The 144,179-nt window shown below is 37.0% G+C and overlaps 1 protein-coding gene across 1 annotated transcript; it reads right to left on the reverse strand.

Annotated features, from left to right (window-relative positions):
* Positions 1–78,700: 78,700 nt before the first annotated feature.
* On the reverse strand, positions 78,701–80,311 carry LOC129476271 (kita-kyushu lung cancer antigen 1-like). Its single transcript, XM_055269058.2, has 2 exons — positions 80,089–80,311; positions 78,701–79,024 (listed from the first exon to the last, which is right to left on the reverse strand). Exons 1-2 carry the CDS (start codon positions 80,158–80,160, stop codon positions 78,743–78,745), a joined length of 354 nt encoding a protein of 117 aa, XP_055125033.1. The 5' UTR covers positions 80,161–80,311; the 3' UTR covers positions 78,701–78,742.
* Between the last annotated feature and the right edge of the window lie 63,868 nt (positions 80,312–144,179).

A 144,179-nucleotide genomic window follows, 5' to 3' on the forward strand; every position in this document is an offset into this window, starting at 1 on the left:
CATGGATGAAGCTGGAAACCATCATTCTCAGCAAACTATCACTAGGACAAAAAAACAAACACTGCATGTTCTCGCTCATAGGTGAGAATTGAACAATGAGAACACTTGGACACAGGAAGGGGAACATCACACACCGGGGCCTGTTGTGGGGTGAGGGGAGGGGGGAGGGAAAGCATTAGGAGATATATCCAATGTAAATGACGAGTTAATGGGTGCAGCACACCAACATGGCACATGTATACATATGTAACAAACCTGCACATTGTACACATATACCTTAGACCTTAAAGTATAATAATAAAAAAAAAATTTAGGATCTCATGATTCAGAATAAATCCTGGCTTCTGTGTACCACTTGGGTTATAGAAGTTTCTTTAGAAATGATAAATAAGACTATGATTCTTCTCAAAAGAAAGCCATAATCCAGTTTTCTCTCAAAGAGAAGTAATGGCTTTGAGTTCCAGTCCACTGGACCAGAGCCTATATCTTATCCAGCTTTGGTGGGCTTCTTTTCTGGGGTATAAAGCACCTGGGTCCTTTGTAACAAGTGGCCAGGTGAGAAGGGAGTCACAAAGCTAGAACAGAGCAACATTTGGGACAAAAGCATAGTGAAAGAGGTAGATGGGAATTAAACCAGCCACTAATGTTTGTGCTGAAGAGGTTGGCCAGGCAGTTTTAATCCAACTCTGATTCTTGGGTCTTTCTGTAGGGAAATGTCTAATTCTATGGGCGACCTATAGTAACATGGACTTCAGACAGTGTGGTTCACACTCATGAGTTAGGATCTCTTTGATGTTCCTTACAATAAGGCAACAAGTTTCTAGTTTCAAGAAAGCACTGTTTCAGTTCAGTAACTCCTCCATTTCTCAACAGAGTCTGGGACTCTTAAGATATGAAGAGCATTTTTCAGCTTTAAACAAAAGAGCTTCTGCACAGCAAAAGAAACTACCATCAGAGTGAACAGGCAACCTACAGAATGGGAGAAAATTTTTGCAATTTACTCATCTGACTAAGGGCTAATATCCAGAATCTACAAAGAACTCAAACAAATTTACAAGAAAAAGACAAACAACCCCATCAAAAAGTGGGCAAAGGATATGAACAGACACTTCTCAAAAAAAAGACATTTATGCAGCCAACAGACACATGAAAAAATGCTCATGATCACTGGCCATCAGAGACATGCAAATCAAAACCACAATGAGATACCATCTCACACCAGTTAGAATGGTGATCATTAAAAAGTCAGGAAACAACAGGTGCTGGAGAGGATGTGGAGAAATAGGAACACTTTTACACTGTTGGTGGGACTGTAAACTAGTTCAACCATTGTGGAAGACAGTGTGGTGATTCCTCAAGGATCTAGAACTAGAAATACCATTTGGCCCAGCCATCCCATTACTGGGTATATACCCAAAGGATTATAAATCATGCTGCTATAAAGACACATGCACACGTATGTTTATTGCAGCACTATCCACAATAGCAAAGACTTGGAACCAACCCACATGTCCATCAATGATAGACTGGATTAAGAAACTGTGGCACATATACACCATGGAATACTATGCAACCATAAAAAATGATGAGTTCACGTCCTTTGTAGGAACATGGAGGAAGCTGGAAACCATCATTCTCAACAAACTATCACAAGGACAAAAAACCAAACACCGCATGTTCTCACTCACAGGTGGGAATTGAACAATGAGAACACTTAACACAGGAAGGGGAACATCACACACTGGGGCCTGTCGTGGGGTGGGGGAGAGGGAGGGATAGCATTAGGAGATATACCTAATGTAAATGACGAGTTAATGGGTGCAGCACACCAACATGGCACGTGTATACATATGTAACAAACCTGCACATTGTGCACATGTACTCTAGAACTTAAAGTGTAATAATAATAAAAAAAGATATGAAGAGCAAAGGTAAAATTTATAGGATGGGACTTGAATATCTATTATTAGTGATAATCTATGTGTAAGAAATTTGTACATGTGATAGGCAGGAATAAGCATTACTAGGAGTAAATGGAACTATTGGTTAAGTGTAAATCAACATCTTAGTCACTCATTTGTTACTGATTCAACAATATTTTTTCAGCACTTACTGTATGTGGGCTGTTCAAGCACTGGGGATTCAACATTACAAGAAACAGGCTAAAAAGTCCCTTGGTAGTGGAGATTTTAAATGAACTTCTTTTCTCTGGAATTTTACTCTGTGATAGAGAATAATAAATGAACTTAATAAAAGGTAAAGTTTTAAGGATAATCATAAAAGCAAGGTTACAGAGCCAGAAAAATCTGAGCTTGAAATTTGCCTCTATCACATACTACCTGAATAACTATGGGCAGGTTAATTAATTAACCAGTTTCTCTTAGCATCAACTTCTATATATGATAATCAGAAGTAATGAAAACTACTTTGGAAGATTTTTGTGAGCATGTAATGAGACAACATATGTAAGTATACTAGTACAAGAACTTGATACACATCTTACCCTTTCCTTATGAGAATAGAAGAGGCATTCATACTTTTGTCCTACTGGCACAAGATACTCTTTTCCATTATCTTTGTCTACTCTGGATTGGAAACCTCTTTCTCTTTTATTTGATAAACTCATTATAATATTGTTCTTTTAATACTCCAAATTTAGTTTAGTTTAACTGGTATTTATTATTTACTTTGTGCCAGAAAAATGCTAAATTCTGGAAATACAAAAATGAATAACAGAATTCTTCCCTTCTTTTTTCTCACAGCCTAGTGGGAGAAATAGGCAAAAATAAATAAATTTTATGCAACATGGTAACTGTTATTACAGATCTCATCCCAGAGTGCTATGAAAGGACATAGGAGGGACATCTAAGCCAGACTGGAGAGAAGGAGGTTCAGTGATGGCTTCGTGAAGCACATTTTATATATAACAACCAATAATTCCCTAAAAATATGGAGATTCATGAATCCACAATTCTCTTAATTTTAAACTGAAGGCTAAGCAGGTTAAGTGTCTGGGACAACACTTCAACATTCCTTTATAAGCATGCCATTTGTGGAGTACATCCTTTAATACACTCCATCAAGTGAAGCTCTTATTAGATTCATTAAGGAGAATGGACATCTCCATTCATGTAGCTTCAAAGGCGGTGATTTATGTCCAAAATGTTAGAGAGGCAGCATAATAGAGTTTGGTAGTTCTCATTCTTGGTAGATAGCTGAAGCAGGTGAAGAGGGAGTGGCTTAAGAAATACAGATGACTTGACCCCATTATCAGTGAATTGAATCAAAATCCTTGGAGAGGAGGCCCAGACATCTGTATTTTTAAGAGCTCCCCAATCAGTTCAGATGCACAGTGAGTGTTAAAAATAAGTAATATAGTGGTTTAAACAGCTTATACAGAATAGGTGTTCTCTTCATGGTTCAGTAATGAACTTGTCCTGTTAGTTGAGTGAGTCATTTCATCTTTCTTGTCCTTAATTTCCTTGTCCACAAGATGAGACAATCTCCAAGGTCTGACATTCTTATACCATGGCTCTCTTTCTTTATTTCTGGACAATATTTATCCTGCTCATTTACTGCAAAACACACTTTGATATTTTGATTTGCATACTATTTACTTTATTCAAGCACATGGTGATTCTCAAACTGATTTATACTGTGGAAGAAAATTAACATTCTCAAGGAAAACATTTAGCCAAAGCACATTTTTTGAAGTCTTATGTAATTAAATCAAATATAACAGTTGAGTACATATTTTCATGTAATGAAATAATCCAGATTGTGATACATTGGAAGGAGTTACTCTCCAAGGGACAGTAAAATGATAGATGGAGAAGAGTTAGAACAGCCAGACTTACTGACTTTTTAGAACTTAGTCTAAAGAAAAAATCAGTGTTTCTGGTGTTAAATATACTTCTTGTTTATGTTTCTGGAAAGGTAATCTAATTGATATTGAGAGAACTTGTTGATTTGGATAAATTTAAGGTTTCCTTCTCATAAAATATATTTAAAATACAAGAATATATAAAATATTGCATGCAGGTCAATATGTCTACAATTCTGTGAAATAAATTAGAATGATTTAAAAACTAGAACCTCTGTGGCCAATAAATTGATGCTAGGGTTAAGAATATTACTATCTGTGTTACAAGTTTTGAAGTAAATCAAATCTCCTGAAATGGCCAGATTATTTCTATTGTATTCTAAAAGAAAGTATATAGTCTATGAGTCTGAATGTTTGTCAATTGCTCCAGCCCGTAAGGTCAATAGGCAATACTGTTCAGAGTACTTTATCTAGTGATAGAAGGAAGGAATTGTTGATAGGGAAAAAGCATGTTTGGAAATAAAGTATAAATGTTTAACCCAATAATATGTGCTAGTTGCCTCATTCAAGGTTATTCAAACTGGAAATAGTAGAATGGATGTTATAATAAAGGAACTGAAATCCAAGGTAAGTGAAAATGTGGAGTACCTGGCTTCTTGAAGGGAGTTCAGGTTTTCAGGCCCGGATAAATTGGTTCCAATCCTGAGAGAATGGCTTATGGACTATGGAAGACAGGTTTAGATACTGGAAGCCTGAGAGATAGAGACTATGTTTTCTCATTCTTTCCTGTTAATGAAAAAAAATCAAAGCTGTATACACATGGGACAAGGTTGTTTAGTGGAATAAGCAAAGACTTTGGAATGACATTAATGTGGCTTCAAATCTCAGCTATGTAATTCTAGCCTGGAGGATATCAGTTTACATCCTGAGCCTCAGTTTTCTCAATTATTAAATAAAAATAACATGTCAATCTGATACTATTGTTGTAAAGATAGAAGATAATAGAGATGTTCTTTGACACATGATGTGATCATGTACTAATGCACCCTTTATAATATGAAAATGTTGTCAGTTCAAAATGCATTTAATACACCAATCTTTCAGACCATCATAACTTAGCCTGGTCTACCTTAAAAGTGCTTAAACACTTATACTAGCCTACAGTTGACCAAACCATCTGGCAACATGGCACACTATAGAGTATCAGTTGTTTACTCTTACGAAAGCATGGTGGACTGGGTGCTGTGCCTGGCTGCTGCTGCCCATCATTGTGAAAGAGAATCATACTGCATATAGCTAGCCTGAGAAAAGATCAAAAATCAAATTTTGAAGTATGGTTTCTATTGAATGTGTATCACTTTCACACCATTCTGAAGTCAAATGATCGTCAATTAACCCATCCTAAGTCAATGATTTTCTTTATATGAAAATGGCCAAAAGAAGTTTGTTACACTACAGGAATTCAACTAATGATAGATCATCTATTATTAAAAATAGTTTGTGCCTTAGGCCTGCTTATTTTTATACCCATTCTTGAGTTTCTGGAAGCCCTGAATAACTTTTTGTGAAGATATATCATAAATAACACTGATACCAATGTTCTTACATCCTCTGCATAAGGTTAATGAACTTCTGAAGTTCCATAAAAATGTAGAATGAAACTAGTTTCTACCCTACTAGGAAAGAGGTTTTAAAGGAGATATTTAAAAATAATTTCAACTTTTCTTTTGGACTAAGGGGAAACGTGCAGGCTTTTTTACATGGACATACTGTGTGATGTTGAGGTTTGAAGTATAAATGAGCCTGTCACCATGGCAGCAAGGATAGTACATAATAGAAAGTTTTTCAGCCCTTGCCTCCCTCATTTTCTTCCCACCAGTAGTCTCCAATATCTATTGCTCCCATTTTTATGTCTATGCATACCCAATGTTTAGCTTCTACTTATAAGTAAGAACATGCAGTATTTGGTTTTCTGTTCCTGCATTAATTTGCTTAGGATAATGGCCTCCAGCTGCATCCATGATGCTACAAGGAATATAATATTATTCTTTTTATGGCTGCATAGTATTCCATGGTGTATATGTGCCACATTTTCTTCATCAAGTCCACCACTGATGGGCACCTATGTTGACTCTATGTCTTTGCTATTGTAAATAGTGCTGTGATCAACATATGTGTGCATGTGACTTTTTGGTAGAATGATATAATTTCCTTGGCATATATACTCAGTAATGGGATTTCTGGGTCAGGTGGTAGTTCTTTTTTAAGTTCTTTGAGAAATCTCCAAACTGCTTTCCACAGTGGCTGAACTAATTTACACTTTCCACCAACAGTGTATAAGCATTCCCTTTTTTCCACAGCCTCACCAGCATCTACTTTTTTCTAACTTTTTAAAAATAACCATTGTGACTGGTGTGAGATGGTATCTCATTGTGGTTTTTATTTGTGTTTCTATGATGATTAGTGATATTCAGAATTTTTTCAGATTAGTTGCTTATTTGTCTTCTTTTCAGTTGTGTCCGTTCATGTCCTCTGCCCATTTTTTAATAGGGCTATTTCCTCTTGCTTGTTGAATTGTTCCTACTTATAGATTCTGGATATTAGACCTTTGCTGGATGCATAGTTTGTGAATATTTTCTCCCAGTTCTATTGGTTGTCTGTTTACTCTATTAATAGTTTATTTTGCTGTGCAGAAGCTATTTAGTTTAATTAGTTCCCTCTTGTCAATTAATGAATTAATTTTTTCATGTGCTGCTGGATTCAGTTTGCTAGTATCTTGTAGAGTACTTTTGCATCTGTGTTCATCGGGGATATTGGCCCATCATTTTCTTTTTTATTGTATTTTTATCAGGTTTTGGTATTAGGGTGATGCTGGCTTCATAGAATGAATTAGGAAGAAAAACCTTCTCTATTTTTTAAAAATAGTTTCAGTAGAATTGGTACCACCTCTTCTCTGTATGTCTGTAGAATTTGGCTTTGAATTTATGTAATTCAAGGCTTTTTGGTTGGCAGGCTTACTACCAATTCAATTTTAGAACTCGATATTAGTCTGTTCAGGGTTTCAGTTTCTTTCTGATTCAATCTTGGGAAGTTGTGTGTTTCCAGGAATTTATCCATTTTCTCTAGATTTTCTAATTTGTGTCCATAGAGGTGTTCACAATAGTCTCTGAGAATCTTTCTTATTTCTGTGGGATTAGTTGTAGTGTTTCTTTTGTCATTTCTGATTGCACTTATTTAGATCCTCTCTTTTTTTTCTTTGTTAGTCTTGCTAGTGGCCTATCAATCTTCTTTATCCTTTCAGATAGACAATTTTTGGTTTTGTTGATTCTTTATATGCATTTTGGGATCTCAATTTTCTTTCAGTTCTGCTTAAGTGAGGTATTTTTAAAAATCATGCTAAATGATTTAATATTTTGAATTCTCTCTGTAGGTAAAAACGTCTCCTAGGATGGTTTGTTTAAAAGAAGACAAGAGTTAGTGTTTGTTTTGTTACATATTGTTTTGTTTTCCAGATGACCTATCATTCTGTTTTCCATCTAATCTTTTTGTGTGTTGGGCAAAAGTATTACCTCTGTGTATTTACTATCCCATGAGTCAGTTACCAACAGTGATGATACATGTGTGTAGTTTGGAAAGTGACTTGATAGAAAATATAAATGTAAAATATTGCTTGCAATAAGCTTATTTGAAACTATAAAGCACAGAGATCTTAATGACATTGTACAAGAAGAAGAGTTTTCATAGCATAAAAATGAATGTGATTGGAAACATACTGTTTTTCTCTCTAAACTATAGCTTAAAGACCCAGTGGTGGAAAGTTTCTTGGTTCTGTATTGTATGTACCTTTTTTCTTTGCACAAAGCAGGTGCTCAAAATAAATGTGCATTTAGTACTTAATGAATGAGTGAAGAATATATTTCACAACCAGTGCATAAATGTACAGTGTGTAAAATTACGTGCAAACAGGTAGATCATCACTGCCTCAATGTGAAGCACTGGTGACCAAAGTTTGTAAATTCTCAACATAACTTAAAATAAGGGTATTGGCAATGTACATAAGTTGCCCCTGAATTGAGATAAGCAAATCAAACTATTCAGTACATTCATTTGAATACATTTGAATTCAAGCATTCATGTCTTGGAAAAGACAAACTAATCTTGGAGTTGCAGCCTTACCAACAACTGTAACAATTTATAACAATTCACTTAATACCTATAAATCTATGAGTCCCTATGTCAATCCACTTGGGCTACTATAAAAAAATACTATAAACTTGGTGGCTTATAAACAACAGAAATTTACTTTTTCCAATTTTGAAGACCGAAAGTGCAAGTTCAGGATGTCAGCATGGGCAGGTTCTGCTGAGGGTCCTCTTCCAGGTTGCAGACTGCCTTCTGGCTTTGTCCTCACAAGGCAGAAGGAGTGAGAGAGCTCTCTGAGGGTCTCTTTTATATGGAATCTAATCCCATATATGAGACCTCCACCCTACTTAGCTCACAAAGGCCTCACCACCAAATATCATCACATTGGGAGGTAGAATTTCATCATATGAGTTTTTGGGGAGACATAAACATTCAGTCCATAACACTCTATAAAATTAGGGATTTCCACTAAATAATCCCTAAATTCCCTTCTGTTACTCTTTACAATTATATATATACATATATATATATATTTATATACATACACACACACATATATATGTGTGCATATGATGTCTATGTATCTAGCTATATATCTCTCTATATGTAATGTTATAATTCTATAATACCACTAGGTAAGTGTTGTGTTTGTTTGTGTTATCGCTGATGAATTTTGTCTTCCTGAAGAACTTTAGTGAGCCCAGCTAGTGCACATTCATGACATATTGTTGCTTTGGCTGCAGGAATCTAAAACTGAATAAGGCCAAGAAGCCTGTTCTTTCTTCTTCTCTCCAAAAAGGTCAAACTAAATCTTCCATCATATAACTCTAATGCGAGGAAGCAAGAAACAGAACTATATCCTGCCATTTGCCCCTTGCCCCTGTCTAAGGAGACAGACCAGAATTAAGGGATTTTGGGGCCCTGAACTGCTACTCTATATACATTTGAACAGGACACAAGTGAGTACTCTTCTCATAGATGAGCCCACAAGTAAATTTCAAGTTTTCCTAGCAAATAAAATATGAGAGAGAGCACTTTTTAAAATTAGTCCATAGCAACGTGCAAAATCTGATGAAAGAGGCTACAAATGATGCTGTTTCTGTAAAAGCATTTTCTTTGCTAAATTAATATGGTTATAAATTGAAAAATAGTTTTATATTCCTTTTATTGAGTGTGGTCTTTCACAGCAGTACTGGGATCACAATAATAATGGTATGCTAATAAAATACTGGACATATTCCTCTGCTATAGAATGTTTTTTAAAAAATCAAGTCAAAGAATTATATTATTTATTGTGATAAAAAATTTTAACATGAGATCTACCCTCTTAACAAATTTTTAAGTGCACAATACAATATTGTTAACCCTAGGCACAATGTTGTCCAGCAGATATCTAGAACGTATTTGTCTTATATAACCTAAATTTTATCCCTATTAAACAGCAACCTCCCATTCCATTCCCCACAACCCATGGCACCTGCCACTGTACCTCTGCTTCAATGAGTCTGCCTATTTTACGTTCCGTATATAAGTGGGGTCCTAAAGTATTTGTCTTTATGCAACTGGCTTATTTAACTTAGCACAACGTTCTCAAAGTTTATTCATCTTGTTGCCAAGGGCAGGATTTCCTTCTTTTATAAGGCTGAATAATATTATATTGTATGTATGCCATATTTTCTTTATCCATTCATACATTTATGGGCATTTGGGTTGTCTCCTTATCTTGGCCATTGTAAATAATGCTGCAATGAGCATGGGAGTGTTCCATGATCCAGATATCAGATATCTCTTCCAGATCCAGATATCAGCAGCTTATAATTGCCATATGATCCTTAGAATATATGGCAGTTCTATTTTTAATTTGGGGGAAACCTCAGTATTCTTTTCCATAGATGCTGCACCATTTGTCATTTCCATGAATGGTGTACAAGGGTTTGCCAACACTTGTTATCTGTTATTTTTTGATAACATCTATCCTAAGAAGTGTGAGGTGATATCTTGCTAAGGTTTTTATTTGTATTTCTTTCTTTAATTTTTTTTTTATTATACTTTGAGTTCTGGGATACGTGTGAAGAACATGCAGGTTTGTTACATAGGTATACACATGCCATAGTGGTTTGCTGCACCCATCAACCCATCACCTACATTAGGTATTTCTCCTAATGCTATCCCTCCCCTAGCCCCCCACCCCCAGACAGTCCCCAGTGTGTGATGTTCCCTTCCATGTGTCCATGTGTTCTCATTGTTCAACTCTCACTTATGAGTGAAAACGTGAGGTGTTTGGTTTTCTGTTCCTGAACTTAGGAGCTCAAGGTTGGGGCAAAGTTACAGATTAACAGCATCTCAGGGCAAAGCAATTGTTCAGGGTACAGGTCAAAATGGAGTTTCTTATGTCTTCTGATCTCTCTTTCTTTTCCCTACATGCCTGTTTTCATGATATTGATTCTTCCTATCCATGAGGATGGAATGTTTTTCCATGTTTAATATCCTCTTTTAATTCCTTGAGCAGTGGTTTGTAGTTCTACTTTAAGAGGTCCTTCACATCCCTTGTTAGCTGCATTCTGAGGTGTTTCACTCTCTTTGTAGCAATTGTGAATGAGAGTTCATTCACTATTTGGCTCTCTGCTTGCCTATTGTTGATGTAAAGGAATGCTTGTAATTTCTGCACATTGATTTTTTATCCTGAGACTTTGCCCAAGGTTCTTATCAGTTCAAGAAGTTTTGCAGCTGACATAACTGGGTTTTCTAAATATAAAATCGTGTCATATGCAAACAGAGACAACTTGAATTCCTCTCTTCCTATTTGAATACCCTTTATTTCTTTCGCCTGCCTGATTGCCCTGGCCAGAACTTCCAATATTATGTTGAATATGAGTGGGGAGAGAGAGCATCTTTGTCTTGTGCTGGTTTTCAAATGGAATGCTTCCAGCTTTTGCTCATTCAATATGATATTTTCTGTGGGTTTGTCATAAATAGCTCTTATTATTTTCAAATATCTTCCATCAATACATAGTTTATTGAGAGTTCTTAACATGAAGGTATGTTGAATTTTATCAACGGCCTTTTCTGCGTCTATTGAGATAATCATGTGGTTTTTGTCATTGGTTCTGTTTATGTGATGGATTACATTTATTGATTTGCATATGTTGAACCAGACTTGCATCTCTGGGATAAACCTGACTTGATCGTGGTGGTTAAGTTTTTTGATGTACTGCTGGTTTCAGTTTGCCAGTATTTTATTAAGGATTTTTGCATCAATGCACATCAGGAATATTGGCCTGAAGTTCTCTGGTTTTGTTGTTTCTCTTCCCGGTTTTGGTATCCTGATGATGCTGGCTTCACAAAATGAGTTAGGGAGGACACCCTCCTTTTCAATTGTTTCAAGTTTCAGAAGGAATGGTATTAGCTCCTCTTTGTATTTCTGGTAGAATTCAGCTGTGAATCTGTCTGGTCCTGGGTTTTTTTTTTTTTTTTTTTGATTCTTAGTCTATTAATTAATGCCTCAATTTCAGAACTTGTTATTGATCTCTTCATGGATTTAATTTCTTCCTGGTTTAGTCTTGGTAGGATGTATGCATCCAGGAATTTATCCATTTCTTCTAGATTTTCTATTTTATTTGTGTAAAGGTGTTTATAGTATTCTCTGATGGTAGTTTGTATTTCTGTGTGGTTAGTGGTGATATGCTCTTTATCATTTATTATTGTGGCTATTTGATTCTTCAAAATTTGCTATTTTTTTTTCAGAAAAGCAGCTCTCAGATTCATGATTTTTTGGAGAGTTTTTCATGTCTCTATCTCCTTCAATTCTTCTCTAATTTTAGTTATTTCTTGTCTTCTGCTAGCTTTTGGATTAGTTTGCTCTTGTCTCTCTAGCACTTTCAATTGTGATGTTAGGGTGTCAATTTGAGATCTTTCTAGCTTTCTGATGTGAGCATTTAGTGCTATAAAATTCCCTCTTAACACTGCTTTAGCTGTGTCCCAGAGATTCTGGTATGTTGTCTCTTTGTTTTCATTGGTTTCAAAGAACTTGATTTCTGCCTTAATTGTTATCATTTATCCATGAGTCATTCAGGAGCAGCTTGTTCAATTTCCATGAAATTGTGTGGTTTTGAATGAGTTTCTTAATCCTGAGTTCTAATTTGATTACACCATGGCCAGAGAGACTGTTATGATTTCATTACATTTGCATTTGCTGAGGAGTGTTTTAGTTCCAATTATGAGTACAACTTTAGAATAAGTGCCATGTGGTACTGAGAAGAATGTATATTCTATGGATTTTGCATAGAAAGTTCTGTAGACGTCCACTAGGTTCACTTGATCTAGAGCTGAGTTCAAGTCTTGAATGTCCTTGTTAATTTTCTGTCTCGTTGATCTGTCTAATACTGACAGTGGGGTGTTTTAGTCTCCCACTATTATTGTCTGAGAGTCTAAGTCTCTTTGTAGGTCTCTAATAACTGGTTTTATGAATCTGGGTACTCCTGTAGTGGATGCATTTGTATTCAGAATAGTTAGCTCTTCTTGCTGAATTGTTCCCTTTACCATTTGTAGTGACCTTCTTTGTCTTTTTTTATCTTTGTTGGTTTAAAGTCTGTTTCATCAGAGACTAGGATTGCAACCCCTGCTTTTCTTTGCTTTCATTTTGCTTGATAAATTTTCCTCCATCCCTTTATTTTGAACCTGGGTATGTCTTTGCATGTAAGATGGGTCTCCTGAATACACCACACTGATGGGTCTTGACTCCTTATCCAATTTGCCAGTCTGTGCCTTTTAATTGGAGCATTTAGCCCATTTACATTTAAGGTTAGTATTGTTGTGTGTGAATCTGATAATTATGTGTCTGGGGTTGATCTTCTCATGGAGTATCTTAATGGTGTTCTCTGTATTTCCTGAAATTGCATGTTAGCCTGTCTTGGTAGGTTGGGGAAATTATCCTGGATAATATCCTGAAGTGTGCTTTCCAGCTTGTTTACATTCTCCCTGTTTCCTTCCGGTACTCCAATCAATTGTAGGTTCAGTCTTTATGTGAAGTCCCATATTTATTGGAGGCTTTGTTCATTCCTTTTCATTCTTTTTTTTTCTGTTCTTGTCTGTAGGTCTTATTTCAGTAAGGTGGTCTTCAAACTCTGATATCTTTTCTTCTGTCCGGTCGATCTGGCTGCTGATACTTGTGTATGCTCCATGAAGTTCTCATGCTATGTTTTTCAGCTCCATCAGGTCATTTCTGTTTCTCTCTAAACTGGTTGTTCTAGTTAGCAATTCCTCTAACCTTTTATCAAAGTTCTTAGCTTCTTTGCATTGGGTTAGAACATGCTCATTTAGCTCATCATAGTTTTTTATTACCCATCTTCTGAAGCCTACTTCTGCCAATTCATCCATCTCATCCTCCATCCAGTTCTGTGCCCTTGATGGAGAGATGTTGCACTCATTTGGAGGAGAAAAGGCACTCTGGCTTTTTGGGTTTTCAGCATTTTTTTTTTATTGATTCTTTCTCATCTTCATGAGTGTGTCTAGTTTTAGTCTTTGAGGCTGCAGACCCTTGGATGGGGTTTTTGTGGGGGCCTTTTTGTTGTTGTTGTTGCGGTTAATGCTGTTGCATTAACTTTCTGTTTGTTTTTCTTTCAATACTCAGGTCCCTCTTCTGGAGGGCTGCTGCAGTTTGCTGGGGTTTGCTTGAGGCCTTACTCATCTGATTTCTTCCCATGCCTGGAGATGTTACTCAAGGGTGCTGGAGAGCAGCAAAGATGGGTGCCTTCTCCTTCTTCTGGGACCTCTAATCTTGAGGGGCACCAACCTGATGCCAGTAGGATTGCTCCTGTATAGGGTGTCTGACAACCCCTGTTGGAGGGTCTCACTCAGTTGGGTGGCAGGTGGGGAGCAGGACCCTTTTAAAAAAGCACTTTGTCCCTTGGTGGAGAGGGTGTGCTTTGCTAGGGTGGGAACCCACTCATCTGGGATGCCCGGATTCCTCAGAACTACCAGGAGGAGAGGATAAGTCTACTGGTCTGCAGAGACTGTGGCCACCCCTCCACTTAGGGGCTCAGGCCCAGGGAGATCTGACTTCTGTCCCTGAGCCTCTTGCCAGAGTTATTGGAGACCCTGCAGGGAAGACCTGTCCAATGAGGAAGGATTGGTTGGAGTAAGCCTGAAAGGGCACTCTGGCCACAGACTGCCACAGCTGGTGTGTTAGGCTGTGGGAACAAGTCTTGCGAACAAGCTATCCAACCTCCCTGGCTCCAGCAGGGGAAAGGCACATTCTGGAGCTATAGAAATGGGTGTCACCCTTCCCTTGCCCAGGGAGCTTAGTGTGATGCAACTGCTTAGGCAGTTGCAAGTCCCAGTACTGGCTGCTGCCCCTCCCCCAAGGAGCTCAAAGGGATGAGACAGGGACAGCTGATGGTGGTTGTCCCTTTCCCCAGGAGTTCAGTAGGCTTAAGCATATTCCTGCTGAGAGACTGTAATAATCTGCGCATTCTGGATTTGGGACACTATGCCTTGGTGGTGTGGGGTGATAAGTGGGAACTTCTGATTCGTGGGTTGCACAGTTCCATGGAAAAAAAACAGTTTCCCTGGCTAGATAGTATGCTCACTCACCGCCTCCCTTGGCTGGGGGAAGAGAGTTCCCCTTCTCTGTGTGGCTCTCAGGTAGGCTGCGGCACCACACTGCTCTTCCTTCTCTCCATGGATCTAGCCAGCCTCCTAGTCAATTTTGATGAGACTACCTGGATATCTTGGTTGCTGGTGAAGGATTCACATGCTTACTATGGTTTTATCCTTGAGAGCCTGGGAACCCAACTGCTTCTAGTCAGCCATCTTGGCCCTGCCCCCTCAATAATTTTCTTTTAAAAACTTTAGTCTGGATAGAAAAATAAATATTTGGCAAATAATTATTTTTTAATTTTAAAAATAAAGCATAAATTTGATGATTTTTATTACTATTCTAAATTAATAATCATAGTATGATACTGGCATAAGAACTGATATATACATCAATGTAACAAAGTTGAGAATCCAGAACTAAATCCATGTACTTATGACAATTTTCATTTGAAAATTCTTATTTATTTTTACTTTTTATGGATACATAATAGTTGTACCTATTTATGGGTGCATGTGATACTTTGATATAAGCATACAATGTGTAGTGGCCAAACCTGGAAAATTGGTATGTATCTTAACTCAAAAACATTGAGGTTTTTGAAAAAAAAAAGACAGCATTCCAAATCTTCTCTTCTAGCTATATTGAAATATACAATAAATTATTAGGTATAATTGCACTATTGTGCTGTTGAACACTAGACCTTATTCCTTCTACCTAACTATACGTTTGTACCCATAAACCAACTCCTCCTTATAACCCACTCACTACTCTTCTCAGCCTCTGGTAACCACCATTCTATTCACTACATCCATGAGAGCAATTGTTTTAGCTCTCACATATGGGTGAAAACATGCAGTATATGTCTTCGTGTTCCTGGCTTATTTCATTTAACATAATCTCCTCCAGTTCCCTCCATGTTGCCACAAATGAAAAGATTTTATTTAATACTTGCTGAATAATATTCCATTGTGTATATATATGTATTTTCTTTATCCACTTATCTATTGATGGACACTTACGTTGATTCCATATCTTGGCTATTATAATTTTTGATAAGGGAACCAAGACCGTTCAATAGGGGAAAAAAACAGTTTCTAACAAATGGTTCTGGATAATTGCATATCCACAAGCAAAATAAATGTAATTAGACTCTTACCACTCAAGACATGAAAAGTAACTCAAAATGGATTAAAAACCTTAATGTAAGGACTGAAACTAAAAAATCTGTTTGAAGCAAATATGGATGTAAATCTTCATGAACGTTCATTAAGCAATGGTTTCTTAAGTATATTACTCAAATAAATGACAACCAAAGAAAAGGTGAATGGAGCTTCACAAAAATTAGAAACAATTGTACATTACACAGGGACAATTATACATTATACAATTACACAGGGAGAAGGAAGAGCAAGATGGCGGAATAGAAGGCTCCACCCATCATCCACCCAACCCTGCAAGGACACCAATTTAACAGCTACCTACAAACAAACAAAAATAAACCCTTCATAATAACAAAAAATCAGATGAGCCCTCATATTACCTGGTCTTAACTTTCTATCACTGAAACAGGAACTGAAGAGGTAGAGAGAACAGTCTCAAATCACTGGTGCTATGCCTTCTCCATCACATTGCAGTGGTGGTGTGGTGCAGACAACTTTCCTGGGTCTGGGGGAGGAAGAGAACAATTGTGGGACATTAAACTCAGTGCTGTCCTGTTAAAGCAGAAATAAAAAAAATGGACCAAACTCAGCTGATGCCCACCCACAGAGGGAACATTTAAACCAGCCTTCGGCAAAGGAAAATCCCTAATCTCAGCAGTCAAAACTCAATCCCTGCAAGCCTCACCACCACAGGCTAAAGTGCTCTAGGCCTCTAAGTAAATTCGAAAGGCAGACTAGGCCATAAGAATTGCAATTCTTAGACAAGTTTAGTGCTGAACCAGGCTCAGAGGCAGTGGACTTGGGGGAGAGGGTCATGCAACATACTGAGACACTAGCTGGGGTGGCTAATGCAATGCTGGCATTACCCCTTCCCTAACCCCAGGCTGCACAGCTTGTGGCTCCAAAAGAGACCTTTTTCATTCTTCTGAGGAGAAGGGGGGAAAGAGTGAGAAGGAATTTGCCTTGCATCTTGGATACCAGTTCAGACACAGCAGAACAGGGCACCAGTTAGATGCATGAGGCCCTCATTCAAGGCCCTAGCTCCCAGAAGATATTTCTAGACACATCTTGGGCCAGAAAAAACCCTGCTATCTTGAAGGAAAGGACCCAGTCCTGGCAGCATTCATCACCTAATTGAAGAGGTCTTTGGTCCTTAATAACCAGCAGCAATACCCAGGTATTACATTGAAGGCCTTGGGTGAGCCTCTGAGACATTCTGGCTTTAGGTGAGACTCAGCACATTATCAACTGCAGTGGATATAGAAAGAAACCCCTTCAGCTTGAGAAAAGCAGAAAAAGTAAAGGGAATTTGTCTTGGACTTTAGGTACCAGCTTGGCTACAGTGGGGTAAAGTGCCAAGTGGGTTCTTGAGGACCTCAAATTCGAGAATTGAATATTGAATGCCATTTTCTGGACCTGACTTGGGTCAGAGGGGAGCCCACTGCCCTAAAGGGTGAGTCCCAGGCTATGCAGCATTAATCACAAGCTGATGTAAGAGCCCTTGGGTCTTAAGGGAACATTTGTGATAGGCTGGTAGTATTCCCCATGGGCCTGTGGGGGTGAAGGCTATAAGATGAAGCTCCTCTGCCTTTGGAAAAGGGAGGAAAGAGTGAGAAAGACTGTGTCTTGTGGTTTAAGTACCAGCTTAGCCACAGCACAATAGAACACTACATAGATTTCTTACATTTTTGACTCTAGCCTCAGACACCTGGATGGCAGCTCTGGACATATCTCAGGACTAGGGGATGGCCCCTAGTTATATACAATGGCCTAGTTATATACAATAGTTATATACTATATACATTGTTATATACGATGGCCTAGTTATATACAATGTTATGTACTATTGTATATGGCCCCTAGCCATATACAGTAGACCCTCAGCAAATATCATACTGAATTTGAAAAACTGAAAGCCTTTCCTTAGAGATCTGGAACACCACAATGATGCCCACTTTCTCCACTGTTATTGAGCGTAGTACTGAAGTCCTAGCTAGAGCAATAAGACAAGAGATAGAAATAAAAGGCATGCAAATTGCAAAGAAACAAGTCAAATAATCCGTTTGCAGGTGATATAATCTTATATTTGGAAAAACCTAAAGAGTCCACAATAAAACCATTAGAACTGTTTTGGTACCAGTGCCATGCTGTTTTGGTTACTGTAGCCTTGTAGTATACTTTGAAGTTAGGTAGCATTATGCCTCCAGCTTTGTTGTTTTTGCTTAGGATTGTCTTGGCTATAGGGGTTCTATTTTGGTTCCTTGTGAAATTTAAAGTAGTTTTTTCTAATTCTGTGAAGAAAGTCAATGGTAGCTTGATGAAAATAGCATTGAATCTATAAATTACTTTGGGTAGAATGGCCATTTTCATGATACTGATTCTTCCTATCCATGAGCACGAAATGTTTTTCCATTTGTTTGTGTCCTCTCTCATTTTCTTGAGCATTGGTTTGTAGTTCTCCTTGAAGAAGTCCTTCACGTCCCTTGTAAGTTGTATTTCTAGGTATTTTATACTCTTTGTTACAATGATGAATGGAAGTTAACCCATGATTTGCCTCTCTGCTTGTATGTTGCTAGTGTATAGGAATGCTTGTGATTTTTGCACATTGATTTGTATCTTGAGACTTTGCTGAAGTTGCTTTTCAGCTTAAGGAGTTTTTGGGCTGAGATGATGTGGTTTTCTTAACATGCAATTATGTCATCTGCAAGCAGAGACAATTTGACTTCCTCTCTTCTTATCTGAATTCCTTTTGTTTCGTTTTCTTTCCTGATTACCCTGGCCAGAACTTTCAATACCATGTTGAATAGGAGTGGTGAGAGACAGCCACCACACATCTACAACCATCTGTTCTTTAACAAACCTGACAAAAACAAGCAATGGAGAAAGGATTCTCTATTTAATAAATGATGCTGGAAAAACTGGCTAGTCATATGCAGAAAACTGAAACTGGACCCTTTCCTTACAAATTATACATAAATTAATTCAAGATGGGTTGAAGACTAAACTGTAAAACCCAAAACCATAAAAACCGTAGAAGAAAACCTAGACAATACCAATCAGGACATAAGCATGGGCAAATACTTCATGACTACAATACAAATAGCAATTGCAACAAAAGACAAAATTGAAAAATGGGATCTAATTAAACTAAAGAGCTTCTGCACAGCAAAACAAACTATCATCAGAGTGAACAGGAAACCTACAGAATGAGAGAAAAATTTTGCAATCTATCCATCTGACAAATGTCTAATATCCAGAATCTGCAAGGAACTTAACCAAATTTACAAAAAATAGACCAACCCCATCAAAAAGTGGGCAAAGGATATGAACAGACACTTCTCAAAAGAAGACATTTATGCCGACAACAAACATATGAAAAAAAGTCATTATCTCTGGTCATTAGAGAAATGCAAATCAAAACCACAATGAGATACCATCTCATGCCAGTCAGAATGGCGATTACTAAAAAGTCAGGAAACAACAGATGATGGAGAGGCTGTGGAATAATAGGAACACTTTTACACTGTTGGTGAGAGTGTAAATTAGTTCAACCATTGGGGAAGACAGTGTGGTGATTCCTCAAGGACCTAGAACCAGAAATACCATTTGACCCAGCAATCCCATTACTAGGCATATACCCAAAGGATTATAAATCATTCTACTATAAGGACACATGCACATGTGTGTTTATTGCAGCACTATTTACAATAGCAAATACACGGAACCACCCCAGATGCCCATCAGTGATAGACTGGATAAATAGATGTGGCACAGGTACACCCTGGAATACGATGCAGCCGTAAAAAAGAATGACTTTATATCCTTTGCCAGGGCATGGATGAAGCTGGAAGCCATCATTCTCAGCAAACACACACAGGAACAGAAAAACAAACCCAGCATTTTTTCACTCGTAAGTGGGAGTTGAAGAATGAGAACACATGAATATGGGGCGGGGGGGAACATCACACACCCGGGCCTGTCAGGGGGTGGGGGGCAAGGGGAGGGAGAGCATTAGGACAAATGCCTAATGCATGTGGGGCTTAAAACCTAGATGGCGGGTTTTAGGTGCAGTAAACTACCATGGCAAATGTATACCTATGTAGAAAACCTCATGTCCTGCACATGTACCCTGGAACTTAAAGTAAAATTAAATAAATACATACATAAATACATAAATAAAATTTAAAAGAAAAACTATTGGAACTGATAAACAAATTCAGTAAAGCTGCAGGATACAAAATCAATATACAGAAGTCAGTAGCATTTCCAGATGCCAAAGGAGAACAATTTGAAAAACAAATTAAAAAGATAATTTTATTTGTCATATTCACAAATCAAATTAATCACAGATTGGAGGAATCAGTATTCTTAAAATGTCCATACTGCCTAAAGCAATCTACAGATTCAATACAATCCCTATCAAAATACCAAGGATATTCTTCACAGAAATAAAAATAATGCTAAAATTTATGTGGAACCACAGAAGACCTAGAATAGTCAAGGCTATCCTGAGGAAAAATAACAAAACTGGAGGAATAACATTACCTGGTTTCAAATTATATTACAGAGCTATATTAAACAAAAAACTTGGTACTGGCATAAAAACAGAAACATAGACCTATAGAACAGAATAGAGGACCCACAGACAAATCCACATACCTATAGTAAACTCATTTTTTTACAAAAGTGCCTAGAACATACACTGGGGAAAAGATAGTCTCTTCAATAAATGGTGCTGGGAAAACTGGATATCCATATGCAGAAGAGTGAAGCTAGACCCCTATCTCTCACCATATACAAAAATCAAAACAAAGTGAATTGAAAACTTAAATTTAATACCTCAAATTATGAACTAGTGTAAGAAAATTTGGGAGAAAATCTTCAAGACATTGGTCTGAGAAAAATTTCTTGAGCAATATACCACAAGCACAGGCAACCAAAGCAAAAATGGACAAATGGATTCACATCAAGTTAAAACACTTTTGCACAGCAAAGGAAACAATCAGCAACATGAAGAGACAACCTACAAAATGGGAGAAAATATTTGCAAACTACCTATCTGACAAAGGATTAATAACCAGAATACATAAGGGGCTCAAACATCTCTATAGGAAAAAAAAAATCCAATAATGCAATTAAAAGTGGCCAATATATTTGAATAGACATATTTCTTGTTTGTCTAGTCCAACAAATGTCAAACAAACACACCTAGAGTGAACTCACATATGGTGAAACACACCTATAGTGAACAAAGAACTATTTCTTTTCCATTTGTTTTAATAGAAAAACAAATGCCAGACATGAAAAGGTATTCAACATCATTGATTATCAGAGAAAAGCACATCAAAACTACAATGAGATGTGATCTCACCCTAGTTAAAATGGCTTATATCCAAAACATAGGCAATAACAAATAGTGGCAAGGATGTGGAGAAAAATGAAACACTAGTACACCATTGGTGGGAATGTAAATTAGTACAAGCACTATGGAGAACAGTTCAGAGGTTCCTCAAAGAACTAAAAATAGAGCTTCCATATGATCAAGTGATTCCACTCTTGTGTATATATTCTCAAGAAAGAAAATCAGTGTATCTATCAAAGAGATATCTACACTCCTATGTTTGTTGCAGCACTCTTTACAATAACTAAGATTTGGAAGCAAGCTAAGTGTTCATCGACAGATAAATATATGAAGAAAATGTGGTAAATAAACAGAATGGAGTACTATTCAGCCATAAAAAGAATGAGATTCTGTCATTTGTAACAAAATGGATGGAACTGGAGGTCACTATGTTATGTGAAATAAGCCAGGCAAAGAAAGAAAAACATTGCGTGTTCTCACTCATTTGTGGAGCCTAAAAATCAAAACAATTGAATTCATGGAGATAAAGAGAAGAAGGATGGGTACCAGAGGCTGGAAAGGGTAGTGAAGTGTGTGGAAGGAATGTGGAGATAGTTAATGGATACAAAAAAATAGGATGAATGAGTAAGACCTGCTATTTTATAACACAGCAGGGTGAGTATACCCAATAATAACTTAATTCTACATTTTAAAATAACTAACATAATGTAATTGGATCGTTTGTAATACAAGTGATAAATGCTTGAGGAAATGGATGCCCCATTTTCCATGATGTGATTATCACACATTCATGCCTGTATCAAAACATTTTAGGTACCCCATAAATATATACCCCCACTGTATAGCCACAAAAATAAAAAAATCCGTACATAGGTACATAACACACACACACACACACACACACACACACACAATTGTACTTTAAAGAACACTATATATAAAATGAAAATATAATGCACAGAATAGGAGAAAACATTTGCAAATCATATATCTGATAAGAGGCTAGCATCTAGAATATATTTAAAAAATCTTACAATTCAACAATTAAAGGACAAATCTTCAATTAAAACATGAACAAAAAATTGAATAAAATATTCTCCAATGATGATATGAAATGGGTAATAAACACATGAAAAATGTTAAACCTCATTAGTGATTAGGTAAATACAAATCAAAACCACAGTGAAATCCTTCACCCCCACTAGCATGGATAGAATTATAAAAATGGACAACAACATAAGTGAAAGAAAACAGTCACAAATACCCATTTATTATATAATTCCACTTATATTAAATGTTTAGAATAGATAAATCCATAGAAATAGGAAGCAGATTAGTGTTTGACAGGAGCTGGATGGAAAGGGAGAATACAGAGGGACTGCTGTTGCATATGAGGTTTATTTTCGGGGTGTTTAAGATATCTGAAAACAAACATCATGATTTTTTGCACAACTCTGTGAATATACTAAAAATCATTAAATTATATACTTTAAAAGTTTGAATCTCATGTTGTGTAAATTATATCTCAATAAAGCTGTTATTTAAAAAATGATGGCTTTCTGAGAAACTTGCCGGAAAATATAATGCATTCAGGATGTTTTTTTCAAAATTTTCATAAACATTTCTACTTCCTAACCATTTGTAAGCTTCCAATTTTACTCATTTGTTCCAAACAAAATATGTGTATATACACATACACATACACACACACATGCATGCACACAAGCACACATCTCCTAACACATTACACATTGCCAAGGAAAACAAACTCAGCACTTGTGGAAACTTAAATGAAAATTAGAAGCTTTGTCTATGCAGAAATTTGGAATATTTTGTCATGAGCAGACGTGGGAAAACCGAGCTTACTTTTTAACTTCTTGTGTTACAAGGTTCTGTGTTAAAGTGGTTGAGTCTGGTAACATAACTTGCAGCAAAAATCATTGGATATTTCAGTATTCATTTAGCTCAAAATGGAAATTTCAATACAACATCAATCAGCTGGCTTTATGACATTTCAGAGATGAAAGCAGAATACAAGAGAGAAAGACAAAATAATAATCTTAGAAATGAAGTCTTTTCAGTGCTCTGGAGGCTGCTTAGGGACGTGTGTGTGTGTGTGTGTGTGTGTGTATGTGTGTGTGTTTACAAAGGCAAAGGAGTTTATGCTAAAGGTACAAGAGTCAGAGGATAATTTAGAAAGATAACTTGCAAGACTTGCAAATAACTAATGTCCAAGAAGCTTAAATATTCATTTCTACTTTTCTGGAGGAACCTGTAATGTTTCCAAAGATCTTGATTGTTGAGCATCATAGAACAAACACACAGAATGTCAAAAAGTGTCATAAATAGCAATGGCCTATCATTTTCTTTTTAACAGAGGTGAATAGGATGTAGGATATGTTATTTTCTTAATAGCTTTACTGAGGTATAATTGATATGTAATAAACTACATTGTTTGTGTTTCAAGTGTATAATTGGGTGGTTTTGACACATGTTCACAACTGTGAGGCCATCACCATAATCACAAAAGTATCAAATCTAATATCACCAGAAATTTTCTAGTGCTCCTTAATAATTTGTTCTTTCCATCTCTTCCCACACACCGCAATATATCTCCACCTACGTCTATGACTACCCTCCCCTCCCCTGCGTATAGCAGTTGCTAATCTGCTTTCTGTCGCTATAGGTTACTTTTCATTTTCTAGAGCTTTGTATTAATAAATTTTTACAGAATGTACTTTTTTCTTGCTTCTTTTACTGATCCCATTACAGATGTTCCTCGACTTGCAATGTGCTATGTTCCAACAAGCCCAGTGTAAGTTTAATATATTGCAAGTCAAAATGCATTTGATGTACCTAACCTATGGAACATCATAGCGTAGCTTAGCTTACCTTAAAAGTGCTCAGAACACTTACAGTAGCCCACAGTTAGATGAAATCATCTAACACAAAGCCTACTTTATAATAAAGTATTAAATTTCTCATGTGATTTATTAAATACAGTATACTGCAGATTACAGTATCATTTCTTGACCCTCATGGTGCTGTGGCTGGCTGCCACTGTACAACATTGCAAGAGATTATCTTTCTTACTATATAGGAGTAGCCTTGGAAAAGATTAAAATTCAAAATTCAAAGTATGATTTTTACTATGTGCATATCACTTTTGCACTCTAAAGTTAAAAAATTGTTAAGTAGAACCAATGCAAGTTGGGGACTGTCTGTATTTTGAGGTTCTTATGTGTTATGTATGTCAAGAATTAATTCTTTTTATTGCATATACCACAATTTGTTTATTCTTCCATTTGTTGATCAACAATTTGAGGTTTTTTAGTTTTAGACTATTAAAGGCAAAGCTTCTACAAACGTGTGTATAAGTCTCTGTGTGAACATAAGCTTTCATTTGTTGGTTAATTTTTAAAAACATACAAACTATTAAATGGCATCAGGAGTCAAGATTTATATTGACTTAGTAATAGCATATCAATATTTTTTTACTTCAGAATGCATTTTTTTCTAGTGAAGTTATATAAAATCATTGCCACAAAATGGCAAAACTACTGCTTACTGAGTTAGTTTGTGTAATAATCGGTGAAATCATCAGTTGATACAATTATATAGTTGCCTTGTCATTCAATGTAAATTACTGTTTTTATTTTAAAATACATTTTATGTTAATGGTAGGTGTTTCTGAGTTGTAGGTGATCTTTTCCATTTACACTTTCCATTTCCTTTTTTATCCCTGAGTGTGTATTATATGTAAAATAAATAAATATTATTTCAAATTGTTTAATTATTTTTATTTTGCCCTCAAACTAACCACAATAATATTTATATTATTACATGGTATATTAGTCCATTCTTGCATTGCTGTAAAGAACTACCTGAGTCCAGGTAATTTATTTTCTAAAAGAGGTTTACGTGGCTCATGGTTCTGCAGGATGTACAGGAAGCATGATTGGTGAGGCCTCAGAAAACCTATAATCATGGCAGAAGGTGAAGAGGATGGAGGCACTTCTTACAGGGCTGGAGCAGGAGGAAGATAGTGAAGGGGAGGTGTTATGCACTTTTAAACAATCAGATCTCATGAGAACTCACTCATTATCATGAGAACAGCAAAAGGAAATCTGACCCCATGATCCAATCACCTCCCATCAGGCCCCTGCTCCAACATTGAGGATTACAAGATTTGGGTGGGAAACAAATCCAAAGCATATAATTTTGCCCCTGGCCCCCCAAAAATCTCATGTCCTTCTCACATTGCAAAATACAATCATCCCTTTTCCACAGTGTAACGAGTCTTAACTTATTTCAGCATTAACTCATAAGTTCACAGTCCAAAGTTTCATCTGAGACAAAGCAAGTGTCTTCTGCCTATCAGTTTGTAAAATCAAAAACAAGTCAGGTACTTCCATGATACAATGGGAGCACAGGCATTGGGTAAATATACCCATTTCAAAAGAGAGAAATAGGCCAAAAAAAGGAGGCTACAGACCCCATGCAAGTCTAAAGCCTAGCAGGGCAAGCATTAAATCTTAAACCTCCAAAATAAATTCCGTGGAGTCCATGTCTCACATCCAGGCCACACTGATTCAAGGGGTGGATTCCCAAGACCTTGGGCATCTCCGGCCCTGTGGCTTTGCAGGGTACAATCCCATCAGCTGCTTTCATGAGCTGGCATTGAGGGCCTCCAGCTTCACCAGGCACATGGTAAAGGCTGTCAGTGGATCTACCATTCCTGGGTCTGGAGGATGGTAACCCTCTTCTCACAGATCCACTAGGCAGTGCCCCAGTGGGGACTCCGCATAGGGTCTCCAACCCTGCATTTCCTCTCTGCACTTTCTTAGAAGAGGTTCTCCATGAGGGCTCCACCTCTGCCACAGACTTCTGCCTGGACATCCAGGCGTTTTCATGCATCCTCTGCAATGTAGGTGGGAGCTCCCAAGCCTGAACTCCTGCCCTCTGTACACCTGCAGGCTTAACACCATGTAAAAGTCACCAAGCCTTATGGCTTGCACCCTATGGAGCAGCATCCTTAGATGTATCTGGGACCCTTTTAGCCACAGCTGGAGCTCATGAGAACTCACTCACTATTAGGAAAACAGCAAGGGGGAAAATTGCCTCTATGACCCAATCACCTCCCACCAGGCCCCTCCTTCAACATCGGGGATTAGAATTCGACATGAGATTTGGGTGGGGACACAAATCCAAACCATATCATATAGTATAATTATTTTAATCTTTTTTTCACATGTGATGTATCTGAAGATGCAAATTAAAAATTGTAATTTTAATAATATTCAAGTTGAAAATTTTGCCCTTTAAATTATACTTTTCTTTTTGTAATGGCATAAGGCATTGAGCAAGAATTCTCCAGGTAAGTGCTTCAGCATTTCACTTGGCTGTATATGTAATGGCATACATAAATATGGATTTGGATATCCTGCCTTCCATGAGAAACACTTTGTCATATAATATGAATGAACCTGGCAGCTGACAACTTTATCACATTATAATAGACCAAAATTGGAGTTTAAGTGATCTTTCAAAAGAACAGAAAGTATTTTGAAAAACACTGATTTTTCCTGCCACAATCCTGTTGAGGTTCTGTCCCATATCTTCTCTTTCTTTCACTACAATAATAATTTGCAAGATATTTTTTCAGTTTAGCCCACATTGATATATTGCGAGAGATATATTATGCCTTTTATAAAGGTTTGGGTTATTTGAGACCAAAAGTAGCTTCACAATGTTTACTGAAGAAAGGAAGAGAGGAATGATAAGAATTGTGTTGCTCGCATCCTGCATATATTAGTACTGGTACATTTTTGAAGCAAATTTTAGATGGACCACTAATATTTTCTACTTACTGTCTTGTGAGAAACATCACATATGTAATCCCATACTATGCTATAATCTTCAAGAAAATCTCACAGGATAGATAATAATATTATCTTCTTTGTAAAGATTGCTAAGGTTAGAGAAGTTAAATAGTATGCCCTCAATCACACGAATAAAAAGGCAGAATGAAAGTGGAACTTGGATTTGATGAACTCCCTTGAAGAAGGGAGATGTTTATTTGACATTTATTGGAGGTTAGAAACTCTGCTAGGTGCATTAAAAAGTTGTTTCAGAATTTAATCACCATAGATAGTCCTATTGAGTAAAAACCATTCTGACTTCCACTTTATTTTTTAACAAGGAACCCAAATCACAAAGAGTTTTAATAATATGCCCAGTATCACATACACTGGATGCAAACAGAAGCCTAGGAAGGTAATCTGGGTTTTCTTACTCCTGGCCTAATGTTCTTTCTTCTCTGCTACACCTAACGCTATGTTAGGGGAATTATCTTGGGAAAACATGGACAATAATAATCTTTTCTGTGCATTTTAGGAATTACCTGGGCCTTGGGTTTATGCTTTCTGCCAGAGTAGTGTAAGAATTCTGGAGTTTGAGATAATTTGGGGAATGGAAACAAGTTAACATGGTTGTGATGCTGTGCAAAACATAATGAAAAAATTGAATTATCTTTTATTAGATTCCAATTGATACCATTTTCTCATTTCTGTTTAAAATCATTATAAGCAGATAATACAATCAATGGCTTTGGAACAAAAATCATCTTGAATATTCATAAGCCAAACATCTGCTTCCTTTTGCTCAGAATCTCAAAGAAAACCCGTGGAGATTCACAAGATAGAAGGCTGCAGATTTTAATCAAAGCTTATTTTTTATTTTAATAAATTAGGCAAGAGAGCAATGTCACCCTTTATACAAAAGTATAACAGTGCTCAGAGAAGTGGAGGTAAATATCAAACTGAAAAAAAACTCTGTTAAAAAATAGATTACAGTTTATCAACAATGATGTATGTGCATGGAATACCAATGTTATAACATTTTAGATATTTTAATGTCTAATAATAGTTACTAATCAGAAGCATTATTTTTAAAAAGTTTGCAAAATTAATGGCAATACTAATTTTATTTAGTATACAAGACTGTTCAATAATTCTCAGGAATTCAAAGTTTAATTATATTTAAATTTGATGTGGAATAAGTTCCCAGCCATCATATTTTTAAAAACAAAAGTTAGATCTAGAATAACAATTGTTGAAGGAATTGTACAATTTAATTGTACTGACATAATGTACTAAAATGCCCATTTATAGCCATTTAACTTCAGAAAGATTTACATTATATTCAAGTCAATGACTTAACGGCAGGCCAAAGATCTTATAATTGCCTTGAATTATCAACTTCCAGCTCTATTTTCTAAAAGTAAAATATATTGATCTAATATATTTGACATCACTCAGGTAATCATGTTTAAATACCCCAATTTCATCAAACATGAAATAATTATATTTTATCGTTCAATGGCTGAAATTTGCATTTAAAATCATGTTAATTGCATTTTTAGAATTATATAAAGAACATGTAACTATTGTAAAATTGTAAAATTTAAAAATGTGAAAAGGAGTATTATCTCACTACTGAGAGATAATCCATTGTTATTTTAATGTATATTCTTTTCAGTTTTTCTATATCTTTATATAATATAATAATATAGGAATCTCACCCCACATGTGACTTTGCAACCTGACTTTTCCCTTAATGTGATATTACTGAAATGGTTTCTTCTGTCTTATGCTTCAGCCCACTCTGACACAACTTTTGTCCCCTCCATTCCAAGAAAACTGAGGTACCAAATGGACAATTTTCTGTGTTCATCTTTCAAAACTCAAGCTGCACTTGAGTTACTTGTAACAGTAACTAGCCACATTTGGCTATTAAGTTTGAGATAAAACAAAAAATTTAGTTCCTCATTTGCAGTAGCCATCCTTCAAGTGCTTAGTAGCCACTTGCAGATAGTGGCTACTGTGTTGCACAGCACAGATATAAAATATTTCTTTCACCACATAAACTTCATTTGGACAGTTCAGCAACTTTTGACAGAGTTGTTCACTTCCTGTCTCTCAGGAAAGTTTCCCCTCTGCTTCTATGAAAACACCCTCTCCTGGTTTTCATCTTACGTTACTGATGCCTCTTCTAGTTCTCCTTTGCTGAATCCTCTTCCTTCCATCTAAAAATGTTAAAATGTTATTGACTATAGTCTCCTTGTTGTGCTATCAAATGCTAGATCTTATTCATCATATGTAACTATTTTTTGTACCCATTAACCATCCCCATCTCCCTGCCACCAGCTTTCCACTACCCTTCCCACCCTCTGGTAACCATCCTTCTACTATCTACCTTCATGAGTTCAATGGTTTTGATTTTTAGATCCCACAAATAAGTGATAACATGTGATGTTTGTTTTTGTAACACAAAGTATAAATGCTTGAGAGAATTTATACCCCATTTTCTATTATGTGATTATTACACATTGTATGCCTGCACCAAAACATCTCATGTACCTTATAAATATATACACCTACTAGGTACCAAAAAAATAAAAATAAAAAAGTAAAAATAAAAATGTTAAAGTGCCCTAGAGTTTAGTGTCCTAGAAGTCCACAGACAGCTATTGCTTTCACTCTTGTACCCTCACTCAAGGTGATCATATCAAGTCTCATAGATTTAAATATCATCTATCAGCTGGCTATTCCCAAAATTAAATCTCCTAAACACTAACTGTGAAATCCAGACTTGTTTATTAATTGTCTACTAATTATCTTTGTATCCAACTGAATACATCTGAAACAGACTTATTTCCAACTCCTCAAACCTATTATTCCGCAGATATCCCTTAACTCAGTAAATGGTACCATAATCCACCTACTCAGTCTAAAAAAACAAAGGAGTAATTTTTTATAAATAACTTTCCCTCTACTGACATAGCAAATACATCTATTTCTCTTAGTTCATAAAGAACAATGCTTAAAGCGTAATGAAATAAAAAGTTTAAAAAGAAAGGGATGAGAAAAGTACCAACACATTAAGGGCTAATATAAAGAAAATGGGCATCGTGATGTTAATATTTGAAAAAAGTCACGGGGTTGTAAGCTTGGATAAAAGTAATATTTCATGTTAATGAAACATATTCTAGATTGAAAATAAGCTTTATATCACAAAAAAGGAAACACTGATGAACGTGCAAAGAGAAACAGCAGACAAACCCACATTGGCATGAATTTTTTGGTCACAGAATTTAACAAATCAAAGTAACCAAAAATGCATAAGAATTTTATGAATTTAAATATTTCATTTAATTATCTTGTTCTAAAATATACTGTATTGTACCAGAGAATACACATTCTGTTCAAATATTAAATATCAACAGAAAAATAGCTATTATATTTAAAAGTATTCTATGCCAGCAACAAAAATGATAAAATCTCTTAGAATAACTTTGGAAAATGTGTTGGATCTCCATCAAGTAAACTGTAAAACTCTACTGTGGCAAATAAAAGACAAAATCTTCTATAAAAACAAGACATGCCATGTTATTTGTTAGGAGAAAAATTTGTCAAACTGATCTAAATATCATCTCTAAGTGCTAATGAGGTGATACAGCCAAGATAATTTTGAAAATAAGAATAATGAAGAGACTAGCACTATTAGATTAAAAATATTGATGGAGTATAAAGCTAAAATAAATCAACATAGGACTGGTGCAAGAATAGCAAAAAATGTTTATGTAATCTACATCTTTATATATGTTGACAAACTATAAATCATAAAGGTGTTATTTCAAATTAGAAAATAGTGACAGACAATTGAAAGACTTCATAGGATGACTAAAAGAATCGACTACAATTTTATTTTTAAATTTCTGTATCTAAACAACCTCAAGAACAATTATAATCAAAATTGAAAGGTGAGTGAAATCTAGGTAACATTTGCAACATAGAGTAGAGTTCAAACCCTTGCTATGTAGAGTTCTAACAAATAAATGAGACCACTGCCAACATCCCAGTAGAAAAATGTTTGAAGGGCAAAAACAGGAAATTCATAAATAAAGAATACAAAAGGTAAACCTATGAAAATAAATTGTATATTATTAAAAGTTGAATAAATTTGCTTAGTATATTGTTAGCAATCAAAGAGATTTAAACATAAATACTTTGATAAATTGCTTCTGTATCAAATTGGCCCAAATTTCTTTACAAAAAACTGTTGAATATAGGCATATACATGTATATATGTATACATATATATGTAGATATACATAACTAATATATATACACATATATTTATATATGTATCATATTTTACTAACAATGTAAGTGTATATCTATATACCAAATACATATGTATTTTTAAATATATATACTTTGTATATATTTATATTTAAATATGTACATATATTTAACAATATTTATATATCATTTATATCTATACATAAATATATATTTAGTACATAGGTTTGCTACATATAAATATATATTTATATTTATGAAAGTATATTAATATATCTCAAGTATGTATTAATATGATGATATATATATTTACTGATCCTTGAACAAAGCAAGAACTATTCAAACTTGGTGATTGCCATCAAGTGAGATATTTAGATTATTCTTGTCCCACTCTTTGTCCAAAATAATAATGACACAAACTTCTCTTCAGATATAGCAAGGCCTTTCTTTTTCTGTCTCCACCCACAAACTTTAATTATGAAACTGTATTTCTCAGGATATAATATCTTAGGCTTCTTGACATGTTGTATTCTCAGAGTTGAAATCTCTATATAAATTTGGAATGAGTGGAGACAGGTGACATAGTATAACAGCATTAGCCTTATTTCCAAAAGCAAGCAGCTTCCTTGAAGCAGAGAGAAGCCTAACCATTTCTGTCATTGGTCTGATACTTGAGTATCAGATTCGGGGTACAAACAGCCACAAAGAGGTAAAGCATTTCCTATCTTTTTACTGGTTGGCATGCTTAATCTAATTGTTGCTGGTAAGTCAAAGTTTTTGGCAATAGATTGCCAGTCCAGGATTTTGCTTTAGCTCTTATCTTTTTAATGTCCTCATAAGTATTTTGGTGGGAGATAGAGAGAGGCTGAATCAGAATTTGCTAGGCATTTTAATTTTAAAATTGTGAACTATTGATCTTTTTCCTGATTGCGAAAGCATTCTTTTAGTCTTACAGAAGATGTAATTATTGTGTAATTGTTATGCATAATAAATCTTTTTGGAGAAAATAGAGTATAATTTTTAAAACTACTCTAGTGGGATATATACCTATATACCTATATTCACATGTCATGCAATTCATAAACTCTACACTTAATTTTGAAAATATATTCTGAGGAAGGTAGGTCAGGAGATTGAGACAATCCTGGCTAACACAGTGAAACCTCGTCTCTACTAAAAATACAAAAAAATTAGCCAGGTGTAGTGGTGGGCGCCTGTAGTCCCAGCTACTCGGGAGGCTGAGGCAGGAGAATCGCTTGAACCTGGGAGGCAGAGGTTGCAGTGAGCCAAGATTGCGCCACTGCACTCCAGCCTGGGCGACAGAGCCAGACTCTGTCTCAATATATATATGTACTCATCATTTTTTATGGCTGCATAATATTCCATGGTGTATATGAGAACACTTGGACACAGGAAGGAGACCATCACACACCGGGGCCTGTTGTGGGGTGGGGGGAGGGGGGAGGGATAGCATTAGGAGATATACCTAATGGAAATGATGAGTTAATGGGTGCAGCACACCAACATGGCACGTGTATACATATGTAACAAACCTGCACGTTGTGCACATGTACCCTAGAACTTAAAGTATAATAAAAATATATAAAAATATATATATAGTATATATATTACATATATACATATGTATGAATATATAACATATATTCATATATGTAATATATACATATATTCATATATATGTAATATATACATATATTCATATATATGTAATATATTACATATATTCATATATGTAATATATACATATATTCATATATGTAATATATCCATATATTCATATATATGTAATATATACAATATATCCATATATTCATATATATGTAATATATACAATATATCCATATATTCATATATATGTAATATATACAATATATCCATATATTCATATATACGTAATATATACAATATATCCATATATTCATATATACGTAATATATACAATATATCCATATATTCATATATACGTAATATATACATATATTCATATATTCATATATACGTAATATATACATATATTCATATATTCATATATACGTAATATATACATATATTCATATATTCATATATACGTAATATATACATATATTCATTTATATGTAATATATACATATATTCATTTATATGTAATATATACATATATTCATTTATATGTAATATATACATATATTCATTTATATGTAATATATACATATATTCATTTATATGTAATATATACATATATTCATTTATATGTAATATATACATATATTCATTTATATGTAATATATACATATATTCATTTATATGTAATATATACATATATTCATTTATATGTAATATATACATATATTCATTTATATGTAATATATACATATATTCATTTATATGTAATATATACATATATTCATTTATATGTAATATATACATATATTCATTTATATGTAATATATACATATATTCATTTATATGTAATATATACATATATTCATTTATATGTAATATATACATATATTCATTTATATGTAATATATACATATATTCATTTATATGTAATATATACATACATATATTCACACAGTTGTGTAACCATCACAACTATCTGATTCCAGAAAATTTTCATTGCCACAGAAAAGAAACTCTGTACCTGTTAAAAATAACCCCCCAACTTCGTGTCCTCCCAACCCTTGGTCCTTGTCCCGGGAAACCACTAATATACTTTCTGTCTTTATGGATTTGCTGATTTTAGACTTCGTATAAATGGAAATATACAACAATTGATCTTTTCTTTATGACATTTCATTTAGCATAATGTTTTCAAAGTTCATCTCTGTTATGGCATGAATCTACACTTCACTTCTTTTTGCTGCCAAATAAAGCTTTATTATATTATTGCTCATCAGATATAAATTATTAATCAGTTGATGGACATTTGGGTCATATCCACTTTTTGGCTCTTATGAATAATGATACTGTGAACATTCATATTTTTTGGACATATGTTTTCATTTCTCTTTGATATGTACCTTGAAATAGAATTGCTGGATCATATGGTAACTCTTTATTTAAATGTTTAAGAAACTGCTAAATTTTCTCAAAGTGGTTGCACAAATTTACATTCTCATCAGCAATGTAGGAAGCTTCCAGTTTCTCCAAACACTTATCAACACCTTTTCTTTTCCTTTCCTTTTTTAAGAAATATGGCATAGCTGTTATGAGCACAGGTAGCTCAGTGGCTTCTGTCACTATGCAACTGATGAGATGAAAATTATGGAAATCATCATTATGAGACTTTAACATGACAATGGATGTGCAGTTCTTAGGTACAGTGACTGGTGCATATTGACTTCTCAGTAAATGTTAAGTTTATTTATTTATTTATTTATTTAGATAGGGTCTCACTCTGATGCCCAGACTGGAGTTCAGTGGCGCAATCTTGGCTCACTGAAACCTCTGTCTCCTGGGTTCAAGTGATTCTGGGGCCTCACTCTCCCGAGTAGCTGCGATTATAGGCATGCACCATCATGCCCTGTTAATTTTTGTACTTTTTGAGGAGTTGGAGTTTCACCACATTGGCCAGGCTGGTCTCAAACTCCTGACCTCAAGTTATCCACCCCACTCGGCCTCCCAAAATTCTGGGATTACAGACATGAGGCACTGTGCCTGCCCAGTAATTGTTAACTTTAAATACTATCCTACCATACATTGTAAAAATGTAATTTTCTAACATATTTGAAATATATCAGATGAGATTGAGCAATATTGCAGAACTCCTGCTCTTGAACAGTAACGTTAAAAATTTCTCAAGTCCTATAGGTGAAGTGTCTCTGATCTGAAATGCTTGGGACCAGATTTGTTTTAAGATTTCAAATATTTTCAGATTTTGGAATATTTGCATAGACATAATGAGATGTGTTGGGAATAAGACCCAAGTATAAACATGAAATTCATTTTGTTTAATATACACCTTATATACATAGCATAAATATAATTTTATACAATATTTTTAATATTACTTTATTTATTTATCATTTATTTATTTTTGTACATGAATAAGTTCTTTAGTGATGATTTCTGAGATTTTGGTGCAATCAACACCTGGGCAGTGTACACTATACCCAATGTGAAGTCTTTTATCCCTCACCTGCCTTCCACCCTTTCCCCCAAGTCCCCAAAGTCCATTATATAATTCTTATGCATTTGCATCCTCATAGCTTAGCTCTCACATGAGATCGAGAACATACGATGTTTGGTTTTCCATTCCTGGGTTATTTCACTTAGCATAATGAGCTCCAGTTCCATCCAGGTTGCTGCGAATGCCATTATTTTGTTCTTTTTATAGCTGAGTAGTATTCTATGGTATATATGTGTATATATATATATATACACACACACACACACACACACCCCATATATATATGCATGAATATATATGTATGAAAATTATATGATTTTCTTTATATATGTGTATATGTTTATATATATGTGTATATGTTTATATATATGTTTATATATATACCATATATATGTGTGTATATATATACATATACATAAAGAAAATCATATAATTTTCATTATCCACTCATTGATTGATGGGCATTTGGGCTGGTTTCATATTTTTACAATTGCTAATTGTGCTGATATAAACATGTGTGTGCAAGTATTATTATTATTTTTGGTATGTTAACTTCTTTGCCTCTCGGTAGGTACCCAGTAGTGGTATGGCTATATCAAACGGTAGATCTACTTTTAGTTATTTAAGGAATCGCCAAACTATTTTCCATAGTGGTTGTAATAGTTTACATTCCCACCAACAGTGTAAAGGTGTTCCCTTTTCAGCAATCCATAACAAGATCTATTATTATTATTTTAATTATGGCCATTCTTGCAGGAATAAGGTGTTATCGCATTGCGATTTTTATTTGCATTTCCCTGATTATTAGTGATGTTGAGCATTCTTCATGTTTGTTGACATTTGTATATCTTCTTTTAAGAATCATCTATTCATGTCCTTAGCCAAATTTTTGATGCGATTGCTTGATTTTTTCTTGCTGGTTTGTTTGAGTTCCTTGTAGATTCTAGATGTTAGTGTTTTGTTGTACCTATAGATTGTGAAGACTTTCTCCCACTCTGTGAGTTGTCTGTTAAATCTGCTATATTTCTTTTGCTGTGAAGAAGCTTTTTAGTTTAATTAAGTCCCATCTATTTATCATTGTTTATGGCACATTTGCTTTTTGTTTCTTGGTCATGAAGTCTTTGCCTAAGCCAATGTCTACAAGGGTTTTTCTCATGTTACCTTCTAGAATTTGTATGGTTTCAGGTCTTAGATTTAAGTCTTTGATCCAACTGGAGTTGATTTTTGTATAAGGTGAGAGATTAGGATCCAGTTTCATTCTTCTACATGTGGCTTGCCAATTATACCAGGACTATTTGTTGAATAGGGTGTCATTCCCCACTTTATGTTTTTATTTGCTTTGTTAAAGATCAGTTGGATGTAAGTATTTGGCTTTATTTCTGGATTCTCTATTCTGTTCTATTGGTCTATATGCCTATCTTTATACCAGTATCATGCTATGTTTGTTACTATGGCCTTATAGTATAGTTTGAAGTTGGGTAATATGATGTCTATAGATTTGCTCTTTTACTTAGTCTTGCTTTGGCTGTGTGGGCTCTTTTTTGGTTCTATATGAATTTTAGGATTGTGTTTTCTAGTTCTGTGAAGAATGATGGTATTTTGATGGGAACTGCATTGAATTTGTTTATGGCAGTATGGTCTTTTTCACAATACTGATTCTACCCATTCATGAGCATGAGATGTGTTTCCATTTGTTTGTGTCATCTATGATTTCTTTCAGCAGTGTTTTGTAGTTTCCCATGTAGAGTTCTTTCACCTCTTTGGTTAGGTACATCCCTAAGTGTTTTTTTTTTCAGCTGTTGTAAATGGGGTTGAGTTCTTGATTTCATTCTCAGCTTGGTCGCTGTTGGTGTATAGCAGAGACACTGACTTGTGTACATTAATTTTGTATCATGAAAGTTTGCTGAATTCATTTACCAGTTAAAGGAGTATTTTGGATGAGTCTTTAGGGTTTTCTAGGTATACGATCATGTCATCTGTGAATAGGAACAGTTTGACTTCCTCTTTACTGATTTGGATGCCCTTTATTTCTTTGTCTTGTCTGATTGCTCTGGCTAGAACTTCCAGTACTATGTTGAATAGAAGTGGTGAAAGTGGATGTCCTTGTCTTGTTCCAGTTCTCAGGGGGAATGCTTTCAACTTTTCCCTGTTCAGTGTAATGTTGGCTGTGGGTTTGTCCTAGATGGCTGTTTTTACCTTAAGATATGTCCCTTCTATGCCAATTTTGCTGAGGGTTTTAATTATAAAGGGATGCTGAATTTTGTCAAATGCTTTTTCTGCATCTATTTAGATGATCATGTAATTTTTGTTTTTAATTCTGTTTATGTGGTGTATCACATTTATTGACTTATGTTAAACTATTCCCACATCCCTGGTATAAAACCTACCTCATCATGGTGGATTATCTTTTTGATATGCTGTTGGATTATATTAGTAAGTTTTTGAGGATTTTTGCATCTACGTTCATCAGGGATGTTGGTCTGTCGTTTTCTTTTTCTGTTATGTCCTTTCCTGGTTTTGGTATTAGGGTGCTACTGGTTTCATAGAATGATTTAGGAAGGATTCCCTCTCTATCTTTTTGAATAGTGCCAATAAGATTGATACCAGATCTTCTTTGAAAGTCTGTATAATTCAGCTGTGAATCCGTCTGGTCCTAAACTTTCTTTTTATTGCCAATTTTCTTATTACTATTTCAATCTTGTTGCTTGTTATTCATCTGTTCAAAGTTTCTATTTCTTCCTGTTTAATCTAGGAGGGTTGTATATTTCCAGGAATTTATCCATCTCCTCCAAGTTTTCTAGTTTATATGCATAAAGGTGTTCACAGTAGCCTTAAATAATCTTTTGTATTTCTGTGGTATTGGTTGTACTATCTCCTGTTTTGTTTCCCATTGAGCTTGTTTGCATCTTCTCTCTTCTTTTGTTGGTTAATCTCACTAATGGTCTATCAATTATATGTATGTATGTATTAAAGAATCAGCTTTTTGTTTCATTTATCTTTTGTATTTTTTTGTTTCAATTTCATTTAGTTCTGCTCTGATCTTTGTTATTTCTTTTATTCTTCTAGATTTGTGTTTGTTTTCTCTCTTTCTTCTCTCATTCATTGAGGTGTGACCTTATATTTTCTATTTGTGCTCTTTCACACTTTTTGATGTAGACATTTAATGCTATGAACTTTCCTCTTAGCACCACTTTTGCTGTATCCCAGATGTTTTGATAGGTTGTGTCACTATTATTGTTCAGTTCAAATAAATTTTTAATTTCCATCCTGATTTCTTTGTTGACCCAAAGATCATTCAGGAACAGGTTATTTACTTTCTATGTATTTGCATGGTTTTCAGGGTTCCTTTTTATTTCCAATTTTATTCAGCTGTGGTCTGACAGAGTACTTGATATAATTTACATTTGTTTTAAATTTGTCGAGACTTGTTTTGTGGCCTATAATATGGCCTATCTTGAGGAATGTTCCATGTGCTGATGAATAGAATGTATATTCTGCAGTTGTTGGGTAGAATGTTCTGTAAATATCTGTTAAGTTCGTTTGTTCTAGGGTGTAATTTAAGTCCATTGCTTCTTTGTTGACTTTCTGTCTTGATGACCTGTCTAGTGTTGTCAGTGGAGTATTGAAATCCCCCATTATTATTGTGTTGCCGTCTCTCTCATTTCTTAGGTTTGGTAGTAATTGTTTTATAAATTTTAGACCTCCATTGTTAGGTGCACGTATATATAGGATTGTGGTACCTTCCTGTTGGCCTAGTCCTTTTATTATTATACAATGTCCTTCTTTGTATTTTTTAACTGCTGTTGCTTTAAAGTTTGTTTTGTCTGATATAAGAATAGCTACTCAGCTGTGTGCAGTGGCTCACATCTGTAATCCCAGCACTTTGGGAAGCCGAGATGGGTGGATCAACTGAGGTCAGGTGTTCAAGACCAGCTTGGCCAACATGGTGAAACCCTGTCTCTACTAAAAATACAAAAATTAGCCAGGCATGGTGGTGGGTGCTTGCAATCCCAGCTACTCAGAAGGCTGAGGCAGGAGAATCGCTTGAACCCAGGAGGTGGAGGTTGCACTGAGCCAAGATTGCACCAGTACACCCCAGCCTGGGCAACAGAGCAAGGCTCTGTACCAAAAAAAAAAAAAAAAAAAAAAGCATAGCAAAGCTACTCTGGCTTGCTTTTGATGTCCATTTTCACAGAATATCCTTTTCCACTCTTTTACCTTAAGTTTATGTGAGTTCTTATGTGTTAGGTGTGTCTCTTGAAGACAGAAGATACTTGGTTGGAGAATTCTTATCCATTTTGTATCTTTTAAGTGCAGCATTTAGGCCACTTACATTCATTGTTAGTATTGAGATGTGAGGTACTATACTATCCATCATGCTATTTATCACCTGAATACCTTTAAAAAAATTGTTCTTGTTTTATAGGTCCTGTGAAATGTATGTTTAAGGAGATCTATTTTGGTGCATTTCAAGGATTTGTTTCAAGATTTAGAGCTCTTTTTTTCAGTTCTTGTAGTGCTGGGTTAGTAGTGGCAAATTATCTCAGCATTTGTTTCTCTGAAAAAGACTAACTTTCCTTCATTTATGAAGCTTAGTTTTGTGGGATACAAAATTCTTGGCTGCTAATTGTTTTGTTTAAGGAGGCTAACAATAGGACTCCAGTCCCTTCTATCTTGTAGGGTTTCTGCTGAAAAATCTGCTGTGAATCTGATAGGTTTTCCTTTAGAGGTTACCTGATGCTTTTGCCTCACAGCTCTTAAGATTCTTTCCTTCATCCTGACCTTAGATAACCTGACTACTATGTGTTTAGGTGATGATCTTTTTGCGATGAATTTCCCAGGTGTTCTTTGAGCTTCTTGTATTTGTATGTCTAGATCTCTAGCAAGGCCACAGAAGTTTTCCTTGATTATTCCCTCAATTACATTTTCCAAACTTTTTGATTTCTCTTCTTCCTCAGGAACACCAATTATTCTTAGGTTTGGTCATTTAACATAATCCAAACTTCTTGGAGGCTTTGTTCATTTGAGAAATTTTTTTCTTTGTCTTTGTTGGATTTAGTTAATTCAAAAGCCTTTTCTTTGAGCTCTGAAGTTCTTTCTTCTGCTTGTTCCATTCTATTTCTGAGACTTTCCAGTGCATTTTGCATTTCTCTAAGTGTGTCTTTGATTTCCAGATGTTGTGATTTTTTTTGTTTATGTTATTTCAGTGGAGATTTTTTCCATTCATATCCTGTATTTTTTTTTATTTCTTTAAGTTGGACTTTGCCATTCTCTCATGCCTCCTTGATTAGCTTAATAATCACTGTTCTGCATTCTCTTTCTGGCAATTCAGAGATTTCTTCTTGGTTTGGACACATTGCTGGTTAGCTAGTGTGATCTTTTGAGGTTGTTAAAGGACCTTGTTTTGTCATATTACCATATTACCTTCTCATTTGCATAGACTATGTCAGAGGGAAGATCTGTGACTCAAGGGCTGCTGTTCTGATTCTTTTGTCCTACAGGTTGCTCCTTTCATTTAGTGCTCCCTTCTTCCCCTAGAGATAGGGCTTTCTGAGAGCCTAATTGCACTTATTTTTATTTCTTTTGTTGATCTAGCCCCCCAGCAGAACTACTAGGCTCCGGGCTGGTACTGGAGAGTGTTCGCAAAGAGTCCTGTGATGTGATCCATCTTAATGCTCTCAACTGTGGATAATAGCACCTACTCCAGTGGAGATAGCAGGAGAGTGAAGTGGGCTCTGTGAGAGACCTTGGTTGTATTTTTGTTTAGTGTTCTGCTTTTGTGTTTGTTGGCCTGCAGCCAGGAGGGTGCACTTTCAAGAGAGAATCACCTGCAGTAGTATAGGAAAGATACAAGCTTGCCCTAGGGTCAGGCAGTGGGCAGAGCCATAGAGCTCCCAAGATATGTCTTTTGTCTTTGGCTACTAGGGCAGGTAGAGAAAGACCATCAGGTGGGGCCACCATTAGGCATGTCTGAACTCACACTCTCCTTGGGTAGGGCTTGCTGCAATGGCTGTGGCTAATAGGGTGTGGTTTCCAGTCCAATGGATTTTATGTTCCCAGGGGGATTATGGCTGCCTCTGCTGCATCACACAGATAGCCATGAAAGTGTTCCCAGGGGGATTATGGTTGCCTCTGCTGCATCACACAAATAGCCATGGAAGTGGGAGAAAGCTGGCAGCCACAGGTCCCACCCAGCTCCCACGCAGCCTGTAGCCTGAAAGGCCTGTCTCACTCCTACCGTGCCCCCACCCCCCAACAGCACCGAGTTTTTTCCCAGGCAGTTGGTGAGCAGGGCTGAAAACTTGCCCCAGGTTACAAATCTCACAGCTGATAAAGCAAGCGAACTCCTCCGTTCCTTGCCCATCCTATAGAGCCTGCAGCGGCAATCCACCTCCTTCAAAGGGTCTGTGGATTCCCTATGCTTTCCTGGTATGTTCCTGCCATAGTTCTTGGAGCAAAATTTACCATGTGAGTCTCTGGATGCTGCTCTGTCCATCCGAGTGGAGCAGCAAGTTGGTTCTGCCTCTTATTCACCATTTCCCATGTTTTAAACTTTTTATTTTCTTTCTTTCTGATTTTAGCCATCCTGGTAGGTGTGAAGTGGTATCACATTATAGTTTTGATTTGTATTTACCTGATGACCAATAATATTGAATATCTTTTTATGTGCTTCTTGGCTATTTGTATCTCTTTCTGAATAAATGTCTATTCAAATCAATAGATTATAATTTCTAAAATTTATGGCATTTATTGTCAGTAGCCAGATATGAAAGAATATTTGGAAAACATTTTAAAAACAAAATGCTTAGTGCGTCACATCTTGCTCTTTTTATTGCATTCTGCACTTCCTTGTGTATTGATCAAACCTTATCAGAGATACTATGTGAAACCATTAGAATATGTCTTATTTTCATGTTACATTTCTAATTATATTAGTCTGTTGATGTTAAGACCTCTTTATTTATGTTATCTTACTTATACAAAAAGCATTGTTTCCTTATTTTTAGAATTTTGAACTAGAAAGTGCATTAAATATTATTGTAAATTTAAATTACAAAACAAAAAGCCTGGCTTCTTAAATCAAATTCATTTTTAGCCCAGGAGGATACTGTAGCAGAATATGATTTTCTTTGTCTTTAGTGATCCACCATCTTAAAAAATATAGAGGATTTATTTGGGACAGACAACATAATTCAGTCATAAATTTACTTGGTGCCTATGTGTACTGGGAAAATACTTCAATAGTACTATTTTTATATTGTAGAGTAGTTGTTCTTTCCCCCTGTCTTTGGTGCTAGTAGGTCTAGTTGTGAGCCTGATTGGACCATGTGCTCTTACTACCCCCTGTGGCTTCTAATCAACCTACAGTTGAACCTACTAATAACAGAAAACTTGCCACCTTTAGAAACAGCTCTCTTCATATTTGGACAACTTTGACATAAAGGAGAATTATTTTCCTACTTCTTCAATCCTTCTGATTTATAAAGAAAAAGTGAGGACAGATTGTTAAAAAGGAAATTTCATTTTGGTTACAACTGTTTACGTAAGGGCTATAGTGGAAATGAAATTATAGTGGAAATAAAATGAAGAGAAACTACTCTTCTTTCATACACATACTTTTTTCAGCGTGCTCTGAGGGCTGTCCATTTGGCTCCATGGCCTGCACTATGTCTTTAATTTCTAGTCCCTTTTTGCACTATTCACTTGCCTTCTTTGTCTATCCATTGTATCATACCAAAAAGCAATCACCCAGTTGCAGGAATGCTTACTTACAGAGAAGTATTTCTCCACAAATATTTTTCTAAAAACTTCCTAATATTTTCTCTGCCACATTTTTTATGCAATATGACCTTTGGTTCATTAATCAAATTTTATATGCCTTCTTAGAAATCTATCTGCTATTTGTCTCCAATAAAAAATTAAAAATAAGATTATTTTGAGGGTAGATATTAAGGGAGGTGGGGGAAACTATCAGATCATTTTATGGATTCTTCTTCTCAATGAGGAGAGAGTGAAAAATTCAATGGTTAATTATTCATACTTATGTGTGTGTGCCAGTGGGTGTAACTGTCTATACTTTTCTCAATTTACATTAAGTGTAGATCACATTCACAAATACTTATTAACTGAATGATAAATCTTTCCTCAATAATAAAAACGTTCTGATCACAGTTCAGAAAAGAGGGAGGGAATCTGGGGTCACAATTCAATTGTTTGAAAGAAAAATTTAATTCATACAGAAGCTTGTTGCAGAAATAAATTGCCCTTAATGTGTTATTACATAAAGGCTTCCTTCCTGCTCCCTCCTATTACCTGAAGGTGGCATCCTTTTTATAAACCAATTTTTCATTACCCTGACAGAAAGGCATGTCCGTCTTGCCAACATACATAATACTACAAAGGTCAAACCACCACGGAAAACCACTTCACCTCACAGAATATATTAAGCAAGAAAATTAAAGATTATTTATGCCCATTTCAAAGATGACAACAAAAAGAAAAATGAGAATTAAGTCTCATCATACAGCTGCATAACCAGACCTTAAACAAGAATCAGAAGAACATATAAACAGAAGAGATCATGTCTTAAATGTTAACTTTTGTATTTTATCAAAGAATGAATTAAAATGCTTCAAAACTTCTGCATGCTAATAGCACCTGTGAACCAAAACAAACTGCCAGAATATAAAACATGTTCCTTCAAAATAACTGCATCTAAAAGGAAGTTTTTAAGGAGAAATTATTCTATAATTACTATTACCATCCCCAGTTTAAAGTGACCCTTTTCAGAGGTTCCATATCTCCCATGACAGTCCTGGGCAAAGAATAACTTCCAGCATTTCAAAAAAGTCTCAGAAATGCCAAGTAGCTGATTTGTTCTTGGCTTTGCTCAAGTTATGTGTTTTATAATCCATTAAAAAATAAAAGCAAATTTAAACTTCATCTACCCTTGGAACAAACCCTAGATATTACATGTGTTTTGTCTACTCTGGCCCACACAGGAATGAAATGTCAGAGATGAGTTTTTAGTGTAGAGAGTAGACATTATAAGGTTGTGCTTCATTGAGGCACACTTGAAAAGCAACCAAAATTGTGACTCAGAATATCAAAAGTTTGAAACTAAATCATTTGATAATAACATAAAATGATTTAAGAATATTCTATGACAAGTCTTGTACACCTTAATCACAATAATTCCCTATTTTCTGCAAGACAGTGCAGTTTTATATTCACCATTCCTGTGCAGAATTTAAAGGTCTTAGGAAACTGACTTTCACAGGCTCATGCTGGTTTTGCCTGCCTTTATAATGAAAAAGAAATCCCCTATTTTGCTTCCATTTCATTTCCTGTATTCGTGACTATGCATTTAGACTAGTGTTGGAAAATTACATCCCTAGCAAAAACCTGGCCCACCACCTGTTTATGTAAATAAAGTTGCATTGGAACATATCCACGCTCATTAATTTATGCATTCTCTATGAGTACTTTTGTACCACAACCACAGGGCTTGATATATGTGGCAGAGATCATCTGGTCTATAAAGCTGGAAATATTTTCCTTTACACCAAAAGTTTGTTGACCCCACAATAGAATGTAATATCCATGCCACTCCAAGAAGGTAAGTTTCATGGCAACATGCACTATATTTATCTTATTTGTTGCTGTATTCCTTTTCCCTAGAACAATGTCTGGTATATAATTGAGGCTCAATAAATGCCAGTTGCTTAATGAGTGAATAATTGTTACCTTGATCACATTCAAGCAGCCAGTCTTTCCATACTCAGGTACAAGAAAGACTAGCCTACTCCACTGACCCTATGTCTTTCAGTCACTTGAGTCATGGAGCCTGGACAAGGAGAATGGAAGCTAATCAGGGACGGAGAAGCAGCCAATGGCTTAACATCTGAATCACACTGTTTTCATTGACCATGCAGAGGGAAAGCTCCTTAAAATTTTGTTTTGTTTGTCTACGCAGTGCCTAGCATGGAATAAGCAGAATTCAGTAATTAACACACATATTGTTGTTGTTATGATAATCAGAATAGTGATAGCAATTATCTAATTTGGTCACTGCTCTGTAAAAATCCTTTCTGATCACAAACACCAACTTTACCCCCTTCTATTCTTAAGGCACAAAACAAATAGGAGGTATCTCCTAACTTAGTTCTTCAAAGGATAAATGCTGATGAAATAGAGGATTTTTAAAAGTTAGAAATTAATTATAACAAATGATTCAGAGGTAGTGATAAAGAATATAAAGATATAAACATTGGATTTTCTAACCTTTGCTAGAATAGTTTCAATTGAAGTGTGAACTTGTATATCTAACTGCAGGAGATTAAAATAAAATGAGTATACCTAAACGAGACAAACATTAGAAGAAAAACCACACAACTATAGACCAATATATTTTCTAAATATAGACATAAAATTCTAAACAAATGCTAGGAAAAAAAGTCCAGCAACAGGCAAAAAGAAATACTTAGAACAACCACATGGGATCTAACCCAATATGCAAGGGTGATTCAACATACATAAGTAAATCAATGCAATATACCCTATTAATGGCATTAAGAACAAAAATCCCATTATCTTCTCAATAGATGCAGAAAAAGTATCTGACAAATTTCAACATCATTTCACCATGAAACAATCAACAAATTAGTAATAGAAGAAAATGTCTTTAACCTAATAAAGAAAAAGTATGAGAACCTAGAACGAATATCATACTTAATGGTAAAAAAATGAAAGCTTTCTCACTAAGATCAGGAACAAGACAAAGCTACTTGCTCTCCCCATTTCTATTCAATATTGTAGTAAGGTTCTAGCCAGAATATGTAACAAAAAAACAAAGTCATCCAAATTATAAAGAAGTAAAACATCTCTTCTTACAGATGACATGACCTTATGTACACAGAAACTCATGAGGATTCCACAAAAACTATTATAAATAATAAACAAATTGAGCATGTTTTCAGGATACAGTGTTAATACCAAAACTTAAGCTTCTGTAATCAAAATTGCGTGACACTTACATATGGAGAGCCACATATGTCAAAGAAATATAACTGAAAGTGTAGAAATAAACCCACACATTTATGATCAATTGCTTTCTGATAAGAATGCCAAAATAATTCAACGAAAAAAGAATAGTCTTTTTGACTGTAGGTAAGAAAGTCAGTAGAGGAGAAAAGGGTACAGGACTACCATGTTTCATTTTGTTGATATGCAAATTAAAGCCTATGTAAGTGAAAATCAGGCTCAAGGGTGTTTCACTCACGCAAAATCAGTTCTATCAGAGGATGAAAACAGTTTTAAGGATACATATGCTTCTTGGGAGCCAAGATGGCTGACTACACGCAGCCAGGAAGAACTTCTGCCACCAAGAGACAAGACCATCAAGAGGAACAGCCAACTCTGAGAAGATCTTTAGAAGGCACTGAGAGTGGGTGGAAGAAGAATGCAGACCCTGAGCTGAAGAAGCTGGGAAGCATGGGGTTGCTGAACACAAGAACCCTTTCCTGGTCCTGAGTGGCTCTGGGGAAGGGATGAGTTAAATAGGCATGGAGTGTCCCACTATCGCCATGGACTGAGAGAGTCCTAGCTGCAGGAGACCACACAACTCCACAAAACATTCAAGCTCTCAGGGATTGCCGCTTGGAGAGTTGGAAGGGATGGTACTAGTGACTGCATGAGCCCACAGGGTTTGACACAGGAACAGCTGCAGTGGAACACAGCTAGGAATACCAACCCCCACAAGGCTTGCCACACTCCTCTAGGTGGCTTTGGCCTTTGTTGACTATCAGACCCGGACAGATAGACAAAGAGCCAGTCTGATCTCAGTACCTCCCTCTCTGCCAGCCTCTCCTGGGGTCCCTGCCTGGCCACACCTGCTTGCCGTGAAACCTCAGAAGCCCAACTGGGTAGCTTGCCAGCAATCACTGTCATAGCTCTTTCACTGGCAGACCCTGCCTACAGAGCAGAGAGTTTTTGCAGATGGGCCCCCACCAGCATGCACCTGCCTACAGCCTTTGCCCACCACTTTGCCAACATGAACTGACCCACAGAAAACCCCAATGCTTTGCCAGCACATGTGTGCACACCATCTCCACTTCCACCTCGACAGCTGCGGGCACACAAAGCTCAGGGCACATTCCCTCACCCTCTCCTTTTCCAGCCCGGGTGCCTGGGCACATCCACAGCATGCAAAGGCTGTGCCCAACAGCCATGAGGGGAAATACATACATACATACATACATACATACAAACACAGCTATCACTGGGGCCCCACAAGGCTGACAGGTGGGTGGGTGCTTCTCATGCACCATGCCAATGGAACATTTTTCCCCTGGCCACAGAATTCCACCAGGTCTGAACCAGGGGAAGAATACAAGGATTAAAGGGACCCACTAGCACTGAGCAAGGGGTTCTTTCCCCAGGACCTGCCCATATTGCCCCTTAAATTCTTTTCCTTTTCTTCTTTTTTTTTTTTTTTTCCTTTTCTAAGTGAGAGGGCTCCTCCTCCGCAGCGCTCTGTTTTTGATAGGGCAGTTAATGGAGTAACGATCTTGGCTGGCTGATAACTGCAAAGTCGGCAGGGCCCATTTGAGACAAACAGCGCCTGAAATATCTTTTAAGTCTGAAACTTGACTCCAAGTTGCTGGCTGAGGCCCTAGAAAGGAAAATAAGGTCTGAGGGATCCAAATCCAGGCAACAGGCACAATGTAAATAGGCAGGACAAATTCCTGCCCACTGACCCTCCCCCACCCCCACCCCATGGAAGGAGGCCATGCTCCATGGCATAAACAGGCCCAGGAAACTCAAAGGTTGTCGACAGCAAAGGAAAACAGAGGCATAGGTGTGAGAGGTTAATTCCTATTCTCTAGGTTTTCCCTGCTACATGGGTGCATACCGCATTAATATCTATGGCCAGCACCTGCGAAGTTCGCCGGGACTCAGGGATACAAAGATGAAAGAGAAAGGGACCATCACTTTCTCTCTCCATCACACCCTGAGTTTTCACTAAAAGAAGCAAGGGAAATGGGAGACACCTCTATTTTCTGTCTTTCAGAATGAGCAACCAGCTCTCTTCACCACCCCCAGCTTATACACCTCTAGGTTGTATCCTGCTTTGACACTCAGAATCTGGAGGACAAATGCCTCCTAGCCCTCTGCACAAAGGTTTTGCAAAATTATGAAAGACTGGGTTTGCCTCAGGAAGTAACTATTTATTTCAATACTGTCCGTCAGTTGGAACTTTTCTGTAGATGTGAGGACAGATGGTCTGAGGCACCATATTGTTGCATAACTTTTCCTTAGTTCAGCTAAAGATGGGGTCCTTGCCACAGGGCCATGAAAATTTAGGCTCATAGACAATTTGAAGGGTAAGGCAGGGTTTTATTGTGTGAAAAGGGGGAAAAAAGAAAACAGGGACCCTCGGCAAAGCCAGAGTCCCTGCTGGTGCACTTCCTGCATCACAGTTTGAACTCCAGGTTCCACACAGAAAGAGGAGGGGCCAGACTCCTCCATGCTGAAAACTGCACAGACTTCTGCAGCTCCACCTCAGTATGCACTCCTCTCAGTGTGCAGGCCAGCTGGAGTTTCGCCAGGTAGCCCTTCCCACCTGTCTGTCTCATTTCCCCCTCTAAAGAAGTACATCCAACTGACATTAGAATAAAAAATATGGATAAGGATGAAGACCAATCTTAACTGCTTCCTGGTGATGGTGGCACTGTTTTGGGAGAAGCAGCAGTCAGAGCTCCCTCAGAGGTATATCTAAGGGGTCCCAGCAGAAGGGGCCATCATCCAAGGCTCTGGTTGTATGACCCTTTGGAATTTGATGGCCTCAAGTCAAGAAGAGACAAACCAGGTTATTAGAAAACATGTAATAAAATGAAACAAGGAGAAGGATAAGGATAGCATGGAAATCCTAAGGCCTTTTTCCAGTTTGCATAGGAAGAGGGAGGCCAAAAGCCCTACTGGTAAAAAAACAAAACAAAACAAAACGAACAAACAAACAAAAAAAACTTCAGCCAACATGTTGGGCTTCTGTGTTCCCTTCCCCTGAGGCCAATCCTAAACCAACCAGTTTAAGGATTGGGAAATTAATTCTTTCCAGTTTGGAGGATGCATGAGTGTCCCATAGTAAAAAGACACAATTACCTATCTGTGAAGATAGAATCGAGGAGAAGAAAAAAAATAATAATGCTTTTTTCAAAGGAGTCCCAGAGGTTCAGAATGCATTCAAAAAGGGTACAGACTGGGCCAGGAGCGGTGGTTCATGCCTGTAATCCCAGCACTTTGGGAGGCCGAGGCGGGTGGATTACCTGAGGTCAGCAATTTGAGACCAGCCTGACCAACATGGCGAAACACAGTCTCTATTAAAAATACAAAAAAAAATTAGCCGGGTGTAGTGGATGCCTGTAATCCCAACTACTCAGGAGGCTGAGGCAGGAGAATCACCTGAACCTGGGAGGCAGAGGTTGCAGTGAGCCAAGATTGCACCATTGCACTCTGACAGAGCAAGACTCCATCTCAAAAAAAGGGGGCTACAGACTGAAGATGAATGGTTACCCCTCTAGAAAGAGGGGAGCAGGCATCTTCTGAGCAGATACACAGGGTATGTGAGGGAGAGAAGAAAGACCATCCTCTTTCCCTCTTCCATCCTTGCATCCCTGAGTCCTGGCAACCTTGGCAGGTGCCACCATGAGTGCCAAAATGGCTTGCACACATGAATCAGGGCTGCCTAGGGAGTGGGGATCATCCACTCTTACCCATGTATGCCCTATCTCCCCTGGCATCAATAGCCTTGAATTCCCTAAAACTCATTTATGCCATGGATACTAGCATGGCCTTTATCCATGACATGGGAAGCCTGAGCTTAGCTTGATCGGCAAGAGTTAGCCATGCTTACCTGTACTGTGCCCTTTTAACCTATGTTGTCATCTGCCTCTGGATCCCTTAGATACAGTTTTCTTTCCTAGGGCTTTGATCCAAAGCTTGGAATTGAAAATGTGTCTGGGGGGCGGGGTTTGCATGGGCTTCTTATCATAAGTCAAATGCTAAGGTGAAGCTGTGGAACTGAGCCCTTCTCCAGCAAGAAAGAGAAAAGGATGTCTTGTGACACACCCAGATAACAGGTAGCTATAGTTATGCTTTCTAGGATTTGGGTGCATGGTGCCTGGCCTTGGTTAGCTCCCTTGGTCTTACTTTCCCAAAACAAAACCTCACAGTGATGGGCATCCTATCACCTGGCAGGTCTTGCAAAATTAAATTGCTCAGAACTAGAATATTATCCCAGGTTTCTACATTACCCATCCCTTTTGTTATTTCTGAGTTGTAGCTAGATATTGCTGATTGTTTCACAGGAACAAGCAAGGTTAGTCTAAAAATGTAGGCAAAAACTTAAAAACAACTAATAAGCTTAGAATTTAATGACAAATGCATGATAAGTTTTAAAACATAATTTCTCTCTCTCCAGTTCTCATTTTTGTTAAAAAAAATCATCATAGGACTGAGTGGTTTGCAAAGTAGACTTTAGTTTATACTTGGCCTAATTATTTGCATGAAGTGTAGCAAGAATAACTCTTTCTACACAGGCCTTTTGGATTGGCTTTGATGGAAGTCTGTTCCACAAGGAACCTCAGATGAGGCCTTTAAGCTAAGCCCAGCCATGGGTTTGTATCCTCAAATACCTGTGAGTTAGGTGATCCTCTTCTCTTAATGTCCCAAGATATACTTGGAGATCCTGGACCTGTTAGAAAGTGATATTCTTAACTGACCACAGGTCAGGAACCCTGTACAGGGACTGTGTAGATGAAGGTATAAGACCAGTCTCCCATGGGGCTTTTACTGGCTCTGCACATTGAGATTTACTCCTTAAAGAGAAGCATACACTTCCAGTCAAAGCCTTGGTAAAATACCCAGTTTTTCCAATTGCATCCTATTACAAAAGAAAAATGGATTCTTATTGCACAGATACAAACAACTATATTGCCATAAGTTAAGAATACTTACAGATAGTTTCCAAATTCTAGAGGAACCAGGCAGAGAGAAACAAAGATGCTCTAAATTTTGATCACAGGAGTATACTCAATTATTAAAGGCCATAAATAGTTCAAAATACGTTTCCTTGACTCTGAAAAACAAAACGTGGACCAGCAATTTTTCAAGCAAAAGTCAAAAAGGCTGTTTCAGCTTTCTCAGTTCAGTCCATTTAGTTCAAACTCTTGTTTTGCATGATATTCATGAACATATCAGCTCTTCATGAGTCTTGTAAATTTTCCTTTATTCCAATGTCACAATCTCAAAAGTTTTCAGAAGCTTGTATTTGAGAACACCTGTTAAAGTTCTATAGCTTATTATAAACCATCTTTTGAAAAGGATAAAACAATACAACAATTGTCCATGAATAGCAAAATGTCCAGGATAGTTACAGTTACTAACACAATTGACAAAGAAGTTTGGTAATTTCTGTGGTTTATGATGACTTAATATAACGACCTTAATTATGATTGATACCTGGACTAGAATTTGAGAAATCCCATACAATTTTGGAACATATGTTAGCATTACTCACAAAAATATAACCTAAAGAAAATTGAACATCATTTTGGCAACACCATGTACCTAAATATGTCAAATAATCCTGTTTATCTTGCTTTTCTGGACACTGTAAGGGCCCTCTGAAGTATCCGAAAAGCCAGGCATCAGGAAAGACAATTTTGAAACTGAAATTTGATTTTGGGAAGCCGATTAAATATGTTTAAAGCACTTGATATTATGAAATAGAATTTCAGATTACCATACATTATTTATTTTTCCAAAACTGTGACTCAGAAATTTTAAGAAGCAAAAACCTTTTATAACCCTTTACAAATTTTGCCAAAGAGCATATTAGCACCTTAAGAATACCTTGTTGTTGTTCTCTTTCAATGCTCAATTTACAGAAAGGTCATATAATACCCTTTTGAATTTAGTCAATATGTTTACATAGGGAACCCCTTTGTGAGATTAATTTCCATAATCCTTCCACCACTTGTTTGAGCCTTCAGATTTTCCTAACTCAAAACAATCCTTTAACCCTAGGCAAAAATTTACATATCCATGACTTCTTACAACCTTTTACTAAAACACACATTTTATTGTTCTTACACACCTTGCATGTAAATTTATGTTCAGTAGTTTCAATTACATGTTATAATGGTAACTCCTAGTAATTTTTAACTTTAAGGTAAAATCTGGTAAGTTGCTTTAATTGTGTGCTAAGTATAGCCAAGGTTTGCTTTCCAGCATAATTAGGGGTGTGGTTAGTTCCATATGTCCTCAAGCCTTACCAATTCTGAAGCAGGCAAGTCAAATATTTCTTAAAACCCGTAAATCAGTTTGTAACCTCAAAACACTGAGCAAACCTTGCATCTGACTTGCATAATTTAGTTCAGCTATTTACATTTTAATGACACCTGCATTTTACCAATAATCTTCAAGGCTGTTTTTATTTCTCAAGGATTAAAGTTACGTGAAATGAAAGGTACCACAGCTTTTATCTTCCCTTAAAGGAATATTTGATCCAAGTGCTTGTCTTTCTGTAGGCCAAATTAATTAGAGCTCTTTTTACAGACATTATAAACAACACACACACACACACACACACACACACAGGCAGAAGAAAACCAAGTCCCCGCAAGATCCTTTTTCACAACCAAAACTTTACAGAGAATATAAACAGTGATAGTTGCGGGTCCTGGCCTAGCAAAATGCCTTCTTAAAAAAAAAAAAAAAAAAAAAAAACTGGCTTAAAACATAACTGCTGATGGGGTAGATAAGGGGAAGAAAAAAAAAGTTTAAAAATGCCTGGGGAAGAACTTCTTACTCTTATGCAACTGGTTCCTCCACCTGGAGAAAAAATTAATTACTGTCTGATGGAGTTAAACCCCTTAGCTACGGAAGGGGAAGGCGCCCGGCAAGAATGACAGTGCAGGGCCCTTGGGCCATGTGTCCCAGCTCCAGCAGGGGTGGGGAGTGGCGAGGGGAGAAAGGAGCTGCAGCTCACTGGTCCATGCAGAAAAAGAAAGGAAAATGCCATGAAGACCGAGGCTGACCTTCTCAAACCCCAGGAGCAATGGGGGTAGGGGCAAGGTCTCCCCTATGCTCAGAACTCCCAGGATGAAAAGGCTTAGAAATGACAGTGAGAGGTTTTGAATCCCCATTTCACTCACCGCTTCTTGAGCCCCCATGTTGCATGCCAAAAATGTTGCAAGACTATTTCTTAGATCAGCTAAAGAAGTGGTCCTTGTCACACAGCTGCAAATGGTGCAAACTTCTGTGGCTTCACCCCAGTGTGCACTTTTCCCAGTGCAAAAGCCAGATGGAGTTTTGCCAGGAAGCCCTTCCCACCTGTCTCTCTCAATATGTGCAGGCTTTCTATATCTTGCAAAGCAATCCAGACCTTTGCTGACAGTGTAGGTTTGATCCAGGCCTCCTGTTTGCCATCTCACAGAAGGCTACAAGGGCAAGCTCAGGGAATTAAAGATATGAGTCTCAGATTCATCCCCAGCAGAGGCACCAGCTCCGTCCAGCCCTGCTCCTCTGAGTCCACCCTGACATCCCTATCCAGCTTCAGCCTCTCACTTGCCCCCTCCAAAAAATCCTCACCCTAATTCAGCCCCAGTCTCAGTCTTGCCCTTGCAACATATGCCCAGTGAATTTGGACCAAGTAAGGTCCAGGTGCCCTTCTCCCTACAAGACTTAAAGTAAATTAAGGGGGATCTTAGAAAGTTTTCAGATGACTCTGATAGATATATAGAGGCTTTCCAGAATTTCACCCAAATATTTGAACTCTCCTGGAGAAACGTTATGTTACTTTTGAATCAGACCCTGACAGACACTGAGAAGCAGGCCACTCTGCAAGCAGCTGAGGGATTTGGGGGTGAGCTTTGTATCATATATAGCATCAGGAAAGGGAGCAGACATTATCCAACTGGAAGAGAGGCAGTACCAGTAAATGACCCTAAATGGAATCCCAGTGATGGGATGGGAGACTGGAAGAGGAGACGCTTTTAGGTGTGCATAATGGAAGGCTTATGTCGAACTAGGACCAAGCCTCTCAATTATACTAAGTTGTCCATGATTGACCAAGGATTTGATAAAAATCTCACTGCCTTTCTGGAAAGGCTAAGAGAAGCCTTGGTAAAGCACACCTGTCTATCTTCTGATTCAGTCAAGGGACAGCTAATCCTAAAGGATAAATTTATTACTCAGGCAGCTCCTGACATCAAGAGGAAGCTACAAACAGGTCCTGGGACCAGATAGTATTTTAGAGAACTTCCTGAAAGTAGCCACCTCAGTCTTTTATAATAGAGATAAGGAGGCCCAGAAGAGAGTGAGGAAATACAGGAAAAAGACAGAGGCCTTAATGGCCACCAGGAAAGCCCACAAACCTTTTCATTTTCTAGGAAAACCTTTGAAGCATGAAGACAATGAAAACCAAAACAGATCTATGAAGCTTTGACACTGCCCCACCCCACCATCATTATTTCTAGTTCACAATCATTCTCCATCCAGTGTAGTGTTTATTTTGGTGCTCAGCCATCTACTGTCCTAAAATATTATTTGAAGATTTTAAGTCTATATGTTATGTCTCTCAAGTAAAACAACTTTTGCATTACCTCAGCTCCTAAATAGTATTAATTGTTGAATTTATTAACATAAACCATTGCCCCTTTTGGCACAGGTTAAGTTTCTTTGTTTTCTGATGCCAAATACCTTCCTCATTAAGAGATAAAATGTGAATTAAAATATGACTGGTGTTTCTCAGCAGTCAGTATATTTAAACTGAATTCCTTGAAGGCAGGATGTGGGACTTACGTATCTCTGTGTTTTCTGTGCCTGGCAGAATGGTTAGGAACATTATTGTTGGCTCAAAATATTTTTTAGGGAATAAGAAAATTCATGATTTATTTTCCTTTATTCTGCTGATAAATTTTAAATTATTGATAACTTTTAAGTCTATATGAACCTGTTTATTTTCTCAAATGGTAAATGTTTAAACCGATGGTCTCAAAACAATACTGCAAAGGCATTTTAATTGAAGCAACTTGGAGGCACCAGCTATAAATACTGCAAAACTTGAAAATCATTCACTTATAAAATTAGTTTGCCTTTTGTCTTCAATGTGAATTACTAAGTTTATCTTAGAATGTATATATTATTGATACCAATGTCATGGTATATTATTACTTACAATCAAAAGGATAGGAGTAATGACAAACCAGCAAGCTCTCCACCATAGCCAGAATATCCACCTCTTTGCTCCAATCATCATTTCTATATCCTCAATGAATCTGTTCCCTCCTAAACAAGACAAAGAGTACATTGAATGTTTGCTAATATTTTCTTCCAATAACCATTGTGGCATTAATGATCTTTCTGTGTCTAAACATTTTTCTGTAGCACAACAACGAAGCATACACCTGTAACTACATTTTCTTCATAATATATTTTGTCCAGTATATTGTACTTTACTATTATAATAGTATAAAAATTAATAGTATAATTAGGTAAAAATAATGAAAATGAATCAAACTAAACTATTTTAATAAAACTTGAAAATAATTTTATAGTTACTATTTACCATAAATCCAGATGATTCCAACTAGCTCCAGCATAGCTGCAATTAAAATGCCCCATCCAGCACAGAAGTGGTCAATCAGATGAATCCAGTAAATTCCAGCCTACCAAAAAATATTGATTACTTCTAAGTAAATTTTAATCATTTTTGATTGCTGAGGTATTCAAATTGAATCTATTAACTTAATCTTCACATATGCTCCTTAGTTTCACCTCTGCTAAAATGTGTAAAGGAATGTTTCAGGTGTAAACCCAAATGTGACTTTAAATATCTCAAAAATCTTTCAATCTATACTGAGTCACTGGAAAAAAACCAAGCACTTAGAATAGTTGATTATCAGAATGGTATGCAATGTCTGTATGTTCTGTAGTGGTTAACAAGAAATGTAGTATCTGTATCTGTAGTGTTTAAAGTCTGTAATCTTATTGTAACTGAGGTAACTGTCCATTATTAGGCCTCCTCATCTGCAAAATAGACTTACGAAAGTAATAATGGAGAAAAATGGGCTAAAACCCAGAAAACCTTGATCCAAGTCAGACCTGGACTTGTCACTAAGCGACCTCTTAAGCCTTCATTTCTTTCGTTAGGTTATAAAGTATGTTCCAACTAATAATTTGTGTATGAAAAAAATGCTGTATTATACCTGAGTCACACAGACGAGACCTAGGAGAAACAAAACCAAGCAGCAGCCCAAAGCTATGGAAACCATCATTTTCTTCATCACTTTGGGAAGTAAATCTTGAATCGTTGTTTTGATCATTTCTTCAGAGGGGGAAAAATGACATGTTATATATCAACTTATTTGCCAATACTGTTAATCACAGAATTCCACGTCTGTTAATCAAATTTACAAACATATGTTGAGTAGAGACTCTGAGCCCTGCTCCTTGCTTTTAAAAACCCATAAGGTCATTTCTTTGGCAGTCATCACTTGGTTCTGATGAAAACTGAATGCAGTTCTATTTGTTGTTTTTAGTCTGCTTTATATGATTTTTCATTGATAGCAACCGTAAGGTAACAGTCCTTTGTGAGCTGAATTCGTCTAAAAGGAAGAATTCCAATAGGACTTTTTTTTTTTTTTTTTTTTTGAGACGGAGTCTTGCTCTTTCGCCCAGGCTGGAGTGCAGTGGCGCAATCTCGGCTCACTGCAAGCTCCGCGTCCCGGGTTCACGCCATTCTCCTGCCTCAGCCTCTCCGAGTAGCTGGGACTACAGGCGCCCGCCACCACGCCCGGCTAATTTTTTGTATTTTTTAGTAGAGACGGGGTTTCACCGTGGTCTCGATCTCCTGACCTCGTGATCTGCCCGCCTCGGCCTCCCAAAGTGCTGGGATTACAGGCATGAGCCACCGTGCCCGGCCCCCAATAGGACTTTTAAATAAGGTAAATATTTGAATCAGTGATACGGAGACATAAAGGATTCTAGGTTTAGAAATAAATGTGTCCATGAAATAGGGAACTGGCCAAGAGTAGAAAGATGTGTGAATGAAAATATCAGAAAAGATGTTTGAGATTTTCGAGGATTTTAAATGTCAACAAGAAAACTCCGGATTTTATCCTATAAAAAGAGTAAACTATGAAACTGTTTTATATGAGAGAGTGGTAGGATGAAATTTTTTTTTCAGAATTTCCCTAGTCATATAATCTAGGTAAATCCCTATATGTGCATAGAACTATGTGCAAGTATGATCATTGCAGCAGTGTGTGTAATTTTTTTAATTATTCAAATGCCCATTATTATGGTAAAAAGAGATTGTGATTTAATTAGATCTATATACCTATGTATCAACTTGATTCATAATTAATGCCAAAACAACTTTCAGAGGAATATGTATGCTATGAGACTTCACATTTATGGGAAAATTTAAAAATGTATATGTTATTTTTGAATACATATAAAATGTATATAAACATGGACAGAATAACATACATAATCCATGGTAACAGTTGCCTCTAGAGAAAAATAAGAATTGTATCAGGGAGAGAAAGACAGGGGACTTCAAATTCACCTGTACCAGTTTATTTTCTTAAATAGCTGAAAGAAGTATGATAAAATATTATTGGGTATTCCTTTTGAGTGTCAAGTATTTTTCTGTATTTAAATTTAAGTAAAACATCTTTCAGCAAGGTCATTCTGAGATTAACTGCTAGGGGGCGATATGGGTAATAAAAGCATGTTGTCAGAGGAAATACAAATGAAATAAAAGAGTAATATGTTAACACTGGAAATATTACTTACCAATGGAAGCAAACTGAGAATCAAGACCCAAATTTAAAAGCTTGAAAAAAATAATATGATCTAAAATGGACCACCTGGTAGTTCCGTTGCACTAGAGCTTCTGGATAGGCAATGAATGCCAAATCAAAACATACAAAAATGTATGTTATTTTAAATTAGTTACCAATATGTAAACATTTAAAAAATAAGATATTACAAAAATCTCATCTTATTTGGCAACACAATCTATGACATAAATTCTTTACCAACTGTTTCACTTTCCTTTTTAAAAACATTGGATTTGGTTGTTTTGTTCGTTAAAGTTAGGGAATTCACTAAGTTTTCTTTAAAGCTGGACACTCGAAGTCACTTGACTCTCTTACCTTTATAATATTCATGTGTTTTAAATATTCAGTCCCAATACTGTAATTTTACATAAGGAATTTGTATATTGTCTTTCTCTCCCTGATACAATTCACATTTTTCTCTAGAGGCAATTGTTACCATGGATTGTCTATGTTATTCTGTCCATGTTTATATACATTTTATATGTATTCATAAATGTATGGGAAGTGCTTAGCATGATGCCTGAACCTTGCAGTTGTGCAGTAAGTAGTTCATGTTAAGGACTAAACAAAATCTGGGAAAACATTCTATTTTCTTAAGCAATGTTTTCCTAATATACTCCTGTTTACATGGATAATCTAAGAATTATTATATATTAAAGCAACCAAATTATGTAAGACTGTGATGGGTGATACTGCGTGTCAACTTGACTGGATTGAAGGATGCAAAGTATTGATCTTGGGTGTGTCTGTGACGGTGTTGACAAAGGAGATTAACATTTGAGTCAGTGGGCTGGGGAAGACAGACCTATCCTTAATCTGGTAGGCACAATCTAAACAGCTGCCAGAGAATGTAAAGCAGACAGAAAAACGTGAAAAGGTGAGACTGGCCTAGCCTCCCAGCCTAAATCTTTCCCCCGTGCTGGATGCTTTCTGCCCTCGAACGCTGGACTCCAAGTTTTTCAGTTTTGAGACTCGGACTGGCTCTCCTTGCTCCTCAAGCCTGCAGACAGCTTATTGTGGGACCTTGTGATCATGTAAGTTAGTATTTAATAAACTCCCCTTTATATATACATATATATATAAAATATATATATATACACACACATATCCTATTACTTCTGTCCCTCTAGAGAACCCTAGTACAAAGACAAAATGAGAAAGAAAATGCAATACTCTAAATTGACTGTTTTAAGTAAATTTATATAAAGTATATTAGAGTTTCATAAGTGAGATACATTGAATTAATCAGAGTTGATAATATATGGTATTATATACCTGATTTTCCAACTTGAGAAAATTCCTTTCCAGATATATGAACCATTTGGCCCAATATAGAAAAAATAGCAAATCCAGCAAACACACTAGTGAGACGGTTTGTCAAAAAAACTACAATGGCATCAGAGAAGCAGTTGTTTTTGAACATATTGTAAGATGATAGAGCAACTAGGCCACCCCACGCCACTGAAAGGGGGTAAATTATCTGAGTGTCAGCATCTACCCAAACCTGTAAGAGAAAATAATTTAATATTTTAAAACATATACTCAATTTTTTATTTGTATAAGTATCTCACATATGCAAATTAATATATTATACGTAACAGTGAAATGAACACCCAAATGCCACTACTCAGCTTAAGAAATAAAATATTACTGTCCCTTCTTGATTACATCACCCTATCACCCTCCAGTGGTAATTGCTATCCTGACTTTTGTGTTCATCATTTCTTTGTTCTTTTTTATACTAGGTTTGAATGTTTTGGAATTTATAGAAAAGTTATTTTAATGCATGTAAACACATACAATGTGCACTTTTCTACTTGGTATTGCGAGATTTATCCATCAGCAAATTGAACTATATAAAATGTCCACTTTATGATTTTAAAATGAAAGAATATAAGCAAATTTATTTGTTTAAATTAAATATACATAGTTCTTTTAATCATTCCTTATTGCCACAATGCATATGTCACAATTTATCCTTTCTCCTGTTGATGGACATTTAGGTCATTCACTGTGTTGCTCTTATAGAGCTGTAAACATTCTTATATATTCCCCATATGTAGGTGTGGAACTGTGATGTTGAAAAGTATACGCATTCCCCCTTTTACTAAATCTTGCCAAATTGTTCTTTAAAGTGGTTATACCATTTTGCACTCCCACTAGCTGGGTGTGAGGGTTCCCATTCCACCATATATTTGCCAACACTTCATTTTCCATAGGGTTTTTTTTCTGTGAAATTCTTGTTTATGTCTTTTGCCAGTTTTTGGTTTGGCCTGTGTTACTTAGTTTCTAATAATTATTGATGTCTTTTGGATTCTAATTCTTTGTCTATTATGTATGTTGATTTTTTTCCTCCCAATTTGTGGCTCATTTTTTTTTACCTTTTAACATTGTGTCCTTTGATTAACCACAATTGTTGTGAGTTTACTAAAAATGAAGGTATCCATCTTTGAATATAGTATTGCCCTTGATCTCTGTTACTTTTAAAAACTGCTTAGCCCAAGGTTATAAAGGTACTATTCTATATTTTCTTCTAAAAGAATTAAAGTTTTGCCTATATTGTTAAATTTTCAGTTCACCTAATATTGACATTGTGCATATCAATATATGTGATATGTGAATGATATGTGAAATTTCCAACTGATGTTGTTTCCTAAATAGGATATCAATTGTTCAAGGATAATTGATATTATCAATTAAATCAATTAGATATCAATTCTATCAATTGGATGATTATCCCTTTCCCTATTGATCTGCATTGCCACCTCTGCCACATGCCAAGTTCCATTTGTTTTTTAATCTATTTCTGAGATTACTATCCTGTTCCACTGGCCTATATAGCTATACCTATGCTAACAACTCACTATGTTAATTAGTACAGTATTATAAATATTGTTTCCTATCTTTATTTAAATAAAGGACAAGTCCTTTTCACATCAGATACACCTGGGGGTTTTGACCTTTTTCTTTTTCGAAGAAAATTTACAATCAGTTTTCAAGTTCCATAGAAAACTGTTTTGGGATAGATTAAGGTTATTTTATTTATATTTAAGAAAATCATATTAGAAATAAAATTCCCTCTTTTTTCTTAGGCTCTTGTCCACATTAAGAGATAAGCAGCATACTCAGGTTGGTCTCTGAGCTTCTTTTAACTTGATACATTACATGTGCCTGTGTGACAGGGGAGCTGGAAGTGGGTGTGGCAGTTCTGTGTTGTGTAAGAATGCTACTGCATACCATGATGTGTACCTAGGTTGCAAACAAAAGTGAAGATAAATTCCGAACATAGTTTAAATCTCCATATCTATGAATCTCATATCCATATACAATATTATTACATTAGAGATTAGGAAATCCTAATTCAAATTGCATTAATTGGCTGTACACTACTGGCACAATTTGAATCTATCTTGGTTTTAGTTTCATCACTGTAATGAGGTAGTTAGAAAAATAATTTCTGCATTCCTGAAGACCTCTCTATCTATAAATTTGTATGGTTCTCTACTCTCCTGGAGATCTCAATGGAGTTCAGATATTCAAAGAAAAGGAAGGACACCTGATTATAATTCTCTGTTTAGAATATAGATTGTGAGGAATACAAAAAAAAATCCAAGAAAAACAGTTCTCATTGCCAACAAACCCAAAGAAGGAGTTGGGTTGTGTTGTGTTGGAGAGCAGAGGGTGAGAAGATTAAATTGTATGTTTCACAAGGAGTTTTAGGTTTCACTCTGATTTTTTTTAAAGATATTAGAGACACTGAAACACAGGCCAATAAAAAAGCATCATATAAATTTTTCAGAGTGGTTTCAAGGAAGTACAAAACCCAGATATCTTGGGCTTTTAAAATCCACTAAAAGAATATCAAAGGTGCTTTTCAACTATGCTCAAAGTCATGAGTTTTAAAGAAAATGGTGAACTACTTCCTAAGGAAAATGTTGCAACTATAACAAGATAGTATAATGTAACAGAAATAATGGAAATAATTGTGTGTTAGCTCATATTTATTAAAAAGTTTACTATTTCCAAGTGCATTAACATATTTTATCTTGTTCAGTAACCTAACATAGAGAAGGTGATGAATCCCAACTTTTGTTTTATTTCTTATTCACCATCCAAAATGGTCTTCAAATGGGGAAGAGATTAACCCACAGGGATAAAAAGAGTAAGGCCCAAGATAAATGAAGAAACAAATTAAGATGGCCGGTGGACACATCAAAGTATATTAAGCTCCAAGACTATAATAATACAATTCCATAGATCTAAAATAAGTTGGTTATGTGATTAATCGTTGAGTAGAAATTATTGAGCACAAAAATATAACCAAAGACCAATGATTGACATTTCAATTTTCAGAAAGGTAATTGTAAATAAATGACAGATTTCTACAACTAAAATCTCATACACTTGGCACTGCTTACCAAAAAATTTACAAGAAATAATTACATATCCTCTTGTAAGTATTTAGAAAAGAAAACAGTAATGGCTGGAAATTAGCATGAGTTCCATGAAGAATACTATAGCAAACTAAAACTAATATCCATTTTGAATAGTACTACTAGTATGGCAGATAATATTAACATAGTGTCTCTTGATTTCAACATAAGATTACAGGTTTTTACTTGAACAGAACTTAATGTGTGCTAAGAATGTGATGTGACTGTAAAAAAGTGAAAGCATTATAGGCCATACTGATAGAAGCATACTATCTGTAGTACACTTACTGTTAATCCTCTCTGCAGTAAAACTGTAAATGATTTTACGTACCAGTGATACACTCAGCCATTATCTAAAGGTAAAGTTAAAAGAGTGTTACCTAATTACTTTTCATGGCATATGTTTAGATTTTTTTTTTTTTTTTTTTTTTTTTGAGACGGAGTCTCGCTCTATCGCCCAGGCTAGAGTGCAGTGGCGCGATCTCGGCTCACTGCAAGCTCCGCCTCCCGGGTTCACGCCATTCTCCTGCCTCAGCCTCTCCGAGTAGCTGGGGCTACAGGCGCCCGCCACCGCGCCCGGCTAATTTTTTGTATTTTTAGTAGAGACGGGGTTTCACCGTGGTCTCGATCTCCTGACCTCGTGATCCGCCCGCCTCGGCCTCCCAAAGTGCTGGGATTACAAGCGTGAGCCCCCGCTCCCGGCCATGTTTAGATTTTTGGTATAAGTAACAATTTTGGTTATGGAATGCTTAATCCATGTCATATTTATGTTTTGACTTCACAATTCACTAGGCAAAACTTGACAATATTTTGGGGATATTAAATTTTGAAGAAAATTAAAATGTATATTAGACCATTAAACTTACAACAGTAATGTCTAAAGCTACTATGAGTTTATCCAATAAAACACATAGCCCTAGTCATCAACTTGCAGGTATTTATGAATGCAATATTATTTTTCAGATTAATAAGCCCAAAATTTTGTTGGTCAAATAGAATCCATTTAAATGAATAAAAAATGACTTTTAAAATCCTATTTCTAAAAATTATCTCACCATCAATAAAAGAGCATTAATGGCATATTAAATATTAGCTAAATCAGACATCCTAGTGGATAGAAACTAATAAATTTAGCTGTATATTTTGTTGAGAGCTACTACATTACGATATTCATATGGAACCAAAGATTTTTGGCATTTGCTTTTAGGATTTACCTCCTCAGATAATTCGAAATCCAAAATAAGACTCACCTCAGCTTCCCTAAGTTTTGTAAAGTTTGTGCTCCAATATAGTATGAAATGCCTATTGAAGCACTCTCCCGAGTTGCACCTCGTACTAACAAGATGAGTAGGACCACATAGGGGAAAAGAGCTGTAAAACATAACACCTATCAAAAAAAGTAACCAAAAATTAATGTTATTTTTTAAATCATGATATATATTTACGTCATGATATATATATTTACACTCATATATAATTGTACACAAGTAAAATTATTAGCAAGTTGAGATTATTTAAATAAAGTACTGGGATTTCATAGGGTCTGATGATACAGCAAAGTTAGCATAATTTCTTATTTGTATTCTCACAACTCTCAAATGATCCATTTAAAAAATACTTTGATGTATTAATCAGCACTTCCCAGGTTTAGGTTGTATCCTTCTTCTCTCAGTAAATTACTGCATTGAGATCAGGCAGGAAATGATTTTAAACCCTGCAGGGGTTCGTATATATTCAGCCTTCAAGACGAAGGAAAATATTTTCTAGTAGATATCCAAATCCCAGAAAAGCATATTGAAGTGAATACTGGACACTTGTTACTGTTATCCTTACAGCTACCATTAAGAGAGTTTGATAGCATACATACAAGTGCACTGCTTCTGTACCAGATTACACATGGTTCCAGATGAACAGATTGCCTTTGAGACCAGCTTTGCCTGAATATGGATGTTTTCTTTGACCTATAGATGTCCTATGTAAAATACATCCAAGGAGATTATTTAAACAAGTCATTCAGAGACCAATAAAAATTAATTGCCTGGGTAAATGGCCTTTAATGGACTCTTTCAATATTAACATCAAAAGGAAACCAAGGGTTTAAAAACTGTGCAACTAAAACATTTTAGGAAGTTTTCACTGGATTTGTGATATTCACAGTATTTTTGTGATGTAACAGCATGTCTCATTATAACTTAACATTAACTGAATGTGCCGGATATTCTACTGAGAATACAAAGATAAGATCTCCAGTTATTCCTGTCCTCCACCTTACAGAAATTTCCACTGACTAGTTAAAAACTCATAGACATTTTTTCTGGGTATTGTGCAACTATTCACGGAGAAAATTTCATGTTGTTTTCTTAAATTACCATTATTCTCCCTGAAAGTTTAAAAAGTAAAAAATTAAGTGGGAAAATATAACAGAATGTTTTTCAAAAGAGGCCATTTCCCTGAGAGAAAAAGTTCTGTGTACATTTTGGCAATATTTAAGAGAATAAATACAGTGTGTGTACACACACACACACACATTTATCTCTCTCTCTCTCTCTCTCTCCAACTAGGGGATTCCTGATACTATTACTCTATACAACAAGGATCTATATTTTCCAAACCAACCATTGCAATATATGATTCCATTCAAAACGCTTCTTTATATGGTAGGATAGAAAATTTTATAATATACTCTCAAGCCTCAGAATGCTGTATCAGCTAAAAGGGTCCAATTTTTGAGTAATTGTGCAACTCTAGTAGTAGTTATTATTTTGTTTGTTTGTTTTGTATTTAGCAAGACAGAGATCCAGGCTGGGCACAGTGGCTCATGCCTGTAATCCCAGCACTTTGGGAGGCCAAGGCAGGCGGATCACCTGAGGTCCGGAGTTTGAGACCAGCCTGACCAACATGGAGAAACCCTGTCTCTACTAAAAATACAAAATTAGCCTGGCGTAGTGGCACATGCCTGTAATCCCAGCAACTTGGGAGGCTGAGGCTGAGGCAGGAGAATTGCTTGAACCTGGGTGGCAGATGCTGCAGTGAGCCGAGATCATGCCATTGCACTCCAGCCTGGGCAACAAGAGCAAAACTCCGTCTAAAAAAAAACAAAACAAAACCAGAGATCCTATATATTTACTCATAGCTTAAGATGACTACTTAGAAAGCTTTTCATACATTTGAATCCTTCCATTATAGAAAGAAAAATGCTTTTGATAATGCTTGACAATGAACTACAATGAAATTGGAAAGCTGCCGTATCACTATCTAATGTATTTTTCAAATTACCTTGGCAGGGGACTTGATTCCTTTAAATAGTGCTGCTCCAAGTATGAGCCGAGCCAGAAGACAACAAAGTGCTAAATACTACACAATTACTGCAGTCTCATCCATTCCACTTGTCCATTGGAGTACCATTTTACTGAAACACATAAGCTGTTTTCTGATCACAGAATCACTTGTGCTATAGAAAATACATTGCATTTTGTAATATAATTTATCCGGGGGAAGCTTCATGAATATTGTATCTTATTAATATATCAATCTCCTGTGAGCCTTTATTATAGATACTAACAATATGAAGGGGCAAGAACATTTTATTAAAAGGCCTGGCTCTGAACTTTGGAAAGTCTAGATCACTCTGAACTTCAGAGTAAACAAAACTTCAGCCAATCCAAATTTTCAAAACCCTAGTATTCTCTATTTTGGTTAGTGGGTATGCAGTTACATGTAAATTCTCTGATTTTATACAACTTTTTTTTTTCTAATTTCTGTTTCTCCACTGATTCCTTTATTTTTACATTTTTGTAGCTGAACATAACCTCCTGTCTTGGAATTGCTGTAGTTCTTTGTTATGTCAGTCCCAGAATGATCAAACTTACTGAATATGTGCATATTCCCCATTTACTCCTATCTAATCCTTCTATAAATTGAGATATTATTTACATACTATATAATTCATCATTTTAAGGTGTACAATTTAGTGGTTTTTAGCATGTTCATAACCATGATCACTTTCGAATCTCAGAATATTTTTACCACCCCAAAAAGGAACCCTATACCCAGTAACAGTCACTACCCAATCTTCCTTTTTTTCAGCCTGGTAACCACAAATCCACTTTCTGTCTCTGTTAAATTTGCCTGTTCTGGAAATGCCATAAAAAAGTAATCGTACAACATTTGGCTTTTTATCTTTGGCTTCTTTCACAAAGCATAATGTTTTAAAGGTTCATCTATGTTTTAGCACAAATCAGTACTTCATTCCTTTTTATGGCTGAATAGCATTTAATCATATAGATAGATTATATTTTACTTATACATTTATCAGCTGATGACATTTGGCTTTGTTCTACCTTGGCTATTATGAATAATGCTGCTATGGATATTTGTGCACACTTTTTTGTGTAGACTTACATTTTCAATTATCTTGGGTATATACCTAGGAGAGAAATTTCTGGGTCATATGGTAACTCTGTTTAAAATTTGAGGAACTGCCAGACTATTTTTCAAAGTGTCTACACCTTTTTACATTTACACAAGAAATTTACAATTAATTTAAATTTACATTTACACAAGAAATGTAAAAAGGTGTAGACACTTTGAAAAAGAGTCTGTCAGTTCCTCAAGTTTTAAACAAAGTTACCATGTTACCAGCAATTTCTCTCCTAGGTATATACCCAAGATAATTGAAATGGTAAGTCTGTCATCAGAGTGAACAGGCAACCTACAGAATGGGAGAAAATTTTTGCAATCTATCCATCTGACAAAGGACTAATATCCAGAATCTAGAAGGCACTTAAACAAATTTACAAGAAATTAACAAACAACCCTATCAAAAAGTGGATGAAGGATATGAACAGACATTTCTCAAAAGAAGACGTTTATGCAGCCAACAAACATATGAAAAGAAGCTCATCATCACTGGTCATCAGAGAAATGTAAATCAAAACCGCAATGAGATACCATCTCATGCCAGCTAGAATGGCCATCATTAAAAAGTCAGGAAACAACAGATGCTGGAGAGGATGTGGAGAAATAGGAATGCTTTTTCACTGTTGGTGGGAGTGTAAATTAGTTCAACCATTGTGGAAGACAGTGGGGCGATTCCTCAAGGACCTACAATCAGAAATACCATTTGACCCAGCAATCCCATTATTTGTAAATCATTCTACTATAAAGACACATGCACACATATGTTTACTGCAGCACTGTTCACAGTAGCAAAGACTTGAAACCAACCCAAATGACCATTAACGATAGACTGGATAAAGAAAACGTGGCACATATGTACAATGGAATACTATGCGGCCATAAAAATGGATGAGTTCATGTAATTTGCAGGGGCATGGATGAAGCTGGAAACCATCATTCTCAGCAAACTAACACAGGAACAGAAAACCGAACACCACATGTTCTCATTCATAAGTGGGAGTTGAACAATGAGAACACATGGACACAGGGAGGGAAACATCACACACTGCAGCCTGTTCAGGGCTGGGGGGCTAGGGGAGGGGTAGCATTAGGAGAAATACCTAATGTAGATGATGGGTTGATGGGTGCAGCAAAACAGCATGGCATGTGTATACCTATGTAACAAATCTGCACGTTCTGCACGTTTCCCATAGCTTAAAGTATAATAATAAAATAAAAGTATGGGGTTTCAATTTCTCCACATTCTTGCCAACATTTGTTATTGTCTGTTTTTTTTGACAGACAAACCTAGTGGGTGTGAAGTGGTGTCCCATCGTAGGTTTGATTTGCGTTGATGACTAATGATGAGTATTCTTTCATGTATATACTGGCCATTGTGGATCTGCTTTGGAGAAATGTCTTTTTTTTTAAACTTTTATTTTAAGTTCAAGGGTACAAATGCAGGTTTGTTACATAGGTCAACTTGTGTCATTGGAGCACAAATTATTTCATTACCCAAGTATTAATCCTAGTACCCATTAGTTATTTTTTCTGATCCTCTCTCCCTCCTCCCTCCCAATGTGTATTTTTCCCCTCTATGTGTCCATGTGTTCTCATCGTTTAGCTCCCACTTACAAGTAAGAACATGCAGTATTTGGTTTTCTCTTCCTCTGTAAGTTTGCTAAGGATAATGGCCTCCAGGTCCATCCACGTCCCTGTGAAGGACATGATCTTGTTCCTTTTTATGGCTGCATAGTATTCCATGGTGTATATGTACTACATTTTCTTTATCCAGTCTATCATTGATGGGCATTTAGATTGATTCCATGTCTTTGCTATTATGAATAGTGCTGCAATGAACATACATATCCATATGTCTTTATAAAAGAATGATTTATATTTCTTTGGGTATATACCCAGTAATAGGATTGTTGGATCAAATGGTATTTTTCTCTTTAGATCTTTGGGGAATCACCACCCTGTCTCCCACAATGGCTGATCGAATGTACAATCCCACCAACATTGTATAAGCATTCCTTTTTCTCCACAACCTTACCAGACTCAGTTATTTTTTGACTTTGTACTAATAGCCACTCTGACTGATGTGAAATTATATCTCATTGTGGTTTTGATTTGCATTTCTCAAGTGATTAGTGATGAGCTTTTTTCCATATGATTCTTAGCCACATGTATGTCTTCTTTTGAGGAGTGTCTGTTCATGTCCTTTGCCCACTTTTTAATGTATTTTTTTCTTGTAAATTTGTTGAAGTTTCTTACAGATGCTGGATATTAGACCTTTGTCAGATGCATACTTTGAAAAAATGTTTTCCCATTCTGTAGGTTGTCTGTTTGCCCTGTTGACGGTTTCTTTTCCTGTGCGGAAGAAGCTCATTAGTTTAATTAGATCCCATTTGTCATTTTTGCATTTGTCACAATTGCTTTTGGTATCTTCGTCATGAAATCTTTGCCTGTGCCTGTGTCCTAAATGGTATTGCCTAGGTTGTCTTCCAGGGCTTTTATAATGTTAGGTTTTACATTTAAGTTTTTAATTCATCTTGAGAAACTGGACCCCTTTCTTTTACCATGTACAAAAATTAACTCAAGAAATGTCTTTTTAAATTCTATGCCCATTTTTAAATTGGGTCCATTGTCTTTTCATTATTGAATTCTAAAAGTTCTTTATATACTCTGAATACTAGACTCTTATCAGGTATATGATGTGTAAACATCTTTCCCCATTCAGTAAATTGTCTTTATACTTTTGATAATGCCCTTTGAAACACAAAGTATTTTAATTTTGATGAAATGCAATTTATCTATTTTTTTCCTGGTTCCTTGTGCTTTTGGTATTTTATTTTAAAAAGCATTGCCAAATCCAGGGTCATGAAGATTTATGCCTGTCCTTTAAAGAGTTTTATAGTTTAACTTTTACATGTGGATATTTGATCCTGTTTGAATTAAATTTTATATATTGTGTAGTAAGATTTCAAATTCATTTTTTGTATGTGGATATCCTGTTGTCCAGACACCATTTCTTGAAAAGACTATTCTTTTTTCTTAAGTCAAATACATTTCTGTTTATTATAAATTAACCAGTCTATGATATTCCACTATAGTAGCAAAAAATGTACTACAACACTACCTTAGGCACTAAATTTTAGAAACTTGGTCATTTCGTTATGTTAAAACTATATTAGTTGGGAAATATTATTTTAAACCCCACAAGAAATGTTGTTAATTGGCAAGGCAGGTATATGTAAGCAAATGCATATGCTTTCTTATTTGATTATTTTTCTAATTTAGAAAGACACCTACCTAAATTCACTCTGCAGGTCTCCCTGATTATAAAAAATTGGGGAAAAATATATTAAGAATCTAGTATGTGAAAATTACTGAAAAGGCATGTAAGATATACAGAGATATGTAAGACATAGGCTTCTCCTTTAAGAATGATACAAAATTATTTTATCAATAGCATATGAACACAAAACATAATTAAAATAAGGAACACTGTATAAAATTATATTCATATATTGGACCAGGCACAGTGGATCACACCTGTAATCCCAGCACTTTGGGAGGCTGAGGTGGGTGGATCACGAGGTCAGGAGTTCGAGACCAGCCTGGCCAATATGATGAAACTCCATCTTTAGTAAAAACACAAAAATTAGCCAGGCATGGTGGCATGCACCTGTAGTCCCAGCTACTATGGAGGCTGAGGCAGAAGAATCGCTTGAACCCGGGAGGCGGAGGTTGCAGTGAGCTGAGATCGTGCCACCACACTTCAGTCTGGGCGACAGAGCGAGACTCTGTCTCAAAAACAAAAAAAATTATATTCATATATTTATTTAGCACATAGTTACTGATCAGCTGCTTTTTCACATTGTGTAAGAATCCAATGGTGAACACTAACACTAAAGTTTATGCCTTTGTAGTCTTTACAGATTTGGGGATAATTAGATAGATAAGTACAAAATAATAGGACAAATGTAACAACTGACACAGAAAGAGATATAATTTTCCCTTGTCATTGTTCAAGGCTAAATTTATTCTTCATTTTAGATACTGTTTAGAATAAATAAGTTGGTTAGAATAAATAAAATATTGATAGGAAGAGAAAACAATTGAGGAAGGCAGTTAGCCTTCTAGGAAAAGGTTTTCCTGGAAAAGTAATTCTATCCATGATTTGCATCAAATCTAAAGTGTCATATTTGTTTGCAGAGAGGATTACATTTCTTTAACATTATGAGATCAATTTCAAAAAGTAAGCAGTTTGGAACTAGATATGCTGAATTGAAATATTTGGATACCCCATATTTTTGCTAAATGACTTTAAAAATGCTGCTAAATGACTTTGAAATGCTGCTAAATATTTTTATTTGACAAGTCTCCATAATAAAATAAGCCCCCTTGTCAACTTAGAAGGTCTAGCTGGACCTCTTAACAAGCTAATATTCAATGATTACATAGGTTTGACACCTGAATTTAATTTAAAATGCAAAAGTATTACATATGAAATGATTTACATTGCCATCTATTTTGTATAAAGTCATGTGTATTGAACTCCACTATCCCTCATTCTCTTATAGTTATGTACATTTATAATAATTATAAAATACATTTAAATTTCTGTAATTAAATTAATGAAATGAAGCCATTGAATTTTTGATATGGTTTGGCTCTGTCTCCACCAAAATCTCATCTTGAATTGTACTCCTATAATCCCCATGTGTTGTGGGAGGGACCCAGTAGGAGATAATTTGAATCATGGAGGAGGTTTCCCGCATAGCATTCTTGTGGTAGTGAATAAGTCTCATGAGTTCTGATGGTTTTATCGGGGGTTTCTGCTTTTGTATCTTCCTCATTTCCTCCTGCTGCTGCCATGTAAGAAGTGCCTTTCACCTCCCGCCATGATTCTGAGGCCTCCCCAGCCATGTGGAACTGTAAGTCCAATTAAACCTCATTTTCATCTCAGTCTCATGTATGTCTTTATCCTCAGTGTGAAAATGGACTAATACAGTACATTGGTACCAGTAGAGTGGGGCGTTGCTGAAATGATACCTGAAAATGTAGAAGTGACTTGAGATCTGAGTATCAGGCAGAGGTTGGAACAGTTTGGAGGGCTCAGAAGAAGACAGGAAAATGTGGGAAAGCTTGAAACCTCCTAGAGAGTTGTTTAATGGCTTTGGAAAAAAAATGCTGATAGTAACATAAACAATAGGGGCCAGGCTGAGGTGGTCTCAGATGTCGATGAGGAACTTGTTGGGAATGGGAGCAAAGGTGGCTCTTGGTAGGTTTTCGCAAAGAGACTGGCAGCATTTTGTCTCTGCCCTAGAGATTTGTGGAACTTTGAACTTGAGAGAGATGATTTAGGGTATCTGGTAGAAGAAACTTCTAAGCAGCAAAGCATTCAAAAGGTGATTTGGGTACTGTTAAAAGCATTCCATTTTAAAACAGAAACAGCATAAAAGTTCAGAAAATTTGAAACCTGACGATGCAGTAGGAAATAAAAACCCATTTCAAGCTGGCTGCAGAAATTTGCATAAGTAACAAGGAGCCGAATGTTAATATGCAAGAAAATGGGGAAAATGTCTCCAGGCCATGTCATAAGTCTTCATGGCAGCCCCTCCCATCACAGACCTGGAAGCCTAAGGAAAAAAAAAATGGTTTCATAGGCCGGGCTCATGGTCCCCATGCTGTGTGCAGCCTTGGGACATGGTGCCCTGTGTCCCAGCCACTCCAGCCATTGCTAAAATGGGCCAAGGTACACCTCAGCCCATGCTTTCAGAGGGTGCAACCCTCAATCCTTGGCAGCTTCCATATGGTGTTGAGCCTGTGGATACAGAGAAGTCAAGAAATGAGCTTTGGGAACCCCCACCTAGATTTCGGAAGTATGGAAACTCCTGCATGCCCAGGCAAAAGTTTCCTGCAAGGTTGGGGCCCTCATGGAGAACCTCTGCTAGGGCAGTATGGTAGGGGAATGTGGGGTTGGAGCCCCCACACAGATTCCCTACTGGGGCACTACCTAGTGGAAGTGTGAGAAGAGGGCCACAGTCCTCCAGACCCCAGAATGGTTGCACCGACAGCTTGCACCGTGTGCCTGAAAAAGCCGCAGACACTCAACACCAGCCTGTGAAAGCAGCCAGGAAGGGGGCTATACCCTGCAAACCACAGGGGCAGAGCTGCCCAAGACTATGGGAACCTACCTCTTGCATCAGCATGACCTGGATGTGAGACATGGGGTCAAAGGAGATCATTTTGGAGCTTTAGAATTTGACTGCCCCGCTGGATTTGGGACTTGCATAGGCCCTGTAACCCCCTTGTTTTGGCCAATTTCTCCCATTTGGAATGGCTGTATTTGCCCAATAACTGTACCCCCACTGTATCTAGGAAGTAACTAGCTTGCTTTTGATTTTACAGGCTCATAGGCAGAAGGGACTTGCCTTGTCTCAGATGATACTTTGGACTGTGGTCTTTTGGGTTAATGCTCAAATGAGTTAAGACTTTGGGGGACTGTTGGGGAGGCATGATTGGTTCTGAAATGTGAGGGCATGAGATTTGGAGGGGACAGGGGAGGAATGATATTGTTTGATTCTTTGTCCCCACCCAAGTCTCATCTTGAATTGTACTCCTATAATTCCCACATGTTGTGGGAGGGACCCAGTAGGAGATCATTTGAATCAGGGATGCAGTTTCCCCCATACTGTTCTTGTGGTAGTGAATAAGTCTCACGAGATCTGATGGTTTTATCAGGGGTTTCCACTTTTGTATGTTCCTCATTTTCTCTTGCTACTGCCATGTAAGAAGTGCCTTTCACAACCTGTCATGATTCTGAGGCCGCCCCAGCCATATGCAACTCTAAGTTCAATTAAACCTCTTTTCTTCCCAGTCTCAGGTTTGTCTTTATCAGAAGCATGAAAATGGATTAATACAATTTTAAAATTAAACTGATAGATCTACTTATATTCTTACAATGTATTGTTTTCTCATCGATTTTAGTAAAACAAAAACAGCTAAATAGTGTGTGTAAATGCATGTGTGTTTTTGATGTGCTAAAAGCGGAGCTTTGTGCAGTGGGAAAGAATAGAAGCAGTTCCTAAGCAAGGAGAAAAGCATGCCCATTAAAATGTACTTCACATTCTTATTGTATTAATCTATATGCTGGTTAGCTTATGGCATAGAATAAAATCATGCTATTATAAATCAAAGAGAAAAGCTCAATAACAGAACATTTCAGATATTACTTTACTTTTAATCTGATACATAATCTAGCATTTTCTTGAAATATATGTTGAACAAGTATTTGGATTTATAAATATATGACAGTATTAATTTTGGAAAAATTTATTCAGTGTAAAAAGAAAAGTTATTTATTTAGGTTCTTTTCATAGTTATCTTCTGGCTTGTTACTAGATTATCTCAATTGCTTGAATATATTTTCATATTAATTATTTTTGATAAATCACATTTAAGGAACATAATCAAATTGCTAATCATTAGTGCAATAAAGTCAAATCTTTAGCTTTGTCTTTTCATATTTCACTTTCACAGGCAATATTTATCTGTAACTAATGCAATTCCACAGACCTGATTATGGTGCAATTCCATACCCTGACTGGGGAGTTGCTCTAGGCTGGTGTATAATAATTTTCTGCATTATTTGGATTCCAATTATGGCTATCATAAAAATAATTCAGGCTAAAGAAAACATCTTTCAAGTGAGGGCATTTTTTTTTATATTTTATATAAATTACTTATGGTTAAAGTAAAGATTACTCACGTGATGTCATATGAGAATATATAAGATGCAATTAATTACTCCTACTTCTTGGCCACTTCTATACCTGACAACCATCTGTTACTGGTGCATAATATGGTATTATATTCTTTATATATTTGCTGTGTTTCTCTATACTAGATTATAAGCTCCTTGTGGGAGAAGTCTGGTCTTACTTGTTGCTGTATCCAGGGGCCTTGCTACAGTGCTTAGCATATGACAGCTATGACATCTATACCTGTGCCGAGTTGTCCCTGAAGATGTCACAAAGCAAATGACCTGTTTGGTTTATATCCATAGTCACTACTTTTGAAACCTTATCTGGTTATAATATACATCCTAATAGTGTTTTTATACTAGAATAAGCCTGGTAAATATCTGGAACTCAATCTAGACCCCGAGTCATCTTTCTTCCATGGAGGTCTAAGGGGATAAAGTTTATTACGATATCTCAGTAAGACAATGACAAAGTAGGCTCAGGAGTCTTAGATTTAAATAAATTAGCAAGTCCATGTAACAATGGATCCAAATCCATGGTTTGATCCTGGAACTTTTTTTCCTTTGTTCTTGAAACATATCCCAGGTACACACTGATTTAGATCCTTACCTCACACTCATCCTAAGGCCAGGATGGAAATGTCTGAGAATTCAGTGAAGATACAGAGTAGACACACTGTTACTCTAATGGGTACACACACCTTGTTTTGAATTCATTTACATACTCAGTTATTTTGGTTTAGTAGTTGATATAGTTCTATTAACAACTAGTTACATTTGATTATGCTTTTATCTTGGTAAACTGTGCATTAATAAGAATTTAGATGATCACTTTTTACCTATGATTCTTATTTTTTGTTAGTAAAGAAAAATTTTAAATGAAAGTACAGTTCAATATTTACTTGTTTACAGATCATAGCACTTAAATTCTAAGACAGTAATTTTTTTTTTTCATTTCAGTGCCTTGTAAGTTGCTGCAGACCAGCTTCTAACTGTGTTCCATACCTGGAACAACATTGTGGGGAGATATAAAGGCATGATATATCCCCAAAAAGAGACTGACAGTGACATACCTACTGTTAGTGGCAGCAGAAAACCAGAATGAGATCTCACTGAAAAAAATATATGATTGTATAATGTTATTGTTTTTTTAAGAATGGGGGAAACTTTTTTATTTGTATGTTAACTGAGTAGGGAAATGTACATACTATTTTCATGATAGTGTGATTTTTCTCACATTTAAGCAGGAATGCAATATAAAAATGTGAATTTCTTAATGCTCAGCCATGTGATAATATTTCTTTCTGGATTATCTATGTATAAAACACACACATACACACATAACTGTCTCTATATCATAATTATATTTTTGTAAATATTATAATGCTTTTCTAAGACATTGAAGGCTTTTTGGGGCTAACTGCTTTGAAATATTTACATTTTCCACTATACACGTTTTAAAATATTATTTACTTGTATTTTCTTAAAATCTTTCTTTTCCACAAATCTGTGGGGAATATAAATCAATACATTTAAAACAAAGCGTTAAAACTGAAGACCTCACTTAATTAGAAATGTCATAAATATATGCAAAAATGGACTACGTATACTGTAAGAGGACTGTAGTTTAATATTTTTATCCAAATATGTTTAAAAACTTCAACCATTTGTTACAGTTCATGTTTTCTGTGTGAAACTTGTAGTTAATGTTCTTTATAAAGAGTGTCATAAGAGAAAAATAAGGATCCGATGGCCAGTAAGAAAGAAATCTAGAAAATGAAATTTTGAGTACTTCCTTTCCCATATATAATCTTCCTTCCTTGGGTCATTCGGAACAAAACTAGGACCCATTTAATTTCTATTGTGTTTCACAAAATTAAGAGTTGTTCATTATACCCTCTGAAGTACATGGTTAATTTCAAATAGCATATGGACCAAAATATTAGTGAGAAAATGGCTTTAATCAAATCTACCATTTTATGATTGTGATACAAAGCTGATATAGTGATTTTGTCTTATATGAATAAGTTATTACAGGTGATAACTCACTTACATACTATCAGAAGATAAACTCGTCAAACTTGCCAAGAATGAGAAAAGCCAAATTAGAAGTCCTATGTCCTAGTTTCCTTACAAAGGATAATTAAATATATTACTAAGAGCTTTACATATTTATTATATATTGTTGACAACTGGTTTAAACATCACAGCCTATGATGATAAACACTGCCTACATATATAAAAAACTTTTCATCAATTCTTAAGTTTCTTAAAATAGGCTTCAGGGAACGTAAAAAACAGAAATTATATGGAATATTTTCTGTGTGTACTTCTACATGCATTTTTCTAGGGAAAGAGTCCATAGTTTTCATCAGAATATCAAAGAAATCTGTGACCTAAATACATTTAAGAACCACATACACTACTGCTGACATTTTGTGCTTGGCAAATGAATGACAATAGAAGGAGTAATTTTTCTTAAATATTTTAAATTGTTTTCTCTTCCTTGTAATTGAAGATGAAAGGAGTAAGAAATTAAGACGTTTCTTTAATTTATACTGGTAATTTATTTAGGGGGGAGGGTACAAGAAAGTAGGTAAATAGGTAGGCCTCTAATTGAACCACCTCAGTAAGTTATGTACATATATATAAGATGAAAGTGTTTGACATTCTGAGGGTTTCCCTTGAAGGCAGGTCAAATGCTATTAGTAAACTTCAACAGATTGTTAATTCCTTAGATACAAGATTTTATAAAATAATATTTGAAAACAGATGGCTAACTAGAGGTTAGAAATACATTTCCTTCATTTTAATCCACATTATATTACATGCATTCTGCCACTACATTTTGGTACTATTTAAGGTGTCCAATTTTTTATAGGTGACTTTTGCAATTCAGGGAAGATTTGGGCATTTTATTTTTTAAAATTCATTTTATTTATTTTTATTTATTTATTTTTGAGAGGGAGTCTAGCTCTGCCCCTCAGGCTGGAGTGCGGTGGCGCAATCTCTGCTCACTGCAACCTCCGCTTTCCGGTTTCAAATGATTCTTCTGCCTCAGCCTCCCGAGGATCTGGGACTACAGGCACGTGCCACCATGCCCGGCTAATTTTTTGTATTTTTAGTAGAGATGGGGTTTCACCATGTTAGCCAGGATGGTCTCGATCTCCTGACCTCATGATCTGCCCACATCGGCCTCCCAAAGTGCTGGGATTACAGGCATGAACCACTGTGCCTGGCTGATTTTAAATGAAAGAATATCTAATTGGGAGAAGTGTGAAAGGAAAGAAATCTTTTTCAAAAGCTGACCACAAAGAGTAGTTAAAAGTTTTTGTCACTATCTTCACAAATGTGTAAAGCACAGATCTTAACATAGTGCTTGGCATATTGTAGAGTGTTCAATAATAGTTTTTATTATTATTACCCAGATTCAACAGTGGCAAGAAACAGCATTCTACATAAGGAGAAACAGTTCCATCAAATCCTACTTACTTTAATGCAAAGTAATTTATGGAGACAATTTACGGTATTGCGTTGTAAACCATTAGTGAAAACTGTTTTTCACAGTTGAATGAAATAAAAATCACTATATCTCAACTATATTGTTTAATGTAGCTTATTTATTTTTTAAAAATAAACTTTTGAACTGTTTTTTTTTCTATTGTGCTTACATTCCTTCCCCAGTAAATATATTTTAGCAACATGTAATCAATTACCTAAAGTATAAGTAAGAAACTCGGTAAGTATCTGGATTTTAATCTGACTTGTCATCCCCTCCCTCTTAAAAAATAATTCATTTAGTATAAACATACAATCAAATGAATCTACTCAAAGTGTCTTTAATTATTTCCACCACTGGCATTAAATCCTGTACGCTTTTGAGGCGAATTTCTGGTGACCTGACGCACCTCTCAAACCCTTGCTAACTAGAATATATTCCAGTTCAGCCATTTTGTATTCCGCCCTCTTGAGGTTTACCAATAGTCGCTTCTGCATGTCTTTCGAGTGTGAGAAATTATTTAAAATATCCCGAGAGAGGTTGTTGAATACAAGATCGTTGTCTGTATTGCTGCTAATTAACCCAGAAGAGCGTCTTAGTAGTGCAAAAGCAGTTGAAATTAATGACATTTCGCCAGTGTTTCTCTGTAAAGGAAGGGAATTATACATATGTAGTTTATCGAATTAAGCAATTTCCAAACTACCGAAAAACAACTTGTTTAATCTTGGTTACCAAAATAAACTGATTTCCCCTAATATGTAGACATTAAAAATGTATTGAATTACTACATTAATTCAAAAATATATTCTTCCAAAACCAGACTGAGAAAAAAATATATGAAAATACCCGTTAGTGCCAAAGTTCCATATCCTTTCCTTACATTTCTTGAGCAGCCCGGTAGGTAAACACATGAACCCTGTCTTTGACTCCTATCTAAAAGCACTTCACTTGTGACTTTAACACCAGAAAATCCACATTTACACTCAAATTATTTGTGAACGCCCAGAAAACACCCTTAAAATAAAGATGGCGAGATTAGCAAACAGACACGTTGGGGAGGAGATGCAAGAGAAGAAAGAGAGAAGGTAAGATTCTTTTTTTTTTTTTTTTGAGACGGAGTCTCGGTCTGTCGCCCAGGCTGGAGTGCAGTGGCGCAATCTCGGCTCACTACAAGCTCCGCCTCCCGGGTTCACGCCATTCTCCTGCGTCAGCCTCTCCGAGTAGCTGGGACTACAGGCGCCCGCCACCACGCCCGGCTAATTTTTTGTATTTTTAGTAGAGACGGGGTTTCACCGTGGTCTCGATCTCCTGATCTCGTGATCCGCCCGCCTCGGCCTCCCAAAGTGCTGGGATTACAAGCGTGAGCCACTGCGCCCGGCCGAAGGTAAGATTCTTAAAGTGGGGAGATGGTGGTGGGGAATGGGCACTGACAACTGCACTTTGCTCTCCAGTGAGTGAAAAGCTGACCATATTACTTAGGGACTTGGGGCTTTTTAGAAGAGACCACAACTGTCGAATCACTGGTCAGAATACGGGAATTGCGGGACTGAGGGGGTAAAAGTCTGGGGCTCCTTTCAGCGAAAGAGGAATGAGATGATCTCCCCTTACCTCTCATTTTACTGTATTTTACTCTCTTACATACACACTCCCCAGTCCATATACTTATCTAGCTTCATCTAATTCAAATCTCCCTTACATTCACCGTTACCTGAAAGCGATATTTCCAGAAGACAATCAAGGCACACAGAATGCCGCTTGCTAGGAGTAAAAAGATGTTCATGGCTCCTCTTCGGCCTCTTCTCCCTTCTCGGGACGGACCCCCTCAGCTGGTAATTGGGAAGCAGTAGGCCCCTAGTCAGCCTGATTTGGGAAGATTCAGGCCAGGATGCTATGTGTCTTGCACCGCCTGGTGCAACTGGGATGTTCTGGGTTGTCCCGCTTTATATACTGCTGAGGACGCGAGACCTCACAGTTGGGCACGCACGCGGAGGTGCTGCGCCACAATAAGACGACGTAAAAACCGGCCCTGCTGGAAACCAGGCGGCACTTAGTAACTGCCCACCTGGTTAGTGTCAGGTGCTTAGAGAGGAGAGTGAAAGACAGGAAGTTTGGGATTTCTGGGAAGCTGAAACGTGGTGGAAGTATAGCCTCCAAATGGATTGGTTAAATAGAGTATTTTAAAACTGCTCCTACTTAAAAAAAAATATGTCTTTGCTGCAACCACTCCTTTATTCACTTCAAAAACAAGACAGAAACGCACTGTAAAAAGTAGTTGCCCACAAATTATCTTTGCCAGAAACTACCTACTCCACACTCACATTGCTATTTTAGAATTTACTCCAACCCTAGTCACATTGGAATAATTACGTAGATTTGTGTCATTATACAGTTTAAGAAATAATTTTGGGGACGTTTTCACATATAAGCCTCACAACAAATTTGCACTAAAGGTATCTTTTTTTTTAAAATTTCACGTTTATACCATGACATTTATTTTTATTTTATTTTTTATTAATCAACTTTTATTTTAAGTTCTGGGATACATGTGCAGGATGTGCAGGTTTGTTACATAGGTAAACGTGTGCCATGGTTGTTTCCTGCACAGATCAACCCATCACCCAGATATTAAGCCCAGCACCCATTAAGCTGTTCTTCCTGATGCTCTCCCTTTCACCCATCCCACCCCCGCCCCCCACAGGCCACAGTGTGTTTTGTTACCCCCTGCCATGTGTCCATGTGTTCTCATCATTCAGCTCACACTTATAAGTGAGAACATGTGGTGTCTGGTTCTCCAGAGCCAAGGTATTTTTACTACTGTGTCTAATTTTGCAAATGTGGAAACAGATGCAGGTTTTAAACTCATTTGAAACTATTTAGCAAAAGCAGGACTTGAATCCATGGAGTTTGAGCTCTGAGATAAACTCCCCCATTCCCATCCTTATTCACATGATCTCCACCTCCACCCTGATTTGTGAGCATCAGGTATTTAATATTCTCCAACCAAAGAATTGAACAGTGTAGTTGGATTTGTACTGATGTGAGGTAACACATACAGGAATCATTGCACTAGACAAGTTAGAAGTGTTCAAGAAGGCCGGGCGCGGTGGCTCACGCTTGTAATCCCAGCACTTTGGGAGGCCGAGGCGGGCGGATCCCGAGGTCAGGAGATCGAGACCACGGTGAAACCCCGTCTCTACTAAAAATACAAAAAAATTAGCCGGGCGTGGTGGCGGGCGCCTGTAGTCCCAGCTACTCGGAGAGGCTGAGACAGGAGAATGGCGTGAACCCGGGAGGCGAAGCTTGCAGTGAGCCGAGATCGCGCCACTGCACTCCAGCTTGGGTGACAGAGCGAGACTCCGTCTCAAAAAAAAAAAAAAAAAGAAATGTTCAAGAAATTCAGTTAAATGTAGGCTATAGACACAGGAGTGGGACAGAGAAGTGCTGGAAAGGGAAGGGCATGGTCCCTGGCTAGAGCTTCCCGCCCCGGGCCTGTGCCCACAGACCTAGGTGAGAACAGGCATTTCTGTTTTCCTGCCCAAATGTTGCATTTGCAAAGACAACCCTGGGCTGCCATGTCCCCATGCTGTGCCTATAAAAACTGGGGACCCTAGCAGGCACAGACACAAGTGGCTGGATGTCCAGAGGAATACACCAGCAGAACACACAAGAGGCTGGACGTTGAGAGGATGTCGAGGGGTGAGAGCACACTGATAGGCACGGGCAAGCTGGCAGGCCATTGACTGGTGGAACGATGCAGAGTTTGTTCGGGGTGATTGGAGGGGACCCCAGCTGCTGAGTGGCCCAACTTCAGAGGAAAACCACCTTTCCACTCCATCTCCCTTATGGCTCCACCATCTGCCCAAAACTACTTCCACTCAATAAAACCTTGCGCTCCTTCTCCAAGCCCATATGTGATCCAATTTTTCTGGTACCCTAAGTCAAGAACTCTGGATATAGGAAACTCTCTGTCCTTGCAATAAGGCAGAAGGTCTAATTGAGCTGTTTAACACAAGCCACCTATAGACACCAAAACTAAAAGAGGATATGGTAACACAGGCTCTCTGCAGCCTCAGGAGCTGTAAACATTAACCCCTGGAGGATGCCATGAAGTCGAGCCCCACAACCTGCTCTTCTGCCTGGTCCGCCTAGGGTTTTTGTGCAGCGAGACACTGAAGAAGCCAGCCACACCTCCATCACACACTCTGTGATGGAGACAAGGGAACTTTTCTCGATTCACTATGACACTAACCTAAGACCCAGAATTTAAAAACAATAGTCACCGTAATCTCAAGGTGAGCGTCCAACTGCAACGCAGTAACTCTGCTAGGTACACAACCCTCATCTTCATATAGATGGGAAGGGGAGGAATTATATTTTTAATTTTTTTATATCACACCATTTCCTAGCTATGAGTACAAAGCTTAACATTTTATTGATTCAATTAATATTTATTAAACACTTACATACTAGACACTGTGTTGTATTTTAGGAATCTGATTAGGAGCAAAAATAAAGTCTTTGTCCACCTGGGATGTGCACTCTGGTGTAAGAGACAGATATTAATCAAATACAGAAATGCATGTGAAAGTGCTGAGATAAATGATAGCAATGAGTACATAGTGCTGTGGGAGCTCATAATAGGATATGGGATCTAAAGGGGAGTGAAGTACCTGGCTTTATGGCTTACTCAATGGGATGGATAGAAAATGACCAAGTGTGGAGTTGCTGATCATTAATTTAGTCTTGGACACATCAAGTTTGAGGTGACTTTGAGGCATGAAATAAATGTTCCCATGGAGATAAGTGAAGACGTAAATCTGTGAGTCATCTGCATGTAAATGATAATTGAAACTCTAGATATAAAAGAAATTTCTTCATGTCAGTGTAGGGAGTACAAATGAAGAGAAGTTTGAATGGAGCCTTGAAAGATTTTAATATTTAATGGCTGGGCAATAACACTTCTATTAGTATGTGATTGTGGGCTTCCTGACATCTAAATTTCCTGTTTCATTGAATAAAATTTAGGGAAGCCCATTAACCTTATCTCTAACAATAGGACTGTGAATTTTGATCCTACTGGTATTTAAATGAAAACTTCAGAGATCTTGGAAAATATTCTCATCAAACACATTAAAGTACTGTTGCTAATCATTGATTTTTTTCATTTTATTTTTAATTGTTATATATATATATATAACATAGAATTTAACATTTTAATCAATTTTAAATGTACAGTTTTGTGGTAATAGGTATATTCACATGGTTGTGCAACCATCACAATAATCCATTGCCAGAGCTTTTTCATCTTCCCCAACTGAAACTCTATATTTATGAAACATTAACTTCCCATTTTCCTCTTTCCCTACTTCTTGGCAACCACCATTCTATTTTCTGTCTTTATTAATTTGACTACATTGGATACCTCATACAAGTTGAATTATGCAATATTTGTCCTGTTATGAATGGCTTATTTCAATGCGCATAATATACTCAAAGTTCATCCATATTGTAGTATGTGTCACGATTTGCTTTCTTTCATGAAGGGAAGGCTGAATAATATTCCACTGCATGTGTATACCATGTTTGGCTCATCCATTCTTCTGTTGATAAACTCTTGTGTTGTTTTCATGTTTTAATATTACAAATAATGCTGCTTTGAACATGGATGTACAAATGTATCTTCAAGATCCAGCTTTTAATTTCTTTGGGTATATACCCAGAAGTGGAATTGCTGGATAATACGGTAATTCTATTTTTAGCTTTTTCAGGAACTTCATAGTGTTTTCCACAGCAGCTATACCATTTTATATTTCCACAAACAGTGCACAAGGTTTCGAATATCTCCTTGTCCTCCTCAACACATGTTATTTTCTATTTTCTTGCTTTTGTTTATATAGTAGCCATCCTAATGTTTATGAAGGGTCTTTCATTGTGACTTTGATTTGCATTTATGATTAATGATGGATGTTCAGTGTCATGTCATGTGCTTATATCTTCTTTGAAGAAACCTCTACTCAAGTCCTCTGCCTGGTTTTTGTTTGTTTTCTGTTGTTGAGTTGTAGAAGCTCTTTATATATTCTGGATACCAATCTCTTATTAGATATATGACTTGTAAGTATTTTCTTTGTTCCTGTGTGTTGCTTTTTCACTCTTTTAATAGTGTCCCTTAATGCACAAAAGCTTATAATTTAAATGAAGTCCACTTTACCTATTTTTTCTTTTGTCATCTGTAATTTTGTTGTCATATCCAGGAAATCACTGCCAAATCTAAAATCATGAAGCTTTTCTTAAATGTTTCCCCTAAGAGTATTTTAGTCTTACCCCTTAAGTTTAGTTTCTTGATCCCTTTTGAGTTAATTTTTGTGTATAGTGTAAAGGGTCCAACTTTATTATTTAGCCTGTGGAGATCCAGTTTTCCCAGCACCATTTATGGAAAAGACTAATTATTCCTCATTGAATAGTCTGGGCACTCTTGATGAAAATCAATTGACCACGTATTCAAGGGTTTATTTCTGTGATCTCTGTTCTGTTCCATTACTTCATGTGTGTCTTCATGTAGCAAATTGTTTTGACTACCACAGTGTTTGGTAAGTTTTGAAATCAACAAATGTGAGTCCTCTAACTTTATTCTTATTTCTCAAGATAGTTTTGGCAACTTGATTTCTCTTGTGTTTCCAAATAAATTTTAGGATGGATTTTGATATTTCTGCAAAAAATGTCTTTGGGATGTTTCCATAGGGTTTGCATTGACTCTGTAGATCCCTTTGGGTAATATTGACATTTTGAGATTATTAAGCCTTTCACTCCAATATTACAGTATTTATTTTTATTTATTTGTATCTTCTTTAAATTATTTCAGCAGCATTTTGTCGTTTTTAGTGTACAAGTATTTTGCTTCCCTCATTAAGTTCATTTCTGTGTTTTACTCTTTTTGAGACTATTGAAAATGGACTTGTTTTCTAAATTTTCTTTTCAGATTTCATTGTTAGTGGACAGAAATGCAAGTGATTTTTGAGTGTGGATTTTACATCCTACGACTTTGCTGAATCTTCTTATTAGTTCTAATTGTGAGTGTGTGTTGATGTATATGTGTATGTGTATGTGTGTTTGGGTGTAATGTTTAGGGCTTACTAAATATAAGACTATGTTATTTGCAAACAAAGATCATTTTACTTCTTCCTTTTCTATTTGGAGACCTTTTGTTTATTTTTTAATCGCTCTGGTTAGGACTTTGAGTACCAGCTTAAGTAGAAGTGGCAAAAGAGGGTATCATTGCCCTGTTCCATGACTTAGAAGAAAAGCTTTCAGCCTTTTACCATTGAGAAATTTCAATTTCTAGTTTGTTGAGTGTTTTTATCTTGAAGGCTGTTGAATTTTGTCAAATATTTTTCTGCATCAATTGAGATGATCATGTGCTTATTTCCTTTTTATTCTGTTAATGTGATGTATTATGCTGATTGATTTTTATACATTGAACTATCCTTTCTTTCCAGGAATAAATCCTAGTTGGTCATAGTGTATAATTTTTTAAATATTCTGTTCCCTTCAATTTGCTATCATTTAAAAATATACGATTTTAGAGAAGCTTCAGACTCACAGAAAAAATTGAACAGAAAGTACAGATATTTACCATATGCCTCCAGCCCTCACAGATGCATTGCCTCCCAGATTTTCAACATCTCATGACCAGAATGGTAAATTTGTCACAACTGATGAACCTAAATTAATAACTCTTTATAACACAGAATCCATAGTATACATTAGGATTCACTTGAGTGTTTTACATTCTATGGGTTTGGCAAATTTATATGTATCCACCATTATAGTATTGTACAAAGTGGATTCACTAAAAATCCTGTTGTACTCCACCTATTTATACCTACCTGACCTCAACTCCTGTAATTCACTGATCATATTACTGTATCCATAGTTTTGCCTTTTCCAGAATGTTATATAGTTGGAACCATACAATGTATAGCATTTCTGAATGGCTCCTTTTACTTAGTAATATGCAGGTAGGTGTCCTCTATGACTTTACATGGATTCATAGCTCATATCTTTTTAGTCCTGCAAAATATTCTGGTGTCTGGATATACAATAGTTTATCTGTTAACCTACTCAAAGACATCTTGCTTGCTTCCAAGTATTGGCAATTATGAAAAAAGCTGCTATAACCATTCATGTGCAGGTTTGTGTGTGGACATAAGTTTTTAACTCTTTTGAGTAAATATCAAGGAATATGACATTATATGGTAAAGGTAGATTTAGTTTTGTATGAAACAACCATCTTCCAAAGTGACTATAACATTTTGCTTTCCACCAGTATTAAGTGAAAGTTCCTGTTGCTTCTACATTCTTGCTGACATTTGGTGTCAGTGCTCTGGATTTTGGCAATCCTAATAGATGTATAGTGATATGTCATTCTTGCTTTAATTTGGATTTCTCAGGTGATATCTCATTCTGGGCATATTTTTGTATGCTTCTTTGCCATCTGTATATTTCTTTGGTGAAGTGTCAGTTAAGGTTTTTGTCTCATTTAAAAATTAGGCTTTTTGTTTTCTTATTATTGAGTTTTAATAGTTCTTAGTATATTTTAGATAGCAGTCCATTATCAGATAATGTTTGAAAATATTTCTCCTACCTTTGGCTTATCTTTTTATTGCCCTGACTGTGTCTTTCATAGAGGAGAAAATTTTAATTTGAATGAAATCCACCTTATCCCCTTTTTCATGGACTGTGCCTTTGGTGTTGCATCTAAATTGTCATCACCAAACCCAAGGTCATCCAGATTTTCTCCTATCTGCTATGAGTTCTATATTTTTCTGTTTTACATTTAGATCTGTGATTCATTCTGAGCTCATTTTTATGAAGGTTTTAAGGTCTGTCTGTGGATTTATTTTGTGCACATGGATGCCCAGTTATTTCAGCACCACTGATTGAAAGACTATGTTTGCTCCATTTTATTGACCTTGTTCCTTTGTCAAAGACCAGTCAACTATATTTATCTTAGTCTGTTTCTTGTCTCTGTATTCTGTTTCATTGATCTATTTGTCTATCCATGTTATTGAGATGAGATCTTGCTATGTTGCCCAGGCCGGACTTAAACTTATGGGCTCAAGAAATACTCCCCACTGAGCTTCTGAAATAACTGGCACTACAGACATGCACTGCCATGACAGTGCCAGACTTATCTGTCTACTCTTCTTGCCAATATCACACTGTCTTGATTACTGTAACTGTACAGTAAGTTTTGAAGAAGGGTAGTGTCAGTCCTCCAACATTGTGATTTTCATTCAATAATACTGTTGTCTATTCTATGTCTTTTACCTCCTCATACAAACAATAATCTATTGATGTCCACAAATTAATGTTCTGAGATTTTTGTTGGGATTTCTCTGAATCCATCAATCTGAGAAGAACTGACATTTTGACAATATTGACTCTTTCTATCTATGAACATAAAATATCTATTTAGGTTTATTTGTTTCATTCAAGGTTTATAATTAACTTTACACATATATCTGGTATTTTTTTAAGATTTACACCTTTTTTTAGTTCCTAATGTAATATAATTTATATATAATAATTTAAATATGATATAATTTATAATTATGTATTCCTAATATAATTTTTTAAATTTCAAATTTCAATTGCTCAGTGCTGGTATATAGAAAGCAGTTGACTTTCATATATTAACCTTATATCCTGCAACCCTACTGTAGTTTCTTATTGGTTCTAGAAGGGTTTATTTTGGGAGTTGTTTGAGATATTCTACATAGATGATCATGTCCTTTGTGAATAAAGACAGTTTATTTCTCCCTATCCAATGTGTATACTCTTTATTTTTTTCTTGTCTTATTGTGCTATCTAGGACTTCCCATACAATGCTCAGAACCAGTAGTGAGAGCTGACACTCTTGCCTTGTCCTTTTTGTAAAACATTCTTTAATTTTAAATTTTTGTGGGTACATTCCGGGTATATATATATTTATGAGATAGGTGAGATATTTTGATATATCCATGCAAGATGTACTAATTGCATCATGGAAGATTAGGTATCCATCTTTCCAAGCATTTATCTTTTGTATTACCAACAATCCAATTATAGTCTTTTAGTCATCTATTTATTATTTATTTTTTTAAAATTATAATTAAACTATTATTGATGATAGTTACCCTGTTTTGCTACTAAATATGAGGCATCTTTTATTCATTCTATTTTTTTGTACCTATTAACCACCCTCAGTTTTCTACCACCACCTTGCTCGCTTCCATTCCCAGCCTCTGGTAACCTTCCTCCTACACTCTATGTTTATAAATTCAATTGTTTTGACTTTTAGATCCCACAAATAATTGACAACATACAATATTTGTCTTTTTCTTCCTCACTTATTTTGCTTAAACATAATGATCTCCAGTTCCATCCATGTTGTTGCAAATGACAGGATCTCATTCTTTTTTATGGCTAAATAGTACTCCATTGCATATCTGTACCACATTTTCTTTATCAATTCAACTGTTGAAAAACACTTAGGTCGCTTCCAAATCCTATTTGCAACAAACATGGGAGTGCAGACATCTCTTTTATATACTGATTTCTTTTGAGTATATGCCCAGCACTGGGATTGTTGGAGTATATGCTACCTCTCTTTTCACTTTTGTGAGGAAAGTCAAAAGTGGTTGTACTAATTTCCATTCCATCTAACAGTGTACAATGTTTCCCTTTTCTCCACATTCTTGCCAGAATTTGTTATTGCCTGTCTTTGGATATAAGCCATTTTAACTGAGGTGAGATGATATTTTATTGTAGTTTTGATTTACATTTCTCTGATGATCAATGATGTTGAGCTCCTTTCCATATGCCTATTTACCATTCGTATGTCTTCTTCTGAGAAATGCCTATTCAAATCCTCTGCTCTTTTTTAATTGTATTATTGGATTTATTCCTATAAAGTTGTTTGAGCTCTTTATATGTTTTGGTTGTTAATCCCTTGTCAGATAGATAGTTCAGAAATATTTTCTTCCATTCTGTGGGTTGACTCTTCAGTTTGTTGATTGTTTCCTTTGCTTTACACAAGCTGTTTAGCTTGATGTGATTCCGTTTGTTCAGGTCTACTTCTGTTTTCTGTGCTCAATAAACTTTTGCCTAGAACAATGTCCTGGAGTCTTTCCCCAAATTTTGTAGTAGCTTCATAGTGTGAGGTCTTAGATTTAAGTCTTTAATCCATTTTGATTTGATTTTTGTATCTAATGAGAGATAAGGGTCTAGTTTTCTTCCCTTGCATATGGATATCTGGTTTTCCCAGCACCATTTATTGAAAAGACTGTCTTTTCCTCAGTATATGTTTTTGGCATCTTTCTCAAAAATAGGTTAACTGTAGCTGTGTGGATTTCTTTCAGCTTCTCTGTTCTGTTTCATTGGTCTATGTGTCTGTTTTTATGCCAGTAACATGCTGTTTTGGTTACCATAGCTCTGTAGTATAATTTAAAGTGAGGTAATGCAATTCCTCTAGTTTTTGTTGTTGTTGTTTAGAATAGCTTTGGCAATTCTGAATCTCTTGTGGTTCTATATAAATTTCAGGACTGTTTTCTTTCCATTTCCATGAAGAATGACATTGGTATTTAGATAAGGATTACATTGAATCTGTATATTGCTTTGGGTAGTATGGACATTTTAACAATATTGATTCTTCCAATCTATGAACAAAGAATTTCCATTTTTATGGTGTCCTCTTCAATTTCTTTTATGAGTGTTTTATAGTTTTTATTATGGGGATATTTTATGTACTTTGCTTAAATTAAATCATAGGTATTTAATTATATTTTGTGGCTATTGAAAATGAAATTACTCTTTAAAATTTATTTTTCACATTGTTCATTGTTGGCATGTTGAAATGCTACTGATTTTTTATGTTGATTTTGTATCCTACAACCATAGTGAATTTGTTTATCAGTTCTAATAGTTTTTTGTAGTCTCTGGGTTTTTCTAAATATAAAATTATATCACCTGCAAACAAGAATACTTTTACTTCTTCCATTCTAATTTCTATGCCATTTATTTCCTTCTCCTGTTTGATTGCTCTAGCTAAGATTTCCAATACCATGTTGAATAGCAGTGGTGAAAGTGGGCATCCTTGCTGTGTTCCAGACCTTAGAAAAAAGGATTTCACTTTTTCTCCATCCAGTATGATGCTAGCTGTGGTTATGCCATATATGGCTTTTATTATGTTGAGGTATGTTCCTTCTATAACTAGATTTTTGACAGTTTTTATCAAAAAGAGATGTTGAATTTTATAAAATGCCTTTTCAGCATCCATTGATATAATTGTATGGTTTTTATTCTTCATTTTATTGATCTATCACATTGATTGATTTGTGTACGTTGAACCATCCTTGCATCCCAGTAATAAATCCTACTTGGTCATGATGAATGTTCCTTTAAATGTATGGTTGAATTTGATATGTTAGTATCTTGTTTAAGATGTTTGCATCAATATTTATCTGAGGTATTAGACTGTGGTTTTCTTTTTTTGTCTTTGTCTGGTTTTGATATCAGGGTAATACTGGCCACATAGAATAAATTTGGAAGATTTTTCTCCTCCTCTATTTTTTGGAATAGTTTGAGTAGGATTGGCATTAGTTCTTCTTTAAATACTTTGTAGAATTCAGCAGGAAAGCCATTGAGTCTCAGGCTTTTCTTTACTGGCTTTTTTTTTTTTTTTTTTAGCTTGGAACTCATTACTTGTTATTTGTCTCTTCAGGTTTTGGATTTCTCCCTTATTCCATCATGGTAGGTTGTATGTGTCTAAGAGTTTGTCCATTTTCCATAGAAATTCCAATTTATTGCATATAGTTGCTCATAGTAGCCGCTGAGGATTTTTTGAATTTCTGCAGCATCAGTTGTAATGTCTCCTTTTGGATGTCTGATTTTATTCATTTGGATCTTCTCTCTTTTTAGTATGGCTAAAGGTTTGTCTACTTTGTTTAACTTTTCAAAAAAAGAAAATAACTTTTAGTAACATTGATCATTTGTATTATTTTCTTCATTTCAATTTCATTTGCTTCTACTCTGATCATTATTTCTTTTCTTCTATTAATTTTCAGTTTCGTTTGCTCTTGCTTCTCTAGTTCTTTAAGATGCATTGTTAGGTTGTTTATTTGAAGTTTTTCCTTTTATCTCATAGACACATTTATAGCTATAAGCTTCTCTCCTAGTACTGGTTTTGCTCCATCTCATAGGTTTTTGTATATTGTGTTTCTATCATCATTTGTTTCAAGAATTGTTTTCAATTTCTTTCTTAATTTTTCACTTACCCACTGGTAATTCAAGAGTATATTGCTTAATTTCCATGTATTTGTATAGTTTTCAAACTTCCTCGTTATCAATTTCTAGTTGTATTCTACTGTAGTCACAGAGGATGCTTGATATTATATCAGTGTTTTGAATGCTTTAAGACTTGTTTTGTGACCTAACATAAATATCCCTGAGAACAATTCATGTGCTGAGGAAAATAATATCTATTCTGTAGTTCCTGGATAAAATTTTCTGCAAATAACTATCAGATCCATTTGCTCTATAATGCAGATTAAGTCCAATGTTTCTTTGTTGATTTTCTGTCTGGAAAATCTGTCTAATGCTGAAAGTGGGGTGTTGAAGTCTCTAGCTATTAGTGTATAGAGTCCTATCTCTCTCTTTAGCTCTAACAGTATTTGCTTTATATAACTGGATCCTCCAGTATTGGGTGCATGTAGATTTAAAATTGTTATATCTTCTGCGGCATTGGCACCTTTATCACTATATAGTGACATTCTTTGTGTCTTCTTACAATTTTTGTCTTGAAATCTATTTTGTATGAGAAAAGTATAGCTACTGCTCTTTTTGGTTTCCATTTGCTTGGAATAACATTTCTCATCTTTTTATTTTTATTCTATATGTGTGTGTTTATAGGTAACATGTGTTTCTTGTAGGCAACAGATCAAGATGGTCTTGTTTTTTTTTTTTTCATCCATTCAGCTACTCTGTGTCTTTTGATTGGAGAGCTTAGTCCATTTACATTCAATGTTATTATTGGTGTGAAAGGACTTACTTCTTCCATTTTGTTATTCGTTTTCTGGTTGTTTTGTGGTCTTCTCTTTCTTCTTGTTTTCTTCCTGTCTTCCTTCAGGGAAGGTGATTTACTCTGATGATACAATTTAGTTTCTTGCTTTTTATTTTTTTAATATTTGTTGTATTTTGTTGGTTTAAAGTTACCACAAGGCTTGTAAATTCTATCTTGCAACCCATTAACTTAAGGGGATAACAACACTTTTAGCATAAACAAACATACAAGCTAAAAAATAGTGAAAATTAAACACTGTATCTTTGTACCCCACTGTTTAATTTTTGTTTCTATTTGTATCTTATTGTACTCTATGTCTTCAAAAGTTGTTGTAGGTATTATTTTTTATTGGTTTATTATTTAGTCTTTCTACTTAGGATAGCAGTAGTTTGCACACCACAATAACAATGATATAATATTCTGTGTTTTTCTTTGTACTTAATATTAACAGTGAATTTTGTACCTTCATGTAATTAATGATCTCTTATTAACATTCATTTTTTGATTAAAGTCATGAGGTCATGTTTTCCTGGGTTATCTTGATACTTGTAGATGTTTTTCTGTTTCTGGGCATTGAATAATTACGTATTATTGTAGTCTTCTCAGTGTGTGCTTGTTCGTACCTGTCCTTCTAAATGGCTTTCCCAATATTTAAAAGGACCTGGATTTTGTAATCTTAGCTGCATCTGTTTTAGGGAGCACCCCAAGGCTAGTAATACTGTGGTTCTTGTAGACTCATATAGGTACTGTATTTATGGTCTTGGGCAAGATCCAGAGGAATTTTCTGAATAACCAGACACAGACTCATATTCATTTTCCTTACTAGCCCAAATAAATGGAGCCTCTCTCTCTCTCTCTGTTCTGAGATCCCTGAACCTGGGGGTGGAATAACACAAGCATCCCTGTGGCTGCCACCACTATGACTGTTCTTGGTCAGACCTAAAGCCAGCATAGCACTGGTTCTCACACAAGGCCTGATGTAACCACTACCTGACTACCTCCTATGTTTACTCAATGCACTGGTGCTCTACAATTAGCAGGTGGCAAAGCCAACCAGACCTGTGTCCTTCCCTTCAGGGTAGCAAACTCCCCCTTTTGGCTTAGGGCAGGTCCAGAAATACTGTCCAAGATTCTCGTCCTGGAATCAGGGATCAAAAGTGCCTGCTGATGCTTACTACTCTGTGGCCAAGCTGGTACCTAAGGTGCACGACAGAGTCCCCTTTACTCTTCCCTCTGCTTTTCTCAAGCAGAAGGACTCTCACATAATAGCCACCACAGCTGGGAAGGTGCTGAGTCTCAAATTGAGCCAGGAAGTCTGAGTCTCATCCAAAATTTCATGGGAATTGCTGCTGGTTATTCAGGGTGCAATGACTCTATGGTTAGTAGGTGATGGATGCTGTCAGGACTGGGTCCTTCCCTTCAAGGCAGTGCATTCCCTTCTGGCCTAGAGTGTGTTTAGAAATGTCATTCAAGAGCTAGGGCCTGGAAAAGAGGCCCCACAAAGCTGACCAGTGCTCTATCTTGCTGGGCTCAGCTCTTATCCAAAATGTAAGGGAAGTCTTTCCCACTTTTTTCTCTCCTCTCCTAAAACAAAGGAAATCTGTCTCCTTTGGAGCTGCAAGCTGTGTAGCTGGGAGTTAGGGGAGGGGTGATGCTAGCACTCCCTTATCTGCTTCATCTGGTAGCCAGATGAAGCCAGATGACGGTGCTTTTTTGTGTAATTATTTGTTAAATTTGTGTTCTTGTGTGGGTATAATCAATGAAGCCTTCTGTTATCTTACTCTCATCTATTTGTGATTTTTTTTTTAATAGAAAAATTGCATGGTTGCTGTAGATCTTTGACAGGTTACAGAGATCCTGTGTTTTCTTTAGTTTTAGAATATTATTACTTTTATTCATACCTCAGAGCGAATGTATTTGATATTATGATGTTGGACCCTATATAGCCAGCAACAATGGTAGGTCATGTGCCTTCCTACTCCAACAGCTCTCGGCCCAGTTCAGCACTAGGATTTACTTAGGTGTTTCAGTCCTTGTGGCATAGATTGCCTTTCAACTTCATTTAGGGCCCCAGAGTGCTTTAGCCTACTCTGACAAGGTTTGTGGGAACCGAAGTTTGGGCTGCTGGGATTGGCTATTCCTCTCTGGCTATGGCTGGTTTAAATGTTCACTTCATCAATGAGCATTAGCTAATTTTCTTCTGGCTTTGTTTTATGCTATAACAGGGAAGTGCTGAGTTCAGTTGCTGCAGTTTCTCTTTTCCTGGCACACAGAAACACTCTTTGCACCATACAGCCACTGCTGGGGGATGGGGAAGGGGTGGTGTGATAATTCAAGACTGTTTTTCCTACCTCTTCAGTGCCTCTCTCAGTGATATGAAGTTAAAACCAGATACTGTGAGTGCTCACCTAATTTTTCAGTTCTTACGATGGTGCTTTTTTGTGTAATTATTTGTTAAATTTGTGTTCTTGTGTGGGTATAATCAATGAAGCCTTCTGTTATCTTACTCTCATCTATTTGTGATTTTTTTAAATAGAAAAATTGCATGGTTGCTGTAGATCTTTGACAGGTTTACAGAGATCTGTGTTTTCTTTAGTTTTAGAATATTATTATTTTTATTCATACCTCAGAGCGAATGTGTTTGATATTATGATGTTGGGCCCTATGTAGCCAGCAACAATATTGAGATGCTATCTTGAGGGCTTCGAGTGAGACTCTGAGACTATCCAAACTCAGGTTAGACTCAGCAAATTTCCAACTATGGTGGCTACTGGATGAGAGTCCTTCTGCTTGAGAAAAGCAGAGGAAAATGTAAATGAGACTTTATGTTGCACTTCAGGTACCAACACTGCCACAAGTGGGTAGAGCACCATGCCAGCTCTTGGAGGCCTTTATTTTATGACTTGGCTCTTGGACACCATTTCTGGACCTGCCCTATGCCAGAGGAGAGTCCAGTGCCCTGAAAGTTGAGTCTGAAGCCAGGCAGCATTCACCACAAGCTGACTGAAGAGCCCTTGGGCCTTAAGGAAAGATTGGTGACAGTCTGACAGTATTCATTGTGGCCACTGTTGGTGGTGGCTACAGGGTGAAGCTCTTCTGCCTTTGGAAAGAGGAGGGAAATGTGGAAAAGACTGTGTCTTGTGTTTTGAATGTCAGCTCAGCTGCAATACCATAGAATACCGGGTAGACTTCTAAGGTTTTTCACTTTAGTCCCCGACTCCAAGATGGTGTTTGTGGACCCACCCAAGTACTGGAGGACCTCGCTGCCCTGAAAGGTAGAATACAGGCCTGGCAGGCTTTTCCACCTGCTTATTGTAGAGCCACAGGGCCTTGAGTGAACATAGGCAGTAGCAGGTCAGTGGTAACAGCAGGCCTTTGATAAGGCCCAGTGCTGTGCTAGCTTCAGGTCTGACCCAGCACAGCAATAGTGGTGGTGGCCACAAGAGTGCATGTGTAACTCTACTCCCAGCTTTAGAAGGCTCTGAACAAAGAGAGAGAGTCTGCATGTTTGAGAGAAAGTAAGAGAAAAGAAAAAGAATATTTGCCTGGTAATCCAGAGAATTCTTCTGGATCTTATTCAAGACCATCAAGACAGTACCTCTATGAATCTGCAAGAGCCACAGTGTTTCCGGAGTTGGGGTTCCTCCCAAAGCAGAAACAGCTTAAATCACGACACCTAAGTTCTGTCAAATACTTTCAAAGCCTTCCCAAGAAGGATGGCTACAAATAAATCCAGACAGTGAAGACTACAGTAAATTTCTAACTCCTTAATACTCAGACCCTAAAGAACATCTGCTAGCATCAACACAATGCAGAAAAGCATGACTGCACCAAATGAACTAAATAAAGCACCGGGGGCCAATCCTGGAGAAACAGAGATTATGTGACCTTTCAGAGACAGAATTCAAAATAGCTGTGGTGAGGAAAGTCAAAGAAATTCAAGATAACACATAGAAGGAATTTAGAATTCTATCAGATAATTTTAATGAAGATTAAAATAATTTAAAAGTATCAAGCAAACATTCTGGAGGTGAAAATTGCAACTGACATATGGGAGAATGCATCAGAGTTCTTTAATAGCAGAGTTTTTCAAGCAGAAGAAATAATTAGTGAGCTTAAAGACAGGGTATTTGAAAATACATAGGGAAAACACAAGATAAAAGAATTTAATAAAAATGAAGCATGCTTGTAGGATCTAGAAAATAGCCTCAAAAGAGCAAATCTAAGCGTTGTTAGTCTTAAATAGAAGGTAGAGAAAGAGATAGGAAAAGGAAGTTTATTTATGAATTTACACTTTTACCAACATTGTATAAGTGTTTCTTTTTCTCACAACCTTGCCAGCTCTGTTATATTTTGGCTTTTTAGTAATAGCCATTCTGACTGGTGTGAGATGTTATCTCACTATGGGTTTTATTTGCATTTTTCTAATAATCAGTAATGTTTTCTTTTTAAATTATAATTGCTGGCCCATGTATGTCTTCTTTTGAAAAGTTCCTGTTATGTACTGTGTACACTTTTTAGTGGGGTTGTTTTTATCTTGTAAATTTGTTTAAATTCTTTATAGATGCTAGACTTTAGACCTATGTTGAATGCATAGTTTGCAAAAATGTTCTCCCATTCTGTAGGTTGTCTGTTTACTCTGTTGACAGTTTCTTCTGCCATGCAGAAGCTCTTTAGTCTAATTAGATCCCATTTGTCAACTTTTTTTTTTTTGCTTTTTTTGCAATTGCTTTTGGCCTCTCCATTGTTAAATATTTGCCCATTCCTGTGTCCTGCATGGTTTTGCCTAGGTTGTCTCTTAGGGTGTCTACAGTTTTTGGTATTACATTTAAGTCTTTAATCCATCTTGAGTTGATTTTTGTATATAATATAAGGAAGGATTCCAATTTCAATCTTCTGCTTATGGCTAGCCGGTGATCCCAGCATCATAAATTGAATAGGAAATCCTTACTCCATTGCTTTTTTTTTTTCTGTAAGGTTTGTCAAAATCAGATAGTTGTAAGTATGCAGCCTTATTTCTGGAATCTCTATTCTGTTTTATTAGTCTATGTGTCTGTTTTTGTGTCAGTACTATGCTGTTTTAGTTAATGTAGCACTGTATTGTAGTATGAAGCCTGGTAGCATCACGTTTCCAGCTTTGTTTCATTTGCTTATAATTGCCTTGGCTATTTGGACTTTTTTTGTTCCATATGAATTTTAAAATAGTTGTCTTTCTAGTTCTTTGAAGAATCTCAATAGTAGTTCAATAGGAATAACATTGAATCTATAATTTGCTTTGGGAAGTATGGCCATTTTAATGATATTGGTTCTTTCTCTCCACGAGCATGAAATCCTTTTCCATTTGTTTGTGTCATGTCTGATTTCTTTGAGCAGTGTTTTGTAGTTCTACTTGTAGAGATATTTCACTTCCATAGTTAGCTGTATTCATAGGTATTTTATTCTTTTTGTGGCAATTATGAATGGGAGTGTATTCCTTATTTGTCTCTCAGCTTGACTGTTGTTGCTGTATAGAAATGCTAGTGATGTTTGGGCATTGATTTTGTATCCTGAGTCTTTGGCGAAGCTGTTTATCAGCTTAAGAAGCTTTTGGGCTGACACTATTGGATTTTCTAGATATAAGATCATGTTGTCTACAAATAGGGATAGTTTGATTTTTCTCTCTTTCTACTTGGATGCCCTCTGTTTCTTTCTCTTGCCTTATTTCCCTGGCCAGGAATTCCAATACTCGGTCAAATAGGAGGGGAGAGAGAGAGTATCCTTGTTTTGTGATGGTTTTTCAGGGCAGTGCTTCCAGCCTTTGCCCACTCAGTATGATGCTGGCTGTGGGTTTTTCATATATAGCTCTTATCATTTTTAGGTATGTTCCTTCAACGTCTAGATTATTGAGAGATTTTAACATGAAGGAATGTTGAATTTTATGAAAAATCCTTTCTGCCTCTATTAACATAATCATGTGTTTTTGTCTTTATTTGTGTTTATGTAATAAATCACATTTATTGATTTGCACATGTTGAACCAACTTTGTATTTCAGAAATAAAGCCTACTTGTTCGTGGTTGATAAGCTTTTTGATGTGCTGCTGGATTCAGTTTGCCAGTGTATTGTTGAGAATTTTTGCATCAACGTTTATCAAGAATATTAGCCTAAAGATTTCGATTTTTTTGTGTCTCTGCCAGGTTTCACTATCAGAATGATGCTGGCCTCGTAGAATGAATTAAAGTGAATTAGAGAGGAGTCTCTCCTCTTTAATTTTAGGAATATTTTCGGTAGGAATGGTACTAGCTCTTTTATGTAAATATGGTAGGATTCAGCAGTGGATATGTCTGGTCCTGAGATTTTTTTGGTTGGTAGGCTATTTATTACTACCTCAATTTCAGAGTTCATTATTGAAACTCAAGTTCATTATTATCTGTTCAGGGATTCAAATTCTTCCTGTTTTAGTCTTGGGAGAGAGTATGTTTCCAGGAATTTCTCCATTTCTCCTGGATTTTGTTGTTTATCTTCATAAACCTGTTCCTAATATTTTCTGATGGTTGTTTGTATTTATGTGGTGTTGGTGGTAATACCCTCCTTGTCACTTCTGATTGTGTTATTTGAATATTCTTTTTTTATTTATTAGTATAGCTAGTAGTCTATTTTATTAACATTTTCAAAGCAGCTCCTAGGTTCATCGACGTTTTGAATAAATTTTTGTGTCTCAATCTTCTTCAGTTCAGCTCTGATTTTGGATATTTCTTGTTTTTTGCTACCGTTGGGATTTGTTTGCTCTTTATTCTTCAGTTCTTTTAATTGTAATGTTAGGTTGTTAACTTGAGATCGTTCTAACTTTTGCATGTGGGCATTTTGTGCTATAAATTTCCCTCTTAACACTGCCCTAGCTGTGTCCCAGAGATTCTGGTATATTGTATCTTTGTTCTCATTAGTTTCAAAGAATTTCTTGATTTCTGCCTTAATTTCATTATTTACCTGTATTAGTGTATTCTCACACTGCTATAAAGAACTAGCTGAGACTGGGTAATTTATAAAGAAAAAAGGTTTAATTGCCTCATGATTCTGGTGGCCATACAGAAAGCATGGCTGGAGAGGCCTCAAGAAACTTACAATCATGGCAGAAGGCAAAGGGGAAGCTGGCACATCCTACATGGCTGGAGCAAGAGGAAGAGAGAGAGTGAAGGGGGAGGTGCCACACACTTTTAAACAACTGGATTTTGCCAAACTCTATTATTAGAACAGCAAGTGGGAAGTTCGTCCTGATGATTCAGTCACCTCTCACCAGGCCCCTTCTCTATCATTAGGAATTACAGTTTTATATGAGATTTGGGTGGGAACACAGAGCCAAACCACATAATTACCCAAAAGTAATTCAGGAGCAGATTATTCAGTTTCCATGTAATTATATGCTTTTTAGTGAATTTCTTAGTCATGATTTTAATTTAATTGCACTGTGGTCTGAGAGATTGTTTATAATGATTTCAGTTCTTTTGCATTTGCTAAAGAGAGTTTTGCTTCTGATTATGTAATCAATTTTAGAGTATGCACCATGTGGTGATGAGAAGAATGTATATTCTGTAGTTTTTTGGTACAAAGTTCTGTAGATATCTACCAGGTCTTTCTGATTCAGTGCAGAGTTCAGGTCCTGAATATCTTTGTTAGTTTTCTGTCTTGATGATCTGTCTAATATTGTCAATGAGGTGTTAATGTCTCACACTATTATTCTGTGGAAGTCAGTCTCTTTGAAGGTTTCTAAGAACTTTCTTCATGAGTCTCACTGCTGGACTCTCCTGTGTTGGGTGCGTATAGATTTAATTAAATCTTCTAACTTTTACCATTGTGCAATGACCTTCTTTTTTTTTATCTTTGTTGGTTTAAAGTCTGTTTTATCAGTAATAAAGATTGCAACTCTTAGTTTTTTCTGCTTTTTTATTTACTTGGTAGATTTTTTTATCCCTTTATTTTAAGCCTATGTTATTGCTTGTGAGATAGGTTTCTTGAAGACAGCATAGTAATAATAAGTTTTGCTTCTTTGCCTAGCTTGTATGCCACTCTGTGTCTTTTAATTGGAGAATTAAGCTCATTTACATTTATGATTAGTATTTATATGTGTGGATTTGATCCTGTCATCATGATGTTAGCTGGTTATTTTGCAGACTTCTTTATGTGGCTGCATTATAGTGTATGTCACTGGTTTGTATATTTCAGTGTGTTTTAGTAGTGGCTGGTAATAGTTTTTCCTTTTCATATACAGTGCTTCTTTTAGGAGATCTTATAAGGCAGGTCTGGTGGTAACGAATTCCCTCAGCATTTGTTTCTCTGAAGAGGATCTCATTTCTTCTTTGATTATGAAGCTTAGTTTGGTTGGATATAAAATTATGTGTTGGAATTTCTTTTCTTTAAGAGTCAGTGTGATGGACTTCTTTTGGTAGGTGACCTGACCTTTTCTCTCTCGCTGCCTTTAACATTTGTTATTTTATTTTGATCTTCTAGAATCTGATGATTATGTGTCTTGGAGATAATCTTCTTGTGACATAGCTTACTGGGTTTCTCTGCATTTCCTGTATTTGGATATTGGCCTCCGTAGCTAGGTTAAGGAAGTTCTCATGGATAATATATTTTCCAAGTGGACTCACTCTCCCTATCTCTTTTAGGGGACACCAATCAGTCATAGATTTGGTATTTTCACAAAATCTCATATTTCTCAGAGTTTTTGTTTATTCCTTTTCATTATTTGGTTCTATTCTTGTTTGCTTGTATTATTTCAGAAAGCCAGTCTTCAAGCTCTGAGATTTATTTCCGCACAGTCTATTTTTTATTTCCTCACAGTCTATTTTTCTATCAATACTTGTGATTGCATTATGAAATTCTCGTAGTGTGTTTTTCAGCTCTATTAGGACAGTTACATTCTTTTTATACTGGCTATGTTTTCTGTCAGCTCCTGCATTGTATTTAAATTATTGTTAGCTTCTTTGCATTGGGTTTCAATGTACTCCTGTAGCTCGATGAACTTCATTCTTATCCATATTCTAAATTTAATTTCTGTCATTTCAGCCATATCATCCTCAGCCTGGTTCAAAACCCTTACTGGAGATGTCTTGTGGTTGTTTGGAGGAAAAAGGGTGCTCTAACTTTTTGAGTTTTCAAGGTTCTTGTGTTGATTTTTCTCATCTTTGTAGGCTTATCTACTTTCAGTCTTGGAGGTTGCTGACCTTTGGATGTTTTTTTCTTTTATCATATTTGATAACCTTGTGGTATAAGTTGGATTCAGCCAAATGGCTTTGTTTTTGGAAGAATATATGGGGCCAATGCTCAGCTCCCAATTCCTGGACTGTGTGCTCTAACTCTGGGGGACTTGTATTGAGCCACAGCTTTGTTCTCTGACTTTTTGAAGTTTGGAGTCCACTGCACTGAGGAGGCCAATGTGCAGAAGCTTCAGCAGAGTGGTAGTGGATGCAGGGGTGCCTGCCTCCCTAAGGGCATTCATCACAGTGGTGGAGGCAGTGCAGTTTGTGGAGGGGTGCTGAGGGCCCCTGCTGGAGACTGTGTGCACTGTTGCACTGGAAGTGGTGTTGCCTTGTGGTGGGGTGCTAGCTGGCATACGTCTGGGTGCCTTCGTTGTGCCTCACAAGCAGGAGTGATCCAGAATATCCTTTTCAATCAAGCAAATACTAAATGAATTCATTACCACCCACATCTGCCTTACAAGAGGACTTAAGGGAGGGTTAAACTAGAAACAAAAGACTGTTCGCAGCAACTACGAAAACACACTTAAGCACATACATCATTGCCACTATAAAGTAACTACACAATCAAGTCTGCATAATAACCAGCTAACAAAACAATGACAGGATCAAATCCACACATAGCAATCTCAGCCTTGAATGTAAACTGGCTATATACTTCAGTTAAAAGGCACAGAGTCTCAAGTTGGGCAAAGAAACAAGACCCAACTGTATGCCATCTTTAATTGGGCCATCTCACATTCAATGATACATATACTGTCAAAATAGGGAAATGAAATAAAGTCTACCAAGCAAACAGAAAACAGAAAAAAGCAAGGGTTGCTATTCTAATGTCAGACAAGACAGACTTCAAACTAAAACTTATTTAAAAAGGCAAACAACATGGGAGCACCCAGATTCATAAAACAAGTTCTTAGAGGCTTACGATGAGACTTATATAACCATACAATAATAATGGGAGATTTCAACACCACACTTATGATATATTAGACAGATTATCAGGCAGAAAACTAACAAAGATATTTATAAATTGAACTTGACACTTGACAAAATTGACCCAACAGACCTCTACATAGCTATCACAACAAAACAGCAGAATACACTTTCTTTTCATTGGCACATGGAGCATACTCTCAGTTTGACCACACAATTGGTCATAAAATAATTGTCAGCAAATTCAATAATACCAAAATCATACCACCCACACTCTCGCAATATTGTTCAACAAAAATAGATATCAATACTAAGATGATTACTCAAAACCACATGATTACATGCAAATTAAACAACTTACTCCTGAGTGACCTCTATGTCAACAGTGAGATTAAGACAGAAATCAAGAAAATTATTGAATCCAATGAGAGCAAAGATAGAGCATACCAGAATCTCTAGGACACAGCTAAAACACTGTTAAAAGAAAAGCGTATAGTGCTATATGTCCACATAAAAATTAGAAAGATCTTAAATTAAAAACCTAACATCACACTTAGAACTAGAATAACTAGGGCAAACTAACTCCAAAGCTAGCAGAAGACAAAGAGAGAAAAAAGAACTAAGTAAACACACTCAGAAATGACCACAGAAATTACCGACACAACAAAAACAGAAAAAACTTTCAGAGACTACTATGAACACCTCTATGCATGCAAATTAGAAAACCTAGATGAAACAGATGAATTCCTGGAAACATACAACCTCTCAAGTTTGAATCAGAAAAAAATTGAAACCCTGAACAGACCAATAACAAGTTCCAAAATTAAATCACTAATAAAAGCCTACCAATCAAAAAAAGTCTAGGACCAGATTATTACCTGCCAAATTCTACCAGATGTATAAAGAAGAAATTATGTTATTCTTATTGAAACTATTCCAAAATATTGAGGAGTAGAAACTCCTGCCTAACTCACTATATGAGACTAACATAGTTCTGATAGGAAACTGAGCAGACACAACCAAAACAGAAAACGTAAGAATAATATATTTCATGAACATAGATGCAAAAATACTCAGCAAAATACTAGCAACCTGAATCCTACAGCACATCAAAAAGCTAATCCACAATGATCAAGTAGGCATTATCCCTGGAATTCGAGGCTGGTTCAACTTGCCCAAATCAATAAATGTTATCCATAATGTAAAAACGACTAAAACATAAGTCATATGATTATTTTAATAGATGTAGAAAAGGCTTTCACTAAAATTCAACATCTGTTATGTTAAAACCTCTCAACAAACTAGGCATTGAAAGAACATAGCTTGAATAATGAGGCATCTATGATAATCTCACAGTGAACATATCAAAAGTCTAAAAGTTGAAAGCATTTCCTTAGAGAACTGAAAGAAGATAAGGATCCCCTATTCAACATAGTACTGAAAGTCATAGCCAGAACAATCAAGCAAGAGAAAGAAATAAAAGACATCCAAATAGGAAGAGAGAAAATCTACCTATTTTGGAATGCAGATAATATGATTTTATAAGTAGAAATCATAGTCTCTGCCCCAAAGCTTCTAGATCTTATAAACAACTTCAGCAAAGTTTCAGAATACAAAATGAACGCAAAAAAAAATTTACTAGCATTTTTATACACAAACCACATACAAGCTAAGTGCCAAACCAAGAATGCAATTGCATTCATCATAGCCATAAAAACAATCTAGGAATATAGCTGACCAGGTAGCTGAAAAATCTTTACTATGGGAATTACAAAACATTGCTCAAAGAAATTAAAGATGTCACAAACAAATGGAAAAGCATTACATGGATAAGAAGAGTCAATATTTGTTTGCTGTCCATACTGCCCAAAGCAATTTACAGGTTCAATGCTATTTCTATTAAATTTCCAATGACATTGTTCACAGAATTAAATATATATATATATTCTAAAATTTATGTGAAACCAAAAAAAAAGCCTGAAAAACCAAAGCAATACTAAGCAAAAAGAAAAAAAAAAAAAAAGTCAGAGGCCTCACACTTCTTCTTGACTTTAAAATATATTAAAAGATGACAGTAGGCTGGGCGCGGTGGCTCACGCTTGTAATCCCAGCACTTTGGGAGGCTGAGGCGGGCGGATCACGAGGTCAGGAGATCGAGACCATGGTGAAACCCCCTCTCTACTAAAAATACAAAAAAAATTAGCCGGGTGTGGTGGCGGGCGCCTGTAGTCCCAGCTACTCGGGAGTCTGAGGCAGGAGAATGGCGTGAACCCGGGAGGCGGAGCTTGCAGTGAGCCGAGATTGCGCCACTGCACTCCAGCGTGGGAGACAGAGCAAGACTCCGTCTCAAGAAAAAAAAAAAAAAAAGATGACAGTAACCAAAACAGCACGGTACTGGTATAAAACAGACACATAGACCACTGAAACACAAAAGAGAGCCCAGAAGTAAAGCCACACACCTAAAACCATCTGATCTCTGATAAGGTTGACAAAAACAAGCAAGAGGGAAAGGACTCCCTGTTCAATAAATTGTGCTGGCATAGCCAAATGCAGAAGATTGAAACTGGACACCTTATTTATACCATGTAAAAATAACAACTCAAAATGAATTACACAACTAAATGTAAAACCTAAAACTATAAAAACCCCAATGAAAACCTAGGAAATGCCATGATGGACATAGGACCTGGCCTAGATTTAATAATGAGGATGTCAATCGCAATTGCAACAAAAGCAAACACTGACAAATAGAACCTAATTAAACTAAAAAGATTCTGCACTGCAAAAGAAACTATCAACACTGCAAAAAGAAGACCTACAGAATGGAAGGAAATACTTGCAAACTATGCATCTGACAAAGATCTAATAACCATGATCTATAAGAAACTTCAAGCTGTACAACAAACTAGACAAACTACAAACTATGCAAATTAACAAGCAAAACCAAACAACCCTATTAAAAATTAGGCAAAGGTCATGAACAGACATTTAAAAAAAAGAGACACATAAGTGGCCAAAAAGCATATGAAAAAATACTCAAAATTCCTAACCACTATTATTAAAACGTCAAAAATTAACAGATGCTGACAAGATTGAGGAGAAAAGGGAACACTCATTGCTAGTGGGAATATAAATTAGTTGAGCAACTGTGGAAAGGAGTTTGATTATTTCTCAAAGAACTAAAAACAGAACTACCATTTGACCCAGCAATCCCATTATTGAATACATATCCAAAGAAATATAAAGTTTTCTACCATAAAGACACATGGATGTATATAATCATCACAGCACCATTCACAATAGCAAAGTTGTGGAATCAATCTAGATGTCCATCAATAGTAGACTGGGTAAAGTAAATGTGGTATATATATACACACTATATTAGTCTGATTTTACACGACTATAAAGAACTACCTGAAACAGGGTAATTTATGAAGAAAAGAGCTTAATTGACTCACAGTTTTGCAGGCTGTACAGGAACCATGGTTGGGGAGGCCTGTGGTAACATACAATTATGACTAAAGGGCAAAGAAGAAGTAAGTACCTTGTTCACATGGCAGAGCAGGAGAAAGAGAGCAAAAGGGGAAGTGCTACACACTTTTAAACAACCAGATCTGCTGAGAACTCACTATCACAAGAACAGCATGGGGGAAGTCTGTCCCCATGATCCAATAACCTCCCACCAGGTTCCTCCCCCAACATGGGGAATTACAATTTGACAGGAGATTTGGGTGGGAACACAAAGCCAAACCATATAATTCTACCCCAACTCTTCCCAAATCTCATGTCCTTGTCACATTTCAAAACACAATCATGCATTCCCAACGCTCCCTCAAATTCTTCACTAATTCCAGCATTAACTCAATAGGCAAAGCCCAAAGTCTCATCCGAGACAGGGCAAGTCCCTTCTGCCTATGAGCATATAAAATCAAAACAAGTCATTTACTTCCTAGATACAATGTGGGTACAGGCATTGGGTAAATAGACCCATTCCAAGAGAAAGAAAACAGCTGAAACAAAAGAGCTATAGGCCCCAAGCAAGCCTGAAACACAGCAGGACACTCATTAAATCTTAAAGCTCCAAAATAATCTCATTTGAGACAATGTCTCACATTCAGGCAAGAAATGATGGAAGGGGTGGGCTCCCAAGGCCTTGGGCATCTCTGGCTCTGCAGGTTACAAACCCCATGGCTGAATTCACAAGCTGGCATTGAGTGCCTGTGGCTTTCTCAGGTGCATGATGCAAGCTGTTGGTGGATATACCATCCTGGGGTCTGGAGGATGGTGGCCCACTTCTCACAACTCCACTAGGCAGTGCCCCAGTAGGGACTCTGTTTGGGGGCTCCAGCCCCACATTTTCCCTCTGCACTGCCCTAATAGAGGTTCTCCATAAGGCTCTGTCCCTGAAGCAGACTTCAGCCTGAACATCCAGGCATTTCCATACAGCCTCTGAAACCTGTGTGGAAGCACCCAAATCTCAGCTCTTGCCTTTTGCTCACCTACAAGCTCAACACCACATGGAAGACAAAAAGGATTGGAGCTTGAACCCTCTGAAGCAATGATCTGAGCTGTACCTTGGCCTCTTTTAGCCACTGCTGGAGCTGGAGTGGCTGGGACACAGGATGCCATGTCCCAAAGCAGCACAAAGCAGTGGGAGACTAGGCCTGGCCCAAAAAAACATTTTTTTCTCCTAGGCCTCTAGGTCTGTGATGGGAGGGGTGGAGAACACAGAGCCAAACCATATCATACACCATGAATACCATAGCCATAAAAAAGATTGAGATTGTGTCCTTTGCAGCAACATAGATGGGGCTGGAGGCCATTATTTAAGGAAACCAATATAGGAACATAAAACCAAGTTCTATATAATCTCACTTATAAGTAGGAGCTAAACACTGAGTACACGTGGATACAAAGAACAGAACAATAGTGATGTGGTTTGGCTTTCTGTCCACACCCAAATCTCATCTCAAATTGTAATCGCTATATGTTGAGGGAGAGACCTGTAATCCCCACACATTGAGGAAAGAAGGTGATTGGATCATGGTGGTAGTATCCCCTGTGCTTTTCTCATGATACTGAGTTTTTATAAGATCTGATGGTTTTATAAGTATCTGGCATTTCTCCTGTTTACACTTCTTTCTCCTTCTGCCAGGTAAAGAAGGTCCTTTCTTCCCCTTGCCTTCTGCCATGATTGCAAGTTTCCTGAGACTTCCTTAGCCATGTGAAACTGTGAGTAAATAAAAACTTTTTCCTTTATACATTATCCAGTCTTGGGCCTTCCTTCTCCTTCCTTCCTTCCTTCCTTCCTTCCTTCCTTCCTTCCTTCCTTCCTTCCTTCCTTTCCTTCCTTTCCTTCCTTCCTTCTCTCTCTTTCTTTCTCGTTTCACTCTTGTTGCCCAGGCTGGAGTGCAATGGTGCAATCTCAGCTGACTGCAACCTCTACCTCCCAGGTTGAGGTGATTCTCTTGCCTCAGCTTCCCAAGTAGCTGGGATTACAGGCACTCACTACCACACCCACCTAATTTTTGGTATTTTTAGTAGAGATGGGGTTTCACCATGTTGGCCAGGCTGGTCTCAAACTCCTGACCTCAGGTTATTCACCTGCCTTGGCCTCCCAAAGTGCTGGGATTACAGGCATGAGCCACCACGTGGGTATTTCTTTATAGCAGTGTGAAAAGGGACTAATAGAGTAAATTGTTACTTAGGTAGTGGGGTACTGCTATAAAGATACAAAAAATGTGGAAGTGACTTTGGAACTGGGTAACAAGCAGAAGTTGAAACAGTTTGGAGGGCTCAGAAGAAGACAAAGATGTGGGGATGTTTGGAATTTCTTAGAGACTTGTTGAATCGTTTTGACCAAAATGCTTATAGTGATATGGACAATAAAGTTCAGGCTGAGGTGGTCTCAGATGGGGATGAGAAACTCATTGGGAACTGGAGCTTTCACTCGCGTCGGTGTGAAGAGACCACCAAACAGGCTTTGTGTGAGCAACAAGGCTGTTTATTTCACCTAGGTGCAGGTGGAATGAGTCCGAAAAGAGAGTCAGTGAAGGGAGATAGAGGTGGGGCCATTTTATAGGATTTGGGTAGGTAAAGGAAAATTACAGTCAAAGGGGGGTTGTTCTCTGGCAGGCAGGAGTGGGTGTCACAAGGTGCTCAGTAGGGGAGCTTTTGAGCCAGGATGAGCCAGGAGAAGGAATTTCACAAGATAATGTCATCAGTTAAGGCAGGAACAGGCCATTTTCACTTCTTCTGTGGCGGAATGTCATCAGTTAAGGCAGAAACCGGCCATCTGGATGTGTACATGCAGGTCACAGGGGATATGATGGCTTAGCTTGGGCTCAGAGTCCTGACAGGAGCAAAGGCCACTCTTGCTATGCTTTAGCAAAGAGACTGGCAATATATTGCCCCTGCTCTAGAAATATGTGGAATTTTGAACTTGAGAGATGATCTGAAATTAAACCTTATGTTTAAAAGGGAAGCAGAGTATAAAAGTTTGGAAAATTTGCAGCCTAACAATGCGATAAAAAAGAAAAACACCAATTTCTGGGGAGAAATTTAAGCCCACTGCATAAATTTGCATAAGAAAAGAGGTTAATCACCAAGACAATGAAGAAAATGTCTCCAAGGTTTGTCAGAGATCTTCATGGCAGCCCCTCCCTTCATAGGTCCTGAAGCCTAGGAGGAAAAAATAGATTATGGGTCAGGCCCAGGGCTCCGCTGCTGTGTGCAGCCTGGGGACTTGGTGACCTGTGTCCCTGCTGCTTCAACTCCAGCCGTGGTGAAAATGGGCCAAGGTACAGCTTAAGGCATTGCTTCAGAGGGTGCAGGCCCCACACCTTGGCCACTTCCACGTGGCGTTGAGACTGCAAGTACACAGAAGTCAAAAATTGGGGTTTGGGAGCCTCCACCTAAATTTCAGAGGATGTATGGAAATGCCTGGGGACCCCCCACACAGAGTTCTAACTGGGACACTGTCTAGTAGATCTGTGAGAAGAGGGCCACCGTCCTCTATACCCCAGAATGGTAGATTCACTGACAGCTCACACTGTCCACCTGGAAAAGTGCAGACACTCAATGCCAGCCTATGAAGGAGCTGTCCAAGTCCGTGGGAGCCCACCCCTTATATCAGCATGCACCGAATGTGAGACATGGAGTCAAAAAATATCATTTTGAAGCTTTAAGATTTAATGACTGACCTTCTGGATTTTGGACTTGTATAGGGCCTGTAGCCCCTGTGTTTTGGCCAAGTTTTTTTATTTGGAATTGGAGCATTTACTTCATACCTGTACCTCCATTGTATCTAGGAAGCAACTAATTTGCTTTTGATTTTACAGGCTCATAGGCAGAAGGGACTTGCCTTGTCTCAGATGAGACTTTGGCTTGTGGACTTTTGAGTTAATGCTGAAATGAGTTAGGATTTTACGAAACTGTTTGGAAGGCATGATTGGTCTTGAAATGTGAAAAGACATGAGATTTTGGAGGAGCGAGGGGTGGAATAATGTGGTTTGGCTCTGTGTTCCCACCCAAATTGTCACTGGTAGTTAGGCATGAGTAGGGCAGGAGAGGGCTCTTCCCCCACCCACTAGAAATGTCAGGTGATAGTTCAGCAACTATCACATTGCCTCTCTAAACATGATAATTCAGCAACACCAGGGAGAGACAATTTCATGATGGTCCACACCTGTTAACATCAAAATCTTAATTGAAGGCAGGTCCTAGGGAGAAACAACTTCTGGGCATGCATATTAAAACACAAAAATGATGAAGTGTGGTCTTCTGGGTACACTCTACCAGAAAAAGGAAGAAAACCTCAGATAGACATGTTTAGAACTCCCTAAACACACTGTGCATGCTCACTTCCTATGGGTAAGGTGGGCCCTGTGCGTGAAGAAAACCCACCCTAAGAGAAGAATCATGGGAAAAAGGTGAATTTATAAAAATCATAGAATCTCAGTTAAAGGGGGCACTTGACCTTCTGTCTTTAACCTTCACATGCCCACTTCAGTCTTTTCCAAGTGCATCTTCCTTTCTTTCCTGTTCTGAGGCCTTTTTATATAAACTTCCATTTTTGCCCTGGAACTTGCCTTGGTGTCTTTTTCTGCTTTATGCCCCTCAGTCGAATTCTTCCTTCTGAGGAGCCAAGGAGTGAAGTTGCTGTGGACCCATGAGAATAGGCTGCTAATAACTTGGGGTAACTCAGATATCTTCCACGGTAACAAAATTTCATCTCTTATTGTAATCCTCATGTGTAAAGGGAGGAACCTGTAATCCCCACATGTTGAGGGAGGGAGGTGTTGGATCATGGGTGCAGTTTCCTCCATGCTGTTCTCATGAGTGAGTTCTCATGAGATCTGATGGTTTTATAAGCATCTGTCATTTCCTCTGCTTGCAATTCTCTCTCCTGTCACCATGTGAAGAAGGTTCTTACTTCCCCTTGCCTTCTGCCATGATTGAAAGCTTCCTGAGGTCTCCCCCGTCATGTAGAACTGAGTCAATTAAACCTCTTTTCTTTATAGGTTACCCAGTCTCAGGTATTTCTTTATAGCAGTGTGAAAACGGACTAATACAAATAGACATCAGGGTTTTTTTTAACGGGTGGAGGGTGTGTAGAGGGTGAGGATTAAAACAATGCCTATCAGATTTCATGTTTATTAGCTGGGTGATAAAATAATCTATATACCAAACCCCTGCAATATGGAATTTACCTATGTAAGAAATCTTCACATGTATACCAAATTAAAATAAAAGTTTAAAAATAGAAAATAAAAAAGCAACTTAAAAAGCAGTTCAAAAACTCAGAGCTACATTGATATTCCTATTAAAATCTCAGAGAAAATAATGATCTCTAGCATCAGTTGACACTTTGCTATTTGTCCTACAGCAGAAATAATTGTGTTTTGTCAGGCATGCATTCTATAGCATCCCAAAAGGTGAAGGCCATCAACCTGCAGCCAGCTAGCACACCCATAAGTGGTTTGTCATCAAAGCCTATGACACATATAATGCATGTGGAGAATCCCAAATTCTGAATTAAAATGGCAAACTAAGTCCAACCTCAAATATCAATGATATGTCTGCACATTTTAGCACCATGTAATTGCTTTTCAGGTGTTTTTTTCTCAGTGCCACTGGTTTATGTATAAAAATTTTAATTTCATAAAAATAAATGTTTTGTTACTTTAGCAAACAGAGAAAAGACAGAATTGCAGATCTATAGATGATCTACAATTTTGTGTTAGTAGATAAGTACTTAAAATAACTATGACTAAAACATTAATGCATATGGATAAAAAGGTAACAAATAATTAAAAATAAAAAATCTTACAAATAATTGGAAACTTTAAAAAATCAAGTGGACAGCATTGGGTGGCTGTGGGAGAAGTACGAATTGTTAATGGGTACAAAAATAGAAAGATTAAATAAGACCTATTTGATAGCACAACAGGTTGATTTTAGTCAATAAAAACTTAGTTATACATTTTAAAATAACTTAAAACATGTAATTGGATTGTTTGTAGCTCAAAGGATAAATGCTTGAGGGGATGGATACCCCATTTTTCATAATGTGATTATTACACATTGCATGCCTGTATCAAAACATTTCATGTACCCCATAAGTATATACACCTACTATGTACTCACGAAAATTACAAATAAAAAAATTAAAAATCAAATTGACTCTCTGGAACTGAAAATCAAATATCTGTAGTTTAACAACAGAATCCACACAAACAGAAGACAAGATTAACAAACGTGAGAACAAGTCAATATAAAATATGGAAAATAAAATTGTAGAAATAAAGAATGGGGGGAAAAAAACATACAAGACAGAACACAATCACATTGTTATACATAATTTTCATCTTAAGAATATAGGAGAGAGAGGAAATGGGAAATAAACAGTATTTGAAAAGAAAATCATAAACAATTTTCCAAATATGATGAAATATTGCATCTTAAAGATTCATAATGCACAGCAAATTCCAAACAAAATAGCTGCAAATAAAACCACACTTAGGTTTATCATGGTCAAACTGCTGAAAACTAGTCATAAAGGTAAAAATCTTCAAATAATTCAAAAGAAAAAGACTACCTTAAAAGGAAGTTTCATGTGCATCCCTGTGAAGAGACCACCAAACAGGCTTTGTATGAGCAACATGGCTGTTTATTTCACCTGGGTGCAGGCGGGCTGAGTCGAAAAAGAGAGTCAGTGAAGGGAGATGGGGTGGGGCCGTTTTATAAGATTTGGGTAGGTAAAGGAAAATTACAGTCAAAGGGGGGGTTCTCTGGAGGGCAGGAGTGGGGGTCACAAGGTGCTCAGTAGGGGAGCTTCTGAGCCAGGATGAGCCAGGAGAAGGAATTTCACAAGACAATGTCATCAGTTAAGGCAGGAACAGGCCATTTTCACTTCTTTTGTGGTGGAATGTCATCAGTTAAGGCAGGAACCGGCCATCTGGATGTGTACGTGCAGGTCACAGGGGATATGATGGCTTAGCTTGGGCTCAGGTCCTGACATTCCTGTCTTCTTATATTAATAAGAAAAATAAAATGAAATAGTGGTAAAGTGTTGGGACAGCGAAAATTTTGGGGGATGGTAGGGAGAGATAATGGGAGATGTTTCTCAGGGCTGCTTCCAGCGGGATTAGGGGCGACATGGGAACCTAGAGTGGGAGAGATTAAGCTGAAGGAAGATTTTGTGGTAAGGGGTGATATTGTGGGACTGTTAGAAGAAACATTTGTCATTTAGAATTATTGGTGATGGCCTGGATACGGTTTTGTATGAATTGAAAAACTAAACGGAATAAGAGAAGGAGAAAAACAGGTATTAAAGGTCTAAGAATTGGGAGGACCTAGGACATCAAATTAGAGTGCCTAAGGAAATTCAGCATAGTCCGGTCAGCAAAGATTATTTATTTACTTCAAGAGTTAAGAGTGGCAGTTTGGGGATAGCACCAAGAGATATCGGCTGTGATGGCTTGGAGAAACAGTGTAAACCGGCAATGTAAACAAGAGCAGGGCATGTATGAGTAGTTGAGAACGGTGAATAGGAGTATGACTAGACAGAAGATAGTAGGGATGACAAGTTTTTTGGGGGCACAGTCTAAGTTGGTCTGGTGTCTGGAATGAGACTGGGGCCTAATAAAAAGGAGCATCTATACAGGAGCTCAAATGGGCTGTACCCTGTAGCATTCTGAGGACAGGTCTGACTTCTGAGAAGGGAAAGTGGTAAAAGTATTGTCCAGTCCTTTTTAAGTTGGTGGCTGAGCTTGGTGAGGTGTGTTTTTAAAAGACCTTTAGTCTGTCACTGAATACTAAGAGCCTGAAAAAATGCTTGGCTGATTTGACTAATAAAGGCTGGTCTGTTTTCAGACTGTATAGAGGTGGGAAGGCTAAACTGAAGAATTATGTCTGACAGGAGGGAAGAAATGACTGCAGTGGCCTTCTCAGACCCTGTAGGAAAGGCCTCTACTTATCCAGTGAAAGTGTCTACCTAGACTAAGAGGTATTTTAGTTATCTTACTCAGGGCATGTTGAGTAAAGCTAATTTGCCAGTCCTGGGTGGGGGCAAATCCTTGAGCTTGATGTGTAGGGAAGGGAGTGGGCCTGAATAATCCCTGAGGAGTAGTAGAATAGCAGATGGAACACTGAGAAGTTATTTCTTTGAGAATAGATTTCCACGATGGAAAGGAAATGAGAGGTTCTAAGAGGCGGGCTAGTGGCTTGTACTATAGCATAGCCTGCCTTTGCTGGTGTGTGGCGATTAGGCCTGGTGGAACTGCCATCAATAAACTGTGATCAGGGTGAGAAACAGGGAAGAAGGAAATGAGGGGAAATGGGATGAACATCAGGTGGATCAGAGAGATGCAGTCATGAGGGTCAGGTGTGGTATCTGGAATAATGTGGGAGGCCGGATTGAAGTCCGGGGCAGGAACAATGATAATTGTGGAGACTTAACAAAGAGTGAGTATAGCTGAAGGAGCCAGGGAGCAGAAAGTATATGCGTCAGGTGTGCGTAAGAAAATAGATTTTGGAAATTATGAGAGCTGTAGAGAGTGAGTTGAGCATAGTTTGTGATTTTTAGGGCCTCTAAAAGTATTAAAGCAGCGGCAGCTGCTGCACGCAGACATGAGGGCTAGGCTAAAACAGTAAGGTCAAGTTGTTTGGACAGAAAGGCTACAGGGTGCGGTCCTGGCTCTTGTGTAAGAATTCTGACCGCACTAACCATGCCTAGGAAGGAAAGGCGTTGTTGTTTTGTAAGGAATTGAGGTTTGGGAGATTAATTGGACATGATCAGCAGGGAGAGCACGTGTGTTTTTATGAGAATTATGCTGAGATAGGTAACAGATGAGGATGAAATTTGGGCTTGACTGAAGTAATGGGAGCTGTCTGTGAAGCCTTGCAGCAGTACAGCCCAGGTAATTTGCTGAGCCTAATGGGTGTCATGATCAGTCTAAGTGAAAGCAAAGAGAGGCTGGGACAAAGGGTGCAGGGGAATAGTGAAAAAACCATCTTTAAGATCGAGAATGGAATAGTGAGTTGTGGAGGAAGGTATTGAGGACAAAAGAGTGTACGGGTTGGGCACCACAGGATGGATAGGCAAAACAATTTGGTTGATAAGGCACAGATCCTGAACTAATCTGTAAGACTTGTCTGGTTTTTGGACAGGTAAAATGGGGGAATTCTAAGGAGAGTTATAGGTTTTAGAAGCCCATGCTATAGCAGGCGAGTGATAACAGGCTTTAATCCTTTTAAAGAGTGCTGTGGGATGGGATATTGATGTTGAGTGGGGTAAGGGTGATTAGGTTTTAATGGGATGGTAACGAGCATGTGATCGGTTGCCAGGGAAGGAGTAGAGATGTCCCATACTTGTGGGTTAAGGTGGGGGGATATGAGAGGAAGACACGAAGGAGGCTTTGGGTTGGGGAGAAGGGCAGCAATGAGATTCGGCTGTAGTCCAGGAATAGTCAGGGATGCAGATAATTTGGTTAAGATATCTCGGCCTAATAAGGGAACTGGGCAGGTGGGGATAACTAAAAAAGAGTGCATAAAAGAGTTTTCAGGGGTTTAGAAGCCTGGCCGTCAATACCTACAACAGTTATGGAGGCAAGGGAAACAGGCCCTTGAAAAGAAGGTAATGTGGAGTGGGTAGCCTCCGTATTGACTAAGAGGATGGACTTACCTTCCACTGTGAGAGTTACCCGAAGCTCAGCGTCCGTGATGGTCTGCGGGGCTTCCAAGGTGATTGGGCAGCGTCAGTCTTCAGCCGCTAAGCCGAGGAGTCAGTCAGAGAGCTTTGGGCCAGAGTTCCAGGGGCTCTGGGAGTGGCTGCCAGGTGAGTTGAACAGTCCGATTTCCAGTGGGGTCCCGCACAGATGGGACACGGCTTAGGGGGAATCCTGGGCTGCAGGCATTCCTTGTCCTGGTGGTCAGATTTCTGGCACTTGTAGCAAGCTCCTGGGGGAGGAGGTTCTGGAGGAACGCCTGGCCGCTGTGGTTCAGGCGTTTGGAAGTTCTTGTGTGCTGGAGATGTGGCTGGGGTTTGTCTCACAGTGGAGGCAAGGAATTGCAACTTTTTTCTATTATTGTACACCTTGAAGGCGAGGTTAATTAAATCCTGTTGTGGGGTTTGAGGGCCAGAATTTAATTTTTGGAGTTTTATTTAATGTTGGGAGCAGATTGGGTAATAAAATGTATTTCGAGAATAAGACAGCCTTTTGACCTTTTAGGGTCTAGGGCTGTAAAGTGTCTCAGGGTTGCTGCCAAACAAGTCATGAACTGGGCTGGATTTTTATATTTGATGAAAAAGAGCCTAAATGCTATCTGATTTGGGATAAAGAAAAAGGAGCATTAACCTTGACTATGCCTTTAGCTCTAGCCACCTTTTTAAGAGTAAATTGCTGGGCAGGTGGGGGAGGGCTAGCCATGGAACGAAACTGTAGGCCAGACCTGGTGTGAGGAGGGGAGGTGATAAAAAGATTATACGGTGGAGGAGCAGAGGCTGAGGAAGAATTGAGACCTAGCTCGGCCTGGCAAGGAGCAGCCTGGGGAGGAGGGGAGAGGTCAGATGGGTCTGTAGAAAAGGAGGATTAGAAAGACTCAGCGACACTTAGGGTTGGGACTGAGGGGACAGGCAGGAGGGAAAGAAGGAGGATTTGGGACAAGTTGCATTGGGCACAGAGACTAGGAAGGGACCAATGTGTAAAAGAATGCCTGGACGCGAGGCACCTCAGACCATTTGCCCATTTTACAACAAGAATTATTTAGATCTTGCAGGATGGAAAAATTGAAAGTGCCATTTTCTGGCTATTTGGAACTACTGTCAAGTTTGTATTGGGCTCAAGAGGCATTGCAGAAGAAAATAAGCCATTTAGGTTTTAGGTCAGGTGTGAGTCGAAGAGGTTTTAAGTTTTTGAGAACATAGGCCAAGGGAGAAGGAGGAGGAATGGAGGGTGGAAGGTTGCCCATAGTGAAGGAAGCAAGCCTAGAGAAAAGAGAGAGTAGAGACACGGAGGGAAGGGGTTTGGGGGTTCTTACCTTCCAGAAAAGTGGGAAAGGGGTTGGGGCATGGATATAAGGGATTGGGAGGCAGAGATAAGAGGTCGGGGTGTGGAAATAAGGGATCAGGGTGCAGAGATAAGAGGTCGGGACATGGAAATGAGGGATGGGGTGCAGAGATAAGAGGTTGGGGTGCAGAAATAAGGGATTGGGGCACAGAGATACAAGAGGTTGGGGAGCGGGAATAAGGGATTGGGGCACAGAGATATGAGGTTGGGGTACTTGCCCCTCCTCTAGAAAAGCGGGACTTGCCACTCAGGGTGAAGGAGAAGGGGTTGGGGTTTCTTGCCCCCCAGAAAGGCAGAGAAGGGGTAGAGACACGGAGAGAAGGGGTTGGGGTACTTGCCCCTTCCCCAGAAAAGCGGGACTTGCCGCTAAGGGTGAAGGACCAAGGCAGGCATCCCTGCATGGTCTGGCACCTCTGAAACCTGGGTGAATAATCAGAGAGTTGTCCCTGCAATGATTAAACACCAAGGGAAGGCTGCCTTCCTTAGTCCGTGACCGGCGCTGGAGTTTTGGGTCCATGGATAAAACATGTCTCCTTTGTCTCTACCAGAAAATGAAAGGAATCAAAATTAAAGGAAGGGAGAGATTGAAGTGTGGCACCAAGGTTGAAAGGAGAAAGAGGTTGAGGGATAGTGAGGAAGGTTGGAGAAGAGAGTAAAAAGGGGCCACTTACTGGATTTGAAATTGGTGAGATGTTTCTTGGGCTGGTTGGTCTGAGGACCTGAGGTTGTAGGTGGATCTTTCTCACGGAGCAAAGAGCAAGAGGACAGGGGATTGATCTCCCAAGGGAGGTCCCCCGATCCGAGTCATGGCACCAAATTTCATGCGCGTCCCTGTGAAGAGACCACCAAACAGGCTTTGTGTGAGCAACATGGCTGTTTATTTCACCTGGGTGCAGGCGGGCTGAGTCTGAAAAGAGAGTCAGCGAAGGGAGATAGGAGTGGGGCCATTTTATAGGATTTGGGTAGGTAAAGGAAAATTACAGTCAAAGGGGGGTTGTTCTCTGGAGGGCAGAGTGGGGGTCACAAGGTGCTCAGTAGGGGAGCTTTTGAGCCAGGATGAGCCAGGAGAAGGAATTTCACAAGACAGTGTCATCAGTTAAGGCAGGAACAGGCCATTTTCACTTCTTTTGTGGTGGAATGTCATCAGTTAAGGCAGGAACCGACCATCTGGATGTGTACGTGCAGGCCACAGGGGATATGATGGCTTAGCTTGGTCTCAGAGGCCTGACAGGAAGAACAAAAAAAATAGAGAACTAGAATTTCAATAGAAACTATGAAAACCAAAAGTCAATGTAACATCATCTTTAAAAATACAGAAATACTTCAGACATAGATTTTCAATCCTAGAAAAGTGTACCTTCAAAAATAAAGGCAAAGAAGGGCATTATCACACAAGCAAAAGATGAAAGAATTTCCTGATGACACATTTGTATTTCAAGAAATACTAAATAAGATTATTAAAATTGAGGAAAATAATCCCAGAAATAACGTAAGGAATTAATGAAGATCACCTAAATAGGTAAATGTGTAGCTAAAGTATCTTTGATCCACTTTGATGACATCAAACCCAACTTAAACTCTAAGGGAATTCTTAAGTGTAAAGACCTGTAATCATAGAATATTATGCTAGAAGAGACCTTTGAAAGCATTTAGTCCAACTCACCTTATTTGACAGATATGAGTAAATGTTTTTTTGCAGATTAATTAGTTATCTGGTTGGAACTGGAAATAAATCCCAATTTGTAATGATTCTAACCCTTAAGTTCTAACAGTCTGAGCTCCAGGCCCTTCACAACCTCCTAGGCCTTTAAATTCTCTTGGGAAAACCTGTTGTCATTATGTGTAGCCTCTGGTTACTTTTCATTTTCTATACTGGCCATGCCCAATTAACTGTATAATAATTCTCTGCACCAAGAATCTTGAAGACATAACCTCTGAGCCTCTTGAACCATCTGGAATGTCAATTTCCTGTAGGTTTTTTTTTTTTTGGATCTTGAACAATAGATCTTGCATCAAGAATATTCCACATTCACAGATGAATATGTGCTAATTCTAGAGTAGGTAAATTATTTGTGAGGGTTCTTGACTATAGCAGGGGCTCAAATCAGACTCAGCTGCTGTAGCAGTCATATCTCCACCACTTACATTCTTAGGTAGAGTCTGATGAGACAGAAAACTTGCGCAAGTCTACAAGTGATAAAGAACCTTTATTACTCGTAGATAGGGAGTAAGAATCAACAGAAATATATGATCTATGGCAAGCTGGCCCTCCAATGCTCAAGAAACCTATGCAGGGTAGATGGAGTAGCATCTACACATGCCCCACTTTGCACAACAGCTTTGGGACCCCAAAAGCCCTCTGCTCTGGTTTTATACTCTAGAGGCAAATTTTTGGCACACTAAATCCAAGTGTTGCAGGATATCCAGTTCTATGAGTGATGGGGACAAAGCCAGGGCTGTTCTATGCAGTTCCTTTTTATCTCAGGATTTTATATTATCAGCACATTTTACAGTTATCCTGAGAAATACAAGCAGGAGCGGGAGAGCTGGGTCAGCCAAGGGTACCCAGGAACCTATCATCCTGCAATAATATTTCCCCCAATAGATTTTTGTGCTTGGAGATAAAGGGGATATTCTTATACACTAATTACAGTGGCTAGGAGAAGATTGAGTTATTGAAAATATAGCCTTGACAGCTTGTCCTAACCACTCCCTCTTGTCAATCAAGCAGTACAATTTGATCAGTTGATACTAAAATATGCACATATTTAGGATTTTTTGTTGCTATATAACATTGAGCATAAACACTTTTAATCCAGTGGCTTTAGAAAAGTAACACTTTTGTAAAACAAATGTTGTTTAATATTTGTTCTTATGTTAGACATGAGTTTCTACAGTTGACTCATTTTGACTACATTTCATTCTATAAAAGCTATCATTTTAAGTGTAATATATGTTTCATTATACTGTTTTGAGACTGAGTGGCAGCCAATCCTTTGGTCATGTCCCTCTGACTCTGCTGACCTCAATTCGTGGAACTGTTATCTTTTGAGAGTGTACACTTGCTGGTACATCTGCGTTCATTGCCCTGCTGTGTGAAATAGATGCTTAGCAGCCAGGAATTCTGTAATTCTGGGAAAAGCCTTTTTTAATTTGTTTCTGTTTGTGACCTAAACCACTAGCATGCAGGAAACAATTATTCTTTTATTTATTTATTCATCCACCATTTATTGAGACAATACTAACACAATATTAGACAAGGATAAGTCACTTCATTTTTATGCAGGGAAGTTGTGGATTTATATACTGATTCTGCTACTTACTAACTAGCAAATTAGATTTTGAGTAACCATGTAAACTCTCTGAGACTGTTTTCTCTTCAAGAAAATGGGAATAGCTACTATAAGAAAAATAAACTATTACTTGATCTTTACATTTCTGAACAAGATAAATCCTAAGAGAATATTACTCACTAACTTCCAGTCTATGATTCTATGTATATCATAGCAGGCCTATCTTCTTAGCCTATCATTTGAATTAAAGAATAAAAAGACATAAGATTGACAGAAACTGAACATCAGTATTCATGATGCTGTTGCATTGAGACAGAGCATTTATGATATTTTCTTAAGCTGTTATGTCTGGTTTATAATGAGTATCCCAGAATAAGCAAAATGGTAGTCATTCAAGTCTCCAAAGAGCCATTCAGCTCTATGCATCTGTCTAAATTTGAATAATGAAGTTCTTCGTGAACAAAAAGGAAAACCAAGGAAAAGAGAGCTAAGTATACTATGTGCTTATATGGAGAAAATTTAAGAATGATTCTCCTGCTTGTTAAAATTGTGTCTATGAATTTACACAGATATACATCTACACCATAAGTTATCACCAAAAGTTCAGAGTGAAATGAAACCCCTTTGTGCCCTTCTGGTCCTTAAATGGGGCAAAGGTAAGGTCGTATTTAGTTTCCACTCTCTGGGGTGCTTTAGCAGCATTTGCAAACATCACATCTTTAAAAATACTAAAGTTGTATTTAAAGTTTGGTTGCACATTGTTTATATACAGAGTCAGAGACATGCAGAAAAAAAAAAAAGAGTATGGAAGGGATGCTGTCTCGACATGAAAATATCCTGGTTCCTCTGCTCTTGAAAGGATCATAGTCTAAGGTCTATCTCTACCTATCTATATCTATATCTATATCTATATCTATATCTATATCTATATCTACATCTATATCTATCTATCGAGAGAGAGGGGTCCAAAAATCTGTAGCTAGCAAGCAAGAAACCCAGGAGAGCTCTTTATATATAGAGAGATGTGTATATACATATATATGTGTATATAGATTTATAGATAGAGATGGGGGGGGAGAGAGAGGAGAGAGAGAGAGAGAGAAAGAAAGAAAGTTTACCTTAAGGAATTGGTTCACATTATTATGGAAGCTGACAGGCCCAAAAATCTGTAGTCAGCAAGCTAGAAACCCAGGAGAGCTGATTGTTTAGTTCTGGTCCAAAGGCAGAAAAAGGCCCTTGTTCTACTGCTAAGGAAATCAGGTTGAAGGAGTTCCCTCTTATTTGGGAAAGGGTCAGCCTTTTATTGTATTCAGGCCTTCACCTGATTGAATGAACACCCCTCACATTCATGAGAGCAATATGCTTTACTCAGTCTATCTATATGAATGTTAAACTCATCCAAAAACACCTTCACAGAAGCACCTGGAGGAGTGTCTTACCAAATATCTGGACACTTCCTAGACCAGAAGAATTGACGTATAAAATTAACCATCACAAGGATTCAGAGATCAAGTCCAAGATGCTATCAGGAAAACATCACTTGGTAAAGATGAACTAAGGGTTTTAACTGTGAAACATTTTGTGAATATCGCAGAGATATTTAAGATAGTTTTTACCCTTTGAAACCGACCCTTTGAAACAGAAAAAATCTTCAAAGAGATATAGTTGCAGATAGCTTAGAAAATCACAGTCTGTCACATGTCAGTAGATTTTCTCCTGAACTTTATTCCACCTTTCTGATCAGTACCTCATTTCCCTACAGTGGCTTTCCCTTTCTCAAGCCATTTGTCAATACAACAAGCTCTGTCTTCTTTTACAGAATATAAACATTATAACTTAATTTTTTTTAATGTCCAACGTTTTCCAGTATAAAACAACACAGCAAAACTGAGCCGTGGCATTGTTTTATATTAATGTTTAACAAAGTGTCTTTTCATAACCCAAATTATTTTCTGCATGTTCTATTGCCTGGGGCTATAGAGGTCAAATAATAATTCAAACTCCAAATTTAAGCAGTTAATATTTTACTTAATATTTTCATATTTTAATAAGTTTACAATATCAGTTATTTCCAGGTCTATATAGAATGAAGGGAGCTTTAAACCTCAACAATACATTAATGTATTCCAGTTTATAACCCCTTCGACCCCATAAAACCCTGTAGACCTGAATTTTTTTTTGTTCTACTTTTATTTTAGATTCCAGAGGTACATGTGCAGGTTTGTTACATGGGTAAGTTGCATTTTTCTAAGGCTTGATGGAGGAATAATCCTGTCACCCAGGTAGTGAGCATAATACCCATAGGTAGCCTTCCAACTCCTCCCCCCCCTCCCAAGAAGTTCCCAGTATCTATTGTTCTGAGCCTTGTGTCCATGTCTATTCAATGTTTAGCTCTCCCATATAACTGAGAACATGTGTTATTTGGTTTTCAGTTTCTGGATTAGTTTGGTTAGAATAATGGCATCCAGCTACATCCATGGTGCTGCAGATGAAATGGTTTTATACTTTTTATGGCTGCATAGTATTCCATGGTGTGTTTATCATCTTTTATTTATCCAGTCCACTATTGTTGGCATCTTGGTTTATTACATGTCTTTGCTATTGTGAATCATGCTGCAGTGAACATATGAGTGCATGTGTCTTTGGTAGAACAATTTATTTTCCTTTGGGTATATACCCAATTGTGGGATTGCTTGGTCAATTTGTTTTTAAGTTCTTTGAGAAATCTCCACATTGCTTTCCATGGTGGTTCAACTAATTTTCATTCCCACCAGCAGTGTATAAGTGTACCCTTTTCTCCTCAACCTCCCCAGCATCTGTTTTTTATTTATTTGTTTTTTAACTTTCTAATAATAGCCATTCTGACTGGTGTGAGATGGATCTCATTTTACCTTCGATTTGCATTTCTCTAATGATTAGTGGTGATGATCATTTTTTCATATGTTTGTTAGCCACATGTATGTCTTCTTTTGAGAGTGCCTGTTCATGCTCTTTGCCCAATTTTTAATGAGGTTATTTGTATTTTGCTTTTTAATTTGTTTAAATTCCTTATAAATTCTGGATATTAGACATTTGTCAAATGCATATTTCTGAATATTTTCTCCCATTCTGTAAGTTGTCTGTTTACTCTGTTGATAGTTTCTTTTGGTGGGCAGAAGCACCTTAGTTTAATTAGGTTCCAATTATCAATTTTTATTTTTCTTACAATTGCTTTTATGGACTTAGTAATAAATTCGTTGCCAAAGACAATTAGACCTGAATTTATATGCTTCTCACAATCTGAGATAATTATCACAATTTAATAAAAATGTTGTAATAGCATTTTCAAAGTAAATATGAAAGTCTAGGATTTATTTAGCAATTTCCAATGTCCAGGCTGCAATTCTTGTGTTAAGGTAGATTTCTGCTAAGAGAAACGTTCCTTTGTGCAACAGTGTCCATTAGAGTGAGTTAGTTCCTCAGGAAAGAATGAACATCTGACTTGCTTGGTGCAAAATGATTTTCATTATTGTAGGCATAGTGAGGATTAGAGTTGATTTTTCTAATTCGAAAGCTGACTCATAATCAGATGAACATATCTCAAAGACTCCCATTCACTCAGTCTTTCTTTTGGTATATGTTCCTTTAGCACCTATTGTGGATTAAACACTAAACTATAGAGATGCTGGGAACACAAAGATGAATAACATACGGTCTCTTGCCCTGAGAACCTTACCATCTAGTGGGAGATATAAACACCCAGCCAGACTTTAATATAATGTGGTGCTATTTCTGATGCCTCTGTTCTGTTCCATTGGTCTATATATCTGTTTTGGTACCAGTACCATGCTGTTTTGATTACTGTAGCCTTGTAGTATAGTTTGAAGTCAGGTAGCATGATGCCTCCAGCTTTGTTCTTTTGGCTTAGGATTGTCTTGGCTATATGGGCTGTTTTTTGGTTCCATATGAAAATTAAAGTAGTTTTTTTTCTAATTCTGTGAAGAAAGTCAATAGTAGCTTGATGGGAATAGCATTGAAACTATAAATTACTTTGGGCAGTATGGCCATTTTTATGATATTGATTTTTCCTATCCATGTGCATGGAATGTTTTTCCATTTGTTTGCATCCTCTCTTATTTCCTTGAGCAGTGGTTTGTAATTCTCCTTGAAGAGGTCCTTCACGTCTCTTGTAAGTTGTATTCCTAGGTATTTTATTCTCTTTGTAGCAATTGTGAATGGGAGTTCACTCATGATTTGGCTCTCTGTTTTGTCTCTTATTGATGTATAGAAATGCTTGTGATTTTTGCACATTGATTTTTTATCCTGACACTTGCTGAAGTTGCTTACCAGCTTAAGGAGATTTGGGGCTAAGATGATGGGGTTTTCTAAATATCCAATCCCATCGTCTGCAAACAGAGACAATTTGACTTCCTCTCTTCCTATTTGAATACCCTTTATTTCTTTCTCTTGCCTGATTGCCCTGGCCAGAACATCCAATACTATGTTGAATAGGAGTGGTAAGAGAGGACATCCTTGTTTTGTGCCAGTTTTCAAAGGGAACGCTTCCAGCTTTTGCCCATTGAGTATGATATTGGCTGTGGATTTGTCATAAATAGCTCTTATTATTGTGAGATACATTCTATCAATACCTAGTTCATTGAAAGTTTTTAGCATGAAGAGGAGTTGAATTCTATTGAGATAATCTTGTGGGTTTTGTCATTGATTTTGTTTATGTGATGGATTACATTTATTGATTTGCATATGTTGAACCAGCCTTGCATCCCAGGGATGAAGCAGACTTGATTGTAGTAGATAAGCTTTTTGATATGCTGCTGGATTCAGTTTGCCTATATATATATAATTTTTAGACAGTGTCTCACTTTGTTGCCAGACTGAAGTACAGTGCTGCAATCTCCGCTCACTGCAACCTCTGCCTCCCGGGTTCAAGTGATTCTCCTGCCTCACCCTCCCAAGTAGTTGGGACTACAGGCATGCACCACCACACCCAGCTAATTTTTGTATTTTTAGTAGAGAAGGGGTTTCACCATGTTGGCCAGGATGGTCTTGATCTCTAGACCTTGCGATCCACCTGCCTTGGCCTCCCAAAGTGCTGCAATTACAGGCATGAGCCACTGCACCTGGCTGCCAGTATTTTATTGCGGATTTTCGCATCAGTGTTCATCAGGGATATTGGCTTGAAATTTTCTTGTTTTGTTGTGGCTCTGCCCGGTTTTGGTTAGGATGATGCTGGCCACATAAAATGAGTAAGGGAAGAGTCCTTCTTTTTCTTTTTCTTTCTTTTCTTTTTTTTTTTTTTTTTTTTGCAGTTGCAAGGTTTCATAGATTGAAAACAGAGCTCCCATACAAAGGGAGGGGACCCAAAGGGGGTAGCCATTGCCAGCTCGAATGGCTGGGTTTGTATCCCAATCATTGTCCCTCCCTCTGTGCTCTCAGGCAATAGATGATTGGCTATTTCTTTACCTCTTGTTTTTGCCTAATTAGCATTTTAGTGAGCTCTCTTTACTACCTGATTGGTTGGGTGTGAGCTAAGTTGCAAGCCCCATGTTTAAAGGTGGATGCAGTCACCTTCCCAGCTAGGCTTAGGGATTCTCACTCGGCCTAGGAAATCCAGCTAGTCCTGTCTCTCAGAAACCCCTCTCAACAGGAAAACCCAAGTGCTGTTGGGGAGGTTGGCTGATGACTGCTCTAACTGCTTCCTGCTGAATTGGGGCATAGTAGGGGTCGTGCATTTGAGATTTCTTCTGGAGGGGTGCCTTCGATGTCATCAACATCAGAGCATGGGCTAGCAGGCCAGCCCAGGGGTCCATGGTAGATCTTAGTCATGGACTGCATCTGGTGCTCCATTTTAAGAACCATTTGTGGTTTTACAGCTTTGATTCTGGAAGAGACAAACTTAAGGAGGTTAAAGATACAGAGATTGAAATATAGGCCTGAAGTGCTGGGGATTATTTCTTCGGCACACTTCACAGGCCCTGACTATCTGCTTGATAGTTTTGAAAAGGCTTGGTCCAGTAAATAATGATTTGGCCATCTGATGGGTGCTATCAATGCCTAAGTGAAAGGTCTGATGAAGGGTTTTAAGTAATTTCCATTGGTTAGCTGCAGGCAGAAGTATTTTTCCTTCTTCAGTGGCTAGCCATCCTGAGGGGAGGAAACTACATCCTCGTGAGCTTCCCCATTCTATTTTTTTCTGCTGAGTACTGGGCCTTGGTTTCCCTGAGGGGATTACCCCATACCAGGGGTCCTTTTATAAGCATTTCTAATGGAGGGTCCCACCTTGCGGCTCTTTTGGCTTCAATATCCGCTTAGCGGTTCCCTTCTATTTCCCTTTCCTTTTTGATGACCCCAGCGGTATAAGACTGCTACCTCTTTAGGTTTCTGTACAGCCAATAATAATCTCCTAATGGCTTCCTGATGTTTGATAGGTGTTCCCTCAGAAGTTAGGAATTCCCTTTCTCTCCATATTGCTGCATGGGCATGGATGACTAGATAAGCATACTTAGAGTCTGTATATATACTTACCCTTTTTTCTTCTCCTAATTTTAGTGCCCAAGTGAGGGCTACTAGTTCTGCCAGCTGAGCGCTAGTTTCTAGAGTGAGGGGATTACTTTCGAGTATTCCATTATCACTGACCACTGCATACCCCACTTTTTGAAGTCCTTTTTCTACCAAGGAGCTTCCATCAGTATACAAGTTGAGGTCGGGATCAGTCAAGGGAACCTCTAGAAGGTCCCCTCGAGCGGTGTAGTTTTGAGCAATCACCTGTTGACAGTTATGTTCTATCTTTTCTTCATTGTCTGGAAGAAATGTGGCTGGGTTAAGAGTTGCACAAGTGTGCAGTCGCAGCACTGGCCCTTCAAGTAATAGAGCCTGATATTTAAGCAAGCGGTTGTCTGAGAGCCACAAGTCTCCTTTAGCAGTAAGTATGCTGTTTACATCATGAGATGTCCACACAGTAAGATCTCTTTCCTGTATTATTTTAACTGCTTCAGATACTAAGACTGCTACTACTGCCACTACCTGTAAACAATGAGGCCAGCCCTTTGCCACTACATTAATTTCCTTACTCAGGTATGCCACGGGTTGCAAGCTGGTCCCTCGGACCTGTGTAAGGACTCCTAGAGCTATTCCTGTTTTTTCTGTGACATATAAAGAAAAGTCTTGCCCCACTGGCAAGCCTAACACTGGGGCTTGGGTTAAGGCCTTCTTAAGGGCTGGGAAAGCCACTTCTGTTTCAGGTGTCCATCTTACTCAATGGGTATTGGCTTTCTGAGTTTCCTTAGTGTATATAATGGCCTGGCTATTTTGCCATACCTGGGAATCCATATTCAGCAGAAGCCTGTTATGCCAAGGAACCCTCTTAGTTGCTTTAGGGTTTTGGGATGAGGATAAGCCAGTATAGGCTGGATACATTCCTCACTGAGGGCCCTGGTGCGTTTGGATAATTTTAGTCCTAAGTATTTAACCTGCTGTGAGCAGAGCTAAGCCTTTGGTTTGGAAACCTTGTAGCGTCAGATGGCAAGGAAATTTAAGAGCGCTTGGGTGGCTTGAACGGGTGGCTTAAAGTAAATCATCCATGTCCCGATGGACAAGAGTGTCCAGGTATGAGAACTGGCTCAAGTCTTGGGCCAATGCCTGGCCAAATAGATAGGGCCTATCCCTAAACCCTTGGGGTAAAACAGTCCAGGTGAGTTGAAAGTCAGGATGTACAAGGATGTGGAAAAAGGCATCCTTAAGGTCCAGGACTCTAAACCACCTTGCTTCCTCTGGTATTTGGGAAAGCAGAGTATAAGGGTTAGGTACAGCTGGGTATAGAGGGAAAACGGCCTCATTGATAATCCTGAGATCTTGCACTAACCTCCACTTTTGTGTTTTGTGAATTTACTTTTTAATAGTTGTGTTTGAAGTGCATAAATGTTGAGTGTGTGATTGAGGTCTGAAACTCACATATAGATTCTGGAATCCATCAATATCTGTTATTAAAAATTATAAGAATGTATAGGATAATCTGGGGGAATTGTGTTGATTGAGAAGAATAATGAGAAAAGGAAAGAATCGTAGGCAACACCAATATTTATTGACAAGGCAGGCTAAGAGACACCTGTAAAGGGGACAGACAAAATAGTTTGAAAGGTATAAGAAAGAGCAGTGGAGCCCATAAAAGAATGTATGAGTTCATCAAATGAGAATCAGGGCTAACAACCAAGTTTTTAACTTTCACCATGTTTAAGGGAAGATTTCTAGAGAACTTATTCTCCACCCAAGGTTTGAAAATTAGTGTAGAAAATAGCAGAAAAAGACCTGAGGGATCTTCTTATAACCTTAAAAAGCTTAAGAAGTCATTATTGACCTAACTCTATGGAGGTTCCATTTTTTGCATGATATTGTAAGGTGAGATATTTGCCAATCAAACAGAGGATTTTTTTACACCTTCTCCATTTAAAAATATTCTCAATATTATCTGGATTTTTTGCCTGGCAAAAGATGTTTCATTTTTTTATGGCTGCATAACATTTAATGGTGTATGTATACCACATTTTATTTATCCAGTCAACTGTTGGATGACATTGAGGTTGGATCTATGACTTTGCTATTGTGAATAGTGCTGCAATAAATATCTGAGTGCAAGTGTCTTTTAATATAATGTGACACTGGAAACTCCAAAATGGGGGATAGTAGAAGAGGGGTGAGAGCTGCAAATTACCTATTGGGTACAATGCTGAATATTTGGATGATGTGTGCACTAGTCCAATCCCCATATTATGATGTGTGCACTAGCCCAATCCACATATTATGCATGTTATGCCCATTTAACAAACAAGCACATATGCCCCTTGAATCTAAAATAAAATGAGAATGAAAAAATATGTTTCATATTCTATTTCATAAGTACACAAAACTATTTATTTGGCACATGCTTACTACATTTCAGACAAAGTACCTGCATTCTTAGAAGCTGAAATCTACTGAGAGGCAGATAAACGAATAACTATGGTATTGTGACCAATTCCGTAATATTGATAGGTACAACATACTATTGAAACCCAGGTAAGGAAACAATTATATCTGACTTCGTTGGAATTTGGTGAGAATAGATTATTTAAGAAAATTGATATATGAATTGAAATTTGACAAATGAGTAATAGTTCGCCAGACAAACAAGAAGTGGATAGAAAGAGTATTACAGGAAGAGTATACATCTGATCAAGAATAAACAAACATGAATGTACCTTGAATTTAAAAAAATGGAAAGCAATCCAATGTTGCTAAATACATGAAAGAAAATGATTGATAGTAAAAAGAAAGGGTAAAACAGTTTTTTTTGGAATGTTCTGGACTTAGTTTTAATGGCAAAGGAAAAACAATGACTCATTTTAGGCAAGAGAGTTACATTGTCAGATTTGCACGTTAGAGAGATAATTTGAGTTGCAGCCTAATCAGATACAGGAGAATTTTGAGAAAGAATTAAAAGGACTTGACTATCTTTGACATTTTTCTTCCCTTACTTTAAGAGGTTTCTTGCTTGATATACTGTATAAAATATAATGCCCTTATTAAAAATATGTCTAAACAAGAAATACATATGAGATTCAGCATGGTGATAGAGTGAGAGACTGACTGAGCAGAAATAAATAATGAACTTGGTTTCATACAATGTTGAGTTTGAAATTTTGCTCCTACTCAATTCAGTTTTTTATACAGCTTACATAGTGAACATGTTACTTCTCTGCTTAAAATGTTTCTGTTAGTCCCCAGCACTTAAATATTAAGCAATAACTAACAATGGCTTATTAAGGCTTTTCATAATTGGATCTGCCTTTTGACAATTATATTTTATCACTTCTTGCTGCCTACTCTCCATTATAGCCACGTAGAACTATGCAGTTCTAAAATTCTATACTCTCTCCAGCCACTAGATCTTTGTATATATTGTGCCCTCTGTCTGAAACATTCCTCCCTGACTCTTCAGCTAACTTCCACTTATTATTTTGGGCTCATCTTAGACATTACTTTTTCTCTAATTTGACTGGGTACTTGTTTCTAGCTACTTCTATCCTGAAAGTGCAATGAGGTAAGAAAATTTGTCAATTTCATTACTTGTTTTATCCCTTGTACCACCATATTCCTTAAGGTATAACAGATGCTGAATAAATAATCTGTAAATAAATGAGGTTCCTGCCAATCACCTGGGTAGAAAGGGCCTATAATCAACTATATATGTCGATCTTAATTTCAGAAGATAAAGTTGTTTATTTATTTTTATTATACATGTACTAGTTGAAGTTTTTAGAATAGACATGACTCAGGGAGGCTACTAGATTGAGAAAAAGATACGGCCTAGTAGACTTCCAAGGAACACCAACATTTTAAAAATGATTAACCATGGGAAGAGACACAGGGAGAATGGCCAGAAAAGTGTGAGGAGAGAATAGTGTCTCAGAAATACAGGTAGGAAAGACTTTTAGTAAGATCAACAGTTAAAGAGTTTGGCAGCAAGAATTAGTCAGGAAGAACTGACAAGATGCTATTTGCTTGGTTAATCTATAAGGTAATGGGAAAAAAAGCCAGAATATAAAGATTTCTGGAGTCAATGGAGTATAAAAGGAAGAGGCAATAAATATTGACAAGTAAAGAGTATGAGGGAGGTGAGGACAATATCAATTTCAGAGCCTTCAGGATTTTATAATCAAATACTATGAATTTAGTTTACAATAAGACCTGTTTGGTATTTAACAGTTTCTTTTTATTCCCTTATTTTCTCATTTTAAAAATGTAGATGGACTCACATAACGTTAAAACTTATATATAGAGCTCATTTAATTCAACTCCCTCACTTATGGAAAAGCAAATTTAGGCTTAGAGGGATAAAGATGCTTCCCCAAAGCCCCATAGCCATCCAATGGGCAATACATTTCTACACAAGAATAATTTCTCTTGATTTCTAGTCTTATGATCTTTCCAATATGACATATTCTTCTGTACTTTTTTAGCGTTATTTAATCTGTTGACATATCTTTCACTTATATTGTTATTTCAGATATTTTAAAAGCATATTTTAAATGATCCTTGTTTTCAAATATGTATGTTCCTACAGCTTGTTATGAGGCGCAGTTGAGTAAAATCCAACACATATTGGAATTTGAGCTTAGCAAAAAAAGTGATTTATCAATCCTTGTTTTCCAGTATGTATGCATTTCTATGCACTGTCAGTCACATAAACATGCTCAAAGCTGCTAACTAGCTAAATAAAATAAATATGCTCAAAAACTTTTTGTTTTGCATTCTAATGAATATTTAAATATTTTGTACATACTGGATTGTGTGTTGAAAATATTTTAGTTAATGCTCTTTAAAAACTCTACACCTAAAATTCTAATTGTAGAATTTTACATTATTATTTTATACATTTTTCCTTTTGTATTATAACTTTATACTGAAATAAAAACGTAATTCATAGTGACTTACTTAATATAGCCTAAGTATTCAATTGTACCTCTAAAATATGCTTTTAACATTTGGTTCCCCCAAAGCAATATGCTATCTATCTTACTTCATGCTTTCTTAATTATATTCAGATTCAAAAAGCTTCTAGGTAACTAGATTTCCCACATAAAATAAATCTTTATGACTCCTCTGATACTGTCAATAATGGCAGGAAAATTGTCCTTAGGAAACCCTGGAATCCATTTATCTCAACAAATAAAAAAAACTTACTGGAAAGAAAAAAAAAACCTTATCACATCATTAAAAAACTGTGTCTTCTAATGGTGGTTTCTAATGTCTAAAAAGAAGTAAATTTTGAAAACACCTAAAACAAATAATTTTTTAATTGGCTAATTATTTCAAACTCTGTTTTACCACATCCAGGTCTAACATCACAAATACTATAAAAATGTGAGAATGATGATCTCTTAGATATCATTGACACTGACTATGTTAGAATATTTGGCCAATAATCAACAATAAACTATATAATTTCTAATGTATTTTGTTTTATAAGTTTGGGCCAATTAACAGTTAAAGGCTATTTTGGAGCTTATACTATTTGATTTATTTATTGGAGTTGTTTAATATTTACATTGGGAAAAGAAATTGTATGCTTGCTTACTTTTTGTTTAACCACACATAACTACAAAATCTATAGTAATGTGATTCAGTGAATAGCTATTTGCTTAGGATTTATCTTACATTAGCTATAACCATGGCGGCTTTACATTTTCATTATTTCTCTCTTATTTTTCTGCATGTTTTTTATTTCTCTTTTTTCTTTTTCTTAGTTTTTCTTCTTGGAGAGAAGGGAGCTGTGATTAATGCTAGGTGTCGACTATGTAGGAAGGAATACCTAGAGAATTGGTGAAACATTACTTCTGGGCGTGTCTGTGAAAGTGTTTTTAGAGGAAACTGTTGTGTAAGCTGGTGGACTATGTGGGGAAAATCTGCCCTCAATGTGGGCAGGCACCACCCAATAGACGGGGAGACAGAATAGAAAATAAAGGAGGGAAAATGATGATCTCTTTCTTCTCTTGAAGCTGGGACACTCTCTTCCTTCTGTCTTTGGACGTCAAAACTCCAGACTCTTTGGCTTGTGGCTGTAAGACTATACTAGAAGTCCTCTGGATACTCAGGCCTTTGGCCTCAGATTGAGAATTACATCATTGACTCCCCTGGTTGTGAGGCTTTCAAACTTGGACTGAGCTATGTTACCGGCACCGCAGGGTCTATAATCTACAGAGAGCCTTCCTGGAATTTCTCAGCCTCCATAATTGCACGACTCAATTCCCTTAATAAATCTTCTATCTATCTGTTTATCATCTATCTATCTATGGTTCTGAATAAAACATAATATTAAGAATGTTTTCCTAATTAGTTTTTGGGTTTCAGCAACTGGCTTTCTAATCTGATTAGGCCTAAAAATTCTAAGGACTTCTAATAGTACTATGTACTTTTAACAGTACAGAGAACACTGATAGATCATGGTATGAACTGGTTATAGAAATTCACAAAATACTGCGTTTGATACTCCTAATCAATCATGTATAGAGAAAAAGAATTTGGTGACTCTGTGTGATACCTTCAAGAATCTGTGAAAAATCAAAGAATATATGACATTATTTTGATGCTTCTAATGTTGCTGGATAAAGTGATGAATGGAAAGTATGAGCTCAGAGATTCTAGTTTAATGCTTCAGCTCTGCATAAATAATGTTAAGAGCTTCCAAGTATGTTCTGAGCCAGAATCTTTTCTCCTGTAGCCACAAGATTAAAGTTGCTAAAAATTAAACATAAGCCTTTACCAAACTATTGGCTGAAGTACAACAAAAGTTAACCCCACAGGGTGTCTATTGTTAAAGTGAGGAAATTGGTTGGGAAATAATGAAATCCTGTAAATTGGGTTGTGAACATGTGGAAAGACCCTGATGAGACTAGGAACATGACACTCCTAAGTTCTGATGAGTCTTGTTTTCCAGCAGTTGTGGCCTCCCTCTCCCCATCGCAAGCTGCAGTGCCATCCTCACCAAAAGTGACAACTGGCTTTTGCACAGCTGTCTGAAGCGATTAACTCTGCATTGCCTAAGAGATGTTAATGACTTTCCCTGAGGCAGTTACCAATTAAGACAAAGCTGATTCTCCTCACGACCCACCTTCATCACCCCTCTTTGCTTCTAGGCCTATAACTAGACTCAAGTCCCAGCAGTCCTTTAAAGGTGAGGGACAAAGTCTTACACATGAAGAGGTGTACTACACTCCAAGATAACAACTTTAGTTTTTTAATTCGTACAAGCAGAAAGCCAGAGAACATGTGTGAAAATGGATATTAATGGTTTGATATAATGGTGAAAGGAACATAAAGTTGAATCCCACCAAATTTATTGATATGGACCCATTAAGCAGATATTCTGTATTTAATTTTGTAGCTCGGAGTTAAAAAAGGTGCTAACAGTTTGTTTTTTTGGTTGGCTAAAACATGGATTAAAAGATGGCTGAAAATTAGCAAGTCAGAGGTGCCTGATTTCCTTTGGTCTAATGTAGAAGGAATTCAAAGACATAGGTAGATTGAAATTCTAGAGTGAATTTGTCACTTGAAACATACCCACAATGGAAATGTCCAGAGGACATAGCTTTCACTAATGCTTTGAGAAGTAGGTTTGTGAGGGGAGCCCCAGCATCCCTAAAGAGCTCCATGATTGCTTTTCTCTGTAGCCCAGACTTTACAGTAGAAATCAGTCACTCAATAGATAAACTTAAATGCAATAAAGATAATTGAATCCCAGGTTGGCAGAGGCCAATTGGTGGCACTCATATGTCGAAGGCAAGGTGGGCATAGTTATTGTAGTGGAAAACAGAAGCAAATCAACAATCAGAATAGTTTGACTCATGGAGATATACAGTGATGGCTAGTTAACCATGGCACTCTTAGAAGTGAAATAGACATGATTCTTAGTAAATTCTTACTTGATCTGTATAAGTAGAAAATTTTCAGGTCAACTGAACAAAAGTCTGACTTAAACCATTAAAACTGAGCCCTTTGCAGGACCTCCCAACTGGGGACTCCAGCTACTCTCACTGGTGTTCTCTGGCTGACAAAGCTTTCAAACCTCTCTGAGATGGAGCTCCCAGAGGGAGGGGTGGACCAGCATCTTTGCTATTTGGGCAGTTTAGCTGTTCTGCCCTTCAGGCTTTGAAGAGTCCAAAATGATCAGGAGCTGCAGAGGATCCCCACCACAGCACAGTTGCTCTATAAAAATGTGGCCAGGCTGTTTTTTTAAGCAGGTCGCCAATCCCATTCCCCCTCACCAGGGGAGACCTCCCAACCCAGGTCTCCAGCCACCTCTTATAGATGCGTTTGGGCCAGCAACAGGTGCATCCCTCCCTGGGACAGAGCTTCCAGAGGGAGAAGCAGACTGCCATATTTGCTGTTTTACAGGCTTCACTGTTGATACCTCCAGGTACTGAAAAACCCAAGGTGAAGAGAGACTGGAGAGGACTCCTAGAATATGGCATCAGCTCTATGGAAAAATTGCCAAATTCTCTGCACTGGGAAGGTCTTCTAAGCCTGGGCCTCTAGCCATCCTACGCCAGGGTTATTGAGCCAGTTGAAGCTCTGCAACTCCCTGAACAGAGACCCCAGGAGCAAATGAAAGCCTCTGTGCCACTGCCTCTGCAGTGGAAGTCCCCTTGCTACCCTCAGACTAATGAAGGGGCAAAGACACTAAGTGCCTTATCCACACCACCAACAAGCTGCAGCTGACCCAAGGAGAAGAGGCCAGTCCATCTTCCATGGGTCCTACCCACCTTTCGACAAGAAACCCCCAGCTTGGGCCCAAAGCACAGCTTCATGGGAAAATACTCCATGCTCATGGATAGGAAGAATTGATATCATTAAAATGGCCATACCACCCAAAGCATTTTGTAGACTCAATGCTATTTTTATTAATCTACCATGGTGATTCTTCACAGATCTAGAAAAAAGTATTTTAAAATTGATATAGAACCAAAAAGAGCCCAAATAGCCAAGGCAATCCTAAGCAAAAAGAACAAAGCTGAAGGCATCATGCTACTTGACTTCCAACCATAATACTGGGCTACAGTAACCAAAACAGCATGGTACTGGTACAAAAATAAACACATAGATCAAGGAAACAGAATGGAAAGCCCAGAAGTGTGGCAACAAACATACAATCATCTTATCTTCGACAAAGCTGAAAAAAACTTTCAATGGGGAAAGAACTCCCTATGCAATAAATGACCCTGAGATAACTGACTAGCCATATGGAGAAAATTGAAGCTGGACCCATTCCTTACACCATATAAAGAAATCAACTCCAGATGGATTAAAGACTTAAATATAAAACCCAAAAGTATAAAAACCCTGGAAGACAATCTAGAGAATACCATGCTGGACATAAAAATGAGCAAAGATTTCACAATGGAGACACCAAAAACAATTGCAACAAAAGTAAAATTTGACAAATGGGATCTATTTAAACTTAGGAGCTTCTGAACAGCCGAAGAAACTATCTACAGAGTAAACAAAAAACCTTCAGAATGAAAGAAATTTTCTTTGCAATCTATGCATATGACAAAGGTCTAATATCCAGCATCTATAAGGAACTTAAACAAATTTATAAGAGAAAAGCAAAAAACTTTCTTAACAGTGAGCAAAGTACATAAACACTTTACAAAAGAAGACATATATCCAGCCAAGAAGCATATGAAAAAAGTTCAATATCACTAATAGTTAGAGGAATGCAAATCAAAACTACAATGAGATAATATCTCACGCCAGTCAGAATTGCTATTAGTAAAAAGTCAAAAAACAACAGATACTGATGAGGTTGCAGAGAAAAGAGAACAGATACACTCTTTGTGGGAATGTAAATTAGTTTAACCATTGTAAAGAGAAGCATGGCAATTTTTCAAAGAGCTGAAAAGAGACACATCATTTGATCCAGCAATCCCATTACTAAGCGTATACCCAAAAGGAATATAAATTATTCCACCATAAAGACACATCCGCGGAAATGAAAATAGTGCATTGCAGCACTATTTCCAGTAGCAAAGACATGGACTCTACCTAAATATCCATCAATGACAGATTGGATAAAGAAAATGTGGTGCATATACACCATGGAATACTACGCAGCCATAGAAAATAATGAGCTTGTGTCTTTTGCAGGAACATAGATGGAACTAGAGGCTATTATTTTTAACAAAATAATGCAGGAACATAAAACCAATAGCACATGTTCCCACTTATGAGTGAGCAAAACAATGAGAACTCATGACCATGAAGAAGAAAACAGCAGACATTGGAGTCTACTTGAAGGTGGAAGGTGGGATGAGGGAGAGGATCAAGAAAAATAACAGGCTTAACACCTGTGTGTTATAATAACACCTGTGTGATATAATCCACAGAACGACCTTCCATGATGCAAGTTTACCTATATAACAAACCTTCTAATGTACTCATGAACCCAAAATAAAAGTTAAAAGAAAAACCCGAGCCCTTCATTCAAGCCCCAGACTTCAGCCATTTTAGAGACCCATAATCCCTTGAAAGGAGGGGTGGATGTGTCTCTTCCTAGGAATGACCCCATTATACTTTAGAAAATTTGTATTACTAATCTTTCTCTCATACTTTCCCAAAGGGACCTCTGGCCTTTTACCAAGGCAACTGTGAATTGGAGAAAGGAACATGATCAACCTACTTGACACTTTCTCTGAACTGACATTGATTCTAAAAGACCTCAAACATTACTGTGGCCCTCCAGTTTGGGTAGGGGCTTGTGGAGGTCAGATGATTAATGTAGTTTTGATTCAGATTTAACTCACAGTTTATCCTGTACGTCCCCAAACACATCCTGTGGTTATTTCTCTAGTTCCAGATTGGAACATACAAACAAACTTAGCAGATGGAAGAATTCCCACAGTTGTTTTCTAACCTGAGGAGTGAGGGCTGCTTTGGTGGGAAAGGTCAAATGGAAGCCATAGAGCTGCCTCTGCCTAGGAAAATAGTAAATCATAAACAAAACCACATCCCTGGAGAAATTTTAGGAATTAGTGCCATCATCAAGAACTTGAAAAGTGCAGGAGTGGTTAATCCCAACATATCTCCATTTAATTCTCCTATTTGACCTGTGCAGAAGACAAATGGATCCTGGAGAGAGAATGAGAGTGGATTATTGTAAGCTTAACAAATTCTAAAAAATGTTGAAGTAACAGGAAAGCAGGGAAATTAAAGCAGATAAAAACAAACAAACAAAATACAGAAAGCAAAGACTGTAATAGGAAATTTAAATTTCAACATATCAATAATTACATAAATTGTGAAGATTAAACCCATCAATTAAAAGAAATAGATTTGCAAATTTGTTTTAAAAAGAATAAATTATATGCCATATAAAAACATGTACAATATAATGCTGTATGTAGGTTAAAATTAAAAGAATGGAACATGATGCATCATAAAATCATTAAAAAAGCAGAATTGGCTATAACAATATTAAAATAAAGTAGACTTGATAGCAAATATAATTATCAGTGATGGAGAGATACATGACACAATGATGAAAGTGTCAGTTCAGTGAGCAACACATAAAAATTCTAAATATGCATGAGCCAAACAGGTGCAAAATATGTGAAGGAAAGACTAATAGAACAGAAAGAATAAGTAGACACATCCATACATATAATTAGAGATTTCAACATTCCAATCTCAACAATTGATGAAGCAATGAGACAGAAAATCAGCAAGAATATAGACGAACTCAACAACACCATGAACCAACAGCACCTAACTGACATGTATAGAATAGACCACTCCAACAACATCAGAATTTTTATGTTGTTTAAAGGCTTGTGGAACATTTGCTAAGACACACAATATCCTGAGCCTTAAGAGAATCTTAACACATATAAAATAATTGAAATGATCCAGTGTGTTCTTTAATTACAATGGAATCAAACTAGAAGTCAACAACAACAAATACCAGAAAAAAATATCTGAACACTTGGAAACTAAACAGAACACATATAAATAACCTAAATGTTTAAAGTGAGTTAAAGAGGATGTCTCAAGTAAAGAAACACATTTAACTGCGTGAAATAAAATGCATGTCAAAATTTGTAGGATGTTTCTAAATCAGCACTATGAAAGAAATTTATAGCACTAAATCGAAGTCTCAAATCAATAATGTGAGCTTCCTCCTCAATATCACAGAAAAAAGAGTAAGATATACCTAAAACAAGGAACGGAACAATAAAAATCAGAGAAGAAAAACATGCAAGTGAAAATAAAAAAATAAATCGATTAAACACAAACTTGTTATGCTAAAACATTGTAAAATTAACAAACCTTTACCAAGAGTGACAAGGAAAACAAAGACAAGACATAAATAACTAGTATCAGGAATTAAAGGATATCACTGCAGACCATGCAAACATCAGAAGAATCATGAGAAAACACTGTGAACAAACTTTACATGAATAACTTTGATGACTTAAATGTACAAATTTATTGAACAACACAGGTTACAAAAACTCAAAATAGATTATTCAGATGACCCTTTATTAAGGAAATTGAAATTATAATTTAAAAATCTTGCCAAAGAACTTTTGAGATCCAAATGGTTTTACTGAGAATTCTACAAAATATTTTTAAAAATTATCTCAATTCCACACAATGTCTTCAGAAAATAGAAGAATTGGAAAAACTTCTCATTTAAATGTTAAAAGCAAGTATAATCCTGATACTAAAACTAGACAAAGACAATACAAACAAAACAAACTCCCCAAGTTACACAAAAAACCAACAACAAACTTGCAGACCAAAATTCCTCATGAATAGAGTCACAAAAAAATCTTTAATATTAGCAAATATAATTTAGTGACAAAAAAATTATATACCATACAATTGGAATTATTGCAGGGATGCAAGCCCCATTCAATATTCAAAAATGAATCAATGTATGATTGATTTATTTATCTTCAACACATTAAGAAGGTAAAGAAGAAAAACTACATGATAATATCAATTAATGCAGAAAATTATTTGACAAAATTCTATACCTATGATAAAAATCCTTAGAAAACTAGAAAAAGATAACTTTTTTCAACTTGATCAAGAGAATCCATAAAAATTCTGAAATGAATATTGCACTTAATGGCAAAAGATGCGTGTCTACTCTCACATTTTAATTAAGCATGGTACCAGAAGTCCTAGGCAGTGCAATGAGGCAAGAAAAGAAATAAATTACATACTGATAAAAAATGAATAAATAAAACTGTCCCTCTTTGCCTATGACAGAATGGTTTATTTAGAAAATTCCCAGGAATCTACATGAAAATCCTTCTAGAACTAATATGTGAGTCAAGAAAGATTACAACATGCAAGATACAACATGCAAAAATCAATTGTTTATATATGTTTGTAAAAAACACATAGAATTCAAAATAAAAAAATATAACACTACTTTGAATTACTCAAAAATAAGATAAAATACTAAGGTATAAGTCTAATGAAATATTTACATGACACGAATACTAAAAACTACAAAAATATTGATAGAACAAACGAAGGAAGACCTAAATAAATTGAGACCTACCATGTTCATGTGTTGAAAGAGTCAACATGATAAAAGAGTCAACATGGTAAAGACAACATTTTTTTCTCAAAATGTTACACATATTAAATTAAGTCATATCAAAATACCAGAAAGACTGCTATAGGCAGAGGGAAAGTTGATGGAAAAAATTAAAAAGGAAGAAGCAGAGCAAGATGGTGAAATAGATGGACGTACTGATAGTGCCTCCCACAAGGACACTAATTTAACAACTATCTGCACAAAAAGCATATTCATAAGAATGAAAGATTAGTTGAGCATCTGCAGTACCTGTTTTCAGCTTTGTATCAGTGAAAGAGACACTGAATTTTTTTTGTAAGTTTTCATTCTCTAACACCACCTCTTCCCCACTCCACTGCAATGGTAGCATGGAACTGGGAAAGAGAGATTACAGCAATTGTGAGGTGTTAAATGCAGTTCTGTCTTTTTATAGCAGAAATAAATACCATATCAAACTCAACTGATGCTTACACATGAAGGGAGCATTTAAATCAGCCTTAGCCAGAGGGGAATCACCAATTCCAGTGGTGAAATTTTGAGTACATGCAAGCCTAACCACCACAAGATATAAAGTGCTTGGGGAATCTAAAGAAACTTGAAAGGCAGTCTAAGACACAAGGACTACAACACCTATGAAAGTTCCAGTGCTGAACAGGGCCCACAGACAGTGGACTGGTTGGGGTATGATCTACTAAGACACTAACCTGAGGTGGCTAAGAGACTGCTGGCAACACTCCTCCCCTAACTCAAGGCTGTATACCTGTAGCTCCAAAAGAGACACCTTCCTTTCACTTGAAGAGAGTAGAAGGAACAGTGGGGTGTGAGGGGTGACTTTGTCTTGAATCTTGGATACCAGTTCAACCACGGCAGGATAAGGCACAGGTTGGAGTCATGAGACCCCCTTTCTATGCCCTAGCTCCCAGAAATTTTGAGACATACCTTGGGCCGGTAGAGAGACTGCTGCCTTGAATAGAAAGACCCAGCCCTGGCAGTATTCATCACCTGCTAATTTAAGAGCCCTTGGGCCCTAAATAACCAGTAGTGATACCCAGGTACTATATTGACAGCTTTGGCTGAGACACTGAGGCTTGCTGGCTTAGATATCAGCTTGGCCACAGCAGGGTGGAGCACCAAGTAGGCTCTTGTAGTTCCCAATTTCAGAATTTGGCTTTTGGTTGGCATTTTTAGACCTTCCCTAGACCAGAGGGTATCCAGTTCCAGGCTAAGTAGTATTCACTACAAGCTGACTTGAGAGCTCTTGGGCCTTAAGGGAACATTGGTGGTAGTCTGGCAGTACTCCCTGTAGGCCTGTGGTGGTGCCTATTCAGGGTCAGAATCATCAAGCTGTCGCTAAGTAAAATAAAATTTTCAGCTCCATTATAATCTTTTAAAAAATAGGCTTAAGGGGTACAAGTTTAGTTTTGTTACTTGTATATATTGCCTAGTGGAGAAGTCTGGGCTTTTAGTTTACCTATAACTTGAGCAGTGTACATTGTACCCAATGAGCAAATTTTCATCCCTTAACACCCTTCTAACCTCCCACCTTTTAAAATCTCTAGTGTCTATTATTTTACACTGTATGTCCATGTATACCCATTGTTTAACTCCCAATTATAAGTGAAAACGTGTGGTTTTTGACATTATGTTTCTGAGTTATTTCTTTTTTTTTTTTTTTTTTTATAATTTAAAATTTTCTAGGAATCATATTTTTTTTTTTTTTTTTTTTTTTTTATTATACTTTAGGGTTTTAGGGTACATGTGCACAATGTGCAGGTTTGTTACATATGTATCCATGTGCCATGTTGATTTCCTGCACCCATTAATTCATCATTTAGCATTAGGTGTATCTCCTAATGCTGTCCCTCCCCCCTCCCCCCACCCCACAACAGTCCCCGGAGCGTGATGTTCCCCTTCCTGTGTCCATGAGTTCTCATTGTTCAATTCCCACCTATGAGTGAGAACATGCGGTGTTTGGTTTTTTGTCCTTGCGATAGTTTACTGAGAATGATGTTTTCCAGTTTCATCCATGTCCCTACAAAGGACACGAACTCATCATTTTTTATGGCTGCATAGTATTCCATGGTGTATATGTGCCACATTTTCTTAATCCAGTCTATCGTTGTTGGACATTTGGGTTGGTTCCAACTCTTTGCTATTGTGAATAGTGCCGCAATAAACATACGTGTGCATGTGTCTTTATAGCAGCATGATTTATAGTCCTTTGGGTATATACCCAGTAATGGGATGGCTGGGTCAAATGGTATTTCTAGTTCTAGATCCCTGAGGAATCGCCACACTGACTTCCACAATGGTTGAACTAGTTTACAGTCCCACCAACAGTGTAAAAGTGTTCCTATTTCTCCACATCCTCTCCAGCACCTGTTGTTTCCTGATTTTTTAATGATGGCCATTCTAACTGGTGTGAGATGGTATCTCACTGTGGTTTTGATTTGCATTTCTCTGATGGCCAGTGATGAGGAGCATTTCTTCATGTGTTTTTTGGCTGCATAAATGTCTTCTTTTGAGAAGTGTCTGTTCATGTCCTCTGCCCACTTTTTGATGGGGTTGTTTGTTTTTTTCTTGTAAATTTGTTTGAGTTCATTGTAGATTCTGGATATTAGCCCTTTGTCAGATGAGTAGGTTGCAAAAATTTTCTCCCATTGTGTAGGTTGCCTGTTCACTCTGATGATAGTTTCTTTTGCTGTGCAGAAGCTCTTTAGTTTAATGAGATCCCATTTGTCGATTTTGGCTTTTGTTGCCATTGCTTTTGGTGTTTTAGACATGAAGTCCTTGCCCACGCCTATGTCCTGAATGGTATTGCCTAGGTTTTCTTGTAGGATTTTAATGGTTTTAGGTCTAACATATAAGTCTTTAATCCATCTTGAATTAATTTTTGTATAAGGTGTAAGGAAGGGATCCAGTTGCAGCTTTCTACATATGGCTAGCCAGTTTTCCCAGCACCATTTATTGAATAGGGAATCCTTTCCCCATTTCTTGTTTTTGTCAGGTTTGTCAAAGATCAGATAGTTGTAGCTATGCGGCATCATTTCTGAGGGCTCTGTTCTGTTCCATTGATCTATGTCTCTGTTGTGGTACCAGTACCATGCTGTTTTGGTTACTGTAGCCTTGTAGTATAGTTTAAAGTCAGGTAGCGTGATGCCTCCAGCTTTGTTCTTTTGGCTTAGGATTGACTTGGCGATGCGGGCTCTTTTTTGGTTCCATATGAACTTTAAAGTAGTTTTTTCCAATTCTGTGAAGAAAGTCATTGGTAGCTTGATGGGGATGGCATTGAATCTATAAATTAGCTTGGGCAGTATGGCCATTTTCACGATATTGATTCTTCCAACCCATGAGCATGGAATGTTCTTCCATTTGTTTGTATCCTCTTTTATTTCATTGAGCAGTGGTTTGTAGTTCTCCTTGAAGAGGTCCTTCACATCCCTTGTAAGTTGGATTCCTAGGTATTTTATTCTCTTTGAAGCAATTGTGAATGGGAGTTCACTCATGATTTGGCTCTCTGTTTGTCTGTTATTGGTGTACAAGAATGC

The sequence above is a fragment of the Symphalangus syndactylus genome, chromosome X (assembly GCF_028878055.3).
Source record: "Symphalangus syndactylus isolate Jambi chromosome X, NHGRI_mSymSyn1-v2.1_pri, whole genome shotgun sequence".
Classification (NCBI taxonomy): domain Eukaryota; kingdom Metazoa; phylum Chordata; class Mammalia; order Primates; family Hylobatidae; genus Symphalangus; species Symphalangus syndactylus.

Coding starts and splice junctions, on each gene's coding strand:
- LOC129476271 (XM_055269058.2), bottom strand. CDS start 80,160: ATGAACATCTTTTTACTCCTAGCAAGCGGCATTCTGTGTGCCTTGATT. Junction 79,025..80,088: donor TCTGGAAATATCGCTTTCAG/GTAACGGTGAAT, acceptor CTTCCTTTACAG/AGAAACACTGGCGAAATGTC.